The sequence below is a fragment of the Malus domestica genome, chromosome 06 (genome assembly GCF_042453785.1).
Source record: "Malus domestica chromosome 06, GDT2T_hap1".
NCBI lineage: Eukaryota > Viridiplantae > Streptophyta > Magnoliopsida > Rosales > Rosaceae > Malus > Malus domestica.
Window position 1 is genome coordinate 28,945,832 of NC_091666.1, and position 117,270 is coordinate 29,063,101.

A 117,270-nucleotide genomic window follows, 5' to 3' on the forward strand; every position below is an offset into this window, starting at 1 on the left:
ACATATTTTGAGCTTTAAGATCTTCATTTGAAATATTTAATAAAGGACTTCATGGTTTTTTCAAACTTTAAGAAATTGCTTCAAGAGCCACTCAGTACTACGATTTGGTGATATTTCTCTTTACTTAAAAGTGATAGGTCTTAGGTTCGAATCTCGTGGATAACGAATTCGACACCAAATTAGGCTGCCCATTGTGTGGTTTAGTCGAACTCCTCATTCCCCTGGTGTAAAAATATCGGTGTACTCTGTAAAAAAAAATAAAAAATTGCTTCAAGAGATAACTTCTTAAGTGGTTAGTGTTGGAAGTATCACTTAAAGCCAATCATGAGATGATACATTACGAAATTTTCAAATATTAAACTAATTCAATTTAGTCTAAGGTAAAGATTATTGTTTAAAGTTGTGTTATTAAATGTTATACGCTTAAACATTAAGTCCAAAAAATATGTAATTAAAAGAATGTAATCTAAAGAAGTTAGATTCATGAGAAACATGCTTCGAGATTTATTTCGCACAACTTCATTAGAGATTAAGAACAATGGATTGAAGAGAAGGTTTGTTAATTTTTACGGAGAAGATGAAGAATTGTATTGGGTTATCCAAATAAATAATATTTTATTGATAAAGTGTATAATTTTTTTTTTATATACATTGGAAGTATTTGAGGTGGAAACATTTGCTTAGACCATAACATTTGGATTAAAATATAAAATCTTTAACTGAGAAAATTTAGGTTTTAACCCAGAAACAGTTTTTCTGCTCCAACTCTTATGTGTTAAATTTTAGCTCGAGATTATTAAAAAATCAATTTAGGATAATTTTTTCTTAAATAACTTTTTATTAAAAAAAAATTATGCAGATTATCCTAATTTAATTTTATAAAATTTTTAATAAAAAATATTTAGATTCCGATAAATATTGAAAAACCACTAAACGACACCATGATACTCGTGGAACACTATGAAAGAATATGAAACACATGAATTTTTTTTATAATAATTTTAGTGGTTGGATTTAAATTTGGACAGTTAGATTTTTTTTTTTTACCGTTGGATTTGGGTATATTAAATCTTAGCAGTTAGATTCAATGAATTTATAAATATAAAATTAAAAAGAATACACATATATGATGGATCAGCTGTCACATCCTAGCCCAGGCCCCCACCACATCCTGGGCTTGACTCTACCGTAGCACGGTATTATCCGCTTTGGGCCTGACCACGCCCTCACAATTTTGTTTCTAAATTGTCACATCCCGGGCTCGACTTCACCATAGCACAATATTGTCCACTTTGGACCCTGACCACACCCTCACGGTTTTGTTTCTAAATTGTCATATCCTGGCCCAGGCCCTTACCACATCCCGGGCTCAACTCCACCGTAGCACAATATTGTCCGCTTTGGGCCCTGACCACGCCCTCACGGTATTGTCATATCCCGGCCCGGGCCCTTACCACATCTCGGGCTCGACTCCACTGTAGCACGATATTGTTCGCTTTGGGCCCTGACCACGCTTTCACGATTTTGTTTTTGGGAACTCACACGAGAACTTCTCAGTGGGTCACCCATCCTAGGATTGCTCTCGTGCAAACCCGCTTAACTTCGGAATTCCTACGGAACCCGAAGCCAATGAGCTCCCAAAAGACTTCATGCTAATTGGGGATAGAAATATACATATAAGGTTTAAAGGATCCACTCCCCTGGACGATGTGGGATGTTACAATCTACCCCCCTTAGGGGCTCGACGTCCTCGTCGGCACATATCCGGCCATGGATTGGCTCTGATACCAAATTGTCATATCTCGGCCCAGGCCCCCACCACATTCTGGGCTCGACTCCACCGTAGCACGATATTGTCTGCTTTAGGCCTCGACCACACCCTCAAGGTTTTATTTCTGGAAACTCACACGAGAACTTCTCAGTGGGTCACCCATCCTGGGATTGCTCTTGCGCGAACTCGCTTAACTTTGAAGTTCCTATGGAACCCAAAACCAGTGAGCTCCCAAAAGGCCTCGTGCTAATTGGAGATGAGAATATACATATAAGGCTTAGAAGATCCACTCCCCTAAACGATGTGGATGTTACATCAGCCCACTAACTCACAAGAGAATCAAAAATGAGTTTTGGGTTAAGACTTATATTTGGCATAAGAGTTGGAGTAAGTTGAGGTAGGTTTAGAATCTAAAATTTGAGTTTTACTCCAAAGATTGGATCAAGTCTTAAAATGGGTGAAAAAAAAATATTAGTTGAATATTTTCATATAAGACTTTCCAAAGTGGCAGATAGACCAATAGGTGCAAAAATTTGACATCATTCGCCCATAATAACGCGTAGAGATCTTCTCCGGTTCATTTATATGCGTATCCTGGGGATAAACTAATTAGAGTCGTCCAAAAAACATTTTACGGCCACAAATTTTCTCTATTTTTCATGCAAAACAAAGACTCATTCTTTCACTCTTTCACATCCTCTGTTATTCTCCCCTTCTCGCCTGTGGTGGCTTCCAACGAGAGGATTGCCTCCACTAGGGATGGGCAGTTATAGGTATTATCCGCGGTTATAACGGGTATCCATCGGTTACGGGTATTACCCGCGGTTATAACGGATATTCATTTACCCATTTAATTTAATATGTGTAAAATTAAAAAATAAATAAATAAAAACCCTCAGAGAACTCACAAAATTGAATTCCACCGAAATTGAATTGGAGGGGCCAATAGGGTTCATTCCACCGATTATAAATTTAGTAACTTCGTACTTGTAATTAATGTGTGCCTATTTTGTGAGATTAAACATTAACATTAGTAAGATTGCTGCATAAATCAAAGACGTGTGTAAAATACACACAATTATCCAGTTGATTTGGTCACCATGTATGTAAGTGCTATCAATATAACATCTGCGACTTGCCATCTAGATAGTTGATATGATGATATATCACTTTGTGAATATGATATGGTAAAGAGTTTTGATGGAGCAGATGGGTATTTGTAGGGGGACATACTACCTTTAGCCTAAAAAACTATAGTTTTTGATCAATTGGGATATAAACTATAAGGTTTGACCTGGCATGAATAATGAGGGTGAGAGGATGATGGTCTTATGGCTGCTTTTTCCATTTTGGTTTTGTGTTAATGTAACCGATTTTTGTCTGTAAAGTTATAAACTGATTCATGACATTGCCATACAAGTAGCAAACTGTTATATCAGTGGTGTTTTATATCAGTTGGTTTTGCATAATGCCATTTTGTTAGTAAAGGAACAGTTGATTGAGTGGTGTTTTATATCAGTTGGTTTTGCATAATGCCTTTTGTTCATGCTAATTGATGTCGGTGTTCCTAAATGGAATACTAATTCAATTTATACATTTCTTTTTTAGGTCGTTTTTTGTGACAACGAGTCGATGATACTTTGTGATTGAACGTGTTCGAAAATGTTTAGTTTCAGAATATTTTGGAGCTTTGAATCATTCAAGATAATGACTACTTTTTGTTTTTAGAAGCTTTACTTTGTAATCATATGAATTATAATTAAAGACTTACTTGGGTGTAGCAGAAAAATATCGTTCGTAAACTATTATTTCATTTATTGGAATTATATAAGGACTTAAATGATTAAAATAGGGAAATGCATGCTAAAATATACCTATAACGATGTTTAATTGTTAGAAAACAAAAATTATGACAAAATTTTATTTTGTAATTTTCAAGTTGTTAAAAAAAACATGTAGACGGGTGAAAAAATGGGTAAATGGGTAAAAAAAGATAAACGGGTTCAAAAACAAGTAAACGGGTAAATGGTTATGAATATGGTTAAATGGGTAAATGATTATGGTTAAATGGGTACACAGTTATGGGTATGGATAACCGTTTATAAACGGTTATGGTTATGGATATAACCATTTATGCAATTACCCAACGGGTAAACGGTTATGCGGGTATGAATATAAACAGTTATGGATAAATAACCACGGTTACCCGCCTGCCATAACCGTTGCCCATTCCTAGCCTCCACCAACCAAGTACGCAGCGGCAAGTATTCGACGACCAAGTTGAGCTCATCCTCAACCTCTTCCTCACCAAAAAACACTATGATGTAGTAGACTTTCTCTTACAATTTCACATCTTCACCACTCACCAGTCACCCACCGCCATGACTGCTGTTATCCCACCCTCATCCCCTCACCCTTCCTCTCCCAACCCCTGCACCCTTTAGCTTCATGGCCGCACGACTAAATTTAATAGCCAGGATTAATGGATATCTCAGCTCTTGAGGTAAAGATCCGGAGATGATCTTAGTTCTAATAGCAATAGCGACACTACTTTGATGTGAATATATTTCTACTGCTCCTTAGGGACCTTTTTCAAGATATTTGCCTTTAAAAATACTTTAAGCAACAAATCTCACCTCCTCATTTGAGATTTCGAGAGAATTGGATAAAAAAATTTCATGAAACCTCTATGGAATTATAAATCTATTAAAATTCCTCAAAATCCCAACTAATTACACCAAAACTTGGTTTAGTAAATATTATTTTCTTCCTATCCCTAAACTCTAATTTCTTTGGTGGATCCCTTGGAATGACAAGTTGTTCATCTTCTCCCTTTAAGAATTAAGCTCCTCGCGACAGCTATACTTCGCCAGCAAAAGGAAGCTGTTAATTTTAATATTTGTTATGCAGGCTAAAATAGGAAACAACAACAACATCCAAAGCAGTTTTCGACCAAAAAAAATCAAAAGCAGTCAAATTGCATAATTTTCAGAAGGATCTACCTAAAAAAAAAACAACAAAATCTGCTATAAGAATCCTTTTCTGGCCAGAGAATTTGAAGACCTTTTAGCATCTCTGCCGATATAGCTCAATCAATCACTTTATACATATACTAAAACCCAAACTCGGGTGGCACTGTTTTTCACTGTTCATGAACAGTGAAATGGCGAAAATGCCCTCATATTTTTTGGCTGGTAGCACTTTGTTTCAACTTATCTACAGTGAAAGGACGGTTATGCCCTTCAACTCCACCTGTCGACCATCGCTGCGTCTTCTGGCATCTTCCCTTGCTTTTCTCTCTTTTTGCTTCTGTTGCTTTTCATTCTTTCTCTTCCAATTTTCGTTTGATTGTTTGGGTTTTTGTTTCCTTTGCTCTCTCTCCCTGTTACCTCTGTTGGTTTTTGTCACTGGTGTTCTTTGTTCTCTCATGTTCTATCTTGCTTTTCTATCAACTTAAAGCTTTCCGGTGAGTTATTCAAAACTTGCAAGTGGGAGGGTTTTTTTTTGTTTTTTTTTTCTTTCCAAATCGATGAGTTTTATTATCTTCAATTTTAGATGTTAAAAATTGATTCTTTATTTTGGTTAGATATTTTATTAACCTTTGTTATGTGTTCTGATCAAGGATTGAATTAGGTTTGGGAGTTTTAATTTGATGATTTTTTTTTTATTCAAATGTTTAGTTGCAAAAATTTTAAATTAGTTTGTGTTCTGGGTTTCAGATTTGGCGAAATATTTTATTGGCTTGTGTTATGTGTTTTGATGAAGGTTTGAACACAAAAAAACAACCACACAGGCCTTGGCCTTTTGCATTGAGTATTTTGCTTTTTTTTTTTTTTGGTGTTGTGGTTGTTTGTTTTTTATTTCAGGAAACATTGCTGATCGAATTTTAGGGTTTTGTATAGAAGCTTGCTAGCCCTTTCTGATTAAGGTATATAATTTATGTTTTTCCTCTTAAATCTTTTCTTGAACAAAAGTTTAAATTTTTTTGGGTCTTATTTCGTTTGCAGATCTATTTTATAATAATAATAATAATAATAATAATTAATTTTTGGGGTTTTGTTTCTGTGTTTGGATTTTTAGTGTGGGTATATGATTTGGTTTTTTATTTTATTTTGAGGAAGCAATGGTCATCGTTTTTTGCCGCGTTTATGTGTAGGGTTCCAGTTTCCAGGTGCTTGAGGTTCCTCTCTCTCTCTCTCTCTCTCTCACTTTTTTTATTCAATTCATGATCGAATTTCATTTGTATGAATGTTGGATCTATAATCTATTGCTTTCGACAAATTGTGCACTTTGTTTACTTTGACTAATTTTTGTGGTTTGATTTGGTGAATTTTTGGGAAAATCCAAGGTCAATCCCGTTCTGTTTGCAACATACTAGTGATGATTTAAAACATTTTACGGTGGACAATCAATTGGAAACAGCTTCAAATGGGAAGTTTTCGCAAGGGACGCATGTAAGTGGGGTTTGCCCGATGCCGATGGAGAATGCTTTTTGGAATTCCATTAAGGGAAATTTTGGGTTTTATTGAAGAAATTTTAAACCCATAAAGCTTGGGTTTCCTGGTGAGTTCTTTGACATTTTTTGTTAGGGTTTAGTTCTTGGGTTCTCTTTTCGTTGTTCAAATTTTTGTGATTTTAATTTTAAAAATCTGGGTTAATGAAATTTTTCTGAGTTAATTCATGATATTGTATGAAGTATGCCTTATTCTATTCTCTTTTTATTGAGGTATGAATTTACATGGAAATGTTTATATGCAGGTGGACTATGCCGTTTGAGAAACTATGGTATTCATATGTTCTGTAATTATATTTATTTTATTTTGGATTTGTTCAAGTTCCAGTTTGCACGATTATAAGATGTATATCTAATTCCAAGTATCTAATTGGTTTTTTACCAATATACAGTACTCAAACGCTCTCAACGAATACCCGCTTTCTCCCTCTCTCTCATGATAATTGATATGGAGTACCAAACCCAGAGAAGGTGAGAATCTAGACTTCCCAAACTTGGCCTCCCATCTCGGCTGTGGAGTATCAACCGGTACACTTGAGCTTCCCAAACTATGTTGAAATATTTGAGAAATGCTGAGTAAACAAAAGAGAAAAGGAATTTTAGAGAGAGTGATATAATAGTTGCTCTATAATTGTATGAATGAATTAACTATTCAACAAAGAGAGAGAGTTAACAATTTATACAACACCTAATCACCTTGCTTAGCCCTCATGGCACATACTTAACAGACTAACAAACACTAACAATCTCTAAACTGGTCTGCTGAGCTGGACCATTAACCTCTGTTTATATCTCAGCCACTCATTTTTCGGCACTTATTACTATTTGCAAAATCTAGAGTTGCAGAAACCCCATTCTTAATGAATATTATTTTTTGTTGATAATTAATTGATGATTAATCTATTCCATTATTATTATTTTACCGCCAAATACTTTGAATATTCATTAGCAAAAGATATAGGGTTAACTATTTAATGAATACAATTTTGATGGTTGATTGCATTTCGTCAGTTATAAATATGGTGAATCCATTATTCAATGCTAGCTGAATAATCACAATGATTTGGCCACTTATCTTGAATTCTGTTCAAATTGATGAAGTTGCATGTTTCTTAAATGGAAACTTGTGTTCTTTGAATTTGGCTTTTACAATTGAAGTCAAATTGACTCTGGCTTGAGCGACATTTGTAAATCCCGTGTTCTGAAAATTACTTTACACACCATGACCTGCATTTCTAACTGTTTACTAGTCTATACTTTAGAGATAGTGTACATCATTTTACTTTTTGTTGTGCATGTGACTGTGATCTTGAATATTTGATATTCTTTGAGATTTTCAGCATTCAGGTTTCGAAAATTCTGAACTCTATTCTTTTGTTTTTCTTCCTGTTTTATCAAGAATTGAGCCATGGTCCTTTAAACAACATTTGGGGCAAGCTGTTTTTATCCCTGTTGGATGCCCTTTTCAAGTCAGGAATCTTTAGGTAGTTTTCTTTGTTGCTAAATTAATATTTTTGAAGTACCAACTCCGGGATATTTAATGAAAATGTGAACGGTTTAGATTGACTAGACAAGTAATTTATTTAAAGCATCTAATTGTACTTGCATATGTATTAGTTTTATTTCTTGGTCGTTCAACGACGTCACATAGCAAAAGTTAAGTCATCTAATACTACAATGTACATACAATACAGAAAGAAGCTATCTTAATATTGGATAACTTAACATTCTCTGTTTTTTATTTTTTTAGTTTTCATTAACCCTGTATCTTAAAAAATAGTTATTTTTGAGTTTTGTAGGCTACTTTTATCAATTGTCAAATGTGACTCAAAAACTAATCCAAAAGCTTTAAAAAAAATTTACTGTTTGATAATTTCCTTTCCGAAATTCTAATTATGTTTATACTTTTGTCAATCATTACATGTTTTGTAAGAACTCCAAATTCACATTGTATTTCAATAAATTTTAAACGCTTTGTCTACGCTCTTAAATTTTTTTACTACAATGTGTTAAATATTTTTAATTACTAAATCAAATTATTGCTATTCCATTTACTAGAAAAAAAAATTCCAGCATTATTCTTATCATTCACAGATGTGTGCTTCTCAAGCTTTGTTCTATATAAATTTTAATGCACTTAACACTTCAGGATCATTGGCATTGATCAAATAAGGTGACCAAATTCTTATTATTGATCATTCAATACCTTCTTTCTTTGCTAAGTTTTTTTTCACCCCTCTTAAAACTTATTAACTTTGATATGCTTCAAGTTATTCCTTGGTATAGAACCTGCCTCAACTGCTTTCGAAATAATCAGATTCTCTTTTGCATGATTATGTGAATGATTGAATTTTTGAAAGAAATTGATTTAATTTTTTTTTTCATATTTAGGCGGGCAAGAGATAATGAATTGACAAAGCAGAAAGCTTTGGAGAAAGCTAGAAAGCTTAAGGTAAAAATCGTGAATGCATTTTGCGTTATTCTTCTTTTCATAAGTTCGAAATGCAAATGATACTTGAAATGCAGTGCTTATTTTATGGTTCACAATTTTCCTAAAAGGTATTAAGAAACTTCTTTTGTCAAATTTTCCTTCCTTTTTGGTTGATGGTGGGAATAATACAGGTAAAAAAACTGCATGTTACAAAGGAAAACCCACACCAGCGCACACTTGGAAATAGCTAGAGGTATTGGCAAACCTCACTTTGTATATACATGCTTTACAATTCGTGGAAATCCACATGACTCCTGAAAATGATAGTAGCAAATATGAGATAAAGGGACTTATTTTATTAACATGCTTCTTGCGATTTTGGAGTTATGCCAGGATGAGTAGTTTACCCTTGGGTGTGGGTTGATGATTGTACACACATTACATTTATGTTACGATAATTATAAATAACATCTTATTTCGTGGATGAATTTATTTCTACTCTTCATTTAGACATTGAAGCTGATGCAACTCTAAAATTAACATCTTGATAGACTAGAAGTAGATATCTGTTTTTTTATTATCCACACTTCTGTCTAACTTCTTCTTGAGTGATAGTTTAGTTAATTTCTTTTTACTTTCTTGCAGGTTTCATGGGAATTTTCAGCTATTTGCAATAATGAGAATACAAAGTAATAGGTTTGTCATCTTTTGATTTATATTAATTTTTTATTGTTTTGTACATTAATAATTATGCGACTGATTATATTTTATTGTGCTAATGTGTAGTGCATGTAACTTTAGCCAACATTATAGAATCCATTTTCTGTTGAAAATTTTGAATGTTCTGTGATGGAAAAGGTTATGATAAATTGCAAGGTAGAAATTCTGTTATGAGTTCTTCAGCTGATTTGGGGCATCTTTCTTTACGATGTTTAATTTCATCTAGAAACAAATAGTGTTTAGAATCACCAAGTGGTACAAAAAAGTATTTTAAATTGTTTTTTAACCAATCTATTGCCAACTTTTCCAACAGGTTTCTTATTTTATTTTCCATTATTATTGTGTGCGTAAGAATTAATCTATTTTGTTTGATCCTTATGTTACAATACTATATGTGGTTGCAAATTTGAAAAATGTAGGGAGACAGATCAATTATGAACAAATTAGCATGGTTCATCCTAATGCTATATAAGTTAGGTGGCTGATTTGTTTCCTCATTTCTTCATTGGTGATTTGTGTTTTCAGTGACTTTCCATTCGTGGGTAATAAGTTTTTGTCAAGAGTTAATGTGTTCAGTTCTTTTTCTTTTTTAATTTCTGTTATGTGTGGTTCTGTGTCATGTGGTTGGAGTGTCATGTGATTAGAGATTCCAAAAGAGAAACATTACTTCTTTTATTTGGTCAGAGGAGGGAGAGGAAGAAGTTCTGTTCAATTTTGGTTTTTCCGATGGCTTAGGAAGAAATTATGTCACTATTGATATTGCAGGTGGACAGCTTGCAGAAATTACAAGGTATGCTACAATCTGTACTTCTTCGGTAGATTTGATTCAAATTGATAGATTTCGGTGAGAAATAAACTTTTATCTTTTCTTTCAGTTTAGGACTCTTAGGACTTCAAATTTGTAAAAGATGTGAATATTAGAACAATGGCAATAGAACCACCAATCCATATGATTGTAAACAGATTTCAACATATATCTAAATACTATTGCATATCGTATGTATTTAGAATTTTTCACATGTTTTATACAGTTTTAAAACCCGCAGCATCGCGCGGGCACTGTTGCTAGTTAATGTACTAAAGAACTTATGACACTTCAAATTCCTATTGAGTCTGCATACTAAAATTCAAGTGTTCAACTCTTTTTACAAAATCGGACGCACGGAAAGTTGATACAACGATACCTACGGTAAAAACCATTTATTAATGATTAAACTTTCTGTTGTGTTTGGCTCATATACTTATGAGTTGGCAACAATTTTGATAGTGTAACTTTCTGAGTGCTACAGGGAAATGGCAGTAGCCACTTTGTGTTTGGCTTTCGGTTGTGGCATGGATGTCTTGTTTCAAGAGAAGACATGGTGACTACCACAAACAAAGTTGGAAGCAAGACTTGACTTTGTGGTTGCTTGCACACAATTGTGCATGTTTTATTTTATATGCATTAAATGACAAATGGAGAAAAGTTATACTTTATAGACTAGGTATAGACTTTGATGCATGCTAGGTAGGCTAGGTGATAATTATGTCATGTGAACTTAAGACTTTTTGGTCTTGTTTGTTGGCATAGTTGCTAGTGTATGCCTATAACTAGATGCAATATTTGTGCATTTAGAAATGCATTGAGAGAGCATCCGAAGGAGAACACAAAGGAGAGAAAATATAGAGTGAGAGTGAGAAACTCTTGGGGAGAGTGAGGCTCTTAGTAAAATTCTGTGAGGGTACAAGGGATTGGGGTTTGGGTTATGTTGATTTAACTCAAGTGTATCTTATACTAGTTATTCTCATAGTGAAGAGCAATATCTCTTGGAGGACGTAAACAGATTTTTGCCGAACCTCGTAAATTTCTCGGTGTATTTATTTCTTGTATTTTATTCTGTTCAACTGAGTGTGATTTGGTGAGGTTGTAATCTGAATCTCGTTTCCGCACTGACAAACGGGCCAAGGCACAACACCTTCAACCGCTGAACTTGCACTAGTTGATGACAGAAACATACGCGACTGCTGATCATCCGTGTCTTCCATGGAAGGTCGTATAGAACCTACAAGGTGATGGAGCAATATTAGAAAATATGAAAATCACACAAGAATTCTAATATATAATAATAATCATAAAGGAATTCACAACATCAGTTATGTATGAGATTAATATCAATAACTAGAGAGAAAGTTAGAAAAACTGACAAACTTGGAGATTGAGGCTTGCATAAATGAATGTCCTAAAGACTTCGCCCATACTCCTGTGCTTGTAAACAATCTATAATCCAAAGTCGAAGTACTTCAATCTTCGAACTCTGGCGAACCCAATACATTTTATACTCTCAAGACATGACTCGAAATTAACAACAAGGAATGAAAGAAACATAGTGGGGAAAGTCTATTTCTCATGAATAAGAGTTGACTCACTAATTCTCTATATGCACGTCTTAGTGTCTTTGGGTTTATGTAGAACCCATTTCACTGTTTGATGGAAGATGTAACCTATCAGAAATATGCAATATTTCAAACAAAAACCGTTGGTTCTTCACTACTTGGCATCATGTTTGCGTTGTGGAACAATGCAACTATTCATACAAATTATAATATGTAATTTCCAACACAAGTCCCCTCTTTCTGCCTGACATTCATAGAAAATGTAATCTGCCAAAACATAAACACGTAGAAGCAATTCGCAAATGATACAACATAAAAAAATTTCATTCACCTAAACAAAGAACATGGAATTGTAATTTACTGAGGTTAAAGCTGATATGATTCACCATAATTTATTGTCAAAGAAACAAATACGTAAAATTTAAGCCTCTCTCACTATCTCACTAAAAATTATAGAAGATCAGTCAACTACAGCCAGCTGCTGGTACTCTTCATCGGATATGGAGGCTTCCATGACCTTGTCCGGGCCAATTTCCCCATCATTTTCCAAGAAAATTTTGAGCAAATTTTTGGAAAAATCACACACTATCGTCACCCCTGGTTGTGTATAAGGGATTAGTGGCCTTCCTTCATCCTGAAAGTATTTATCTGCCAAGTTCCAGTACACTAATTGTGGCACAACATCTCCATATCCTTTCTCTGAAAACTTCCTTTGTATTGCCTTATAATCGGTCTTCGAGCAGCAGTCACCATAGGGATAATCCTCCTTTTAAAAGACTTGGTGACTGAACACAAACACCTTCTTGATCATCTGCTCTGGCTCCAAATTCTCATTCACACCCACCTCGAGAATCAAATCAAACACCTTCTTGATATCAGTCGAGCTGTTGCGGTCCATCCTTTTAACAAAATCGCACTTGCACGCACTGTTGCTGTCCATCCTTTTAACAAACTCGCACTTGTACCTAAAATCATTGCCTTGTATCCGATGCAGCTCAGGTGACTTACTGAAACTGATCACTTTTCCTTTCCATGGCTCTTCACTCAATTCAGCTATCAAAATTCCCAGCGCAGACAACACATCCTCCTGGAGCCCCCTTATCCATGTCTTGCCAGGGTCGCATACAGCCAAGCAGTTTTTGAATTTCCCTTGCTTTAAGTAGATGTCCTCCACCATCGCCTTCCACTGAAGCTCAGCTGCTTGCTTTAAATTCGAATGATTCACATAGCGTAGGACCTCATGTGGAAGTAAAGCATTGGCCACAATCTTGGACTTGTCGGCTTTCACCTCCTCCAAATACTTTTCAACATTAAGGGGCATCCTTCCAAATCCCATATGGGTGCTAATAGAGCTGTAGTACTTCTCCAAGGGATTCAAAAACTCCTCCTAAGCCGGTCGGTGACTCTTCTTGTGTAATCGGCCTCCTTAGCACCTTGGTATTCTGGATATGATTCCTGCGGGAAAACCTTCCTCGCAATGTTTTCACACAGAAAAGTGGCGCCGATTGGGACCCAGGTATAGTGGCGGTTGAAAACGCAACTGTCTGCAGCATCACTTATCTTCTCACAGTTCTCATCATCATCATCATCATCATCATCATCATTATCATCAAAATAACCACCATGATATTCACGCTTAAGATTTTGCTGCTTCAATTTTTCAAGATCAGACTTCAAGGATTCTGCATAAACATCAGTGACCTGGTCGTATAACAACTTATAATCTGGGTCACGCTTGTACCTCTCAATAGCTTTCTTGGCCATGGTGAGGGTCTTCTTCTCACTCCCCCTTCTCCCGTCTTGGTCTTCTAGGAGACGGTACAGAATCTCCGGAAGTTCAAACAATTTTCCTATCGACTTGGCAAATATTGCGTAGCACAATAGGTCTTGGGGTGGTTGTGGTGGAGCCAGTACGCTGCCGTGTAAAACCCTTCCCAGTAATGTCTGCCGTGCACTAGGTGAGCAATGAGCTTGAGGGTGGTCAAGGGATCATGGGACCAGGCCAGCGGCAGCAGTTGCTTCAGATATGCACACGAAGCGTCCACCTCGGCCTCTCTCTCTAAGTTTTTCTTGTTTTCGGATTTGTACTCGTATGGTTCGACAACGTTGTAAAAGAGATCATGGCAGCTGAAGGTGCGACGGGTGAATCCTTGTTCGGAATCTGATCACTGGTAGTACTCAAGCCCACCCCCCTCATTCGTATCGAATTTGGGGGTCTCATGTTGATTCTTGTCATCGCTGTGGCTCTCTCGTTCTTGAAATTCGCAACCGTTAACGGTCGTTGGAGCTGCGGAGGAGGAGCAAGAGTTGTATAACTCGTAGCTGCCATTGCCAATGCCATGGATCTTGCTCTTGTGAGATGCAGGATGTGGTTGACTGACAGGATTTTCTCCATTTTCCTGATAACAACGAATGGGCATCTTTTTCGTTTTTAATATAGAACTAAATACTTGGACGTCAAGCAATTGCCTGCTCCGTTTAAATTCCTCATTATCTTTTATTTTTAGGAAAACTAATGAAAATAACTTCAAATCTTTATATTTTAATAAAAAATCATACACTAGATTTTATTTAATGATAAGGACAAAAAATAAAAATAAAAATAAATAAAGAACTTAAAAAAACTCAGGTCATCGTCAATAAAAATAAAAAACCAACTGGAAAGGTTTCTGCATCTTTCCTTTTAGTCTCACACTTGGGAAGTGAAGAGATGAAAGAAAGAGTTTACCTGTATTCCACACCCCCCCCCCCGCGACGGCTCTCTGTGACATCCCTTGCCTTTCCCCACTTCCCCCCTCTCTGTAACTCCCTCCCTTCCCTTCCCCGCCCCCCACCCCCGTAATTCCAACCCTCCTCCGTAAACCCCATCACAATCCCCTCTCCCACACTTCATCGTCAGCTCCATCCACAAAAGCACCATCTTCTCTGTCTCCTCGCCTCCTTCCATGACAAAGCCTAGCAAACCTATACGCTAATTGTAATTTCCTAACCTTCAAATCAAACCCCCAGTTTCCTCTATGCCTCATTTTGTGGAAAGCCATAGCTTGATGGAACAAGGTTGCATAAGGGAAGGTTTGCCAATAATAGCAGGGAACAATATCAAATCAAATCAAGTCCATTAACTGCCTTTTTCAATACAAAGTGAATTGTTTGAGAAAATTGCAAAATCTGATTAATCCATGGTATTGCAGGTTCTAGATGGTTGCTAAATCTGACTGTATTTTCATAAATAGTGTAGTAAGTTTCATAAACAGTGTCGTAAGTTTTCATAAATAGTGTCGTAAGTTTTCATAAACAGTGTCGTAAGTTTCATAAATAGTGTCGTAAGTTTCATAAACAATGTAGAAAGTTTCATAAATAGTTTGTGTGCGTGTCAGAATTTTTTTTTTTTTTAAATATTAAAATTATGTCTTTTTCATTAAAATTTAAGCTCTTTTGTCCTTTTGATTAAAATTTAAGGGTTTTTCATTAAATTTTAAGTCTTTTTAATTAAATAAAGTTATATCATGGTTTTTTTATTAAAATAAACTTTGCCCAATCTCTTTTCATAAAAATTCCCTTTATTTTTTGAATAATATAAAAAAGATAAGTATTTCCGTAATGTTGAAAATAAAGTAGAGAGTAAGAGAAACCAAGATAGAATAAAGAGAAACGAAAGAGGGTTTTGAGGAGAAATTAGTGTATATTTCCTTATCATTAGAAAATGCTTCATGGTTTAATCGTAACAGTTTAAAATAAGAGGGAAGAGAGTTTAGGAGAGACTCCATCACTGGAGAAGAGATTAATAACAATGGCAACACAATTTCACCAAAAGAACTCCATGGTTTAGCAGACTTTATCCTACAATTTCACCAAAAAACTCCATGTTGTAGCAGACTTTCTCCTACAATTTCACTTCACATCTTCACCACTCAACCGTCATCCACCGCCATGACTGCCGTCACCCCACCCCCATCCCTTCCTCCTTCCTCTCCGTCGGCTGCACCCCTTTCCCCTCTAGCTTCGTGGTCACACGATAAATAACGATAGCGACACAACGTTGATGCGAATATATTTCCGCTGCTCCTTGGGGGGCTTTTTTTTCAAGATATTTGCTCTTAGATGCAAATTTTATTGCCCTTACTACTAGCGTTTCTTGCATTACTTTTTACATTCTACACATCTCTTATTGATTTACATCATTTGATTCTCTTTAATTCATTTGGTCCGACAACTAATATGTAAAAAAGTGAGTATGCGGATATCACCGCCATATTCGTTAAAGAAAAATGCTAGTAAACATTTGCACTAACATTTACACTTCAACCTTTTGACTCCTTCACATGACATGTATCATTTTTTTTGGCAATCATATGTTCTGTTTTTCATCATCAATATCATGCAGGAACCTACTCCCCATCGACGGCTCGTGCAATTTAGCTAAAAGGAAAGCCAATGATTCATAAATACCAACACTATGGACCAACCCTCTATCTTTCGCCGTACTACTCCCTATGTGAGCAGGTATCTGGACCTATAAAGTGGAAAGTCATTTATGTATCAAAATTAGGTGCAATGCGCAGTGAAGGGGCTGTCTTCCCCATTGCTATGCAGAGGAGTAAAATATGTAGGTGTGTGTTTACTTTTTTGGTAATGCCATCATGACATGTCAATACGTTTTCTGAATGGTTAATATGGCCTCGTTTGAAAGCAGAGCCGGAGTTCGAAATCAGTCTCATGAAGAATTTTTATTGGCATGAAAAATTTAGGGGTTTGCTACCCACAAATCTAATTTGTACTTCTCATACACCTACAAATTTTCGAACCCAAGGCCTGTGGATCTTTCAAACTGCACTTACCAATACACTGCAAGCTATTTATTGATTTTTCTCTCCCCCTTGGTCGCTCCAGACACGCTGGAACAATTGTACTCTCCATTTGCAGAACATGGTTTTTCGTTGCTCTCATATTTTTCGAGAAGGGAATGTTGTTGCTGACAAATTAGCCAATTTAGGGTTTCTATCATCTTCACTTGTTTGGCATTCCACTCCTCCGATTGAGATCCTCCCTCCTCTGCACTCAGATTTCTTGGGCATGCCAACTTATAGGTTTGTCTCCTCTTCTTGATGTGTCTTCTCCTTTCTTTTCCTAACCTTTTTGGATTCCCTTTTGTTTTGCAGTTTGTCTTGCAGGTTATTACCTTTTAAGGTTTATAGAGGGGTTTGGGCTTATGTCCGCCTAGTCTTTTCCTTGTATTTTCTTTTCCAAGAGGGGTACGGTCTATGTCCCCCCTCTTTTTCCGGCATTTCCTTTCTCAAAAGGGGTAAGGTGCATGTCCCCCCCTTTTTCTTTTGTATTTCTTTTCTCTTGTTCTATGAGGGGTTAGGTTTATGTCCCCCTCTGTCTAGGTGTAACTTCTTTTTTCCTATCAATAAAATTCCCTCGTACCGCCGAGGTTCTCCAAAAAAAAAAAAAAAAAAAAAAACACTGCAAGCTATTTATTGAAAACATTAGCAAACAATATATATATCAAATTTCAGGATGAGCCTAGGCCTTTTCTAGCTTCCGTGTGGCTCCGTCACTATTTGAAAGTGTTTTAAAATGATTGAAAGTCCTTTTTTTTTTTGGTAAAATTGATTTTGGATTCCAAAACACTTTTAAGCGTTTTCTGAAATGTATTTTTTGCAGGAAGCACTTAAAGTGCTTTTTTAGGATTCACTTGAATTTTTATTAAGGATTTGTTTGAAAAACATTTTCACAAAAAACGTTTTCAATCATTTTATAATCACTTTCAAACGAGCTCTATATATATTCTTTTCTACAAGTACAGTAGTACTCTCTAGAGGTTATAACTTAGGACCCTTCAAAAAGATCTAGTGATTCTCATTTTATGTAACTCAAAACAACAAATATCAGAAACTTTTTGGTTGTTTAGAACATGTAGCGAGAATTTTTTAACAAACAACTAGAGAACGAAAACGAAGTTAGCAAGTTAGTCTTGAGTAGAAACGCCTTCGACTTTGAGTCGTACCCATGTTTGTGTAAAAACTGTGTCAACATGTTTAACTCAAGTAGTAAAGTTGTGACATTTGAAAATGCCTTCAATCCTATACCTAAGTGAAATAATTACATTTGATATTTTACATTGGTGATTCTTTGAAATTCAAATTTCAATCATAATTTTAAGATAAATTATTAAATTCCTTTTAAAAAATTTGAGGAGTATTCAATCAGAATTTTAAGTAATTTTTTAAAGGTTTTTTTTATCCAAAATGGTTCCTAAGATTTGAAATTAATATAAGTGGTTCCTGAGTTTGTCTACTATCAATCTTTTGGTCATTTTAAGAAAAATTCTGTTAAATAAGGACTACAAAGATAAAAATACCCTCAAATTAATATAAAAAAAAAGGGCCAAAATGATTGACAAAAAATTAGGGTATTTGTGTCATTTTATTCTTATTTAATGGAGATTTTTCACAGAAGGGCCAAAATGCTTTGTACAAACTCAAGGACAGTTATATCGATTTCAAATCTCATAGACTAAAGTAAAGAGTTATGCCAATTTTAAGAACCATTTTGACTAAAAAGCCATATCTGAAATGAACGTGTATTAAATTAGGATTTTAAGATAGCTTATTAAAATCTTTATAAATTCGGGTGTATTTAATTAGAATTTAAAAAAAAAATTTATACATCCATATGTATTCAACCTAAAAATTTACTTTAAAGAATTTTAAAAAGTTGACGAATTTGAGGGACTCAAAGAGATTTCATTGTGTATTAGGTATTCATAATTTTTACCTCTTTCTATGAGATTCCATTGTGAATCCTTTAAAATTTCTTAAAATCTTAATCAAATAACCCTAATATTAGTATCACATTGGAAACACACGCAATCAATTATTTTCATATACAGGTATGTCCAAAACTTGGTGCAAAATTTACTATTTTTGTTCCTCAAATTCAACAGGGGCCATGTTACATAAGAGTTTCAAATACTTTTATATTTGTAGTATTAAAAAATCACCTCAATTTACTGTATACTCACAGACTCTCAAATAATTCAAACTTTGCTGACTTTTCCTCCATTTTCCCGGGAAACAAACAGACCAAAATAGAAAAACACGCGCCACCCATGCGCGTGGGAAAAATCCAAAAGGATACCCATCGAAATCTACCGCTAGATACAGCTTTTTCCCGGGACCAAACTAACTAAAACCGCCTAGTCCGAAATTACCAAAAAACCCCTTTCATTGTCTCTCTCTTTCTCTCTCCTCTCTCTGCACAATTGCACATTAACTCTGCAACAAGCAACAGAAATTTTCTGACCAAATTTATGTCTGTCCTCTCCTCACTGTCCACGTCGGCACCTTCCTCACAAGCAAAATGGCACTCCCTAACCTTACCGCCCCTCGCATTCACCGCATTTACAACTCTGCCACTGACCTCCCCTCTACCGCCTTCCCCTACCTATTGCTGCTCCTCCACGGAGCTCAACCACCGAGACCCCCCTCTGTTTTTAGGGTTTTATTCTATTCCGACTTTTGCGCTTGCCCATTTGAAAAATTTCCCAAATTTCGAAGCGGGTGAAGATTAATTTCTAATTCGGAGGTTTGGGTTCGCTCAAACTTTGTCCTTTTTTGTTTGCCTTCGAATATTTTTATTGTATTTTTTGTTTAGATTTTGAATTTTTAGATTCTCTCTTTGACTTTTTTCTCTCTCTACGTCTCTCTCTCTCTCTCTCTAGACTGTGTAGTGGTGAGCTGGAATGGATGATGGTGTTGTGGACTAATGGGAATGGGATTGCAGGTTTTGGTGGGACGGCCAACGGAGTAGTCAGCAGTGAGTTTTTGATGCTTTTTCTTGGGAATGGCTTTCTGGGGTTTTGGTTTTGGTATCCAGAGGTAGGAAGAAAGTGGCTTTTCTGAATTTCATGGTGTTATTCTGTAGCAAAAAGGTGCTGCATTGTTCTGTATTTCGGTAAAAATGCTCAAGTTTTGAACTTTATTCTCTAATATGGCAATGCTGATTGATATATATGTGTGTGTGTGTATGTTCTGTTTCCAGTTTTGTGGTTTATTGTTCTCTGCGAAATCAAGGCTACCGCGATTCTTTACCGGTTTTGTTTATTCGAGTTTTTTCTGGTGTCTTTTTTAAAGTGTGTATTGTTGGCTTGCCTCTCTCAGGTTGGGAATGCAGCTTCTTTTGGGTGCTGAAATTTGAGTTTGGCGGGTGAATTTTGGAATTTCTTTTGAGTTATTGTGTTTGATTGGGAAAAAGATGGATGGGAGGCGACATTCTGTTGATATTCCTATCTCGAAAACTCTTGTGCAACTGAGGAGGGTGAGGTCTTTAAGGGATCCTGATACTAATTCTATGAGCAAGTACTCTGCTTTGGTTGAGAATGTGAACTGGGAAACGAATTCGAATAATGACATTTCTGTGCAGTTCATGAATAGTTTCCAAGGTGGCTCTGACAAACATCGTTCTTTTAGATCAAAGAATCCGGGTCTGTATGGACTAGGAGGGGATTGCATAGATGATTTTGAATTAGATTGTGCTTTAGGAAAATCTAGGTTTATCTTGCATGAGAATTCAGAGTGGATTGGAAGTACAGGGAGTCGTCTGGTTAGGAGCAAACAAGCTGAAGAATTTGATTTTTCAGGATCAGATAAGGAAGATGTGTATGGAAATAAATCCCTCAGTGATAGACACTGCGGCAGTCAAATGGATAAAGGATTGGCCTTGACATGCGTCAACCCTTTGGAGGATGGGGATTATGAAGCAGCTGGTAGATCATTGCATTTAGAAAGAACAGATCAGATTGCATCAAAGAGACAATCACAACGCAAAAATAATGTAAATTCGTTCAGGGAAGTTGGTAATTTTCGTAAAGTTTGCAGTCCATGCCGCTCAGCAAGTGATTCTCTTTCAAGCCATAGTGCATCTTTATTTGTAAATGAAGAGGCCGATGCCATTGATCACAACCGTCCTAGTTGTGAGGTCAACTGCTGCTGGTCAAGAACCCCTCGATTCAGAGGAGCTAACCTCCCTTTCAACGTAGATGAGTTTCCTTTGTTATACAAGAATGCAGATGAGAGTGCGCTTTATGAACAGAAGAGCTTGAAACACATTGGCAATGAAAGGAGTCCGTATCCTAGGAGTCTGAGTCAGAAATTCAGGCCAAAATCTTTTAATGAATTGGTGGGACAAAATGTAGTAGCGAGGTCTCTTTTGGGAGCTATCTCTAGAGGAAGAATAGCCTCGTTCTATCTATTTCATGGCCCTCGTGGTACAGGAAAGACATCTGCCGCAAGGATTTTTGCTGCTGCGCTAAATTGCCTTTCGCATGAGGAGCATAGGCCATGTGGTCTCTGCTGTGAATGTGTTTTGTACTTTTCTGGAAGGAGTGGGGACATCAAGGAAGTTGATTCTGTGAGAATCAATCGAAGAGACAGGGTTAGATCTCTTATTAAGAATGCAGCTATTCCTCCACTTTCATCACGGTTTAAGGTTTTGATTATTGATGAGTGCCACCTGATGCATGGGGAAACATGGGCAACGGTTTTGAATAGCATAGATAACCTTTCTCAACATGTTGTCTTCGTGATGATCACTCCAGACGTCAATGAGCTTCCCCGAAGTGCAGTTTCACGGTCTCAAAGATTTCACTTTCCAAAGGTTAAGGACGCTGATATTGCAAGCAGATTAGGGAGAATCTGTGTTAAAGAGGGTCTTGAATTTGATCAGGGTGCTGTTGACTTTGTTGCTTCCAAATCGAATGGTTCACTTAGGGATGCAGAGATGGTGCTTGATCAACTAAGTTTACTTGGCAAAAAGGTCACAATGGCCCTGGCATACGAGCTTGTGAGTGCTTGGCAGTCTATTTTTATTCATTTATTTACTTTATATATATCGCATTCTATTTATCCAGTATTTACAGGAAAATTTCCCTGTTATTGTAATGCAGATTGGAGTCATCTCGGATGATGAATTACTGGGTTTGCTAGATATGGCATTGTCATCCGACACTTCTAATACGGTAATAAAAGCCAGGGAGTTGATGAGATCTCGGGTTGATCCTATGCAACTGATATCACAGTTGGCAAATCTTGTTATGGACATTCTTGCTGGTAAATGTCAGGACAATGTTTCTGAAGTCCGAAAAAAGTTCTGTAGCAGGCACACCTGTAAGTTGTTTAAGATTGCGCTTGTAATATTGTCACTTACTCCCCGAAAGCTCCCTACACAATTTATACAGGAAATGCAAGTTCTTTGAGCATGCTTTCTTAGACCCTAAGTTTTGTTTGATTTTGGTCATGACTCATGAGTAATGGTCAAGGAAATTAATTATTAATGGTTTTCAAGCAGTCCAACAATTGTTTTGCTGCATTATTAATGTTTGTTGATTAATCGTCGTGCCTTCTGCTGTTAATTACTCTCTGTCATCTCATGATTATATGCTTATACTAAGGTGCTGTTCCCTCAATTTTCTTCCTCGCAGCTGAAGCGGACTTGCAGAAACTGACTTTTGCATTGAGAATATTCTCCGAAACTGAGAAGCAATTAAGGGTGTCCAAAAATCAAACAACATGGCTTACTGCAGCTCTGCTGCAGCTAAGCTCTGTGGAGTCTTCCTCCTCGGATGGAAATGGTACAAAATTGTGTTTCAGAAGTACGCAAGACATTAGCTTGACTGACAAATATCTTCCCTTTAATTCCGTTCGTGAAAGGCTTTTCTTTTTCCATAAACCCTAGTTAGTATGGCTGAACTTTCATATATTTTGCTATTATTCTGATGGTACATCATCCACAGCGGACAGCTTCAAGAATCTTGCCACTTGTTCATGCAAGTTAAATACACCAGACAAGTTGCGCATGCAGAAGGATAGTGATGGAAAGTTGGAAGCCGTATGGAAGAGAGCTACAGATTTATGCCTATCCAATTCACTCAAGAATTTTCTGAAGAAACAAGGAAAATTGTCTTCCTTGCTTCTTGGTCAAGGTACATTCGTCTGGTAATATCTAGTAAATTATCCTTGATCTTCAAATTCTGGTACAAACCACATGAAACATATAAAAAAACCAGAGGAAGATGGAAATCAAGATCATCTCAAATCATCAACTTTATCTTCGTAGTTTGGCTTGTTATATGACATTTATGTACGTGCAATTGTTCTCACCTCTAATGCTTAATTGTAGGTTTAGCAATAGCTGAGTTGGAATTCTGCCATCCTGATTATGTATCAAAGGCTGAGAAGTCGTGGAAGATCATTGCAAATTCACTTCAATCTATATGTGGTTGCAATGTGGAGATCAGGATCAATCTTGTACCTTGTGCTTCTGATTCCAAGTATGCGAAAGTGAAGAAGTCATCTTTGAGGTTGTTCAGCTGTTCCCGCAGAATGCAGCAGAAGTCACAATCATCTACCAAACGTGGAACTGATTCAGACTATTCTGAGTACACATCTGAAAAGCCCATGTTAAGTGACCAACGGACTTTACCTTGCTCCTCTGAGTGTTCTTATAAAAGGCCAAATAACTACAGTGACAGAATGGTGGTGGTAAGTACTTTGAGAAATAGCGAAGGAAATATACTCAGCACAAGGACTGCCTCATCCCACAGATCATTTGAAGATGATATGTCAAAGATACCTGGGTTAGTGGTTGATTCTTCGAAGGAAGAGGGAAGCAACCATGAATTCCAGGTTTTATCTTTTGAAGAACCTGAACATCAACCAAATTGTTTTCCTAGAACTCTGAGGCTTCAAAAGAAGTTCCGTTCGTCAAATGCTTCTCAGACGACCTGTTGCACCAAACAACATAACAAGACTGCATCATCTAGCCTAAGCAAGACATCTTTTGGTACATGTCTCGTGGGAAATGATTCATATGTTTTCTGCAGCGGTGCTTGTAATAACACTGACAGCTGTATAAACGAGAATGTGTAAGTGTTGCTGTAGTCTCCTTTCCATATGTTGGTGCCCTTAAACTTTGGGTTTGAGATTCTTCTTGTCTAAACTGCAGACTGAAGAAGAATTCAGCCATGCTCTGTTGGAGAACCCCATGCTTCACTCGGGAAAGGTATTAGTAAAAAACTACAGGACTGTACTAATCGTATGTTGAAAATTTTAAATTGATTTTTCGTTGAAGTTTTAGGACCAAAAGCAAGGGACAAGATGTTCTTTCACTGCATACTTAACGAGATAAGGTCTGCCTAATTCAAGCGTGTTAAATCTGCAGGCCTTACAGTTGAGACATAAGCGACAACATTTGAACCGAGGGTGTTGGATTCTTCCCTGCGCAACTGCTAAGTAGTTCTACAAAGGAGGAGCACATGAGAAAATAACCATAATTTATCATGACAGTTGCAGAGGAGCTCGAAAGACTTCATATATCACATATTTCTTTTTGTAGGATTATATTTTGCAATCTGCAGCGGTTGTCATTGATGTTATAGATATTTTCTGGACCCGGATTCAGGGTTTTACATAGAGTATCTAGCAAGAACTGTTTCTTCTCCGATCTAGTAAGTGTTTCTTGTTTGGTTTCGTACATGCCTTGCTTACGAAAACAGTACTGTACAACCGGTGTGTACCCTACTAACTCTCGGTCTAGTGGTATTTCTGCTTCCAATGCAATGGAACATTCATTACAACGCCTTCTCGCTATATACATTGTTAAATCAAGGTATCGACCCCCTTTTCTATTGAAATGAGAAAATACAAGCATCGACGGAATGGTAAGGTGCATTTATTTAAGGGTTCTTTAGATATAGATCCTTGCAACTCTTATTCCCTAGATAAAAACCCACTTAATTCTAAACATCCAAATAAAACCTAAATTTGAAAAAGATTACCAAGTAAAAAAGTAATTGACCTATTACTACAAAATATTTACAACTTGTGCCACAATATTCAAATCAAATTAATAAATGTTATTTCTCACCTTAATTATAATGAACAAATAATTATTGCACATACTATTACCCCTAACATATATATATAGAGAGAGAGAGAGAGACACACACACACATACATCAGAAGTATATAGTACTACTATAAGTTCAATATATATATAATTTACCAATATGTACTACTATACGTCTTACCTATATATGTAAATTTATGATTAGCAAATAATATATATTTTGTAGGTAAATTAATAATGAATCAAATAACATTCTTTTATTTTGTAGGTAACTTATTGTTCATATATTATTACATGTTGATGCACAAAATCAGTGAGAACTTTGGTACAACAGAAAGTGTTAAGTTTGTGACCTTCGCTAGATTGCTCCAGTCACTAGTGTGGATAAATATGTAAATGGATAGGGACAGGGAAGCAAACACAAGATGTACGTGGTTCACCCAGATTGGCTACGTCCACGGAGTAGAGGAGTTCTCATTAATTGTGAAGGGTTTACACAAGTACATAGGTTCAAGCTCTCCTTTAGTGAGTACTAGTGAATGATTTAGTACAAATGACATTAGGAAATATTGTGAGAGAATGATCTCTACTTATAGAAGAGAGTTTCTAGTTTCATTTTGACATTGACACGTGTCGTATTGTGATTGGCTTCTGATGTTGACACGTGTCGCGTTATGATTGGCTTTTGATATCGACACGTGTCGCGCTGTGATTGGCCTTATGGTTGTAGGGAAACTCTTCTGGGTTCTTGACGGTATAACGTTGACCGGTGCTCAATGGTTTTGAGATTGGTCAAGTATGGTACAAACACTGCTCCCCTAAGTTCCCGAGTGAGGGAAACTCCTCGGTTGGGGACTTGCAAGATCCAAGCCATTGAGTAATCACGAAACTTCTAAGTACCAAAGTGTGGTATCATTTTCACTTGCCTTATCTGTCTCATACGTAGATGTGGCATCTTCTCTGGAAGTACTTTTCCTCCATCCAGGGGTGGTATCTTTAACTGATGAAGATGCACAAGGTAATGTATCAATTTCACTTGAAGCTTACTTGTAGTTTCGGGCTTGGTCAAGTGCGATACAAAGTGGTACAACTAACCTTCGTACCACCAACCAAATGATGAAAGCAACTCACCATTCATTCCACCTACCAGAAGACAAGTGGTACAACTTGTACATGTGAACTTCTAGCATTCGCAAATAATAAAAAACCCTTAAGCTTGACAACTCAACTAAGGGAGCACTTATGCCCAACAAGAATTATAGTCACCAATAAAGTCTTATTGCAAGCCAACAAAAACTTCAGTGCATGGCATACGAAGATTAAGTTATTCAGCCCTCTTGCATCTGCTTCAAACATTTCCCCTTTGTAACAATGCAAACACTACAACTTGTAGAAAGTTTTACGTACTCTTGATCAAGACAGTGTGAAGCAAAACCAATTTATGGTGCCAACAAGAGCTTCATCAATGGAGGGCAACCACAATTCTCAAAAGCTTCACACACTCTTGATCAAGACAGTGTGAAGCAAAACCAATTTATGGTGCCAACAAGAGCTTCATCAAAGGAGTTCAACCACAATTCTCAAAAGCTTCACACACTCTTGATCAAGACAGTGTGAAGCAAAACCACAACACGCCTTGATTCTAGGATCGGGGTGTGTCAGCCAGGAACTTTCTCACTCCTAAAAATAACAGACTACTTTCCAAATGGTCTGATGAGTTGGCTGTTAAGGATTTTCTGGCTCTCAGTGTTCAGTGTGCAGGTTCTATGTCTAATATGGCCTAACGCCTATTTGCTCGAACCCGCCAAGTTGAATCATTGGCGGCTGAAGTGATAAGTCTCAAACAGGAGATCAGAGGGCTCAAGCATGAGAATAAACAATTGCACAGGCTCGCATATGACCATGCTACAAACATGAAGAGGAAGCTCGACCAGCTGCAGGAATCTGATGGTCAGATTTTACTTGATCATCAGAGGTTTGTGGGTTTGTTCCAAAGGCATTGCCTTCGTCTTCTGGGGTTGTACCGCGTAATGAAGCTCCAAATGATCAACCTTCAGTGCCTCCTCCTTCTGGGGTTCTGCCTAGTACTGAGGCTCCGAATAATCATCCTCTGGTGCCTCCTCTTTTTGGGGCTCTGCCGACTGCTGAGACTTCTCCTGAGCAACCTTTGTGAAAGCTCCCTCTTGTTTGTTTATTTTGATTCATGTATATGTTCATATTTGTAACTTATCGGAGATATCAATAAACAAGCTTTTCTTCATTTCAACGTATTGTATTAAATACACCAAGGCCTTCTTCACTACGTTGTTTGAATTTTTCCTTTTGTTGAAACTTGTATGTTGAAGCTTTGTGAGTGGAGCATGTAGGTTGAGGTAGTGCTCCCTTAATTTCCCGAGTGAGGAAAACTTCTCGTTTGGAGACTTGAAAAATCCAAGTCACTGAGTGGTCGTCAGACTTCCGAGTATCAAGATGCAGTAGCATATGGTAGGAGTCCCTCAAGTCTCCGGTCGAGGGAGTTGATAAATGAGGCATTTCCTTTCTAAGTGGTAGCCCAAAACTCATTCATATATATTTGTTATGAAAGTTGTTAGGCCCAAAGAAGATGAGGCCTAGGCAATTTTTATTTATTTTTTCGAATTTTCAAAGTTTTGAATTTTCGAATTTCTGAATTTTTGAATTTTCGAATTTCTGAAAAAAAAAAAAAAAATATATATATATATATATATATATATATATTTTTAAAGCTTTGTAGGTGAAGCTTTGAGGTTGAAGCTTTATTGGGCATCATGAATTGATTTTGCTTCACACTATCTTGATCAAGATAGTGTGAAGCTTTTGTAGGTGAAGCTTTTGTGTTGAAGCTTTGTAGGTGAAGCTTTTGTGGGTCAAGCTTTTGTGGGTCAAGTTTTTGTGGGTAAAGCTTTTGTGGGTCAAGCTTTTGTGGGTCAAGCTTTTGTGGGTCAAGCTTTTATAGGTGAAGCTTTTGTGGGTGAAGCTTTTGTGTTGAAGCTTTTGTTTGGAGTTGAAGCTTTGTAGGTGAAGCTTTGGAGTTGAAGCTTTTGTTGGGTACCATGAATTGATTTTGCTTCACACTATCTTGATCAAGATAGTGTGAAGCTTTTGAGAATTTGTAGTGGTCCTCCATTGATGAAGCTTTGTTGAATTTCCCATTTTTTTTTTTTTTGGGAAACTAGAAATTTGAAAATGTGGGAGAGACAACATATACAAATTTTGCTTCCACACTGTTGAGCAAGAGATTGTGATGCAAGGCACACCTTGTAGTAGTCGAAGGTTTGGATGAACCATATAAATTGAATTTGCTTCGAAGGTCTGAGAATTGTAGTTGCCCTCCATTGGTGAAGTTTTTGTTGGCACCATAAATTGGTTGTGCTTCACACTGTCTTGATCAAGAGTGTGTGAAGCTTTTGAGAATTGTGGTTGAACTTCTTTGATGAAGCTTTTGCTGGCACCATAAATTGGTTTTGCTTCACACTGTCTTGATCAAGAGTGTGTGAAGCTTTTGAGAATTGTGGTTGCCCTTCATTGATGAAGCTCTTGTTGGCACCAGAAATTGGTTTTGCTTCACACTATCTTGATCAAGAGTGTGTGAAGCTTTTGAGAATTATGGTTGAACTTCTTTGATGAAGCTCTTGTTGGCACCATAAATTGGTTTTGCTTCACACTGTCTTGATCAAGAACATGTAAAGCTTTTGAGAATTATGGTTGTCCTCCATTGATGAAGCTCTTGCTGGCACCATAAATTGGTTTTGCTTCACATTGTCTTGATCAAGAATGTGTGAAGCTTTTGAGAATTGTGGTTGAACTCCTTTGATGAAGCTCTTGTTGGCACCATAAATTGGTTTTGCTTCACACTGTCTTGATCAAAAATGTGTGAAGCTTTTGAGAATTGTGATTGCCCTTCATTGATGAAGCTCTTGTTGGCACCATAAATTGGTTTTGCTTCACACTGTCTTGATCAAGAGTGTGTAAAGATTTCTACAAGTTGTAGTGTTTGCATTGTTACAAAGGGGAAATGTTTGAAGCAGATGCAAGAGGGCTGAATAACTTAATCTTCGTATGCCATGCACTGAAGTTTTTGTTGGCTTGCAATAAGACTTTATTGGTGACTATAACTCTTGTTGGGCATAAGTGCTCCCTTAGTTGAGTTGTCAAGCTTAAGAGTTTTTTATTATTTGTGAATGCTAGAAGTTCACATGTACAAGTTGTACCACTCGTCTTCTGGTAGGTGGAATGAATGGTGAGTTGTTTTCATCACTTGGTTGGTGGTACAAAGGTGAGTTGTACCACTTTGTATCGCACTTGACCAAGCCTGAAACTACAAGTAAGCTTCAAGTGAAATTGATACATTACCTTGTGCATCTTCATCAGTTAAAGATACCACCCCTGGATGGAGGAAAAGTACTTCCAGAGAAGATGCCACATCTACGTATGAGACAGATAAGGCAAGTGAAAATGATACCACACTTTGGTACTTAGAAGTTTCATGATTACTCAATGGCTTGGATCTTGCAAGTCCCCAACCGAGGAGCTTCCCTCACTCGGGAACTTAGGGAAGTAGTGTTTGTACCATACTTGACCAATCTCGAAACTATTGAGCACCGGTCAACGTTATACCGTCAAGAACCCAGAAAAGTTTCCCTACAACCATAAGGCCAATCACAGCGCGACACGTGTCGATATCAAAAGCCAATCATAACGCGACACGTGTCAACATCAGAAGCCAATCACAACACGACATGTGTCAATGTCAGAATGAAACTAGAAACTCTCTTCTATAAATAGAGATCATTCTCTCACAATATTTCCTAATGTCATTTGTACTAAATCATTCACTAGTACTCACTAAAGGAGAGCTTGAACCTATGTACTTGTGTAAACCCTTCACAATTAATGAGAACTCCTCTACTCCGTGGACGTAGCCAATCTGGGTGAACCACGTACATCTTGTGTTTGCTTCCCTGTCCCTATCCATTTACATACTTATCCACACTAGTGATCGGAGCAATCTAGCGAATGTCACAAACTTAACATTTTCTGTTGTACCAAAGTCCTCACTGATTTTGTGCATCAACATTTGGCGCCGTCTGTGGGAATCGACACAAAAAACTATGTCGGTTTTCTTTTATTTTTTCACCTCCGCCGTGAATCTGCAAAACACACAAAGACACAGACAGCTATGCTCCGTTTCTCCAACAATTTTCAAGAAATGGCACATCTTTTTACTTCTTCTCTCACTCTCCACCTCCACTGTTATTTCCTATAGGCCTTCAGGCACCAACCATCACTCCCACCCGACGCTCTCGTCCTCGTTGCCTTCAAATCCAAAGCGGATTTACACGGCGCCCTTCCATTCTCTTCCAACGCCACTGCCGTACAGTTTTTTCTGTGAATACGACTATTTACCGGACAGACGTTCAGTGGACCGGTCCCGCCTCTAAACCAGACCACGCTCCAAACGTTCAATGTCTCCGCAAACAACCTTACTGGCGCAATCCCCGTCACTCTGACTCTGCTGCGGTTCGGTGCTTCATCCTTCTCGTGGAACCTAAGCCTCTGCGGCGAGACTGTGAATAAGGAATGCAACCGGATAAGATCCTTTTTTCGGCACAACTCATGTTCATGAAGCTTCGCCGCCCACGAGGGCGCTCGGGCAGAGCAGTGTAGAAAATATCCACGGCTTTGAGTTGACTCAGCCGATTCATAAAATCCCAAGAAGAACCGCCCTCATTATAGGGTTTTCCATTGACGTCTTCGTCTTGATATGCTCGTTCCTGCGCGCTCCCCTGTTTCACAATCACGGTGAAAAAACAATTCGAATCCGTGATCGGACTTTTCAGCCCGAACTTCGACCCGACTTGGAATAACAGCCTCCTTCTCCAAAATTGCTCAGCGTCGCAAAACAGCTGCATCATTCCCGTCGATTTCGTTCAGAAGCAGTTTCAATTTAGAAAGCTGCAGGTCCAGCGCCGTTAACATCATCTGCATGTCTCAGATACAGGTCCTTCGGGTCGATTTCGGTTCAGTCGGATGGGGAGTCGCCGCTCTCGCTGGATTTCGAAACGGTAGAGTTGGGATGAAAACTTAAGGGATTCTGTGATTGCGATTCGAATGCCACGGGTACTCGAGTAAAGCTCGTCGAGATGACGGACGAGTACCAATGCAGATGCATTGATGGTTTCGACAACGACGACTTCAATCATGGGTTGGGCTGCCGGAGAAATGGAGAGACAGAAAGAAGTACGCTAGGAAAAGAAAAAGGAAAAGCAAGTCTGCAGAGAGGTGGAGAGACATAGCGGGGTGCAAAAGGAAAAGAGAAAAAAAGAAAAAGAAAAAGAAGGAGTGATGGGCATGACCAGGCTGTCCAAGAAAAACAAGTGGAGTTAGCCTTCTAGTTTCGCCAAGAGACAGAGACAGAGACGCAGTGGAAAGCAAAAGGAAAAGAGAAAGAAATTGAGTGGGAAAAGCAAAAGCAAACCAAAAAAACAAAAGCAAGGAATAAACATCCCACCAGAATGATGTAATTTATTTTTATCTTTTGGAGACATCTGTATAAACCCCATCAAAGGGTAAAAAAAAAAAGAAAAGGGCAAGCCCAAAATAATGGGCTACAATGTCATGTGGAGGGCGAATACGCATATGCCCAAAAGAGCCAGACCAAAAGTACGCCCAGTACTCCACAATTATTCGGCAACCTGTCGCTATTACCACCAACCAGGTGATCAAAAGTACGTCCAGTACTCCAAAATTATTCAGCAACCTGCCGCTATTACCACCAACCAGGTGATGAAATATACAACTTGTACTCTAATATCATTTGGCAACTAGCCATTCATGCCACCAACCCGGTGATGAAATGTATAACCCATACTCTCCTTCATGCCACCAACCAGGTGATCAAAAGTACGCCCAGTACTCCAAATTATACTTGAGCATTACTCATGTCATTCATACATAAACATTCATGAGCATCACTCATGACAATCATACATAAACATTTATGACCATCATTCATGTCAACATTCATGAGCATCACTCATAACAACATCCATGAGCATCACTCATGTCAATCAACAGAAACATTCATGAGCATCACTCATGTCAAACAGCTTCAAAAACTTCATTTACGGAGCTCTAGCTTCAAAAGCTTCATTTACAGAGCTATAGCTTCAAAAGCTTCATTTACAAAAACTCCAGCTTCAAAAGCTTCATTTACAGAGCTCTAACTTCAAAGCTTCACCTACAAAGCTTCAGTGCAGGGTATATAAATACCACCTCCGAACAACCGCCACTTCGGCCCATACATGGATTCAATTTGAAGTCTCCAGCCAACAGACTCTATTGACCGAAGACTTGGGGGACTACATTATGTACCATATATTGGGCCTCAACTAGGCCTCATGAAAAATACTTAGGGGACTTAGCCCATTACTTATGTATTGATAAACGAGCCCTTATTCTATAAAAGGGACTCCCTCAGTTTCATTAGAGAGCACCCATTATTCATATACTGAGGAGCGAGCCCTTATTTTATAAAAGGGACTCCCTCACCATCATTAGAGAGCAACGCCGCCAGCTGAGCAACCGCCTCGCCGCGAGCATCACTCCTAACCCATCACTTATGTATTGAGGAGTGAGCTCTTATTCTATAAAAGGGACTCCCTCACCACCATTAGAGAGCATCGCCGCCTACTGAGCAACTGTCTCGCCACGAGCATCAACTCTAGCCCATCATTTATGTATTGAGGAACGAGCCCTTATTCTATAAAAGGGACTCCCTCACCATCATTAGAGAGCATCAACTTTAGCCCATCATTCATGTATTGAGGAGCGAGCCCTTATTCTATAAAAGGGATTCCCTCACCTTCGACGCCATAAGCCGAGCCAACCAAGGCAACATAAGCCACGAGCCGAGCAGCCTCGCAGCATGTGCTACTTCTAATTGAGCATCATTTCAGATTGAGCACCGCCTCATATCAAGCATCAGTTCAAGACAACATCTAGTTACTTCGGCCCACACATGGACTGAATTGCAAGTCTCCAGCCAAAAGACTCTCTTGACTGAAGACTTCTGGGACTACTGTTTATACCATATTTAGGGCCTCCGTATTTAGATCTCGTACAAATACACAGGGGACTTAAATGTAATTATGTAATAAAGGAATGGGCAAATATGTAATAAGTGAGAAGCCTTTATTCTATAAAAGGACTCATCGCCCTCACAACAGGGCGAGGCCATTTCTTAAGCCTTTTCACCCTTCTCACATCCCCTCTCATATTCAGAGGTTCTCTCCCTCACCTCTCAGATAAATACAAATATCAGTGTGGACGTAGCCCAAACCTTGGGGTGAACCACGATACATCTTGTGTTACATACATTTCATGCAGATTCACGGTCGGATTTACGTTGTTCCAAGACCTCCGGTTTTGTGCATCAACACTTGTATTTGACACATTTTATTATTATAAGATATGTACAAATAATAGGTAAATTAACTTCGAATCAAATAACCTTGCTTTTATTTTGTAAGTAAATTAATTTTGAATCAAATAGCATTCTTTTGTTATGTAGGTATTTTATTTTGTATTTATCAATATCATATATATATATATATATATGTATATATTTGACACATTTTATTATGTAGGTAAATTATTTTGGTTGTATTTTGCATATATTAGGTTTGTTATTATGTAGGTAAATTATTTTTCATGTATTTTACATATCTTGGGTAAATTATTTTTTTAAAGCAATCTAACATTTTAAAATTTTAATAGTAGGTGCACTATTTGAATCAAATGATTTTATTTTTTGTAGGTCAATTATTTTACATGAATTTTACATATATATATGTATATATGTGTATCTGAAATAATTTACCTACATTAATATGTAAAATATAATTTTATTAACTTAATTAAGCATGTATAATAACATATATTAGACATGTTTTATGTTATTATATATTAGGCAATGAATTTATAACGTTAGTGGTTTTTTTTTTTTTTGTAAAGTCATTAATTCTTCCTTACAATCTGCATGACATTAATTATGTACATCAAACATCCAAATATGGTTTATCAATAAATTTAAAAAAAATTCAAATAGGGGTGTTTTAGGCATTCGGAATTTATAAATGTGTAAAGTCAAACATAATTAATGAATTTGTTGATGTGAAATCTAGTCAATGTGTTTTATTCAAGTAAAAAACCTATGTTGGGTTTTATGTAGAGAAAATTAAGTTTTAAGGGCTAAAGTTATATTTTCAGTTTATTTAAATCTTTGGAGAAAAAAACTTTTGGGGTTTTAGGTGCTCAAAAGTTGAAGTTCTATAAGATGTAACGGTTGTTTGTTCTTGACTATTGATGCACGTAGGTCTCATAATGCATCAATAGTCGAGATTCGCTTACGTGATTGCTTGAGCAATTGGATGTGCAAAATTTCAAAAAGTAAAATGAAATGAAGATGGTTCCACACATATATTTTGTTTATCACTAGATTCTTCTTTGATTTAATTATTAAAAATCGCTTTTGGTTCCATATCAACTTCAAACAATCCCTTGGATCCAATCGCTAAGCCAATGGGCCAAAGTACAACGATTGAACAATTATTGGACCCAAATGGCCCATAAACCCACTCCGATTTTCAGTTATCAAAGTTTCGGCCTCTCCGAAACGGCGGAAGGCAGTGAAATCGGGAAGACGAGAGCAGCTCTGGTTTGAGCAAAGCTCACAGTCAGAGTGAATGGAGAACGTAAACGAGAGTACAAGCGTTCGAGTTCTATGCCCTAAGCTCGTCCTTGACAAGAACGAACCGGGCCTCCAATGGCTGATTGGATCCCCATTTTTCCCGCCACACACCGTCGTTTCCGCCGTCAGATGCATCCACACCGATTCCTCCTCTCCCGACTACCGCAGAGAATCAGGTACCGGAATTCTGTTTGTTTCGCGAGGAAATCGAAGAAATTGAATAAATTTAGTGCTTTCGGGCATTTGCAGTTCGAATTTTGATTAGTTTTCGTAATCTGAGCAGAAGAGCTTCGGACATTACTGTTGAAAGGATTTGAGGTGATCGGAGCATTGGTCGTTGCAAATTCCGGTGATGGAATGAGCGCCGCCGGCGAGGCAATTGCTGCGGCACGAAGGCTGCGGAAGCTGCTCCGCAGAGAAAATGGAAAAAAATTGGATAGTCGACAAGTAATTGGTGGTGTTGCGGATTGTAGGGGCGGTGACATTCAGTTTTTCGTGTCGAAATCCGAGAGCTTGACCAGCTTTGAAGCTGTGAATGTGTTGTATGATGGTCATCCTGAAAAGTATGTTTGGGAGAGGGGCTGTCTGCTCCGGTGTGAGCTTCCGTTTAAGCTGCCAATCTATTATCCAGCTAACAAGCCAAAGGGTAAGTTTTTCGGGTGGTGTTTTTTCGTAGAGTTGTGTAGTTTCATTTGGAAATTTGATTGAGCATTGGTGGTGGTTCAGGCTTGGTTGTTTGTTATATTTGGTACTGTGATTTGGTTTGCTTGTGGATGAATGAGCTACTGACGGGAGCTTTTACTCGCTAAAATGAATGCATAACGATTTCTGAAGCATTATATTATACGAGTCTAGATAGATTGCAGTGTTTCGGGGTGGTGGAACGCTGGTGTGTGGTAGAAGGGTAGATTCATAGACTAACTATACTATAGTTGACCGCTTTAAAAACAAAGGCTTTGTGTAGTGTCTATTGACGAGAATGTAGCTGGATTTGTTCATAGTCACTTTTTTTTTCCCAAAGGCCTTCTCATTCATTTCTGATTTCATACTTGCAATTGGATAAAATTTAGCCGCGGTTTAACTCTGCCTTTTGGATGAAGAGATCCATGTGCTTTATTGCAAATTGATTTGAATGGTGTTCATTTCTCGTGTACTATTGTATTAGATTCAGAAAAGATGTTTCGGCATGCAACTGAAGCAGTTATTGCAAAATTCAAAGATCCAAAGGCTGCGTACTTGGTAGAAGCATTAAGCAAAACATCTGCCGAAGTACCCCAACCTGTCATCCTCCGCGGTGTAGATTTGGATTTTGACACAGATCTCTCAAATGTCAAACTTGCGGGAGAAAGCGCTCAAGATTCTGAGGCTGGTCTTTTGTCATGTTCCCACTTCTGTTTAGAAAGTAAAAAAAGTGCACGGGTATATTCTGTTGAGGTAGGACAAAGTGAAAGTGATTGATTGCTTATTTGAGATCTTGTAATTTTTCCCTTGGTAGTTTGTTTAAATCTTCTTTTAGCAATAACAGTAAATATTAGAATTCAGTTTTTGAATATCTTTCCTGCTTAGCATGCAGATAGAATCCAAGTAAGCATTCTGCTGAATAGTTCGGATAAGTCAGAAAAATCTACGGCACCCGTTGCAGAATATTTTCCAGGTATTGCTTGCACTCTTAATCATATGAGGTACATATATACATTTTCAAATATGAAGCTTTCTAGTGGAGATTATATTTGTACTCAGTTTAATGGAATTTAAATTGTGTGGTTTCAGCTTTGGAAGAAGCCAAAGTTTTGGTGGTCGATTTTAAGCTAGAAGTGCTCTGCTATTCAGCCAAGGGTCTCCCACTGAAGCATGCAGTTTCAAAGTTATTGATCCCGGGGTTGATTGATCAGTTTAATTTAGTGGGAAATACAGTCCTACCCAACCTCTTAGCACAACATCCTCAGGTAAGGCAAACCATATCTTGTATAATATCATATGGATCTCTCGTTCTTACTATCCATCTAAATACTAAGGGCTGGTTTGGTATTGCTGTGCTTTGAAAAAAAGCTGCTGTGAGAATAAGCGGCTGTGAAATAAATCAGCAGAGTGTTTGGTAAACTTTTTTGTAAAAGTGCTTTTGGAAAAAAAAAACAGTCTAATAGTGGGTCTTTTCATTAAAGAAGCACTGTAGCTCCGTGTGCTTTGAAAAAAAGCCAGTTTTCCAAAGCTGCAAATAGCAGCTTCAGCTTTTTCCTTTGATTTCAGCTTATTCCCACAGCAGCTTCCAAAATAAGCCATTTTTTTTCAGTTTACCAAACACCTAAAACCCTCACAGCTTTTTTTCATGGGTGCTTTTTTTTTAAGCACCTCACTCCCAAACTAGGTCTAATTCAACCAGAAAATTCAGAAACACAAGATTAATTCTAGTACAAGCGAGTAATTTCCGTTCCACGCTCTCTTTCCATGTGCATGCTTTCTGCTACTGTAATTCATAAAGACATCATCTGGCAGAAGGCCAATTGTTGATTGTGAACCCTTAAAATTCACACTTTGGGTTTACCAAGTTCTTTTTACTAAGAAACTAGTTTCTTTTCTTCTTTATGTATGAAAAGGTCCAGTCTTATTGGCATTATCCTCATTCCACTGTTCAATTTTCTTACTTTATTTGAAATTTACACTGTGCTTGTGCTCCCATATCATATAATTATGGACTAGCACATATGTGCACATGCTCGAAAACCTTAAGCTTTGTCTGGACATTCCGTAGCATCTGATGCCCGCTCACAGAAATATTGAATAAAAAGCTAGTACAGTGATTAATGATTATCAGAACAGCCAGATCAAACTTCAAGTAACTATTTTGTTTGTTGCGTTTGCAGCTACATCCATATCACTTTAGCCCTCCTGGTGTTCTGCATCCGATCACTGTTGTCTATGAACTCAACTATGGGGAAACAGAAATGAAGCAAGGTACGCAGTGGCAAAGATCAAATTTTCTTCCAAACAATCTACTTTTGAAAGAGTACTAGTCTTAAAACAAAAAGGTTAAGATGCTGTTAAGTGGCTCGGGCTCCTCACAGAAAACTTAGAGATTGTTTTTTTTATCATCAAAATAAACACTCACATCTCTTTTATGATTAAAAAGTTGCTTTTGCTTCAGTGTTTGTGAATGTGGTAAAGGTAGTATTATTTCTTAGATGGATAGATTTTTAGAGAGGAAGCTTATACAAGTTTCTTTTGTAATTTGCTCTTGGAATTAGTTTTCTTAATCTTGCCATTGCTTTCTGCAGTTGAAGTTAGAAAATCTTTACACTTAAGACTGGGTTTACCTTTTGATCGTCCTCTTCTAAGAATTGCCAACGCTCTCGATATCTCTACATCGAGGGATGTTGTAAGGAGTGATGCAAAGTGGAAAGGTAAACCATTTTCCATTGAATAGGCAACGTCATCCCGTCTCCATAAAGAAACGTTTTCTTTTTCCTTGGTTTTTTTGTTGGTAATAACTATTTTGATACAATTCTATGGTAATTTCAGGTTCTAGTTTGCTCAAAGATGTACACGTTGGGATTCCAAGCAGTGGCGGTTGGTGTCTGCTCTTGTTTCTTTGTTTATTCCCTTTCCCTGCCTTCTATTAGCGGGATTTTGCTTGGTAATCTTATGTCTTTATGCAGTTTCTGGGGGCAGTGTGTCTTTGGTGCAAGGCTCTTATGAATACTACCATTATCTACAAGATGCCTTTAATGATTCGGTAATGAGCGATCTCTATACCTAGTATTCGTAATATCTTGTCGAGAATATACATTAAGCTGCGGTTAGGTTGAATTTTCGTTATGATTGAATTAAAGCCGTCTAATAGTTCATTTCCCGGAGTGCCCGTCTTGGCCTTCTATGAGTTTGAAATTCAGTTATGTCAACTGTTGTTTCATTTCCTTGCTAGGGTTGGGGTTGTGCTTATCGCTCTCTACAAACGATCATTTCATGGTTCAGACTCCAACACTACACATCCGTACAAGTTCCTTCTCATAGGTAAAAGATGTGCCAAGCACAGGATTTGCTTTGCCTTGGTTAATTGTTTCGCTTTCTTTTCCAACACCTCATATCGGCATCATATAATTTCATCTGACAAGCCAAAGTGATATTAGGGAAATACAGCAGGCACTTGTAGAGATTGGTGATAAAGATCCTTCTTTCATCGGGTCACACGAATGGATTGGCGCCATCGAGTTGAGCTTTGTCCTGTACAAGCTATTGGGTGTAAGTACCATCAATGTGGTTTACTGAGAATTTCTCAAATAAAACGCACCGGAGTTTAACGAGATTAGTTTCTTGTATTGAACAGGTTAGTTGCAAAGTCATGAATGTCCGATCTGGTGCTGAGCTTCCCGAAAAATGTCGAGAGCTGGCCTTACACTTCGAGACTCAAGGAACACCTATTATGATTGGTTAGTTCTACTTCTTCCCCGTCCCGTAAACTTGACGCTTCTCTGGATGAAAGATGGTATGATATTTTGCAGAAACAATTGATGAAACACGAAATGATAGCCTCTTATTATTCGATGTATAAATGCAGGTGGTGGAGTTCTGGCATATACGCTATTGGGAGTTGATTACAACGAAGCAAGCGGAGATTGCGCGTTCCTAATACTCGATCCTCACTACACAGGCAGTGACGAACACAAGAAAATTGTAAATGGCGGATGGTGCGGGTGGAAAAAGGCTGTTGATAGCAAGGGAAAGAGTTTCTTTTTGCATGATAAGTTCTATAATCTTCTGCTTCCACAGAGGCGTAATATGGTTTGATCTATACAAAAATCATCATCGAATCTATACACCCTGTTATGAAATGTAGCATCACATCAAGCAGCAACAGGTATTTAATCTATACAAAACGATCATGTTTAAGCACTAATTTTGAAATTATGCTAATCATGTCTAAAATCTTCCTTGTTATGCAATAAAAATACAATAGAAGTCAACAGCGATTTGACATCTAAATTCTAACCTATCAACAAGTGCAGATAATACAACGTTCCGCAGCAGCAAATCTCTTTCATCCTCTTCAATTCACACCGGTGGTGGTGGCGGCCGCAGCAGAAGCAGCCTGATCGTGGTGAGGAACTTCATCATACGCGCCAGTCTCCTCATTGTATGAGTACCAAACCCCAGATGCAGCAGAGCAAAATAGTCCTGTGGATGGATCGTAATAGTACCCCAAACTGCTGCTGTAATAGTACCCCGAATTCTCATCAAACACATAATCATTCTGCCCTTCAGACGAACCGGCTCCTGCTCCGTTAGAATCCGAGGGTCTAGCAGCAGCATTAGCATCTTCTTCATCATCATCCTCACCAAACATATCATATCCATCTCCAGCAGATTCACCACCATTGTTGTCATTCCCAACTGGCGCGGCCGGGATGCCTTCGAGTCTTGCCCTAGCTAAAGTCTCGTACCCTTGAGCCTCCCTTTCGAAAATCTCCTTCTTCTCATGATTCACATCGTACTCCCCGTGCTTGTCCATCAGCGTCACAGCGTCCTCAGTCAGCTGGTCGAAAACCCTCTTCGTCTCCGGTGACATCTTCACCTTCTTGTCCCCCTTCAACCTCCTCAGAGCCTGCAACACCGTTTCGCCTTCCTCGAGCACGTCGGCAATGCGCCTCTTAATCTTCCCAATATCTTCATCTTCCGGTGGCAAATCCGCCGCATCATCTTCGGTTTTCGGCTTGGGAACATGTAATTTCGTAACCCCAGCTTCAACACTATCAAGCCAAGCATCCTTCACGCGATTCCCCTCGGCATACTCCACGAAATTCCCCTCGGCATCGAAATACCCCTCTTTCCTCTCCTTCTCTAAGTTGAAAGGGTCCATCTGAATCCCGTCGTCCACGAAGTTGTCGTAATCCAATTCCTCGCCGTACGCGACTTCCGCGGCGGAGACATCGTCGCCGATCCCGTCGTCCCCGAACCGCCGCCGCTTCTCGCGCTCTTTGGCGGCGAAACGGGGGTCCGGAAACTCACCCCCGATCTCGTCGTCGTCCTCGTCGGCTCTGCGTATCTTCACGGGTTCGTCTTCCCGTTTCGCCTTCTTCCCCTTGGGAAACTTAACCTTCCTTTCCGCCGTGGGTCTGTCGGAATCGGAATCGGAGTCGGATAGCTCAGGGATGGGGCGCTTGCGATTGGATCGCGACGGAAGATCTGGTTCCATTGAAGAGATTGGAAGCAAATCGAATCAAGACGGAGGTTTTTGGGATGGTGTAATTACTGACCGATATTTGTGTGTGTTCTAGAACGTTGAGACGGTGGTAGAGTAGGGGTTTTGTGGAGATTTTCTTATTTTTTTATTTTTTTATTTGAGAACATCGATATTTTTCTATTAAAAAAATAAGAGTTCGGTTAAATCATATAATAAGCACATACGTAACATATTATTAATAAAAAAAAGATAGAGGGATGTGACACATAATTACCGTTCATGTTTCGTGACACAAAAAAATCTATCGTTTTTGTGAGGAGGATTTCTTTTTACATGGTTTTTGGAATAAAATTTTAATTTTTCTCTTCTAATTTATTTGATTTTTTAAAATAAAATAATTTTTACTAATCATATAGGCAAATAAGGTTCGTAAGAAACAACAATATTTGGCTACTCAAATATGAATAGGAACTCTTACTTAAAATTTCTCAAAATTGTTTGTTGTCAATTTATAAAACTTCGTTTTTATAATCAAAACCATTCATTTTATAAATCACTCTATAAAGATCGTCTTTGTAAAAAATCAATTAAAACTAAGGTCATTTAGTCATCAAACTGTTTAAAAACAAATGAACGGTATTGGTAAAAGTATTACGAATCGTCTATGTATTTACTACAATAAATTGACTAAACGACCTTATTTTTAATTTATTTTTTCAGAGATGATCTTTACAGTGTGATTCATAGTATGAATGATTATGATCATAAGCACAAAGCTCTTAGATTAAAACACTAAGGGTGCGTTTGTTGCGCCGGACTGTCTCGGACTGGACTAGCTGCCGGGACTAAGCTGGACTGGCTTAGACTGGACTAAGCTGGACTAACTTAGTGAAGCGTTTGGTGCAGTCTCGGACTAAGAAGCAGGATAAGAAAAACAGTACTGTTCACCAAATTTGTGTTTGCTTAGACTAGGACTACAAATTTTTGCCATTGTGTAATAGAGTAATGCTACAAATCTCATGATATGGGTTAATTGGAGCATATTTTTGCCATGTATATTATGAATCTTAAAAAAAATTGACAATTGTTTTGTTTCTATTACCTGCTAATAGAATTGGGTTTAATTTGCAAATGTAGCTTGATTTAAACTCTATCACCCAACAGAAGAAATATTTTGCCTTAACTGAATTGCTAGCTCTCAGTGGGTTTGAGTGGAATGAAGAGAAAATGATGTTGGCTTGTGAGAAAAGTGCGTATGACGAGGCTACGAAGGTTTGCGTATATCTGATTGTATTTTTTGTTTTATCTGATTGTGTTTTGTTTTTAGAATCTCAGTTCCTTGATTAATTACACTGAGTTCAAAATCTCAGAGTTAATATCATCATCTTCTTAATTACGAATCAGGATAATGCACTAACAACATACATAGAAAAAGAAAAACCTCAATGGGAGGTAATTCCAAGTTCTTTACTGACACCATCACCATACACTCAGAAACCACTTGAAGCTAGATATTAGAAGGATTACAGTGCACATAAACAAAAACTGAGACTTGTATGAAAGACATAGCTTTTTAAATACCAGCTCTTTCATACTGTAAAGAAAAAAGAGTTATGACAAACTTATAGATGATCTGTTGATCTGCCAGCTTGTGTGGCAACATAAAAGAGTATATATATATATGTATATCTTTTCGGAAAGGTTCACCCATCATCCCTCTGAAAAAAGGAAAAACTTAACATTATTTTTTTGTTTTCCATAGCTAGCACACGTCAAAACATCCTGCCCTGTCCATTATTAATTGTTCTGCCTCTTGTCCTTTCTTCAAAGATCGATTTTTCACTTCTTCCTCTTTACGCTGCCCTCTTCATCCTGTAATAGACCAAGAATTAATATATTGTATTACACGTCTTGTGTTTTGTGTTTTTTTTTTGTAGGGTAAAAAGGATGCAAGTGGATTGTACGATAAGCCTTTTCCGCACTACCACAGTTTGGGAGAGATTTATGCAAAAGATCGTGCTATGGGTGCAAATGCTGGTAACGCTGATGACGATGAAGAAGAAGTTAGACTTGAAGATGCCAATGTCAATCAACATGAAGGTGAGGATGAAAGTGGAAATGACTTTGATACTTCTTTCTCAGTACCAAATACCCAACAACAAAGGAATGCAGAAAGTAACACATCAAACATTAGTCGCAAAAGGACAAGAGTAGCGGATGAAATGGCCAAGCAATTCTCTATTATGGCTAAAGCTATAGCCGATGTGGGACCTAAGATTGATGGTCTAGTTCATGCACTGTCAACCGATATAAATCTGACCGAAATGCAACAAAAACTTGATAGTGAGTTGACCAAAATGGAGTTTTTGTCTCCCATGGATTTATTTAAAGTCACTAACTTCTTGGCCAAAGAACATGACCTTTTGAGGGTGTTTTTCAACATGTCTGATGAAAGGAAGAGTGCATATGTGACTACTTTGTTGCAGACTTGGATGCATAACGACATCTAAGTGATGGTCCAAATAATGTGAATGCTAGTTTTTTGCTATGACGTGCTTACTGCCATAATGACATATCAGGGAAAATTGTGAATGTTTTGTAAATCTAATGACTTATTAGATGACACCATAATGGTGAAGAACTACTTTTTGTTGGTATTATGATGTTTAGGCAGGTTAAGAATATTTTGTTGACAATCTGATGTGTAGGCAGGTTATGAATATTTGATAATATGATGCATACGCAGGGTATGACAAGTTTGCTTAGGTTGGTTATGGTGGTTAGATAGATGTACTTTAATGTAAAATATTAACTTTAATGAAGTTATTTCCTACTCTTTGTTTGTTACTAATATTTTTTTCTTCATTTATTTACTATTATACAAAATCCACCTCTTGAAGATCACTTTAGTTCAAGGGGAATCAAGTTTTTTGATTTGAAATGGTAAAACAAAATTTCTTCTACTCCTTGACATTATGTAGCAAAATATATTCTTGAAGAGTTAAGACTGAAAATGCTCCTAACAATTTCTTTCCATGTCCTTCTTGCTCATTAAGCATAATTCTATGCTCATTCACATTATGCACAACCAGTGGCGGAGCCAGGAATCTTACCACAAGGGGTCGTAGTGTAAAAGTCCAGAAAAAAAATTTAGGATGGAAATGTTAAAGTTAATGCTTTACTTAAACTGATTATGTGTAAAAGGGCTGACTGTTGCCTTTATTAGTCGACCCATTCTATTTATCAGTCGACCCAATTACTTCAGTCGGCTTATGTATTGAACTAGGGCTGACTGTTGCCTTTATCAGTCGACCCATTCTATTTATCAGTCGACCCATTCTATTTATCAGTCGACCCAATTACTTCAGTCGGCTTATGTATTGAACTAATTCTGTGTAAAAGGGCTGACTGTTGCCTTTATCAGTCGACCCATTCTATTTATCAGTCGACCCATTCTATTTATCGACCCATTCTATTTATCAGTCGACCCATTTTATTTATCAGTCGACCTAGAGTAAATTCAATCGATCTAAAGTAACTCCTAAATACATGCAGAATCAGTTTGTTACTCAATGCATAATCAGTTTGTTACTTCATGCAGAATCAGTTTGTTACTCAATGCAGAATCAATTTGTTACTTCATGCAGAATCAGTTTGTTACTCAATGCAAAATCAGTTTGTTACTATTATATACTATATAAAAAAATATTAAAAAAAAGTATATAAAATATTTGATTTGGGACAAGGGCATTTTAGTAATCATACTGGTTTATATTCCGATTCTGCTGAATTAGTAAACAGCTTTATGGAATTGTATTCCGATTCCAGACAGTTTTAGTAAACAATTTCAACAAGAATCTGATTCTGATTCCACCTCATTTCAATTCCTCCTCAATCAAATTCCTCCTCAATCCGATTCCTCTCAATTTGATTACGGATTAGTAAACGCGCCATAATAGTGGCCAATACATGCAACTTCAACAAATACAAGTACATAAGATCTCCATAATTTAGAAAATCCTAGTTAACATTAGTTAACATTAGCCAAAATAGATCTCTATAATTTACAAAATGGCTAGTTAACATAAGCCAAAATACTAGTGCAAAGCTAAGTTATAAGTCATAACATAAGATTGTATGATTAATAAAATACATCCATGTTAACGTTAATAAAATACATCCATGTTAACATTAGCCAAAATCCTCATCCGCTTGCGTTGTCGCTTAAAAGCCTTTGGACGAACACTTTCTTGAGTTCCGGTTTGATTGCCCTGAACACTCCCACATTTTTTGGTTTATCCAAAATAAGAGACAATGCATCAATTTGATCCATAGGAGAGAGACCCATTGCTTCAAGTTCATTAGCTATGTCAGTATGATCTGCAGTACCTTGAACTAAAGCTTCAGTTACCATTTGCATCCTCTTCCCACTTTCAACATAAAAATCTTTCAGTCCACTGATAATTGCCTCGGTTCCATCACTTGAACTTCCCACAGCTCTTTTCCTCTTTCTTTGGCTATTTTCAGATGGGGTGCTTTGTTGGCTTTGTTGGTTCATTGAAGAAACAAAATTTTCACCTCCAATATCACTTTCACCAACATGATCATGACTTTGTTCCTCCACCATTTGAGCAGGGGTTTCGGCTACATTACCCGTAGCCCGATCTTTTCCAAATATATATGCAAATCTATCAAACAGTGGAAAAGGTTTGCTTCTCCATCCATCGGCTTCTTTATTTCTCTAAGATTATATCAACATAGCAAAACTAAAATTTAGCATGCGTAACAAATATAGGAGCAAGAATATAACTAATGCATAAATAAAATAGGATATGAACCTGCACATAAGTTTGCCATGCGTCATCACTGTCAACTTCAACGCACTTTTTGACATCATTCCATACAAATCCACTTGTGTTTATCATGTCAACGACCATACTATATGTTTTTTTCCATTTCTTCAACTTGGACTCAATATGTGGATTTGCCTTTATATTTGAATGAGGACATAAAACATTGACAGCTTTTGCTATTTCAACCAAAGTACCTTGTTTGAAAGCACCGGTGTCACACCGTTGCTTCCGAGCAACAAAATCCTCAAGAACTCCTAGTAATACTTCTTCCTCAAATGCTTCCCATTTACGCCTTCTTCCTTTTGGCTCTTGAGTAGCATTCAAAATATTATCGTTATCCATACCTAAACAAAAAATATTTTAATGAAGGAAAATACCATACAAATAATCAATTTGCATAATATCCAATCAACTTGCATAATATCCAATCAACTTGCATAATATCCAATTAATTTGCATACCATCCAATCATTGTGCTAATATCTAACAAATGCATGATAAAAAGGAATACTAAAATAAAATGTTATCATTAAAACATATAGCTAGTTCGGTTGCTGGTTCCTAATTGCTCTCCACTCATTATACATTTCCTGAGCCATATCATTCCTCATTGCAGTCCACTGGTCCGATGTTTGAACACTACCAACATATTCACCTTCTTCTGTATTTTGTTCATCTTCTATTATTGGCAAATTCTCCATTTGATCTACTGACATCTCTTGCCTAATAAGATTGTGTAGTAGGCAACAAGCGGTAATTATTCGACCTTGTGTCCTTATCGGATAGAAAGATGGACTCCTTAGTATCGACCACCTTCCTTTTAGCAAGCCAAAACAGCGTTCAATTACATTCATTGCCTTAGAATGCTTCATGTTAAAATATTCTTCCTTATTAGAAGGTGTTCGTCCCTCCCATTCAGATAAATGATAAGGTATTCCTCTATAGGGTGCAAGGAATCCTTCACCATTTGTATAACCACCATCTACAAGGTAATAACAACCTAATGAAAAAAAAAAACAGACCTTATTAGTGTTTTGTAGTTGACAAACAGAACTAAACCTAACTTACAAAGTTGAGACTAAGTAATAGTCTTACCCGCTGGTACCTTAAAACCATTAGGCCTACTAATCGCATCATGTAGCACTCTAGAGTCTGATGCGGAACCCTCCCACCCCGGAAACACATATATGAACTGCATATCTCCTGAACACACACCTAACACATTAGTTGCGACTCGACCCTTTCTTGTTCGGTATCTTGGTTTGTCAATTTCAGGTACATGCACATCAATGTGTGTTCCATCCAATGCTCCCAAGCAATTCTTAAAAACCAAAAATAATAAACTTTTTGTTAATTTATACAAAGGGAATGAAGAGTTAAAGCTTAGGGAAAATGAAAAAAATTTCTCATCATACCTTAAAACATCGCCACCTAGCATCTGTAGAATCAATAGGCACAGGCTGGGGGACTTTTAGTAGGGTACATTGTAATCGCAAAATTCCTTGCAATACGCTATTGAAATACCTACTTATAGTCTCTCCCGACCTATAAAATCTACCGCCAACACTACGATTCTTAGTATGATGTGCTAATATTTGTAAAGTCATACACACCTGTTCCTCTACAGACACCAAACCATCAGTTTTTACCCTCCCATCTTGACGAAGTAAGTCGCATAATATGCCAAAAGTCATTCTATCCATTCTCAATTCGTTAACACATTCAGTATCAGTATTCCCTATTATACCATTCAGATAACACAAACTAATCTCTCGTCTAATAAGTGAACGGTTAGTCAATGTGGGTCGTTCAACATGTCTCTGTTTGCCACGTAGCATCATCACCACAAGAATCGTACAAATACAAATTGTCTCCAAATAAGACATCTCTAACAATAAGATCAATAAAAGCTTCCTTCGATCCATATCTATCCAAACAAAAAAAAAACAATAAACAAATTAACTAAATCATTAACCCGAGGCAACAAATATACAGGTGGCGTTGAAAAAAAAAAGTTTTCATTAACCCGAGGCAACAAATATACAGGTGGCGTTGAAAAAAAAAAACTTTTCATTAACCCGAGGCAACAAATATACAGGTGGCGTTGAAAAAAAAAAGTTTTCATTAACCCGAGGCATCATATTCAAAATGTTCTACTCTTATACATCTATAAACATGTGTCTAAGAACACTAGTATGAGGATTGCTATCATTGCTAGGCATTGCATGTGAAAAGGGAAATTAAAGGACACCTGTAATGCAGTAGCCTTAGCCTTAGCCTTCCGTTTATGCTCCTCTTCTCTGCAACCAACAACCACAACAAATTGCAATTCAGCATCAACCCCACACAATACAAAACATTCACATTGTATACACACTGCATACATACACACTGCAAACACAGTACATACATACACACACTACATACACTGCATACACTACACACACACTACATACACTACACACACACACTGCATACATACACACTGCAAACACAGTACATACATACACACACTCACATACACTACACACACACACTACATACACTACACACACACCCTGCAAGTACACACACAATGCATACATACATACACACACTGCATACACCCTGCATACACCCTGCATACATACACACTGCATACACAGTACACAAACACACACACTGTATACACCTTGCACACACAGTACACAAACACACACACACTACATACACTACACACACACACTGCATACACTACACACACACCCTGCAAGTACACACACAGTGCATACATACATACACACCCTGCATACATACACACTGCATACACAGTACACAAACACACACACTGCATACACCTTGCACACACAGTACACACACACTGCACACACACACAATGCATACACACTCATTCACACACACACTGCACACACACACTGCTTACACACTGCACACACACACACTGCATACACACTCACACTCACACTCACACTCACTCACACTCACTACATACACTACACACACACACTGCAAACACAGTACACTACACACACTACATACACTGCATACACTACACACATACACACTTATTCACACACACACTGCACACACACACACTGCTTACACACTGCACACACACACACTGCACACACACTCACACTCACACTCACTCACACTCACTACATACACTACACACACACACTGCATACATACACACTGCAAACACAGTACACTACACACACTACATACACTTCATACACTACACCCTGCATACATACACTACACACACACTGCATACATACACACTGCAAACACAGTACACTACACACACACACTACATACACTACACACACACACTGCATACACTACACACACACCCTGCAAGTACACACACACTGCATACACCCTGCATACATACACACTGCAAACACAGTACATACATACACACACTACATACACTGCATACACTACACACACACTACATACACTACACATACACACTGCATACATACACACTGCAAACACAGTACATACATACACACAGTACATACACTACACACACACACACACACACACTACATACACTACACACACACACTGCATACACTACACACACACCCTGCAATACACACACAGTGCATACATACATACACACACTGCATACACCCTGCATACACCCTGCATACATACACACTGCATACACAGTACACAAACACACACTGTATACACCTTGCACACACAGTACACAAATGACACCGTAATCTTATATTATTACATACGAATCGAATAAATTCAAGATACAAGATCTTTGGACCAATTTTATGAATCAATATTCTGTTAAACGTCCTTGATTCGGTATCAATTTCCTAAGACACATAAAGCAGAATAATAGAGCAACAGAGTAAAACCAGAACTCAAACTAATCAATCGTGCCTCAAGAAGATCTCCCTATTTAGATCATATCACCAGATTCACCACATCCATTTCTACCAAATATCACGATGCAGACTATCCGTTCCAAACCATTAACGTAATCCGAATGAAACACTCAAAACCAAGAGCGATGCACACATCTAAACATAAAGTTGATAAAAATCTCAACATTAAAGAACCATTTCAACTATATTGGCATAGAAGAAAAACCAAACATCTGTGTGTGTGTATACATATGCAACTCAACCACTACATTCCTCATTGAAACTTTTGATTCGTTTATAAAATTAAACAAACAACAATTACCAAAATCAAATTAATCCGAATTCCAACTAATAAACAACCTAATCAAATCATACATCGATCAAGCAAACCAATCAAATCTCCACAATTTCCATCAATAATTTTCAATCAATGGATTTGATTAGATCCAATAAATACCTAAACAGATCCAACGATGATATTGTTGATGGGGATGAAGATCAGCTTGACGAAGAACCCGACGAAACCCATCACGACGAACCCGATCGCTGTCCGGAGCGCGACCTTGGAGAATTCTACACGACAATCAACCATCAAATCTCATCAATTACACATGCATATCAAAGAATATAACTTGTGAGAAAACACAGATCCGACCCGAATGCTGAATTACCTTTGCGATCGGGCTTGTGGCAGCGCTTGACGAGGCGAATGCTGTCCTTGGAGAACTCTCGGAGCAGATCTGTTACGTGAAGACGAGGGAGCGGACGACAAGAGGAACAGATGAGGAGCAGGATGCAGATGAGGGCGACCAGGATGCAGCTGACGGCGAGCATGACGCAGAGATGAGGAGGACGACGTGAGGGAGGAGGTCTTACGAATCCGGACGTTTTTGGGGTGGTTCGCTAAGAACTGCTAGCGAAGGGTTTAATCCGTGCGAGTCGGATCTAATCTCATTAAACGTAATCCTTGCCCCTACCAAACATCAGACTACAATACCAATTAGTGTAGTCTAGTCCAGTCCCCCCTAAGAAGGTCAAACAAACACGCCCTAAGAGTTTTGAGTAGGAGTTCTTACTCATTTTTTAATAACCAAGCATTGTTCCGTAAAAAATTTGAGTGAAGGATAACCGTTAATGTTTTCGTTGACAGAAACTTGACGGAAATGGTCGGTGACGGAAAGAGAAACACATGAAGGGATGGGGGCTTCCGGTTACAGTTCTGAAATAAATTTCATCGTTTAATTCAATTTGTTAAAACTTGGTTAGAATTTTTACTCAAAAAGAATGGTTATTAGCACTTCAAATAAAGTACTTTTTATTTTTTCAACAAACAAGGTACGTTTTTGGGTGGAACAAAATTTTAAAATGTGGTTCAAATCCGCTTTTCGCAAAAATCAAACTTAAGATCAGGAATACCACTAGATCGTAGTACGGTAAAATTGAAAATTTTGGGTAAAAATAGGGGTGATGAGTGTCCTAATTACACTATTTGGTGTAAATAAATTCCTAAATTCTTTAAAGCCCACACATCATGCAAATTTGGGATTTTGACTTCTAAAGCCCAAATTACACGTCAACCCATACTCCTTCTGAGATTGCCCCAAACCGCAAAACGCACCGTCTAATCCCTCATTTCCCAGGAGATAGTGCTGTTGCTAGTAGCAAAAGCTAGCAGCAGCTTATCCAAAAGGCGCCAAACCATGGCTCTCATCCGCCACCAACTCTCTCGTCCTCCGTCACTTCCCTCCTCCCGCAGCCACCCTCCACCAAACCACCACTTCCCAAAACCCTGCCTCTTCGTATTCTCCAAAAACCTCAGACTCTTCTCTCTCTACTCAGCTCCGCCCACTCCCTCCTCTCTCTCCTCCGCCCCCATTTTCCTCCCCTTTCTTCAAAACCAAGAGGAAGAAGACGAAGACGAAACTGAAGAAGAAACAGAAGAGCCACCAGCACTCGAAGAAGATGAAGAAGAGGAGGAGGACCCAGATGACCCAATTCTCAGATTCTTCAAGTCCCGCACTTCAACCCAAGACCCTGAGCGCGAAGGCAAGTTCTCTCTCCAAAAGAACCGCCGCTCCGCTTGGCGTTTGGCTGACGGTACCCACCTCGCAGACGAATCGGAACCCGAAACCGGCGTCAAAAAACTGCTCGGAGAACAGAAACAAGTTGGTCCAATCAAATTTGGTTCAAATGCATCGCCTGAGGGAATTGTCCAAGAGATTCTGCAAAAGGCAAGGACTTTGCCGCAGAATTTGACGTTGGGAGAGGCTTTGGGGGGTTTCGAAGGAAGGGTTGGGGAGAAAGAGTGTGTGAAAATATTGGAGGTGATGGGTGAGGAGGGGTTATTGGTGGGTTGCTTGTATTTCTTTGAGTGGATGGGTTTGCAGGAGCCGTCTCTTGTTACGCCTCGGGCGTGTTCGGTTTTGTTTCCGATGCTGGGGAGAGCTGGAATGGGGGATAAGTTGATGATTTTGTTTAGGAATTTACCGGCCAAGAAGGAGTTCTGGGATGTTCATGTGTATAATGCTGCAATTTCGGGCTTAATGTGCTCCAAGAGGTATGAAATGCTTTGATAATTGTGTTTTATTTTGCCGTTTGGAAGTTTAGATTTCGCTTTTCGGTCAATTTGTAGTGATATTATTAATTGTAGTCTGGCTATGAGAAGAACGGACTATTGATATATCATCGAAAATGTACTGATCTCACAATGTACCAACATATTGTAGAAGCATTTTTGACAATATCGATGCACATAGAACTTTTGTTGGTAGTTGTCTGAGTAGGGTGTTATATGATGAGTTACTGGAAGTTTGAATTGTTGGGATTTTATGCATGTTTCAGTGGACCCGAGGCAATGCCTTCGTGCTATTTGCATTATGTTCTTAATCCAAGTTGTTTGATTATTAGTTGAAAGAACAAAAATTTTGGGAAAGTTGTTGTTGATGCTTGCAAAAGATAAAGTAACTTGCTAGAATTCATTTGATAATATTTACTGACTTTTTTTCAGGTACGATGACGCTTGGAAGGTGTATGAGACTATGGAAGCAAATAATACCCTTCCGGATCATGTGACATGTTCAATCATGATTACTGTCATGAGAAAAGTTGGACGTAGTGCAAAAGATTCATGGCAGTTCTTCGAGAGAATGAACAGGAAAGGTGTCAGATGGAGTCAAGAAGTTTTGGGTGCTCTTATAAAATCATTCTGTGATGAGGGGTTGAAGAGAGAAGCCCTTATCATTCAAGTAGAAATGGAGAAGAAAGGGGTCTCATCAAACGCCATTGTGTATAACACTTTAATGGATGCCTTCTGTAATTCAAACCAAGTTGAAGAAGCTGAAGGTCTCTTTGCCGAGATGAAATCAAAAGGGATTAAACCAACAGCTGCCACCTTCAATGTTCTAATGAGTGCATACAGCAGAAAAATGGAGCCGGAGATTGTTGAGAAGCTGCTGGTCGAAATGCAGGATATGGGACTAAAGCCAAATGTCAAATCCTATACTTGTCTTATCAGTGCATATGGGAGGCAGAAGAAGATGAGTGATATGGCTGCGGATGCTTTTTTGAGGATGAAGAAGGTTGGTATTCGTCCAACATCACATTCTTATACAGCTCTTATTCACGCGTTTTCAGTCAGCGGCTGGCATGAGAAGGCTTACATTGCATTCGAAAACATGCAAAAAGAAGGACTAAAGCCCTCCATAGAAACCTATACTGCTTTACTGGATGCATTTAGGCGTGCTGGTGACGCGCAGATGTTGATGAAAATTTGGAAACTGATGATCAAAGAGAAGATTGTGGGGACTAAGGTGACATACAACACTCTTCTCGATGGATTTGCCAAACAAGGGCACTATGTGGAAGCAAGAGATGTGATTTCCGAATTTGGTAATGTAGGCTTGCAGCCAACTGTGATGACATATAATATGCTGATGAATGCGTATGCACGGGGAGGGCAACACTCAAAGTTACCACAGCTGTTGAAAGAGATGGCAGCTCTCAAGTTAAAACCTGATTCTGTAACTTACTCGACCATGATTTATGCCTATGTTCGTGTTCGTGATTTCAGACGAGCATTTTTCTACCACAAGCAAATGGTAAAAAATGGACAAGTGCCAGATGCCAGGTCTTATGAGAAGCTTAGGTCAATTTTGGATGTGAAGGCTGCACGGAAGAACAAAAAGGACAAGAATGCTATACTTGGTATAATTAATAGCAAAATGGGTTTGTTGAAAGTTAAAAAGAAGGGAAAGAAAGATGAGTTCTGGAAGAACAAGAACAAGCGTTATGTCAGAACTGATAACTCAGAGTGATATCAATCTTCAGCTTATCACTTTCTGCATTTCTTTCAAAACTTTCAGAAAGGTTATGAGATAGTAGTTGTTTCGTGTCTGGACTGCCTCAGTTGGAAATTTGAAAAAAGCACCTCCACACCGAAGTTGTTAGGGTGAAATTCTCTACAAGATCTGCGTGATCCTTCACGAAACAAGAAGATTGGCTGCAGCTGATGCAGGCCAGTCTCCGTTGATACAACTAGGTAAGCATATCTGTTCATATGTCGATGTAAGGGGAAAAAGTTCTTTTGCTTCCCCAGTCCCCTGTACTAGTCTACAATCTATTTGTACTGAGAAAATGTTGTTATTTGAGCATACATCTCATTCAGCTCTCATGGATTTCTTGTTCTTGTATTATCCTGTAGTTATGAGCCTCTTTGCTTTTGCATGTTTTAGAACTTCGGCTGCAAGGCTCAGGAGTGAGCTGACTGAAAACCGTTGAGGAATAGTCGGCTTACAGATTTGTTGTTCTTCCTGGTGCACAAGTTCCGGATGGTTTCCCTTCCCAGGTCCACTTCTTTGCTCGGGTTGGCTGTTGAAGCCGGCGGCCTTTTCAGTCTTCAAGAGGATAATATCCAAACTCTATCCACAGAGTCAAAAAAAAATATCCAAACTCTATCCACAGAGTCGGCATTTGTTCCAAAATCCAGTTGCAATATCTTTTTGTATGCCTTGATGCTGAAGAATCATCACCTAATATGGGTCACCATTGGGTGGGGCCCGGCCAGAGTGCAAACCCAACGAACTGGGCTGACCGGCCCTAAGAGCAACTTTACTCTTAGGGCGATAATTGCTCGGGCTATTGGACAATTGGCGATTATTGTCTTAGTGAACAGTAATCATCCGAGGGTAGCTCTACTCTGCAAATGAATTGCTCGGGCAATTGACTTCAAAAAATTATTTTTTTCATTAATAATAAAATATTATGTTTAATTTCGAATTTTCTTAATTTTCTTTTTTGTTTTTCCATTTGTCTGTGTTTTTTAAATCATTTTTTAATGTTTTTGAAATGAATGATACAGACCCTTGGATTACAATTTTTTGCAATCCAAAATCCCAGGTTGTGCCACGTGGGATGAACCTTTTTTATGATTTTTTATTTTTTCTGAATTTAAAAAAGCAGATCAATATGGACCGTCGGATCTAAGAAATCCAACGACCCACATTGGAACAGAAACTGAGTGCGCCTGAGTGCAGGTGCCACTAACACTTTTTGGTCAGCTCACTTTCCCCACTTGTGCGTGAAGACCACGCACCTGACGTAAAAAAAATTATAACATGGCTGACAATAGGCTGACTTTACCTGACGTCAGATTGCTTCAAGCAAGGCTTCATGCCAATCTCGCTCGACTGCTTGATCTGTGGGAGATGGGCCCACTTAATAGATGAGGCAATTGGATTAGGCTGGAGTAGATTTTGGAAGGGTTGTAGGATTCAATCACTCAATAGGTGGGGCAATTTGCAGGGGTGGAGTTGCTCTAAATTAACAGCCCATGACCCACTTTGGCCATGGATTGCGAGCCAAGTGATGACCCTTTATTGGACCATGACAAGCTGCACCAAAAGAACTCATGAGTTAGCCAATCAAACTACATAAGTAGATGCAGCATCACTTTGCAAAAAAGGTAGATGCAAAGTTGGTTGCTAATGCACAATGTAGATGCATAATTGTGCATAACCAATTTACAAATAGAGAGTAGAACCATAATTAATTTACAAAGTGCAGCATCAGTACAAAGTGTAGCATCAGTTCAAAGTACAGCATCAGTTCAAAGTGAAACATCAGTTCAAAGTGCAGCATCGAAGCTAGATGGTTAATGTTTTTGCTCACAACATTTAAATGCATATTCATTTTCTTTTTCAGATGTTTAAGAATCAATTAACAAACAGAATGTAGAATCAGAATTAATTTACAAAGTGCAGCATTTGTACAACGTAGATGCATAATTATGCAAAACCAATTTACAAACAGAAAGTAAAACCAAAATTAATTAACAAAGTGCAACATTAGTTCAAAGTGTAGCATCAGTTCAAAGTGTAGCATCGAAGATAGATGGTTAATGTTTTTACTCACAAAATTTAGACACATATTCATTTTCTTATTCAGATGTTTGACAATCAGTATACATATAAACTAAAAAAGCCTGAAACATCTAAAACACTGAAATTGGTTTTTCACGAACTGGAACATTGAATTTTTTGGTAAAATCAAGTGCAAAAAACACTTGATAATGCATGCGTTTTTTTATAGTTTTCTTTTGCAAAATCAAGTGCAAAAACACTTGATAATGCATTCGTTTGTTACAGAGTTTGAATTATAATCATTCAAAAAGACGATTTTGACTAGTAGGAAAACCTTTGAAACACTGATCTGTCTGGAAATCCGGCTAAACTTTGTGAATCACTGAAATCCAACTTAAAAGTTTATGAAACTATGGAGATTTTAGGGTTTTTTGTCTGGGAATGTATCTTTTGTGTGAGAGGAAATTTGAAATGATAGGTTTAGGGAAGAGGAACGCGGGTATTGAATGGAAAAGGGAAAGAAACTGGTTGGTTTTAATGATTTTTGTCATGTAGTGGCTAACGTGGCCATTTATTAATGGTTATAGTTGATTCGTTTCTTTTTGGGTTGGGCTTGGTTTTTTGTTATTGGGTTTTTTGTCCTTTTTGTAATGTTTTAAAAGGTGTGAAGTTATGTGAAATATGATATATATTTGTGTCTCTACAAGTAAAGCTCCCTTTTTTTTTCCATTTTTCTGTGTTTTTTTAATAATTTATTAATGTTATTCAAATGAATGATATAGACCGTTGGATTATAATTTTTTGCAATCCAACATCATAGGTTGTGCCAAGTGGGATGAACCTTTTTCAATTTTTTTTTTCAGATTAAAAAAAAAGCAGATCAATATGGACCGTTAGATATAAGAAATCCAACAACCCACGTTGGAACAAAAATTGAGTGCACCTGAGTGTAGGTCCTACTGACACTTTTTGGTCAGCTCACTCTCCCCACTTGCACGTGAAGACCACGCACTTGACATAAAAAAAAAAATATAACATGGCTGACAATAGGCTAACTTTACCTGACGTTAGATCACTTCAAGCAAGGCTTCATGCCAAATCTCACTCGATTGCTTGATCCATGAGAGATGGGCCCACTCAATAGATTGGGCAATTAGCTTGGCTTGGAGCAGATTTTGGAAGGGTTGTAGGATTCAATCACTCAATTGGTGGGACAATCTGTAGGGATGGAGTTGCTCTAAATTAACAGCCCATGACCCATTTTGGCCATGGATTGTGAGCCAAGTGATGACCCTCTATTGGACCATGACAAGCTACACCAAAAGAACTCATGAGTCATCCAATCAAACTACAGAAAGCAGAAATGTCCTCCAACAAACTAGTGACAACTTTCACTAGATACAAGGAATTGTTTTAAATGATCAGGCTTACCTTCGACAAAGTGGCAACTACCAATACGGTGCAAAGTGCTCAACTAAAGCTACGTGTGCGAAGTGTGTGCTAGCAAAGTGATAGCCACCAGCACAGTGCGAAGTGCTCTATTGAAGCAGCTTGTGTGAAGTGCCGCCAAAATTTGCTTACTAAAACGTGTTAGATTGCCTAATTTGTGTAAAGTTTCTCAAGTTTCCACTCTTTTCCTCGTCCTCCACATTTATGTTTGTTCATGCTCTGGATTTAACAAATCAAAAAGAGAATCAAAAGACGAAAATAGTATACAAATCATCTCCAAAAATAACTATTCTATCAATGTCGAGTTAAAGACCTAACCATTCCAAAAGTTCACAGTAATTGACTCCTAAATGGTTAAAGACTTTGTACGAGTAAATGGTTTAACTATTTACTTAAACACAAAACAAAATTTAATGCGTCAGATTAAGACAATTTTTTCATAAAACAAATTCCTTGGGAACAAAGATAAACCTCATTAGGACAAAATGACAAAAAACAGGGCAGAAGCGTAAATTCCGCGCGATATCCCAAACCGAAACCCTAAACCGGGTTAGACCGGAGTCGAGTGGAAGCAAAAGATAGGGCCAAAACAGTTCATGCTGGCTTTAGCGGGAAGGCCACGTGGACCGCCCTATTGCATATACACCCAAAACCCTCCCCCCCCCAACAGTGATGACGTGTCCTCGAAACCGTAGCCTCCCTATAAAACCCTCCGCTTCCCTACACTTTCAATCTCATCCATTTCCTCTCTCTCTCTGCTCACTTTCTCTCTCTACAAATCTCTAACCGATTGAGTCTCCGACACTCACTCACAGATTCGGATCCACCTCCGCCGCTTTCTGATAAACCCGGACCAACCCCGACCCGCCGATCCATCAGATTGTCGTCGTTTCGTTTCCGGTCTAGCACTTCTCTCCCGCCGTTTCGGGCTTTTCGGCTCTTCCAGTGGGACTCCGGAGCTCTGAGATTTGGATATCCGATTGCTTCTCCTGTTCTTGGCTCGAGATCCGGGCCAAGCACAGAAGAAATAGATTTGCCGCCCTTCCGACTTCGTATACGTACAGGTTATTTTCGAATTTTTTGTTTGCGGGAAGAAACTGATTCGCCGCTCTTCCGACTTCGTATGCATACAGCATCACTGAGTGGATTGTTTTATTGCTGTGTACGTCGGTGGTGTTTGGATGCTGAGAAAATACGGGAAAAGGAAAGGAAGATGATGCATTTGGTGTTTGGTTTTCACATTGTTTGGGGCTCGGAAAAGTGAAATCTGTGCTTTACCGTGTCTGATGCTGCATTTTTCTTGTGTATTTCTTCAATTTGCTTCCCTTTTTTTGTAGGCAAACAGTGTTTAGCTATAATTTTTATGTGTAGTTAATGCTTGCTTAATCCGTTTTCAATATTTGATTTGTTAAATATTTGCTTAGGTAAATTCGTTTTTGATATTTGATTAGTTTAATATTGCTTAGGTAAATGAAAATCCTTTCCTGTAGGTGAATTTGTTTTCACTTGGGTTTTCGGTTTTAGTTAATGGAAGAACAGTGGAAGCTAGAATGATCAATTTGAAAGTAATTCCGAAGATCGAATAATCTGCATTTTTACTAAATATTAATATTCATGTAGGACTTTTGGCTGGGTAAATGGCCTCGAGTGAGGGATTTCTGACGAATGAGCAGAGGGAGATGTTAAAAATTGCCAGCCAGAATGTGGAGGTTTTGTCGTCATCACCGAAATCCCCTACATCTTTTCTGTCTGAACACCATGTAAAAGCCCCTGCTGGTGGGAAGGCACCAACAGCTGGGATAGCTGCGAGGCATGTACGCCGGTCACACTCAGGGAAGTTCGTGCGAGTAAAGAAGGGTAAGTCCCCATCCGGCACTTTGTGATTTGGTTTGATTTTGTTTTAGCTTACCACTACGTAATGATGTTTATGGTTTTATTAATATCTCTAGTTGTCCACTCGCCCTTGTGCTTTGCTATCTCTGCGACTCTTGTTATATTATTGTTGGCCTTATAAGAATTTGTTTGCATATATCAATTGAATTTTTAACCTTTAAGTAAATTATTGCTACTCTAGTTTTACACGAACCAGGACTTTACCTTCTATAACGGTGTACATCTCATGCATATTATCGTCGAGATTGCTGTAGTAGCTGAAGTCATGAACCATGATGGTGCAGTGAAACTTAGTTACACCATGCAAAAATATGCATCTCATGCATGATTTTGAATTGTTGTTCTTCTATTAAGCTACTAAGTGTGTAGCTTAACTTAGCTGTTGATAGGGTGTGATTGAAGTGAGTAAAATTCGTGACTGATTAATTCAAACCAAGGTAGTACTTAGATTTGGACAGTTTTAAAGTTCTTTTTCTTTATAGCTCTGTGAGTTTTAACTTTTGATTTGATGTTGTTCGGTTGTGCTGAATCAATGATATTGTAGGTGGTTATTAAAATTAGCTATTTCTGGTATTTTGTTGGTGGGACTGATTTCTCGTCTTTGTCTTATGGCAACAGAGGGAGGCGGTGGTAAGGGCACGTGGGGAAAACTGCTTGACACTGATGGCGAAGCCACTCTTGATCGCAATGACCCTAACTATGACAGTGGCGAGGTAATAAATTTTCAAGTTTAGTGTATATATATTTCCTACATTTATTACTCTCTGTGCTCTGATAAGGTAGATTGAAAATTCTGATTTCTAATCTAAGTACTCTGGTTTCATCAGGAACCATATCAACTTGTTGAGTCAACAGTCACAGATCCCTTGGATGAATACAAGAAAGCTGTCGTTTCCATCATCGAGGAATACTTCAGCACTGGTGATGTGGCAGTGGCAGCATCTGACCTCAAAGAACTAGGCTCAAGTCAATATCATTCTTACTTCATTAAGCGACTTGTTTCCATTGCCTTGGATAGGCATGATAAGGAGAAAGAAATGGCTTCGGTTTTGCTTTCATCTTTGTATGCTGATGTCATTAGTCCTCCCCAGATTAAAGATGGATTTTTCATCCTTCTTGAATCTGCTGATGACCTTGCAGTGGACATACCGGATGCAGTAGACATCCTCGCTTTGTTTCTTGCTCGTGCAGTGGTTGATGACATCCTTCCCCCGGCCTTCTGCACCAGGGCAAAGAAGGCACTCCCAGAATCTTCAAAGGGCGTTCAAGTAATCCAGACTGCTGAGAAGAGTTATCTTTCAGCTCCACACCATGCAGAACTTGTGGAAAGGAGGTGGGGTGGTAGCACCCACATTACTGTTGAAGAGGTGAAGAAAAAAATTGCTGGTCTACTGAGGGAATACGCGGAAAGTGGAGACACTTCTGAGGCTTGTAGGTGCATAAGGGAGTTAGGTGTTCCATTCTTCCATCATGAGGTTGTGAAGAGGGCTTTGGTTCTTGCCATGGAGGTTCAAACAGCTGAACCGCTAGTAATTAAGCTGTTAAAGGAAGCAGCTGAAGAAGGCCTGATTAGTTCTAGTCAAATGGTAAAGGGCTTTTCTCGATTGGTAGAGAGCCTTGACGACCTTGCTCTTGACATTCCGTCAGCAGTCAGCTCGTTCCAGTCCCTGGTACTCGAGGCGACAAATGGAGGTTGGCTTGATGCTTCCTTTTTGAAATCATCGAATGAAGATGGTGATGCACAAGTTGAAGATGAAAAAGTGAGGCGGTACAAGAAAGAGATTGTGCCCATAATCCATGAATATTTTCTCTCAGATGATATCCCAGAACTGATCCGGAGCCTTGAAGATCTTGGGGTACCTCAATATAATCCACTATTCTTGAAGAAGCTGATCACCCTTGCAATGGATCGCAAGAACCGTGAAAAGGAAATGGCATCTGTTTTGCTTTCTGCCCTTCACATTGAGATCTTTTCAACCGAGGACATAGTTAATGGCTTTGTCTTGCTTCTGGAATCTGCAGAGGATACAGAATTGGACATTTTGGATGCTTCAAACGAGCTTGCTCTTTTCCTGGCAAGGGCTGTAATTGATGATGTTTTAGCTCCTCTGAATTTGGAAGAAATTGGCAACAAGTTGCCACCAAATAGCAGTGGAAGTGAGACTGTTCGATCGGCTCAATCCCTGACTTCTGCTCGTCATGCTGGCGAGAGGCTTCTGAGATGTTGGGGAGGCGGGACTGGCTGGGCTGTGGAGGATGCAAAGGACAAGATAGCAAAGCTGCTAGAGGAGTTTGAGAGTGGGGGTGTTCTGAGCGAAGCCTGCCAGTGCATTCGGGATCTAGGGATGCCCTTCTTCAACCATGAGGTGGTGAAGAAGGCACTGGTCATGGCCATGGAAAAGAAGAACGACAGGATGCTAGACCTGCTTCAGGAGTGCTTCAGCGAAGGACTGATCACAATCAACCAGATGACTAAAGGCTTCACCCGAGTCAAGGACGGGCTAGATGATCTGGCTCTTGACATTCCAAACGCGAGGGAGAAGTTCAGCTTCTACGTGGATCAGGCGCAGGAGAAGGGGTGGCTCCTCCCTGCCTTCGGATCACCTGCTGCGGATGGCTCGCACTAACCCAACCCAGGCTCTGCAGCTTCTTGAGAAGGAACACATGTTTTTTGGTTGCTTCTCTCTCATGTAATGTTGTTGGCCATGAGCTCTCTCCTTCTCCCCCTCTCTCCCTCTCTCCCTCTCTCCCTCCCTCTCTCTGTGTACTGTTTAAATTCGTGTTTTTTCTGCAACTCTTTTGAAAGGCGGATGTGGGTATTGGGATGATATTTAGATTTGTTCTCAGATGTTTATTTTGTGTTATTAATGGTTAATTTAGTCGAGGAGATTATAGCGATCCTACTGCCCATGTATAAAGCTGCTGCTTTTTGTTTACATTGACTGCCTTCTGAGTTGTGATCGGAATTCTGCAATGTAACCGCGTATTCTATACACCGGTGCGTCGGACTGCCGGATTTTGACAGTCTCCTTCGGCTGGCCGGCAAATACCAATGCATCTCATTCACCGATTTGTTCTGTGGTCGGAACATCCCACGGATTAGCCACATTCTTCTACTAGGGTTTTTGGAAGAGCGTTTAGTTTTTTTTTAGTCGAAGAAGAGTGTTTAGTTCGACTGATGTCTTAGACCATCTTTTAAAAGAGATGTTAGATTTTAAACATAAAATTTGAATTTAACAGCCTACGTGGTATTTTGACATCTTTTAAAATTTTGTTTTCCATCTAATATGTCAAATTAACTGTTATTTTATTAAACTATTTTTTATCAAATTTTTTATTATATATTTTAAATTACATAAGAGGTCGCACTTGGTGCGATGGCAAGTGCCTTCGTCCATGAGCGGTAGGTCTCGGGTTCGAGACTTGGGAGCAGCCTCTCCATAAATGGGGTAAGGCTAGCCGACATTCACCTCTCCCAGACCCTGCATAAAGCGGAAGCCTTGTGCACTGGGTACGACCTTTTATATTTTAAATTACATATAAATAATTGATAAAAAGAAATTCATATTAACCTGGCCCCTTCTTTAAGGACTTCTCCTGATTTTTTTCTCTTTTCTGAATTCGAATCGAAGGGACTGCTCTTGCGAATCCATTTTTTCATACTTCCATAGCCGACTGGTAAACCCCATCTCGGCCATCTGATGTAGTTCTCTTCCTTAGTTGCCTTTGTTGGGTACCTTTTAATTGATGATTGGAGGAACGATTTGGGTTTCAGTACTAGTTTGGTACTGAAGTGTTTATATAAAAAATGGGTATAAAAAAAATTAAACTCAAAAATGTGTTTGGTAAATACTTAAGAACAACTTATTTTCACAGTTTTAGATGAAAAAAAGCTGAAAATATGAAGCACAAAAAATGAGCTTATTCTCACAACACAACAGGAGCAGTTTTTTTTCAAAGCACAATAATACTAAACCAGCCCTCAGTATTTTAGAATCGGCTGATTCCAAGGATCTGTGGAACGGGAGGAGAAGGGAAGGAGAAACACGAGTGGACTCCGTTTGCAGGTGTGGTGATGGACTCCATGGATTTTCCTTTTCGGGATTGCAACGAGGATTGAGAGCTCTTGTTTTGAACTACGGTGCAAAATGGAGGCTTACATTCTCCATTTGGGTTTTAGATTGAGATCGTGAGGTTGATTTCTGGGTTTGCTGTCAATTCATGTCATCGCCATATAAGAAATGATATTTTGGTTGGAGAATATTATTGTAATCTTTTATTACTGTTATAACTTATGTAGACATTTTGACATCTCATTTGGAGATGTTTTTATGTCTCTATTTTCATTGGGGCATTTGAGTGGCCAAAAAAAAAACACCTCTGCGAAAGATAAAGTAAGTTATGAGAAAAATTTATATGTACTTAGAATTATATATATGACAATGCATGAATGATAGTTTCGGATTGTCAAAGAGAGATTGTTCTCTCTAACCTCTAGTAAGTGGGGACTGTTTCAGTAGACAAAAATTCAGTAAAATACGCTTAATGTTGGTCCTAAATGTTATCCATACCATTTTAAGTTCAGAAAAAAAAATTATAGAAATAATTAAGGAAATTTTAACAAAAAACTTTCGGTATTGTTTACTTTAATGAAAAACCATATTTTTATACTAAAAAGTCAATCATGATACTATTCACTTTACCTTTTATATTGTCCTTATCGTTAAAATTCAAAGTTTTTAAATCATTTTTATTAGTTTTTCTAATAATTAAGTCTTTTTTAAAGGGGTTTAGCATTATCCTTTAATTAAAAAAATCCAAAAACAAGAAAAAAAGGAAGGCTACGCACCGTTTCGGTGGTCTCGACTCCCTTCCTTTTGTTTTTTTATTTCTTTCTTCGTCGGGTAAATGGTCACTTCCTAGTTGTTACTCTCTGTTTGGTTGCCAAGGAAAATCAACCGAAAGAAACGAAAAGCTCAGGAAAATGGTCTAAACAAAAAGTCTTCAATTTCTCCTCCTCCATTACTGAAAGGCCGAGAGCACAAAAATGTCCGAACAAAACGAGCCTCAGCAGCCATACCCAGCCGCAAAGAGCTCAAAGCCGCCGCCACAGCCACCGAAACCCGCCGCTTTCTCCGCCAATCTCAACTCCGACCCTCCCGAAACAGACGGCGCAGCTCCCTCCACGTGTCAGCACCACCACACCTCCCCAGTCTTCTCTCTTCTTCCCCCTTACCCGAAATCCTCCGACGGGCAATCAGCAGTCAACGAAAGCATCGAAGCCGAAGGCAAACGATTGAGCAAGCTGGGAAAAAGCAGGTCGAGGAATTGCAAGGTGGACTGTGCAATGGATGATGGAGCTGATGCTGCCGATGGGTATCTTCCTGGTCAAGGAATTTCGTCGTCTCGTGAAGAAAAAGTCAGCAGCCTCAAAACTGTGAGAACCCATTTCAATGGCGGTTGTGTTAATTCATTGCTTCTTGTAATTTGAAAATTTGATTGAAATTTTGACTGAAATTTTGAAACGGTTGTCGGGTTTTGGTGGTTGTAGGGTTTGGTTCATGTGGCGAGGCGGATGCCCAAAAATGCCCATGCTCATTTTATACTGGGTTTGATGTATCAGAGATTGGGGCAGCCTTCAAAGGTGGGATTTGTATACTTGTATATTGACTCTTTGGTTTGATTACACGGCTAGTATGTTACTATGGATGTTTTCGCGTTCTAATGAGTTCCGGGTTTTAGGCAGTTTTGGCATATGAGAAGGCAGAAGAGATTTTGCTCCGCCCTGATGCAGAGATCGACAGGCGCGAGCTCCTTTCACTAGTTCAAATTCATCATGCGCAGGTAGAGGACTAGTCTTTTGGTAAATTGTGGCTTTAGGTTGGTTTTTTTACGTAGTTATGAACTTTGCTGATCCAGCTGGTATTTGTTTTATCAATTGTCAAGTGCCTTATGCTAGAAACTTTGGGGGATGGTAGTTTCGACAAAGAACTTGAACCTCAAGAGCTTGATGTAATTAATTCCAAACTAAAGGAATCAATGCAATCAGATGTAAGACAAGCAGCTGTGTGGAATACCCTCGGCTTGATACTACTTAAGACTGGTCGTCTGCAGGTACAAGTCTGTTGATTCCATTGTTGGTTATGGTCGCTCTTTCTTTTCCGTACCCTCACGTACTCTGATATGACTGTTATTACTTTCTAGAGTGCAATTGCAGTTTTATCATCTCTGTTAGCTGTTGCCCCCGACAACTATGATTGTCTTGGAAACCTTGGGATTGCTTACCTTCAAAAGTAAGAGCCTATATGTGTAGATACAATAATGCCCTCTTCAATGTTATGACCTCATGTATCCCTTTGTAACTCGAAATCTTTGCAAATGGTCTTTCTTCAGTGGAAATTTGGAACTTTCAGAAAAATGTTTTCAGGAGTTGATACTCAAAGATCAAAATCATCCTGCGGCCTTAATTAATTACGCTGCCCTCCTTTTATGTAGATATGGTTCGGTTGTTGCAGGTATGCTTTTGATGAGTTTGACTCTAGCGATTTTCTTTTTAACAATACGTATTATGTAACTTTTTTGAGATCGTAGTGAATATTGGTGAAATTTTGCAAGAAAGCTGTTATAATACGTCTAGTTGGAGAACCTGCATGAACATAGCTTTTGGTTTAATTCTCAGGTGCTGGGGCAAATGCTGGTGAAGGTGCTTCTGCAGATCACACTTCTGCTGTCAATGTTGCGAAGGAGTGTTTGTTTGCATCGCTAAAAGAGGATCCTAAAGCAGCACACGTGTGGGCTAATCTTGCTAATGCATATTATATGACCGGTGATCATAGAAATTCCAGCAAGTGCTTGGAGAAGGTGCTTGTGGCTTATTGCTATAATCATTTATTGCTTATTTCTTGAGGTTGTTCATTGGTGTTTTTTTTCTTTGTTTTTATTTTCATTTTGTGGAAAATGATGATGCAAGAACTTTTTCTTCGCATGTTTTTCATTCTCTTTAGAAAAACAAAAGAAGAACTTATTATGCATACTCTCATTACTCATGCTTGTGTTGCGTACTGGTCATTTGATATTGTAAAGGACAAAGTTTTCATGCTTCTTTTACCAGTATGGCTCCTACTCCATCCTTAATCACAGACAAGTTTGAGCTGTTTTCTCTTATCATTGCATGCTCCTCAGGCGGCAAAACTGGAGGTCAATTGTTGTATGTCTACTCGATATGCTGTTGCAGTACACCGAATCAAGGATGCAGAAAGGTTTCAAGACCCTAGTGACCAAATTTCCTGGGCAGGAAATGAAATGGCTTCAATTATAAGAGATGGAGATTCTGTCTCGGTTGAACTTCCTATAGCGTGGGCAGGCCTTGCGATGGTGCACAAAGCCCAACATGAGATCGCATCAGCATTTGAAGCTGAACAGAATACCTTAATGGAGGTAGAAGAGCATGCTGATTATAGTTTAAAGCAGGTAATCACAAAAGAGTAATTAAGATGCCATTTATTTCACTTAAATGGCATGACAAAAGGAGCTTCATATGTCATAATGGACGACATGACAAAGCAACTCCTTGTATATGGCACGTACAGTTGTTCCTTCTAATATCATACATCTTTGCACAACCAGTCGGTTCACATGTGCACAATCTGACTATGCAGTAAACAAGAGCCTTTGTTATCATGTATAATGGAGCTTAGAAGGCTTGCCGAAAGTTCGGATCTTTCAGTTTCCTATGTCTTATGTCACTCTTCATTTTTCTGTATGTTATTTGGAGAATCGTATTCATGTTCTTCACAATGCACTTCAACTTAGGCAAGTCATTTTTATGTAGGCAGTAGCAGAGGATCCAGATGATGCTGTGCAATGGCACCAGCTTGGTCTCCATAGCTTATGTACTCGGCAATTCAAAGACTCGCAAAAGTACCTCAAAGCTGCAGTTGCCCGTTTTAAAGAGTGCAGCTATGCATGGTCAAATCTAGGTGTGTCCAATCTTAAGACCCATTTTCGTATGTTTTTAATACTTTTGAGTTATCTCTCTCTGTCTCTTTCTCTCTCTGAAGTTGGTGAAGTGTACACCTATTAACAAATACATGCATCACCAGGTATCTCACTGCAACTATCAGATGAGCCATCGCAATCTGAAGAAGTTTACAAGCGGGCTTTAGCATTGGCAACAACTAAACACGCCCACACTATATTCTCCAACCTTGGAAATCTCTACCGCCAGCAGAAGCACTACGAACGTGCCAAAGCAATGTTTACAAAGTCTCTAGAGCTCCAGCCAGGCTATGCTCCCGCATTTAACAACTTGGGTCTCGTATTTGTTGCCGAGGGTCAGTGGGAGGAAGCCAAATTCTGCTTTGACAAAGCCCTCCGGGCAGACCCGTTGCTGGATGCTGCCAAGTCCAACATGCTTAAAGCGGTGTCTGCATCAAGTTCATGTGCAGGCCTGTCCTCTAGTCTTCTTCAAGATTAATTTGTATTTTGTAAGCAAGTGTAGGTGTGGGTATGGTTTCCTCAGTCATGATTTAGAATTGTAAAACCGTATTAACTTGCGAAGTTACGAGAAAACGAGGAGAAGCCTTCCTCTGTATTTAGAGGGTAGAGCTTATCTTCCGGTCCGACGCTCCGTTGTATCTCAGTTTTGTATCATAAGTCAATTTTTCAGTGCAGAAAATTCTTGTCTAATGCATTGTTAGTTTCTTTCTTTCATTTTGTTGAGATTGTGTTGCCTCTCCGATTAGTGTTTGACACGCACAATATGGGCAACATGATCATGCGGGCAAAGTTCAATACGATAGGCTGACATGAAGTGGTTCAAACTCGTATTTGGCGAGAATCGAACCCAAAACCTCTCACTTACAAGTGAAGAGGAATACCACTAGACCGTAATACTAAGTGACGAAGGTGGGGGTGTTTGACACAAATAACAAAGTGCATACAAGAAATGGGTACTAGCAAGAATATGTAGTTTCTTTTTAATTTGCTTATGATATTATGCATGTATGTTTTGAATTATTAATCATCGTATTTAAACTATCATTTGTCTTGATGCTTAGCTACCATTAGGATATTTAGAAAAATAATTTTAATGAGTCTTTTAAGCTTGAATTACCAAGGGAAAGAAATATGACCCTACGGTTTAACCGGACAAGGGAAGTCCAAAATTTAGTAAGTGGCCCAAGGCTTAATGAGCAAGAAAAAGGTAGAGCTTTGCTCATCAGCCCTTTTTTTTTTTTTTTACGTGTAAAAGTTGAGGTTAACTAAAAGGTATTTAGTTAAATCTCAGCCACTCATTTGTAAAATAAAATGTGCGTGAGGGAATTTTCAAATGAAGGCATGCTTGTTGTTTTTGTTAAGAAAATAAGAAATGTATGAAGGTAGACATCACATGTTTTATGCAGGTTGTGAGCAACATTAAAGCATAGTTTGAACCCAATGCTTGTTCTAAACTTACTTTAAAATCTTTAGTTCACTCCAAGTTTAGAACAAGCATCGTGCTCAGATTATATTTTAACACTCGTCGCAACCTGTATAAAGCATGTTATCTCAATCTTAGGTATTAGAGTGAACTAAAGAGTTTAATTTTACTAGTGATAGTATTTGGTCATTGTCCAATTTCTTGCCACCCTTCAAAATCTTCTTCCCATTTATTCATCTTGCTTCTATCTGTTAACGTAAGAAGATTGAGAAAGCTAGGGTTTCAAGAACGAGAGAGAGAGATCGAAGAAGAGAGGGAATCTTAGAGAGAGAAGAAGTATTGCAGAAATCTGTTATGCTTTCATTACTTACTGTAGAAGCCACTACATTGATGTATATATAGAGAACCAAGTCTCTAACTAACTAACTTAGGTCTACAATCTTATGACAAGTGGCATGATCCTAACCATTCTTTATAATCTTACACTATCATCTCAGTCTTACACGTTTTCCGATAAAATACCTATTTTTTTTAGGGAACTTTAACGAAAAGCACCCGGTACTGTTCACTTTAACGAAAAACCACATTTTTACACTAAAAAGTCAATCCTGGTACTATTCACTTTACCCTTTATTTTGTCATTATCATTAAAACTCAAAGTTTTCAAGCTCTTTTCATTAGTTTTCTTTTTTTTTAATGTGTAAACATAGTTTTGTTCAAGACAAGAAGAAATGGTAGAATGTGTGTACATGAAAGAAATTGTGGATAATGATAAGTTTTATTTTCTAATGACTTACATTTTGGGCATCTAAAATATATATATACTTCTTTTTGTCAACATCTAAAATATATATACGAGGTCATCCATGTGTGACAGTAATAAAAAACGGGATAATTTGATTGCGGTCCCTAATCCTTAACATTTTTTTATTAAAACCTTAATAGTATTCAAAGTTTGATCAAGGTCCCTTGACTTTGTACACCTCATTATATTACTATTAATATTTATATTCTTATAGTTTTGACATTAATTGTTTGATATTTTATGAGATTTATAATCCTATAAATTTAAAATCCCTCATTATAATACTATTAGAAACGGTTATAATAAAAAAATTCAAACATTTTAATTGAATAAATGGATAAAAACTATGTAAAAATAAGAAATAATAAATGACAAAAGAATGTATCCATAGTGTTAAAAAAATTGGTACATTTCACATATAACAAAGTGGTACATTAATAAAGAAGAATGGGTACATTATAAATAAATTAGGGTACAAATAAAAGATTAAAAATTATGAGTACAAATGAATTTTTAAAAATATAGGTGCTAAAAGAAATTAATAAATGGGTACAAAATAAAACTAAAAAGAAAATACTACAAATTTAAAAAAAAATGTTGCAAATTAAAAGTGGGTACAAACTAAAAGTATAAATATATGATACAAAGTTTAGGCATAAAACATAAATATACCATATGTAATTTTTCTATCATTGATTAAATATACAATGTCACGTGATGGTATACACATGGGTACAAACACAAATAAAACTTTAAAAAATATGGGCACAAAAAGAAACTAATATATGGGTACAAATTAAAAATGAAAAGAAAATTGGTACAAATTAAAAAATATTTGCAAATTAAAAATTGGTACAAACTAAAAATAAAAATATATGATAAAAAATTTAGCCATAAATATAAATATACTAATTGTAACATTTTTAACACTAAAGGAATATATTTAAAAATAAAAATATTTTATTATTCAAATAATTAATGATGTTATTAATACCCAAGGACCTTGATCAAAAATTGAAAATGAATAGAATTTTAATCAATGGAGTAACAAAAAGAAGGATGTGAATCTAATTTTCCCAATAAAAAACTAATGAATATGTTTTATATTTGGAAAGTGAGTTGTTCATTGCGTGTTACAAAATTGCAAAATGTATTTGGTATCACAATACAAGTTTGAAAATGATGCCTATGTAACTTTGTGTATCACAAATTAGCTTTGAAGCGTGCATAAGAGAAGGCCTGAAAACACTCAAAAATGAAAAACTTAAGTAGGATTAACGATTAAGGCATCAATAATACATAATAAAGTGGTTGAGTAGCCTTTAATATCTTGATTATTATAAGCGAAAGACACTGGTTATGAACATAATTCGTCTTATGAATTCGGACCACTCAATTTAAATCTTGCGGCTCTCATTAACTTATTTCATTGGTCCACCTTACACAAAATCAAGCCCTTGAATGATCCAGATCTCTCTCTTGAACTGCTCGAGTCTTCAAATCCAGTGGCTACGAACATAGAGATCCATCAATTTCTTACATTTGATGGGAGGGTTGTAGTGCTGTCACGCCCTGCACCGGGCATGGCAAGTGCATATTGATTGGAACAAAATTTGTTGTTTTGTAAAGAAATTTTTGTTTTGAGATGGTCATGTGGAAAAGTACCATACGACAGTTTGATGGTGAAGGTTGCAAACAGTGGAGGTATCCAGACAATTGGTTTTCCACCACTAGTTTCAACTAACGGTTCGATAAAACAGATAAACAAAGTGCATACGTGAAATAAGACGTTAAGGTTGTGGTGTTTAAATCAATCACGCAATGTCATATGAAAATGCCAAAACACATACGTTAAAACACGTTGTGTCATAATAGGTTGAGACACCATAACACCATCACATTTGTATATTCCCATTTTATGTCAGAGATTCTCACATACAACCGAAAATATATCTCATCCCCATTTGCACTAGTCACGTCAAATCACGTGGCGAGTGCTAAGAGGGCAAAAAATCGGCCGGGAGAGCCTAGAATCTCCAATAAATCTTACTGATCTTGTGTAGAAGAATGTGGATTCTAGGAAATGCTATTGCAACCAGTTTATATACCATAAGTTCTCATTTAGGAGTCTCCAAACCTAAAAAGCTTGTATGGCTGCAACGATAGGAACTTCCATGGCTGCGCTCAGCCACAGATGCTTCACCTTCAAGTCCTCCAAAAACATGATCACTTACAAACCAACCATGAAAATTGTTTCCTTTTCCTCCATCAAATATCAACCGAAAAGCTTCACATCCTTCAAGTCTCCTATCAACTCCAAGCATTCTACGTCCATCATCACCGCCGTTGTTTCCACCTTGATTTCCTGTGATTCTGCGTTCGCTGCAGAAGTGGCTGCGGCGACTGGAGAAGGTGACAAGCGCGTCCTCGCACTCCTAATTCCGATTGTTCCTGCTATACTTTGGGTGCTTTACAACATCCTTGGGCCAGCTTTGAACCAAATTGACAGAATGAGAAGCGAAAAGTGAGGTTGTAAAGCTTCAAGTGATAGCCAGTGCTTCTGTTACTTCTGCACTTCTATACAACACTCAACCAAAAATCCAAATTCCGTTGTACAATATTTGTAAAATGGTATGTGATTTATAGGTTCGAATGAGTTGTGTCTCAATATCGAAAGTAGAGTAGCACAACTATATTATGATTAATTTCTATTTGTGAATATATTCATCAAACGGTAATCATGATTAATGGTAATAATTCACCGTCGAGAGATTCACAAACGAAAACATAGTTTGCTTGAGAAGAGCCGGTTTGTACTCATAGATCCGGACTACTACCAAATGCACGCTAGCACTCTTTTATCATCTTAGCTGAAACCCTAATCAGTAATCACCATCCAAAGATTGTAGATGGAAGACAGGCATTGAATGAGATTAACCTGTCGGAAACTGAATGTATAGGCTAGCTCACAGATTGCTTGAGAAGGCTTCTGCAGAATGCCAAGTCAAATCGCTCCTCCGGAGGATCTCCGATGACGTCAAAAACTGCATCTGCACTCTGAAAATCTTCATCAACTGTGTATCTGAAACCAGAGATTTCGAGATGAAGCAAACATGTTAGACAGTTGATTGGCAAACTCTATTTTTGTTCATGTAGTGAAAGTAGGTTACCCGCTCTTGGTTATGACACACTTCATTCCAGCAGCTTTGGCAGCTGCAAGGCCTATAGCACTGTCCTCGATTACCACACAACTGCGGAGAAGGAAAGCACAGTATTATTTGTCATGAACAGAAGGCGCGCTTTAAGCACGAGAGTCGGATATCCTAGAAACATGGGGCAGCTGATGCAAATAGATCTCTTGACTGCACTTAGAGGAGTAAAGTTCAAATGCAATCCCATTACGAACAGAAATCAGTTGGGCCTTCTTGCCCTGTAAATGGTGTAATATACCTTGAAGGATCAACGCCGAGAGTGTTAGCCGCCAATAAATAGATAGCCTGTCAAAAACATGGAAAGATGTTAGTGTCTTGTAAAATCAAATAGGATATTTCATTCAAAACAACATGAAACCAACATCTGGAGGGATCAAAATTTACGGGATCAGGCTTCTTGCGAGGAACCACTTCTCCGGCGAATATCTTGATTTTTTCTGCCCGTTCTGGTCCCAGCAAGATTGAAACTATTGCAGAGACCTTGAAACGAAAATGGGGTTCGTACATCAAAATGGGATGTCAGGCTTGTCAGCTATCTATAAGAAATACATCAATATGTATCTGATATAGTAAGAAGTATACTGTTTCAAAAATTAAGCTAAGTAGCCCTTTGGTTGGCTATTGGAGCAACACTACCTATTGATAAGTCCTTAACTTTAGATCTTTAACCTTAACCATATGCTCTAAATAAAGTGTAAGACTGATAAATTAGTAAGCGTTTGACTATGATTTCTTGCACAGTTCTTGCATAAAAACCAGACGGAGGAGATTACTGTCACAAAAAACTAATTACAAAAGAAATTAAGCCGGGGAACCTGATTAAGCATACCGCCTTCTCATTGGAAGCGCTGCAGACGGCAACTTTAACTCCTTCTGCTAAAGCCTGATCTATCAGCCTGTACAAGTTGATAACAGAAATTCACCAACCCAACATCTGAAATTTGAAAACACATTTAGATAATCTTACACCACCTACTTATACGATATCTTGTTAGTATACTCATAACAACATTCATGAAAATTTAAAAGCCAAATGCTAAGGATTCTTGAGTGATTGATTTTTCTAAATTCCATTTTCTTATCAAATTAATGTCCTTAATGCCTGATGTAAATAAATGCGTGACCATAACAACACGCGTACTTCTTGGACTGGAATGCACCTAGGTGTTATTTTGCTTGAAAGACTAATATTGTTAGTGAAGACTAGCAAGTCTCAGAGCTAACATAATTCATTACTTCCGAGTTTTTAAACCAGAAAATACAAGAGAACTACAACACACAAACTTATGCAAAAGCAGAAGAGGATATGGTAACCAACTTTGCAACCCCTGGCCGAAGCGGCAGTGACTTTTTCTCAATAAGGGCCAAGAACAACTCTGTCTTTCGCTTGTGAAGTGAAACTACGAATGCTTTTCTTTCTTCTTCACTCTTCGGAGCATTTTCCGGCCAACCCGTGTTGTTAAAATAGGTTGTCATTCTACAAAGACCACAACCATTTGAAGACTAATATAATTCAAGTTCTGCAACAAAATTAGATGTTGGCCAAATGCAAAGGCAATAGAATATTGTGAGAGGCAATTACCTTTCTTTTCCACCTGCAATCTTGAGCAATTCGCCGAATAAATCGACATCCCAAGTAACACCCAATTCTTTCTGTGCAATCAAATTATGCAGTGTCACAAAACTAATTAACCCATGAAAGTTATCGACTTCTGCAAATAATTCCCATCAAAGTAAAAGGCTTTACCAAAAGCTAATTAATTTCTCCAAAAGCAACAAAACCCAGATCGAAAATTCCAACTTCTCTTGAAAGTTCATCACTTTATGAGCTTACCAATAAAAAAATTCACAGCAATCCACCAAAAGCAAGAAAACCCAGTGTGAAAAATTACCTCTTTGAAAGTGTTGTTGAAAGAAATCCGGTGGCCGTCCTTCTCCGTGTCGACAAGCACACCATCGCAATCGAAGAGAAGAGCAGAAGGAAGAGTAGAAAAAGAAGAAGCAGAAGCAGAGCTAGATGTTGTTCCAATCTTGCTGCTCATTGTTTTGCCAATGATTATTGCTGTGCCCACCAGTGAAGATTGTAAGGTCCTTTCTTGGGATTTGAGGTTGGCAATGGGGGTTGTGTTTTTGTGAGATGGCAACGGGTTTATAAAAGATAATGTAGCTAAGGTATGACAGGACGCCATTGACGCCATTTGAAATCTCTTCAAAGTTCAAATTGATAAAGCCTCAAACTTTTGCAACCATGAGCAGTTGGTCCGGTGGCACCCAACCCACTTCCACTTGTTTGTAAATAATCTATCTAAAATTTGCCGGCAAGAATCGGAATTAAGATCTCTTACTTCATAAAAAAGAATATCACTAGTCCGTAGTACTAAGTGTTACAACTCGATAGTTTCAGTTAGAGTAGATATACATAAACAATGTATAACCATAAACTCGTGCTCACTCAACATTAGTAAAGGCTTTAGGGTATAACAGTATCGTTACCGATCTATAAGATCCCCTAGTCCTACCACGCACGGTAAAATAGCGAGATTGTCCATTGCCATGGTATACGCTAACCTCACCGCTAGGGTATTGGCTAGTAGATTCTTACATTTCTAGAGGTTTAAAGGATCGAATCTTAAAATCAACCTATAAGTGAACCCTCACTCTCAAGTCATCATACAAATAATACTGCTCAACTCACATGACACAGATTAGTACTTTTTGAAGTCAAGATCAGCTTCGTGTTTCCTCGTTTGCACTTAAGTTTGAACCTCCCTCTCACATATTAGTACTTTTTGGAGTCAAGTCTAGTTTCGTGTTTCTTTGTTTGCACTTAAGTATGAACCTTCCTCTCACATATTAGTACTTTCTGGAGTCAAAACCAACTTCGTGTTTCCTTGTTTGCACTTAAGTTTGAACCTCCTCTCAGTACACCAACAAAAAAGAAAAAATGTATTAATTTGGAAGTGTAAAAACGTGGACGGCAGGATTCGAACCTGTGCGGGCAAGCCCACCTGATTTCCAGTAATGCATTTCCAGTCATGCCCGATAACCAATCCGGCATGTCGCCGATGTTACTTTTACTGTCCAATGCTCTTTTAATTAAAACAGAAAAACAAATGGTGGTATTCATATTTATTTTTATGTATACGCTTTATTAATTTTGGACAAGAATTCTCTTCGGATCATCTTTATAAAAATTCGGAGATCAATCAATCGTGTCTATTTATTGTATATCGTGCAGTCACTTTTCGTTAAGTACTATTTATATTTAATTTTAAATTCTAATTTCTAAACGCTTGATGTACGATAAAAGGACTTGATTGATTGATTCTTCGAATCCTCACAAAAATGATCCGTAAATGATCCTATTCCATTAATTTTTTTTCAATTCATTTGATTAAACGTCAAAAAATGACAAATTGGTGTGCACCGGAACCACGAACCATGCGGAGCAGAGCTGAGGTTCCAGCGAGTGGTAGGGGTGGTGAAGACCGAGGTCGGGTACTCCCAAGGCCACGCGGACGATCCCAATTACAAATTGGTGTGCACCGGAACCACGAACCATGCGGAGGTGGTTCGGGTCCAGTTTGACCCGGAAGTCTGCCCCTACAAGTAGGGGTGGGCACGGTTTGGTTCGGTGCGGTTTTGAGTGAAACCGAAATCGAATTTTTTTGCGGTTCGGTGCGGTGCGGTTTTAAAGCCAAAACCAAAATGAAACCAAACCGTTTGGTTCGGTTCGGTGCGGTTTCAAACGGTTTCGGTTTGGTTTTTAAGAAAAAATTTACAATTTGCAATTTAACATATTAATAAGCATTTCCCAATAGCAATAGGAAAAAAACATTTGTTATGTAAACAATTAGCATGTTGCATGTAGTTGTGATGTTAAAACATGTTTGTGCAACAAAAGGGTGTCCCTTACAATGTTTATCATAAAACAAGTTGAATAAATTTGAATTCATTAAACGTGAGTGAAACTTTGATACTAGAATATGTGATATCATGCTTCAAATGAGTGGACTTCATTAGATCATTGTTTGAATCTTGATAACAAGATCAATCCACCCTTGTACATGTATGTGTGTGTGATGGTATAAAATAACAAAGGTCCTTCAAGTTAATGAACGAAAAAAAGTGATGAATGATGATATTCTTGGTTGAGTCCTATACTAAGTGTATGGATTCTAACAAACAACCAATTAAAACATGAAATATAATATGAACATTTAATTAAATGTTTATTAATATTTACGGTGCGGTTTGGTTTCGGTGCGGTTTTCAAAAGCCAAAACTGAAACCAAACCGTTTTCTATGTTGCGGTTTGGTTTCAAAACCGAAACCGTTTCAAAACCACAAAACCAAACCATTCGGTGCGGTTCGATTTGGTTCGTGTTTCGGTTTCGGTTTTCGGTTCTAAGTGCCCACCCCTACCTACAAGGATCTGCTCTCTGTGTTTTGGGATCGCCATGATCCAACGACGCTCAATCGCCAGGTAATTGGTTTTTGAGTTTTATGGGCCGTTGATTTTGTAGCCTAATCCGGTTTTTAGTTCGCGCCTTCTGCTTTTGACGTATGGAGTTTTACTTTTGTGCTTTTCATTTCTTTTGAATTTTAATCTCTGGCCCTAAAAGCCAAAAGTAAAACAACAACAATTTTGTTTTATGATTTTGCCCGTCTCTGAAGACTTTTTAAAAGTGCTTTCAAAATAATTGAAAACACTTTTATCAAGAGTGTTTTTAAAATCAATACTTAGTAACAATAAGTTTAAGCACTTCTTAGTTCTTACAAATAGTACATAATTGGTGTTTGTTGCAGAAAGTGATTTTGAATCCCAAAAACCTTTTCATCAAAAGTGGTTTTAATAATTTTAAAAGCACTTTTAAATGAGCTCTTAATGATTGCTAAATTTCAACTAAGTTTGAGTTTTTAGGGGAAAAATTAGGCAAGTAAATAATATGAGTTAGCAACTTTTAATTGAAAATAAAACTGAAAGGACATTAAACAAAAGACACAAGAGTAATTAGTATGGAGGTTGTAGCTCAGTTGATAAAGAACATTTTACCGTTATTATCTAGATTTTGCATTTGATTTCAAATCCCTTAACATCACTTATAAAAAGAAAGAGCACTATACTGCGACTTATACACATGTTATTGCTTGTTTAGTGTCCAAATTTTATTTATTATTAATGATTTGTAACCTATATTATTTGTGTACATTCCTCAAAAATTACGTGATGGAGCAATAACTAGTACAAGGGTGATTATGGTAATAACATGGGAACATTGAATCAACGGATGGTTGCTGACTTGCTTGTGAATTGAAACAGAATGGATGAATTAACAATTAAGCAGGCAAGTGCACCTTGAAGTGACATGTGACTGACATGGGCTCAAGTTGTTCTCGAGAAATAATTCTAACCTACTCAAAATTAATTCTTGCCAATTTACAGAATTTTGCGTTTTTTATTAAAAATGTTCATATTATAAATCATTTTATAAAGATAAAAAAATCAATTAAAAATAAATTTATTTAGTTATTTTTTTTTCAAATATGATATTTAGAGTGTGATTAATAATATGAAAATCATAAACACAAAACTCTGTGGTTTGAACACGAAGAGTTTTGAGTCGAAGTTTGTACTCATTCTTGAGCAGCCAAGCATTATCTATTCTCGAGTTGTACTACCTTGACAAATATGGCATACTCCTATATATGTTTCCTTTTTGGGTTAACTAGTTCTTGATTGTCATTTATTTATCAAATTAATTTGTGTTATGCATCAGGGAGGAGATGTTGGAACACAATACCGATCCAGAATCTACTACTACAACGAAAACCAGGCTCGGCTGGCCGAGGAATCGAAGGAAGCTAAGCAGGCGGAGTTGAAGGATAAGAAGGTGGTGACGGAGATCCTCCCGGCAAAGAAATTTTACAGGGCGGAGGAATACCATCAGCAATATCTCGAAAAAGGAGGAGGTAAAGGCAACAAACAATCTGAGGGGCTACTATATAATTTACCCATAAACAAGGTATAACCATAAACTCATGTGCTCACTCAACATTCATAAAGGTTTTAGGGTATCACAGTATCTTTACCGGTCTATAAGATCCACTAGTCCTACCACGCATGGTAAAATAGCGAGATTGTCGATTGCCATGGTCATACAACATACGCTAACCTCACCCCCATGGTATTGGCTAGTAGATTCTTTCCCCTCTAGAGGTTTAAAGGATTGAATCTTATGGTCAACCTGTAAGTGAACTCTCACTCTCAAGTCATCACACAAATAATACTGCTTAAGTCACATAAAAAAGATTAGTACTTTATGGAGTCAAGACCAGCTTCCTGTTTCCTCGTTTGCACTTAAGTTTGAACCTCCTTCTTGGTACACCAACAAAAAAGAAAGAAAAAAAGCATGGTAAAATAGCGAGATTGTCGATTGCCATGGTCATACAACATACGCTAACCTCACCCCCAGGGTATTGGCTAGTAGATTCTTACCCCACTGGAGGTTTAAAGGATCGAATCTTATGGTCAACCTGTAAGTGAACTCTCGCTCTCAAGTCATCACACAAATAATACTGCACAAGTCACATAAAAAATATTAGTACTTTATAGAGTCAAGACCAGCTTCCTGTTTTCTCGTTTGCACTTAAGTTTGAACCTCCTTTGTTGGTAAAGTTTGAACCTCCTTCTTGCTACACCAACAAAAAAGAAAAAAAAAAGTATTAATTTGAAAGTGTAAAAACATGAACGACCGGATTCGAACCTCTGCGGGCAAGCCCACATAATTTATAGTCGCGCCCGATAACCAATCCGGCACGTCCACCGATGTCACTTTTATTGTGCAATGATTTTTTAATTAAAACAATAAAAAAGAAATAATGCTATCCACATTTTTTTTTTGTATATACTTTATTAATTTTTTTAATTCAATATATTTAATGGATGAAAATTAATAACGATATTTAAGAAATAAAAATAAGTGTGTAAATAGTATTACGGTCAGCATACTGTAGAAAAACAACAAATGAATACCGACGTGTGGTTGTAAGCCGTTAGCAACGTCTGTATCTGGCCGGCTATGGCTGCCAGATTCAACTACCACACCTCTTCATAACAGTCCATCCACTCCCACTCCTCCACGAAATTCAATCAGCAAGAATAATGGCCGCCGCTTCCGACAATTCCGCTGTCAACAACCCGGCTCTGGGCCCGGACTCGGATACTACGGACAATCCGGGTCACGAGTTCGCTCAGTTCGGATCCGGGTGCTTCTGGGGAGCGGAGCTGAGGTTCCAGCGAGTGGTAGGGGTGGTGAAGACCGAGGTCGGGTACTCCCAAGGCCATGCGGACGATCCCAATTACAAATTGGTGTGCACCGGAACAACGAACCACGCGGAGGTGGTTCGGGTCCAGTTTGACCCGGAAGTCTGCCCCTACAAGGATCTGCTAACTGTGTTTTGGGATCGCCATGATCCAACGACGCTTAATCGCCAGGTAATTGGTTTTTGAGTTTTATGGGCCGTTGATTTTGTAGCCTGGTCCTGTATTTTGTTCGCGCCTTCTGCTTTTGACGTATGGAGTTTTACCTTTGTGCTTATCATTTATTTTGAATTTTAATCTCTGTCCCTAAAAGCCAAAAGTAAAACAACAACAATTTTGTTTTATGATTTTGCCAGTCTCTTAAGAATTTTTTAAAATGATTTTAAAATGATTAAAAACATTTTTGATAAACGTGTTTTTAGAATCAATACTTAATAAAAATACAAGTGAATTATAAAAAAACAACTGAAGCACTTCTTACAAAAGGCACATAAATAATGCTTGTTGCAGAAATACTTCAAGTGATTTTGGATCCTAAAAACCTTTTCACCAAAAGTGGTTTTAATAATTATAAAAACACTTCTAAATGAGTCCTCAATGACTGCTAAATTTCAGCTAAGTTTGTGTTTTTAGGGGAAAAATTAGGCAAGTAAATTATATGAGTGGGTGAAGTGCCAATTTAGTCCCTGAACTATCACCTCAGTGAAAATTAGGTCCTTGAATTATTTTTTCAGTAAAATAAGTCCCTAAATTCATTAGAAATTGCTAATTTCATCCCTATTATTATATTCAAAGCTATTTTATCTAATTTTTCGTCAAATTAAGTCACTTGACACACTTTAGAATGTAATACCATCATTTTCTTGTTTATAAGTGCTTAACATTTCATATATGTTGCGAATTTAATGTCTAATTTACCCTTAAAAGTTAACTTACACTATTTCTTTATGAAAAATTACCAATTTCTCCTTCAAAGTTAACTACATACACTATTTCTTTATGAAAAACTACCAATCTAGCATTCAATGTGTATCACATGCAAGTAACGTGACTTAAATTGATGGAAAATTGAATATAGTAGCTTCGAATATAACATTAGGGATGTAATAGGCAGATTTTTATAATTCAGGGACTAATTTTTCTGAAAAAATAGTTTAGGGACCTAATTTTCATTAAGGTGATAATTCAGGGACTAAATTGGCAGTTTACCCTATATGAGTTAGCAACTTTTGATCAAAAAAAAAACTGAAAGGACATAAACAAAAGACACAAGAGTATTTAATATGGAAGTCGTAGCTCAATTGGTAAGGAACATTTTACCATTATTATGTAGATTTTGCGTTTGATTTCAGATCCCTTAACATCACTTGTAAAAAGAAAGAGTACTATACTGCGACTTATACACATGTTATCGCTTGTCTGGTATCCAAATTTTATTTTTCATTAAAAATTTGTAACAGATATTATTTGTGTGCATTTCTCAAAAATTATGTGATGGAGCAATAACTAGCACAAGGATGATTATGGTAATAACATGGGAGCATTGAATCAATGGATGGTTGCTGACTTGCTTGTGAATTGAAACAGAATGGATGAATTAACAATTAAGCAGGCAAGTGAACCTTGAAGTGACATGTGATTGAGATGGGCTCAAGTTGTTCTCAAGAAATAATTCAAACCTACTCAAAATTATTTCTTGCCGATTTATAGAATTTTGTATTTTTTATTGAAACTGTTCATATTATAAATCATTCTATAAAGATAAAAAAAATCAATTAAAACTAAAGTTATTTAGTCTTTTTTTTTTCAAATATGATATTTAGAGTGTGATTAATAACATGAAAATCATAAGCACAAAACTCTGTGATTTGAACACGAAGAGTTTTGAGTCGAAGTTCGTATTCATCCTTGAGTAGCCAAGCATTATCTATTCTCGAGTTGTACTACCTTGACAAATATGGCATACTCCTATATATGTTTCCTTTTTGGGTTAACTAGTTCTTGATTGTCATTTATTTATCAAATAAATTTGTGTTATGCATCAGGGAGGAGATGTTGGCACACAATACCGATCCGGAATCTACTACTACAACAAAAACCAGGCTCGGCTGGCCGAGGAATCGAAGGAAGCTAAGCAGGCGGAGTTGAAGGATAAGAAGGTGGTGACGGAGATCCTCCCGGCAAAGAAATTTTACAGGGCGGAGGAATACCATCAGCAATATCTCGAAAAAGGAGGAGGTAAAGGCAACAAACAATCTGCCGAGAAGGGTTGCACTGATCCTATCAGATGCTATGGTTGATAAGTTATGCATGCATTTGATGCCATATGATAAAAAATATTCCTAAATCGTAGTCACCAACGATAACATATGGTGCGATAATATCTACCGTATCTTAAATAAATGAGGCTCGGAGTGGAACTGAAAATGTACGCATGAAACACTGTCGCATCTAATAGTATCATTTGGCACTTATGTACCCATATCGTTTATGCACATTTGGCGTCATGTTTTTATATGTCGAAGCTTCTTTTGTACGAGTTTTCGGGTTTAATTTTCCTACGTGCTTTGATAATATTACTACTAGTGAATTGAGGAAATTTACAGATCTTTAGATAATACATGAATAATTCAAACCTAGAAGACAAATATTATTTGGCCACGAGGCCTTGAGTGATGCAACTTTTTATAACCGAAGCAGCATCAGCGAAAGCTAGAGTCAAACTGTTGGATTTTGTTTAGAGTTCATCCTTAGGGTTTGAGGTAGGTGCTGCTTGAGGGTTTGTCGATGAGTTCTTGACGGGATACGAAGCCTCCATTGCTATTCCGCATATCCCTTCCTTAGCAGAGACGCCGCGCTGCATCCTTATGTAACCCTCCTCTCCCCACTCGGTTCCCCATGAGTTCTTTACTATCCAATACTTGGTTCCGTCAAGTGTTGTTCCGTAGCCAACAACTGCTACTCCGTGATCAAGCTCTGTGCCGCATTTTCCATCAAATACCCCCTGTGAATCATGGTCCAGCAGATTAAGATACGATCCCTCGACCTTTTCATTTTTCTCCAGTAGATATTAGCTAAGGCGAATAGATATTAGAAGCTTTACCTCATGGTAGAATTGGAAATCGGAACCTCCAGCATCAATGGCGACAGAAATAGGTTGGTTTGCAGCTGCTTTGAGCAATGCATCCTCGTCATTAGCAGGCACACTCTCATGGCCATCAATGGACACTGCCGGAGCGTTTTCCTGGAAAAAAAGTATCGGTTATAACCTTATAATCTCACATTCATAAGCGAAGGGGTGTCGAAAAGGGATTGAAGATATATCCCTGAAATGTATGGGAACAAAATTAATTACCTTTGCAACATTACATGTTGAATCTGCTGCTCGGTAAGGGTAATTAGTTTCGGCTGTCAGGCCTCCCCTTTGTTTGATGAACTCCATTGCCAGTTCCATTAGACCTCCATTGCATCCATGGTTTTGTTCCGTGTCACAATCGACCAACTCTTGTTCAGACAACGAAACCAGATTTTTTGTCTTAATTTGATTGATGCCCTCAACAGCTACAACAGTTGAAAATGCCCAGCAACTACCTGTATAATTTCATCGAAACAAAGGAATATAGTTGAAACAATCGATACAGATACCATTTTGTAGAAAGAAAATGAAACAAAACGAGGAAGGATTTAGCAAATTTTGCTTACCACAATGGCCTTGATCCTTAACGGGAGTGACAGCTCCATTCTTTCTCCAATCAACAGATGGTGGGACACTCCCAACATTTCCATACCGAAAGCCTGTGTCAGCACGCTGCCCTTGGAACATTCTATGGTGCTTAACCTTCGAACCAGCGTAAACACTCCTGAACTCATGGTTGGTCATGTCAGCAAACTTGTTAAGCTTCAGCTTGTAAGGCTTATCACCTTTGTTAGTGTTGTGAACATGCTTGACATTCTCCTTAAACACATTGAATCGCTTGTTCTTCTCGTCGAGGCTCCTAGAAACCGTGTGATGGCTCCTCCACCTCTCGTACAAACCCCACAAGCTCTCCTCCGAGGCCAAGTCCTTCTCGTGGTAGTCGAAACTCTCAGAAACCCCCATAACCAAAGCGAGCGAGAGAGCAAGCGCAACCCAAACAAACTTAGTCATTTTCTACCGGCTTAGGGTTCAAGTTTCGACACAGGATGAGAATACGAAGACCTCGACACCGCCTTATATGGAGGATCAAAGAATGGATAACAAAGAGAGTAAGTTATGGGGTATCTTGTGGAGACGAACAACTTTAAATAACCGAGAGAAAATATGGGATGTGATGATTGTGTGGGAAATGGGATTTGGCTTGTTTGTGGAAGCAATGGATTGAATTAGTGAGTGTGGGTTCATATTTTGGCATGGAACTTTTAGAAAAGGAAGCAAGAATGTAGGTAACTTTTTAGCAGTTGGCAATAAAAGCTGGTGTGCTTTTGGATATTAGGGTTTGAATACATTCCCAACACGTTTTACCGTCACCATGTATGGAGATGGAGAGAGAGAGAGAGAGAGGAGCATGGTTACGTAGGTGGAGTGTCTTAGACACGATTTTGGCAAGTGGAAGAAAAGTGCTTCTATGGTAACTGCTTTTTATCTTTAACTGATCATAGTCAACATAGTGACTTAAGTTTTGATCGTCACACAGTTAATTAATGCCTTTTCAATTGGTGATGGCAAGCCTTGCGTTTTGATCAACATAATCCCTTGTTGTAGAGTACTTCTAATAAAGACGAAAAAGTAACAAATGATCATTTGGTTTAGCAGCATTTGATCTCTACTTTATTGGCAAAACAACTTATATAACTATAATTTCCCCTTGGGAAGAACAATTGCAGTAGTGAAACATCTCGTTGTGCATTCCTACTCATAAGAAACATAAGAAAGAAATAACGCTTTGAGAAGTATACACTGATTATTTTGAACAGTAAAAAACAATTTCCTTTCAAAATTTCGACATACGAGAATGAGTTGGAGGTCATGAAAACCCAAAGAATAGCCTCGTACATGTTACTTGATGCCGAAGCAACCAAAAGGATGTAAAACATCGCTTGTAGGACTTGACTAAACACTAGCGTAGTGTACTGGTAACTAGTCACTTCTACGCTTGGAGAAAGTGAGGCTTCTCACATTAAGAAAAAGTGTGGATGCCTCCCTTTTTGGACACAAAAGTTCTTTAGAAACAACCTTAAACAAAGTTAAATGGATTAAGAATTTCTCAAGTTTTAATCACCAAATGATGTGACATGTAACAAGGTTTTAGTAGTTTTTATCATGTTGTGACGCACAATTATATTTTTAACATGTTTACGAGGATAATCTTGAATTGAGAAGGGAAATACGGAATAAGATTAATCAACCGCCTAGTAGATCTAACTTTTGCATTTTTAAGTATGTGATTACATACTTTAAGATAGAACTCACACTTTATTTTTATTTTTTATGTTTAGTAGACAGGAAATTAAGAATTTAAATAGATTTTACCCATATTTTAGTAAACGCAGAAAAATTAAAAAATTCAAATAATTCCAATTTTCATTTCTTGTAAGTAAACACGACATTTGTGTACTCTTCCGAACGAAAATCTCAAACTCGGTTAAGCTCAAGTGGCAAAAGATAAGTAGATCTTCAATTTTAGTTCCTTTTGTAAGGAAATAGGAAAATGAAAATAAAAGTCGATTAAGTGGGAAAAGAAAAATCTCTGTGATGAACAATATTCCAAAAGCTGTTAGCCGCAGAAGCCAAAAGCTGTTGGGCATATGCCTCATGCCATCTATACACTAACACCAGAGAGACAACTGATCTTAAATCTAACTGCCCAAAATCCCGATGACATGACCTCACGACGGGGATGGCCCGAGGACTTTATGCCGTTGAAAATGTGCCGCGGATACTGGTGTAAAAGTGAATATAAGTTCAGGTCTAGAGATATACAGCTCGCATGTTAACCAAATCGGCAGATGAGATGACGATTTATACATCTAGATAAGGAAATATATTAACAATATTCAGATAATGCATTCCTAACCGTGCCTCGACAAATGATAATCGTCATTTCAAAGTTTCACTAAACATTGAAAAACACGACATGTAATTTTCGAAAGCTTTATATAAAGTAAGCCATAAGACAGCACTTAGCTATTCTGTGAATGCCAAGTTAAATTATTCTAGAATTGTGATTGTGTTCAAGAGAGCAATGCTCAGACAAAATCAGAAGCAGAGGAAACAACAGAATACAAACATACAAGAAGATCAATCTGAGTCGCTCATGCTTGAGTCTCCCTTAATTTGGCCTGCTCCCGCAGCATCTCTTCTCTAACTCTCTTAATCTCCATTTCCCTTTCGAGTCTTTCTTGCTGCCATGTTAACGAGACCCCAATCAATATCATTCCAAACTTTGAACGGTAACAATACCAAAACATAACGGCTAATACACGGAGAAGGCCAACTAAAAAGGCACATTTAAAAGGTAAGCACAACAAAAAAGCTTACATTTACGCCCATGTTATGAGCAGCCAACTATTACTACCAAGATTTCAAAAATCTAGGTTTTGGTCCAAGCATCCCTGCTATCCTTTGAACATGTAGTTCAGAACTAAAATACTAGTTTCCTGGTTTCAACAAGTTTGTGCTTCCTACTTAAATTATGGGAACGTAATATGGAACCCGCATCTAATGGAGGGAAACAAAAGAGAAGCAGCACAACTAGTCATGATAATAGGCAACGTATTACGAAAACACAACCAATTGTTCAACATGGAAGAAGGGTCCAGATAAGAAATCTATGATAAGAAACGACTATAACTTATGAAAGGTTTAATTCTACACAGAGTGTTACTGATCACAGAAATATAACTTAATGACTGAGTCAAATTCCAAGTTCAAATTATGTTCCCCAGTTCTCAGTAACCAAGCATTGCATTTAAGCTTCCCTGGGACACAAAACGAATATATCATTGACTACATTGCATTTGTCACGCAAAGAATAACTCCAAATAAGAAAGCCCACGATACGAAATGTCTATAACTTCTGAAAGGTTGAATTCTACACAGGAGTGCCACTTTATCACAAAAATATAGCATAATAACAACAATAATAGCAAATTTCCAAGTTCAATTACGTTCCCCAATCCCCAGCATCCCACATTGCATTTATGCTTCCCTCGGCTACGAAAAGGCTATAACAATGACTACATTGCATTTATCACAGAAAACAGAGCTCCAAATAAGAAACCCCACGATACGAAAGGTTGAATTCTACACAGGAGGTGTCACTTTATCATAATAATATAGCATAGCAACAACAAATACAGCGAAATTCCAAGTTCAATTATGTTCCCCAATTCCCTGTAACCAAACATTGCATTCCCTCTAACCTCACCACAAAGTTTCACGCCAATTTCCTGTAAATCGGATTTTCCGCCATAATTGAACAATTCAATGAGAACCCATCTAAATTCTGAGCTTGCAGTGCTCAAATTCAATCGAATTCTTAAATAAAAAATTGCAAATCACCCAAATTTTAAGTCCAATCTGAAAGAGAAATTGCTTCTGCAGGCAAAGAGAAAGAAGAGATTTTAACCTTTTCATCCTGATGCAGAGCGATCCAGACGTGGACTTTATCCATGGACTGCCAGAACACAAAAGCTCCCAAAGTCATAGCGAAGTAGGTTGCCACTTTCACCATCGTCTTCGCCTTCTTTTCTGCTTCCAAATCTCCGTTTTAGGTTTCAGGTGAGCGATCGATAGATAGACAGACCCACTAACGCCACTCTCCGTTTATCGTAAACGGGTCGAATCCGAACGCCAAAATGCTTTATACAACTTAAGAGTAGATAGAAAGCCCTCCAAGTGTCTTTGCTGGGCCGATTGACAAATGCTATTTGGCCCATTTTTACCAAAACATGAAAAGTACTTCTTGATTTTTGGAGAAGCACTTTTAAATGCTTCTTCATAAATCACTTTTAGTACAAGTACTTGTGAACAAAAGTGCTTCCTACAATGCATGAAGAGCCTGAAGCAGGTGCTTCTCTAGAAGGCACTTTTTACGATCCACAGTCACTTTCAAAGTTTTTGTGAAACGATGTAATGTAGTCTGAAAGCGTTTTTAACCATTCTTAAAAAGCATCCCAAACAAGGTGGCGTTATGGTTAACATGCTAACCCACATTTTCTCCATATTCTATAACAACATAACAATATATGATAGTTTTGATATGCTTCAACAAGAAAATACAAGGAATCAACAATAGCCAAAGCAATGAATAAAATTTAGTCAATATATTTGGATGAGAGATATAGACGAATGCAGGCACGCTACAATTCGAGATGAATCATTATTTACACCAAATCTAATCGAACTTGTGTACATTATGTATACGTGTGTCTTGTGGAAACAAGAACAAAAGGAATCGGCCAGATCCGTCACGTCCAAGTACAGATGATTCCGTTCTTGTCCGCAGAAGCTAGAGGTTTTCCATGCCCGCTCCATGAACAACACAGGACAGATGCAGTGTGCTCCTTCAGAGTGCTCACAATGTCAGCTTTCGATATTGACCAAATATACACACAACCGTCAGCAGATCCAGCAGCAACGTAATTGTCATCTGGACTGATACAGGACCGGCTCCAATTCGACGCTACTCTGTTTCCAGTGGCTCTTAATGTACGGCGGACTTCCAGAGACCGCATATCAAACAAATTATGCACATTGTCTCTCCCACTGGTCAGTATAACATTACCATCTCGGGACAAAGATATAGATGTCACAGCATTTGAATGTGCAGCTACTTCACTGAGTAGCTTTCCTTTCTCAATATCCCACAAACGAAGATTTCCATCAACATGGCCTGAACATATGGTCTGTCCATCCATGCTGAATGACAAAGCATTGCAATTTTTCGGGTACATGATTGTATTGGTGCAGTAACCTTTCTGCAAATCCCAAACTTTTATGGTACGATCATAAGCTGCACTCACAACATGACGACTTGAGAATTTGCTGACATCTACTGCACAAACTTTATCCATGTGGCCAGTGAGAGTGTGGCGAACCCTCCCTGAGCTAACATCCCAGGCATACAATTTGTTTGAGCTGCTTGCTGCAATGATAGATTTATTGTCATGGGTAATCGTCAGGTCCAGAACAGAACCAATGCAACCGTGAAGTGTATGAGTTAGTGACCCATTATTTGTATCCCACATTTTAATGGACCCATCCTGTCCACCAGTAATCAATCTGCCAGAATTGTACTCAAATAATATGGATGCACAACCTCCTTCATGGGCAGGGATCCTATTCTTGCATGCAGAGGGAATGGTTGACTCCACATAGTACTCAGCACCTTCTTCACTTTGGCGGACAACACCATCTACCTGCTGCCTAGCAAGTTTTTCCAAACCGCTGGCCCTAAGCCGCTCGATCATATCTTCATATAGTGCATTTGCCTAAATTAAATAAAGAACACACAGGTTAAAACATATACCCCATATGTACAATCGGTAAGAAATGTACAAAAGAAATATTTCTTTCAATAAATGAAGAAATTCAATACTATTGTATACTGGAGAACAAGGCAGTCCTTGCAACCACTTAAATGAGATTTCAAATCTTATCCGGGTATCCCATATACTTTCTAATGTTTTATGTCCAAGTTAAAGAATAGTTTAAGTGCAAGAAAGAAAACGGAAAATCCCATGTGGCATGTCAAAAGAGATCCAAATTAATATATAGCATTGTTTCCATTTAGGTTTTTCTAACATTTACCAAACACTTGTGAAAGTGGCAAACCTTAAATCCATTAACAACTAGAAAACGCGCTATGTCTCGCATCACACCTTAAACCCATCAACATCTAGAACTACCGACTAAACTAAATGAGAGAACCACAATATTTAAGTTTGATTATAGAACATATAAAGTACCTCGTTAAGGCGTTCTGCATCCTTCATCTTTTCCAACATCCAGCGGTCAATTAACACCTTACTTTCAGTTTCAGCATTCCTAGCTCTAATAGACATTGCTTCTAGCTGTGCTCTTATTTCCTTGTTCTCATTCACAACCAATTCTAAAGCTTTAATCTTCTCTTCCAAGTCAGCCGCTAACTGAGAGCATTCATCCCTACAACATGTACTCATTGAAATCAGTCATCAAGAACCTTGAAATCTCAAAAAGCGTCTGCTTTTCCATTACTAGTAAAAAAAACTTCAACCTTTTTTCAGTTAACTCCTTCTGAAGATCAGCCACTGCCGCTTCTTTCTCTTGAAGTGAAGCTTTTGAAGCTCTGGACTCTGCTACTTCCACCACGAGTTGCTCGGACAACCGCGATTGAGCTTTGTAACACTGCTGCAGTTCCATTTCCAGATTCTCCGCTTTCTCCTTCCATTCTGAGCCCTTAAAAGACAACCAAAAAGTAACTCAATCTCTAAGTTCTAAACAATTCAAACCCAAGGGAAGCTACAACTATAAACCATTCCAATCACACAAGAAACCGATAACTCGCAAACTAAACGCCACAACAAGTTAACGAAGCATCAAATTCTTCCCCAAAATAGTAATTACATCAATTACTTCAATCAACCGAAAATTCTTCTGCTAGCGAACTCGGGGATCAAATATTTCAAATTCAAACAAAATTTCCCAAAAATCAGAACCATAAATCGCAGCTTGTTAGAGACTAAGAGACTACCTGATGAAGAATTGGCTTCGCAAGAGCGATGATAGCTGGAGCATGAGCACCTTCTTCCACCAAATGCCGCCTCCGCAGAGCCTTCAGAGCGTGCTTTATCGCTTCCGTCGCAATCTCCTCCTGCGACCTGCACAAAGAAACAGACTTCAGCAAAACACAAACACCTCTGCAGTGTACGATCGCCTCTGTTTGGCAACCGAGAAAATTTCCCGAAGAGAAAATTCACGAATCCGGAAACGACGCCGTACTTACATTGCGATCGAAATCGAGGATTGTGCCGGAGAAATCGTTAGGGATTCAATAAGGGGAAGAAATCATGGTCTTCTTCGAAGGCGCAGGGGTAATTCCGGAATAGCGTTGAAAGTTGCGGCGGCGGCCGGTTTTAGCAACGCCCAAAAACAGGGAATTCGGATCCCTTTGGAATTGGTCCGTTCGGAATCAGGGCGTTTGGGGAAGTCTGAGACGATGGAATTCGATTCCGACTGAGAGTCTGAAAAAACCGGGGGTTGCTGCCAAGAGATCGAGCCAGCGTAGAGTCGGGAGTACGACGGACGAAAGGAGACTATCAATAAAACGGCGTCGTTCTTGACTAATTAACATTAGTTTTAGGGATGTGATATCCAGACATCGCTTTTTACTTTTCCCACACCTTTTTAATTTTCGGCATTCGGATTGGATGAATTGAAGAAGATCAACAGACAGATGTGTGAGAAATAAAAAGGGGTGTGTGGATAGCACACCCCTAGTTTTAAAGGAGGTGATTTTTACGCATATTTTAGGATTCGTTTGGAAGTGTATTTAAAATAGTTGGAAACACTTTTGGATTCACTTGAAAGTTTCATGACTCATTTGAAAGATTTTTAAAAATGATTGAAGTGTTTTTTGTGGATTGTTTTTTAAATCAATTCTTCGTAAAAACGCAAATAAATCCTAAAAAACATTTTTTTTTCAAGTTTTATTATTATTAAACCATCTTCAATTCTTGGGTTAAAGTTAAAAATTTTAACCCATAGAAATTTGGGTTTTAACCCAAAAACAGATTTTTTTTTTCCTCCAACCCTTCTGGTTAAGTTTTTAGCCCGGAAGTTTTAAAAAATGAATTTAGGATAATTTTTTTTCTTAAGGTAACTTAAAAAAAAAATTATGTTGACTGTGTTAATTTAATTTTATGAACATTTTAACCCAAAAATATTTAGATTTCGATAAATATTGAAAAATCTCTAAACCGACACCATGAAACTCGTGAAACACTATGACAGAATATGAAACACATAAAATAATATATTTTTTAATTACTTTAGCCGTTGAATTTAAATTTAGACAATTGGATCTTCTTTTTTTACCGTTAGATTTCATCATGTTAGATTTTAACCGTTTGATTTAATGAATAAATAAAACGAAAAAAAATACACATATATAGTGGGCCAACTCCACTAACCCATGAGAAATCTTGGGCTAAATTTGTCTCAAAAATGAGTTTTGGGTTAAAACTTATATTTGTCCCAAGATTTAGAGCAAGTTAGGGTAAGTATAGAACCTAAAATTTGAGTTTTACTTCAAGGGTTGGAGTAGGTCTTAGGGGAGGGAAAAGTTTGAAACTATTATAATAATTTAGGAGAGTGAGTTTCGAATCTGAGACACATAGGTAGAAACCTAACACCCTATTCATTATGATATTGGACAATATGTGTAGAAAAAGACATGAAACTCTTCCTGAAAAAAGCACATAACTGGTTTGAAACCTAAAAATATTTCTCTGAAAGCACTTTCAGTCATTTAAAAGTACTTCCAAATGAGTATTTAGTAATGATTGATTCCAAAAGCACTTTGATCAAAACAATTTTTAACTATTTTAAAAGCACTTTCAAACGAGCGCTAAGCGTTTACCTCTCTTTATTCATAACTCTCAAATTATGTAAATCAAATAGAAACAAAAAATTGATTAACAATGAGTATGAGAAGCTAAAAGAAATGTGTGTGTGTGTGTGTGTGTGTGTCATTTTTCTAATTGTAGTAAGGGTGTAAATCAAATAGAAACAAAAAATTGATTAACAATGAGTATGAGAAGCTAAAAGAAATGTGTGTGTGTGTGTGTCATTTTTCTAATTGTAGTAAGGGTGTGAGTTTGATAGTGAAATCCGCTTTTGACTGAAATTTTTGAATCCAAAAAATTCCATATTCCAAGCCAAATGTCCGAAAATTTTAGACGACTTTTGAAATGTTTCTACGAATTCAGAAAACTGTGAATTTCCGATTCGACTTTATCCAAAATTTTCCAAAAATTAGGGAGATGAATTAGAGAGGCAGGACATGTTGAACAGCCTCAAGGTATTGAAACCTATGACATAAACAAGTCCTCCAAGGGAGATTGCATTATCGTTAAGAATCACAATTTATGCCAAATAGTTCCACTTTTAATTGTATCAATATCTTTTACATAAAAATTTCATTACTATTGATTGCACGGGCGATCACAAAATTTGGATGACAATTGAAATGCTTTTACTAATTCTGAAAGTTGTGAACTTCCGATTCTACTTTACACATAATTTTTGAAACATAATCCATTTCAGTGAGCACATTGTACCTGTGTTAGTCCGAGTCGTAGGGTGAGGCAGGACAAGTTGAACAGCCGCAAGGTAACGAAACCTATGACACAAAGTCCTCCTAGGAAGCGAACGTTTTAACAACTCCTAAACTAGCTTAAAACATATTAGTGGAACTTCAAACATAGTTCCTCGGACCATCTCAAACCAATTGAAGTACACTTTGGACAAAAACCTCCCACCGTTTAAACTTTCGTAGGATGTTTTTTTTTTTTTAATAAAAAAAAAGGGACAACTAGTGGCAAGCCACGGTTATCCATTAGTTTCAGGAACCGAAAAGAATCACAAAGACTTTTCAGCCTTCTTCTGGCCACAAGTTTAGCTTCCACACCAAGATAAGGAGATTGGGAAAGATGGCACTGTGTCTGTGTGGAAGGGCAGATTTTCTCCAGCTTTTAGTCTTCGATTCCTCGACGTTTCTTTTAATTTGTGACTAAATATTGGTTTTGGGTAATGGAGTTTTACACTAGCAATTAAAACTCCAAATCTGGTTGTGTTTCTGAAATTAGGTGTTTCAGAGCAACACATCGAAAGGGTGTGAGTTCGAAGGTTCTCCAATTGCGCGGGGAAGAACCTAACCAGAAAATCAAGGTTCTTGGGCTGTTTTATCTTGAGAACAATAAACGTGATAAAGAGAATGACTTGTTTTCGGGACATCCCATGAATCATTTATCGCTCAAGGCTTCTACATTTTTTGGGTAACGTCGTCCTTTAATTTTTCGGTTTATAATAATTTTAAGACTTCACCAATCTGTCATGGATTCTGAAAACAACTTCATTCCTAATCTTAACAAGCCTTTCAAATTTCAGAGTCTCCACTTTAAGCGTTCGAGGCAAAAAATGTTTTTTCAATAATATTAGAAATCAACTTAGTTGATGGATCTGAATGATGGTGGGTGTGGACAGTGTCTTATATTACAAACTCCTTGAACAATATAAACATCGTTATGATCACACATAAACAGTTTGTGTCCGACGGGTCGTACCTTATTTTTACTGATAAAAAAAATGTCTTGAGAGTGGTTTTGAATATCATAAAAAATGGACTCTAAAGTTTCGAACCAGGGACAGAGGCCACTAGAAGATTCATTGTTTAAAGTAGTAAAGTATTTTTAAGTTGTTTATTTTTCAGAAGCAAGTTGTGAGTTGTTTTGGTAATTATTAAAATCTTTCTTTGCAACATACAACGATTCAATTAAATTCCTCTTTCTAATATAAATTAAAATAGTAATAATACTTTTAATAAAATAAATTAAATAGTAATATGCTTCCTCGGAGCACTTAAATAGTTAATAATTGTTCGTTGTGCTTCTAATGAAAGTATTTATGGCAGAAGTACTATTAAGCATAAGTGTTGTCTATACAACTACGCTGAAGAAAAACCGTACAAGAAATTCGAAGTTTGCAATTGAGAATATATCATCACGATAGTATCCCTATCATCACTTATTACTAAATAAGATGTAACATTGATTACACACAAAAATCTCGACATGAGATGAGATAGATCAATGCATTGGACTAGTGAGATCGGAGTAGGAGAGAATCAATAAAAGGCCACCACGAAGTATTTCTTTGTTAATCCAACTTTGCATTTCGCATTTTACCACTAAGGTTTCCAAAACAATGGAACATGTGAACATGGCATGTTACGTCATGAATTATTGTATTCGTTACAAGATTTATACGTAGTATACAAATCTTAATTTTGACAAAAAAAATTCGCAGTTTTTACCTTTTCAACAATGTCCCTTTATTTTTTTATTAATTATGTTTTAATTTAATTTGTAATATTAGGACCCTCAATTAATCTAGAAGTAACGTATGCATTCAAAGATTCAAGGGATCAAAATATTGATATTTTCAAGCTGTGTATTAATCTTTTTTTATTACACATTTTTAAATGTGTGTTCAAGGTAGGTGGACAATAAGTAAAATAATTAGTCAAATGAAGACCTCTCAACTCAAAGTTTCAAATGAAGACCTAATATAAAGGAAGTACACCACAATGGTGAAATTCCAAAATGTTAAAAATGCCCTCACTTTGCAAAAACAAAACACAAAACAATCCCAATATAATATGGTTATAATCGTAATATACAGATATAATAAGATTAAAATCGTAATCTACATATCACGCAACCAACTCCACTCGTCCTTCATTTAGGAGCGAGACTAATATCTCACAAAAATATATAAAAAAAGAAAAAAGAAAAAAAGAAACCACGTTGGGCAAAAGGGAACAGTATCCTCTCCGGATCCTCTTTGTAGAGATCCGGGGGATTAATCAATCACGTCCGTTCATTGTACATTGTGCGGTTAGTTTTCGTCAAGGTTCTAAAAAACGTTAGGCGCTAGTCGGGCGGCCGGCTGGTGCCTAGCGCCTAGGCGGACTAGGCAAATTTAAGTAAATTTATTATATATTGTATAAATAAGTGCTGATTTATACTTTAAAAATACACATAATTGTATTGAGATACATAAATTGCAACATAAAATGAGATATAAATTATAAAGTATTAGAACATATTGAAAACATGGAGAACAAACATATAATGAGTGTTCATCCAAGTATTCAACAAGTTTCTTACATTTTATTGAAAAATTAAAATGCAAAATGAAAGTTATCGATTTTATGTCTAAGTGAGAGTCGCAGCCTACGCGAGTGCCTATACGGATTTAGGCGGGCTAGGCATGTGCCTAGGTGGGTCTAGGTGCATTTTCTTAATTTTCAAATGCTTAGAAACTAATCGGGGTAGTGACCCAGCGCCTAGGCGGAGATTTTTATAACAGTGGTTTTCGTTAGATACTCTTTATATTCAATTTTAAATTTTAAATGACTGACCGCACGATGTACGATGAACGGACGTGATTAATTAATCCTCCGGATCCCCACAAAGAGGATACGGCGAGGATCCTTTTCCGGGTAAAAGGGCAAGAGTATAGGAAACTGTAAGCAGTTGCCGTCAGTTTTAAAACTCCCAACTTTGAATCATATTTGCTATTCCATTGTTAAAAGAGCTAAAAATGTCCATTTTCTTCAATAATTTTTATTAGGAGGAAAATTAACTCCTCTCATAATCACGTCAACATTTTATATTGATTTTTTTTATAGAGACAATAAGACAAAAAATAATATGTGAGAGAAGGGGATGGAATGGGATGAGATTAAGAATCCTACCATTGGATGACATGTGGTTGAGGGTTCCACATCAGGATATGTTAATGCATGTTTTTTTTTTTTCTTTCAAAAGAGGGACACTTGGTGGGAACCACAATTATTCACTCTTTCTGGGTCTAGAGGAGACTAGTTGAGAATTACACCTTATATGTGGTCACGATTAAACAGATTCACAGTTTACAAGTATTGACTTGTCGTGGTTGTTAATGCACGCCTTTAAGGTGGTAATCAATTCAATAACCACTTGTACATGTCATCAAAATGGAAGATAAAATGACGTGCACGTAAACTAAAATATACATAGACTAACTAAATATCTTTTACAGGCCCATACTCTAAAACATGGAAATGTGGAAAATGTTTGATTTCTTATATTCGAAGTCACAAGACGATGTAACAATTAAAACATTCATATCATGAGGATTGAAGCGTACACTAATCAGTTTTCTTTTTAAAAAATTCATATTTTTCTCTTGTTAATTTTGAAGACTTTTTTAACTTTCAATTTCATGTAATTATGTATTATCTCGCTTATATTTCTTGTGATGGGCGAGAGATATAGTTTTCTATACAGTCAATTACTCGTTGAAATTTAAACATAAAAGTAATTGGCAATATGGACTATGAAGATTAGTCTAATTATTTATAAGTAGTAAACATGCCCCAAACCCTGCAACTTAAGTTGTAAGCTCTAATAACGTGTTGACGTATCATGCATGTGAAGAGGCAGACGAAATCAAAGCTTTGATATCACGTAGACAACCAATAAGCCTTAAAAACTTAAATTGTTAAAAAATAGTAAAATACACTAATTTATATCTTACTAACACTCCCATAATAAAAATGAAACTTTAACGAAAAGCTCTCGGTACTGCTCATTTTAACGAAACCACATTTTTACACTAAAAAATTAATCATGGTACTATTTACTTTACTCTTCATTTTATCCTTATCGTTAAAACTCAAATTTTTTAAGTTATTTTCATTAGTTTTCGACACATAAAATTACGAATTTACGAATTTATCATAATATTAAAGATGAGATCAATGTAACCAAAACAAGTGGAAATTTATTGTCAAAAAAATTACTACATATAAATGATGGAACCAAATTGGACATGATAATACTTCCCCAATATTGGTAACTAAACATAATAAATAAATGTTAAACCCCATTTTCTACCAACTTAAATATAATAATTAATTAACGACTAATTAATCACAATCTGAAGCTTCTAATTCCATGAGCAGTAATAGTAGAAGTGCTTCTTCCTTCTCCTAATTCTTCCTCCCTCTTCCTCTTTGGCAGAGACAGGGAAGATAAGGTTTTGGCCGACATCACCTTCTTCACAAGCAGTTTCCACCTGGCATCGTCCGTCTTCTTCTCTTGCTGCATTTTCAACTTGAATTGCCTGTCACATTCCGAAAACGACATCGTGTTAACCAATATCAATGCTAGTTGCTAAATGGTTAGATACACACCATCCATGATATTTTATGTAGGTAGGACCGTAGGAGTGACAAGTTGAATAAAATCAAAACCCTTTTTTTTTTTTTTAATTTGCAAGTTGTAAGAGTTAGGAATTAGGATTGGGATGAAAGACCTCTTCTTTATTAGAAGACGACACATATTCTAACATTTAACTACGGGAAGAACTCGAACTTGTGTGCAACGAGGCGAGCACGCTATTCTGCTTAACCGACGTAGATTTAACTGACTTAATCTACGTCGGCCGATGGAATGCTTTCACCTTCTATATTTTATGCACTAAAATTAAGACAAGTGATTGGATGGAAGGGTCGTGGAACATGTTTACCTTCGTTTGTCCCATCCCATACGTGATGGAATCTATTTTATTTGGTTTTATTAGCCAGCTTCTGTCTCCTTCATCCTTAATAAACAATGATATGCACAAGCTGTCGTTCTAGTACATGACTCACGTGCATACCTAAACTATTAAAGGCCGGCCAACAAACAAGCTCAGATAAGAAGAAATGTTCTCTTATCAAATTGTCTAGCAACATAAGATCCTAGATTCTAAATCTCTACAATTTATCAATTCAATTTATATTTTGTATGAAAGTACTATTCATATTCACCGTATGTCAAGATACCATTACTCGCTATATAACCCTAACAAACCGGGATGCCGGACCAAAATTAAATTGGTGCTAGGATGGGTTGGCACGAATTTGGATTTTCTCCGGATCAAAGCCTAAGGACTAGGAAATCTGGCCCTTGGTTTGTGTGAGTGGGCCAAAGAAATGAGTTAATGAGGACCGTCGTATTCAATTTGAGTGGTAAGGATTGCCTGGTTCTTAGGCTCCGAACAATGAGATCTGAAGAGGATTTCTGTCCGGTTGGCATGATCAATTGGGTTCCACCACCCCTTCCAAAGATGCCTCGTTGGAAGTAGGTTTCAATGATGCATAGGCTAGTCTATTCTTTCACCGTCCTACATTTTATGAGATTCCAAACCAGAAATGGCCAACTAAAGTGAGAGTTTCTAATTGCAAATTAAAGAAAACCAATTACTTTAGCTGATAAAATCTTTTGGCATCCTACCAACAACTACTTTTTCTCTTAATTATTCATTAACCAACTATGAGGATTCCATAAGCTACCATTAGAATGACTAACTAAGATTAGAATTTAATGATGGCTTTTAAATATATGTTTACCTGCAAAGAGGGACTCTGCAAGAATCAGGTTCTTCGCACATTGAAGAGTGAAGCTTAAGAAGCTGCCACATGCGCTTGCAACGTAAGCACCCTCCATTCACCCTCCTCTTACACGTGGCAAAGTGCTGGATCAACATCTGGAGGCCTTGACACGTGGAGAACTTGCTGCATGGGCCCCTCTTGTGACCTGGCTCCATGTCGTAGGGCCCAACACTAGTGCAACCTTCCTTGCATATGTGCTCCAAGCACTCCATTGCCTCACTCAGCTGGAGATACAACCTCTGCTCCTCTCTATGCCTCCTTGTCCTCTTCTTCCTCTGCTTAATCACAATATTAACTTTGATTAATACAATAACAAATTGGGTTTAAACAATTAACACAAATGATAAATTTCTACAATGACAATGTTAATTAAACTGATTATCAATAGTTACGTCAGTTTTATATGCATCAGCAATTGACAATAATTGATCAATTTGAAACCAGTTCTAAAATGAACGAGGACCCTTTACACGAAAATGATTTTGAGTTTCAAAAGTACTTGAAGTGCTTTGTGCATCTAAAAAATGTGTTTTTTCTTGATTCATTTGTCATTTTACTAAGAAATCGTTACAAAAACATTTTCAGCTATTTTAAAAGTCATTCTAAACGAGATATATGAGAAATATTATACTAATTTTTCTTGTCTTTTACGAAACGAAACGAAGAAATATGAAGGTAGCGTACCGATTCAATTTCGTCGATGAATTGCATGATGTGGAGTTCGAGCCAAGGGTCGTGAGCTTGCAAGAATTTCCATCCTTCAGTTGTCTCAACAACCTTGAAGTGATTAGCGACCAACTTCATGCATTTGAGGTAGAGATCCGCTGCATCGCACATCTTCGCCAGTTGCAGCACGTCCACCACGTTTTCGATGGTCAAACGTTGACCAAGCTCCTTCGTGCATCTGTTCTTCAGCTGCGGGACCAAGTACACGTGGGACAGCGCCAGCAGATGGATCCCGTACTTCTCCATGTTCTCTTCTGTGCACCTGCACCAGGGGCACTTTCGTCAGTTCAAACATGCCAGGTGTAATTTAAAGGGAATTAATTATGAAGACAGGCCTCTTGTTTAGATGTCATTTCCATTTTTTTCTATTTGTGCGATCACAGGTAAGTCACGTTAATATTTTATATTTTTATTATTTTTTATCTTGTTATCTTTATAAAAAATTAATATAAAATATTGACGTGACTTAATTGTGACCGCACAAAATAAGAGAGAAACAGTAACGCAGATAATCTGCCTCCATTAATTATCTCGAAGCATTTAATCAAGATCTGCCAGGTGTAATTTAAACGGTAGGCAGCGATGACTGTTAGAAAATCGCGTTGATTTAGCAAAGCGTAAAAGGAAAACGGCGGCGAACCTGGAGGAGTAGAGAAAGCGGACGAAGGCCAATACGGCGTCGTACGGAACGCCGAGAATCGGAATGACCCGCTCCGAGCTCCGGTGCTTACGAGGCCGGTCGATTATGTTCTCCAGCACCGGCGACACTGAGGCCTTCAAAATTATTGAAATCAAAACACAAACATAAATCAGATTTTTCCAAAATAGAAGTAAAATTGCTTGAGGAGTGAGGAGGAAAGGCGGCGCATGTTTGGTGAAATAGCGTACCAGGATGCAAGAGTGCACCGGGATGCGGATGGCGTCGCAGGTGAGGATGTCGACGTCGGGTTCGGGGAGATATTTGGTGCCGGAGAGACCGTACAGGTCGACGGAGGTGCCGGAGGTTGCGGTCGGATTAGCTTCCATTGAGAGAGAGAGAGAGAGACTATGAGTAAAGAAGGAGTCTGCTTTTTGCGAGTCGGCTGCTTTGTTTGTATGAGGGTGGATGAAGAGGTTTGATGGTCGGCCTGACTTTATAGAGAAAGAAAGATGGGAGTGGAATTGGAACATCAAAATTAAATATTAGAAACATCGACAAACGTGACACGCGCTTTCTAATAGCTGCATTTTTCACTGTCACAAGATAAGTTATAAGTTGGGCAAAAAGTGCTTATCACTCACACGCATAACATATCAGCATATTATCTTTCGAATAAAACATATTATCTACATTGAGAAGGTAGAAAAGTGAGGTAAGTCTCACAATAGACTAGTAATAATATGGTTTAAATTTGACTTTTTGTGATAATTGAACATAAAACCTCTTACTTACCAGTAAAGATGACTACCACTAAATTATAGTACTAAATGACAACACATCACCTATTATTGTCATTCAAACCAAGAAGACTTTTGCAATTTAGTACTACGGTCTAGTAGTATTACTCCTCACTTGTAAGTGAAAGGTCTTAGGTTCGATTGTTGCTAAATGCAAAGTTGAAATACATTATTATGGCAAGACCATTGTAAGACTTAGCTCACTTCCCCATCCTCTTTGTTTAGATATTATCGTTTGTTAAAAAAAAAAAATACTATGGAGGCTTCTAAGTAAAAAGATCCCTCTTTTTTTTTTTATAAAAATGAAAATTAGTTGTGAAGCACATGTCACATTAAATTATAACGATTTGAACTGTCTATTTTTCAAGTTGCACATCATAGATCATAATTGTTAAATATTATCCAAATCGAAAATATTTGAGGCATCCAATTGAGTTCAAAGAAATTGACGAACACTTTGTTCTAAGAAAAACATTGAGATTTTGTCGTAATAGTTAAATAAACAAATGTTTTCGGATTGAATTGAATTTTTACAATGATGATCTATGAACCGAGACTTACAAAATGAACGGTTTGAATTGTTGAAGTTCAATGTGAAGTGAGTCTCACAACTAATCTCCATTTTTTAAAAATAAAATGAAAATCTCTTCCCTTAAAGGACCTGTTAAAACTCATTAGGGTTGGTTTGGGATTGTGGTGCTTTAAAAAAAACAGCTTACTAAAAAATTTGGAACATTAAATATGTTTGGTAAAACAAAAAAAAATGTTTTTTTTTTAAAACTGCTGTCAATAAAAGTAAAAAAGCAGAAGCAAAGTCTATCATGCTTCTAAAAAAGTGCTTTTTTTTTCAAAGCATAATAATCAATGCTCATTTAATGAAATTTTCAAATAGGAAGTATACCCCACATGTTTTACAAAATTACAATCCTTATCCCTAAATTATTGTATTTGACAATTATTATATCACATTATATATATATATATATATATATATATTAGTCATTTAACATATTCAAAGTAATTTATATAAAAATTTATCAAACACTCAGACAATGCTTCCTTTTTTTTTATTAAAAACACTTTTACAAAAAAAGGTTTACGAAAACACTTAACAATTTTATTTTACATCTGTTTATTCTCACAACACAGCAAAAACACTTTTTATTTTTAAACACATCAATACCAAACTAGCCCTTAGATATTGTTTGATCCAACGACAATCGATCATGAGATTTGAACACATTGAATATCAAATGCCTCTAAAAAAATAGCAATGGGTATTTCAAACTGAAGTTGTTATGTGTGTGTGAGTCCATTTATCATGATGCTTTGTGATTTATAAATGAGTGTTGTTCATCTCTTTTTTTTTTTTAATCTCTAATTTAAATTCCGTTTCGGTAAAGACCAAACTTTAAGTTTCAATATCATTAGTGTTTAAAATATTGGTATTGGTTGAAATATTGATATGTAAATTTGTGGAGATATCGATAGATATATTTGTATCGATATTGGTTCTCTTCAATGGAAATGATGAAAATTTGCTTTAAAATGTGGAATTGAAAATGAAACTTGAGAGAATTTCATACGGCAATCTGTTGATATTTAACAGATATGTTGAAAATATCAACAAAATCTATCAGCCGAAGTTTAAGAGTTTATTCGACATGGGGTAAAGTCCCTTTTCTATATATTTTTCTAATTTTTCCGTTGTTTCTATGGAAACATCGACCCTATCGAGGAAATTTTAAATATTGAAACTATTATCTACCATTATTTTCAATAATAATTTTTTTCTTTGCATCACGTTATTGGTTTGATTCATCTTCGTTCTTCAATTGTTAGGTTTCTTGTAATGAAGGTATGGTATAACATCGAACAAATTGTTTTGAAAAAGTAAACTATAGTTTGGAGACTACACTATCGATTTGTCTAAAAAACACGACAAATAAAATAAGAAAAAGAAAAAGAAAAAGAAAATAAAAATTTTGTTGGAATAAATGATTTTATCTATATTAAAGGGGTGCGGGAGTCCGACATAAAACCTCTTACTTATAAATAAAGAAAAATATCATTAGACTGTAATACTAAGCGAAAACATTGCTCCTTTTTATGTCATGGCTTTAGTTGACTGAAATGTCCAAGTCAGCCATGCGCGTGGGGAACATCCCATTTTTTGCTAGCAAAATAACTACACTTCCATATTTACCCCTGCCAATTTGGAAGCTTTTCCATTTTTTAATTTCGTAATTATCCAAAGACTATATGGATAAATTGATCTTTTTCGTCTGACGTGGAAGGCATAGACCGACTTGACTGAGGTCGTTTAGAATGGAAAAGGATCCAGTTTGCGATTATCTTAGAGATTCTCACGTTATAACTATTCATCGTATATGTGCGATTAGTTTTTATCATTTTAAATAAGTTTTTATCGTACGATACATGATAAATAATTAAGCTGTGAGAATTTTTAAAATCCTCATAGTTTAAATCCAGATAGAATCCATTTCTGTTTAGAATAAATGGAAAATGATCCTATAAGAATCTCAGAGATCCTGTGATCATAACCGTTCATCATATATCGTATGATTTTTGACCTTAACGATCACGATTACGAAACCTTCAAGAAAAGAATAAATGGCCTTTCGTTTCGCGAAGGGCTTGACTTGGTCTGACGTGTATTCACTCGTTCTAATCCTTTTTGACATCTCAACTGGTTCGATCACAAACCAACGTCCACTTATATTACACGTGTCAACAGCTCACCAACACAAAAATCCACATTTGTTTACTTTATTGGAGATCAACTCAGTCCTGGTCGTCCATCACCGCCGTACTGGGACCCACTTAAACTCAAGCTTTTATATTTATCTAGAGTAATGTTAGCCAAACAACCATTTTAAAGAGGTGGATTGTCTACCCTCCCATTTTTATAGTTTCTGAATTTTTTTTTGTTTGTATGATCACGGTTAAGCCACGTCAACATTTTATATTTCTATTACTTTTTATTTTATTATTTCTATAAAAAAACTAATATAAAATATTGACGTAACTTAACCGTGACCACACATTACAGGAGAACATGGGGAGAGTATGGAAATAGGAGGGGAGACAACCCACCTCCCAATTTTAAACCACATTAGTATCAATAGTGCATCATCTCATATAACAAGTAATGCATACTATTAACATCTAATATGATAGATTTCATAATTAATGTGACATGTTGTTTGGACCTGATTTTACATCATTGGTTCGAGTAATCAAGACCGTTGAATGAGCAAAATTTTATACCGTTGAACGATAAAGTGGTTGAAATGATTTTCAATTATTATTGAGAAATAATATTATGCTTTTTATCATAATAATTAATTATCTCTTAATAATATATTAAATTATCTAGAACACGGTTGGGTAATAAAGTTGTGGTGATTTGATGCAATGCCATGTGGTTTAATACTGCTGCAATTTCTTAGAAAGATAGCATGACTATCATGAATGGAATCAAAGTATGGCTGGATGATTATCAAGTTCAAAGACTAATCAGATAACAAAGAATGCATGCACGGATATAAATGTGATGGAGGATAATGATTACATTTTTGGTAAGTGGCAAGGTGATGGAAGATAATGATTACATTTTTTGTTGCAATGGGTTTGCACTGATGAGACAAACAATAAGGGAGCATTCGATGGCTTCCACGTGGAAGATTAAATGCACCTGTACATGAGAATTATCTCAAGGATAATTTCAAATACATGCATATTAACAACGTACGGGAGAAGGTCAGTGCTTCATGTCTGACATCAAGATAGTATTCCACGAGTCAGATCCTACGATAGTACGACACATCAAGCAAGTTTTCTATAAATACATGGCATTCTGCATCATTCAGAGCCTCTCCAATTCCACACACAAACTGCCATGCGCAAACTCTTGCTCTACGCGAAACCTCTTAACAACCTTGAGATTTTTATTTTCCTTTTTCGCAAACATATCTTCAGTTTGGATAAACAACATTGTGAAGGCAACCGGTGAACATCTTCAGTTTGGATAAACAACATTGTAGCCTTAGAACCATTCGACCGCGAAACATCTTCAGTTTGGATAAACAACACTGCTTTGAGACCGATTGGTTACCTATCCAAGTCTCGGTCAAGAAGGATTTTCGAGTCCTTATTGGCAGAGGTCACCTCATCAGCCTTCTAGGCGAAGTAAGGTGTTACCAGGTTACTACATTCGGCACCCTGAGAGCCGAATTTAATATTGAACTTCGCATAACTAGTAGCCTTGTCTTCAGGCTCTAGAACCCAAAGGCCGAAACGTGTTCCTTTCTTGGCCGCAGTCGTGAGATTCTTAAGTCAACAAAGCACCCAACGCAACATTAACTCGTTTTACTCACCAGCCGAACTCGACCGACGAGTTGGCACGCCTCGTACACAACCGAATGACGTAGTTGGCTTTTTAATTACTCGGTCTACGTGCCAAGTAGACTTCGTAGTTTTTAGGGTCAACACATGTATGCATCATTTGCCATAAAAATGTAATCGCCCTAACATTTTCTTTTCATATGCTATGTGTTGAGGTAGTATGTGGTTACAATCTAAGCATATCACACCTTAAAGTATGAGTAGGGAGTACGGTTTGATTCAGTTCAAATTAGAGCATGAAATGTTATCCGGTCGACAACATAAATAATTTCTCCATTTGTAAATATTAATCAAGTAAATAGAACTACATATGTTTTAAGTTGACTACAATAGTTTAATGTTATCCGGTTAACTTGTCATAAAAATGTAATTTCTTTAGCATTTTCTTTTTTAAATTTATTGTTTACAAACTCAAACTTAAAATCCAAAGCACATATGTTTAGTTTTTGTTAGGGAATGGTAATTTCGAACACACTTTTCTATTGCAAGTTTATCCAAATCAACAAAATAAAAAGGCAATAATAATCCAAATTCCCATAAGAAAGTGACACGAGTAGTTGTTTTATAGCAAATATATTTAGTTGGGTTAGGTTTATCAATATTTAACTCTTTTTTTCTTCTAATGGAGGGTCTCATTCAAAATCGGATTAGTATGAACTATATAGGATTAAAAACAGCTTAATAATTTTAAAACAAGTAGAACCGTCGAATTAAAAAAAAACTAAATTGAACCGTTTTTATTGAAAAATTGAATGGTCTAAATAATTTCGATCGATTCCCTTCTTCGTAATTTAGATTAATTTAGTATTATTATTCTATCTTTGTCTAAAATATAACATCTTTATCGCGGATCTCATTTGTATTGAGATTAGTATAAAGCATAAAATATAATATAATAATTTTAATCTAAATAAAATCAACACGTTATTATAGTCGATGCTCAATTTTCGTGCTAAAAAAATCTCAATCTTAAAAACAACTTATAAGATGCTAATACACAATTATTGCAGCGTTTTACACCAATAATATAACGTTATTCATACTTTTTTTTTCTCTTCATATAATATTTTATTATCAGTACTAAACGTCGGCCTCTATAAAACTTGCTCTTTTAAATTGGTTGATGTGTTTTGACGTGCTCCAAAACGAAAAAACGAAAGGACCTGGATTGTTTGCTTTTTATCTTATTATTTCTATAAAAAAAAAAAAACTAACGAAAAGTTTAAAAAAAATTTCTCTTTTAACGAAAAACCATTTTTAAAGGTATATTGAATAGTATCAGTTAAAGGTAAAAATGTGGTTTTTCGTTAAAAGTTAACAGTACCAAGAGTATTTTGTTAAAACTACCTAAAAAAATTCAATATAAAATATTAACGTGACTTAACCGTAACAACAGAAATAGAAAAAGATGAGAAATGTATGAGATGAAGAGAGCAGACAATCCAGGTCCAAAAAGAAAAACAAATAGAAAAACGAGTGCAGGGTGGTGCGACTCGATGCCAGTAAGGCAGGTACTGGCGTACATACTCTCAATTTTAGGCAAACAAAAAACAATTTATATTTTGTTATATCTTTATATCTTATCCAATATTGAAAATATGTTGTGTGGTTCATGTTTTTTTTTTTTATTCAAAAACCAAAATTTTGGTGGTACATCAGATATTTCATCGAACCTACTAAAAAGGAATATAAAAACTGAAGGGCATGTTTTATTCATTGGATGGAATTGAGCTGTAGGAATATGATTGGATCGGCAATGATTGGTTAGGTTTTTAAGACAAGACTTGTAACATATGTACAATGATATGTTATATAACGCATTCTATTGTGAATCCATAACCTATCATTTCCAATCATGTCAATTTCACATTTTGACACGATAAACAATAGTTTGGATTCAAGTCTATTTTAATTAGTCAAAATTATCCCAATCAGCCTACCAAACAAACCCAATGTGGCATGAATGAGGTTTGGTTTTTGTTTATTTTAGACACAATAAGGATGGAAAACACTAGAAAAATTAGAATTAAATAAAATAAGGTATCAATCTTAATCTTAATCTTAATTTCTGATGGGGTGTGCTATCCACACACCCCTTTTAACTTATCACACACTTCTTGTTAATTTCTGTTCGTTGATGTTCTTTAATTCATTCGATCTGACGGCCGAAAGCTAAAAAGGTGTGAGAGAAGTAAAAAATGATGTGTGGATATCACACCCCTTTCTGATTATATTGTGAGCAGTGGAATACGAGTCACACGATCGGAATTTGTGTGTTTCAACTTTCTTAGAAGTTGGGAGGAAGAAAGCAACCTGCAGAGCTAAATGTGGAGTGGCAGGCAAAGGACTCGTGCACGAACAATATGTGATATGCCAAACTTGAAACAAATTGACACCAACACGTAAACAACACTCTAAAAAGTTGCGTGTGATTCGCACATGACCATTTTAAATTGTGTTTTTGACATTTAAAAATTGACTCATATTTTTAAGGATTATTAGTAAGGCACATCCAACTTTCTGAACGGGATAGCAGACGCACTTGAGCTATATATAATCCAGGTTTGCATTTTGTAGTAAGATTTAAGATCTAGGTTGCATTGGGATAGAATGAAGGTAAAGGCATTTAGATATGAACAATTTGAGGTCACGTTATACTTAATCCTTTATCATATTTTAGAAATTTTTGTTTATAACGATATTCTTTATTAAACGACAGATACATTACTTGTATTTTCAATATTATATTAATAACATGCTAGTATATTTTGTTGGCTATCACCAATTCGTAAGTCAGAGGTGAAGTCAGAATTTTAACCTAAAAGGGACACAAAAGCTTCAATACGAAATGCTCTCTTGACCTTACAAAAATTATTTTGCTGCGTCCTGTGTGGTGAGGAACTAACCACCGTCGTTTGAGTTTGGTATGGTGTCGTCTTCATCATCATCTTCCTTAAACCTAAACCCCACGCCTTTATGAATTTCTTCCTCTTTCTCCTTCCACTGATCCCCAGACCATACTTCTCCTCAAAGCCCAAAAGAAACGGATTGCCTAAACTCCATATGAGCCATCAACCTCCAATCAAACCGATAAAAACATCAAAGTAAAAACGTTGAATTGGGGTCCTGAGTTTACGAAAAAACCTTGAAAATCATAAGTATAGCACTAAACTTTTATGTGTAAAAAAATGTTAGTATAGACCTAGGACCATCCTTGTCCCTTTATGATTCCGCCTCTGCCGTAAGTAACGGTATGAATATCATATATATGACATAACCTTTAATTTATTTTTTAACCTCATGGGTTCGTTGTCATAGTTTTTGCACTCCCTGTCGAGAAATGGGGTTTTCAATCCAATGGCCCTTGGCAAAGGGCCTAATCACGTTTAACTGGTTCATCCTCACCAAAAATGGGCTAGGCTAACTGGCAACTGGATCTGTCCATGGTGGCTCGGCTTCTTTTTGTTTCCCAATTCTTTTGTCTCCTTCATGTTGCGTAATTTTAAGCATTACTTGCAACACCCACCCCACCCCCCACCCACCCCCCCCCCCCCCCCCCCCCAAACACAAAAAAAAGAATACAACGAAAAAAAATCAAATATACGTAACGATATTCATTAATTGAAATAGAAAGGTAAGGAAAGAGGTCAGTTTATTGTGTACAAATAGCAATTATAGCATTACTGTCAATAAAATATCATGATATTTTGAATTCTTTAGTGCGACTTAAGCTTCGTTATCTTGTAGAGAGAAGTTTCACCCTCTTTGAGATTAAGCTAAGAGACTACAATTTCTAACAACGGACTTCAGTTTAGCATGGGTATAAACACAAAAATGATGAATTAACTATAATAGGTGTGTGACACATCCCTTGCTTAATTAGGACAAAAATGCACCGCTTCTCAGTTCCTAATCAAATCTCATTACTATCGGATTCAAGAAGTTCTCCCTTTGGCAAGATGAAGTATGCCTGTCACTTAGTTTCCTTTACCTCCTTACCTTGTCTCATTCTTAAAGGCGTTTCATCAAGCATCTCGCTCTCTAGACATCCATACTCATCTGAGCCCTGCCCTGTATGTAAAGCTAATGCCAATGAAAGTTTTGCGTTTTGGTTCAAACTTGTAATCGTCTCTAGACTCATGTAGTTTTGGGGTAAAGGGGGACCTAGTTTATTGGTCTTAGTCGTATTCCAATTAGGTCTCCTTCCACTAATGTCTGCCACATGGTTGGGTCAAAATGGCTACCTCATTCCATGCACTTCAAAATGCTTAACCTCTTTGGTCCCCTTCACTCCCTTAAACTTCATATCAATAATAGCTACATGTGGAGCCAAAAATAATCATAAGGTGACACGTAGATTTTTGGACAAAAGAGGGCAAAAATACCCTTGAGGTACAACGGGATTCCTACGCGCGAGCAGCATGTAATCATCCTTCAACCAAATCAAAATTGCCCAAAATAGGTAACAAATTCAAAGTTATTTCATCCATCCTCATCCTATATTTTCTACAAGGTAATTATTTCATAACCTTCAAAACATCCCATATAAATTACATAACCCCCAAAATATTTATTCCAAAAATGTGTTGATTAACCAATTAATAGATTAATTGCCTAAATAATCCATTAAATCACACATTGAACCATAAGTTACACCCTAAAAAACATCCAAAGGGGATCGGCTACCCTATCCCTATAAATAGGCTCCCATTTTCACCAAAAGATCATTCCAACACACTTGCAAAGTTCCCAATACTCTCCAAACACTTTTCTCTCTAAATTCTAACTTTGGCATTGGAGATTCTTCGGCTCAAGCCCCTTCTCATTCATCGTGGGCGTGTGAGGCTCTTGGCCTTGACCCTAAGGTGTTAATTGTTTTGTAGGTGCAATTTTGTCCAAGATCAAGGAGGAAGAAATTTGCATCCACAAATTGGTGCTTTCATTGAGAGAAGAGTCACACACTTGTAGAAGACTCCCGCGTCAAAAGGTTTTTCTATTTTCTTGTCCATTTGTAAATTTTTCGTACGTTCTTATTATTAGAATTTTTTTATTTGCAAAGATTCTTTGACAAAATGTGAAAGAGAAATACAATGGCTAGAAATTTAGAAAATTCCACAAGTGAAAAGTCAAATATTCAAGAAATAGGACCACGGCGGTCCACGAGGCTAAATATGACAATAGGTGGAGTGGTATCACTACCACGAGTTTCCACCACGGGAACCACTACCACGGCCACAACCCGAGATGTGCCACCAATGCAATCCCAAGTCGTGCCATCCAAGGCCCATGGCACCAAAGCCACGACCCAAGCCTCGCACTCGCATGCATCACACACGGAGTAGCCCACTCCCGTGGCCCAGCCTACTCCAACCGAGTAGCCCACTCTAGTGGCCCAGCCTACTCCAGCCGAGTAGCCAACTCCCGTGGCCCATCCTACTCCAACCGAGTAGCCCACTCTTGTGGCCCAGCCTACTCTAGTCGAGTAGCTCACTCCCGTGGCCCACCCTGTTCCAGCCGAGTAGCCCACTTCCGTGGCTTAGCCTGCTTCCGCCGAGCGGCCCACTATCGTGGCCCAACCTGCTTCCGTGGCCAATCTACTTCCGTGGCCCAGCCTGCTCTAGCCGAGCAGCCCATTCCTGTGTCCCAGCCTACTCCAGCCGAGCAGTCCACTCCCGTGGCCCAACCTGCTATAGCCGAGCAGCCCACTCTTGTGGCCTAGCTTGCTCCCGTGACATTCCAAGCAACCCAAATTGATCTAAGATTAGTTCAATCGTCCCGGTTTTAAATTTTTGGACTGACGATCGAACCGGGAACATTTTCACCACATTCTTCTTCGGATTTGACATTTTCCAACTCAAATCTCGCGCCCGGAGTCTACCACACTTCCACTGCTCAAGAAGACGCATTCATTCTAAGTTATTCCAACCCAAATGGAGAACAACACTTGTCTCGACAAGTCACAAAGTTGACGAGCGCCCTCGCACAACAGACTACCTTGGTGAACCAGCTCTTGCAGCGCACCGAGATGCAACGTGCCCCAGACGAGGTGTCCCGAAGTAGGACAATGGCAGAAAAAGAACCTTTCCAGTAGCGTCCCCGGTAAGTAGCCACTCAACCAGCTACGAACCGAGCATTCACGCAGTGTACACTCCCGATTGGGCCCCCGAGATAGCGTATACTCCCGTCTTAGAGCACGGAGGAGTGTGCATTCTCGACTAGGCCTACAAACGAACATACATTCATGGTTGGGGTTACACTCCGATAGTCAACATGAGCAACCTTCCAAGCGAAGTGTTTATTTGCGGCTAAGCCCGCAAAGAGCATCATCCACCTCACATCGGAGTAGACAGCATGATGGACGGAAAGAAGCAGTCACTCAATACAGCTCAAGTTCAACCGGCAGCCTGCAAAGAACTCGCTCGCCTGCTAGGAACACGCTACGTGCACCGCATTCGAGGCATATACGAGATAAACACATGGAAGAGCAGCCTAGACCAACAAGTCAAGGTTGAGGGCAGCCGAGAGCTCTACTACCTCAACAAAGGTAAATTCAGGAAGAAGTATATAGACTATTAACCAAGCGATTGCTCGATTTCCAAAGCAACGAGGTCACTGACGATGCACTACGACGGAACATGACCAACATAAGCAGGTCATCCTTCACGGACGAGATTGAGCAGGCAGAGCCTCCACGCGAGTTCAGCATGCCATATTTCACATCTTTCAAAGGGGATGAAGACCCGGAAAGACACTTAAAACACTACCGAAGCGCAATGATCCTCTATCGAAACAACGATGATCTCATGTGCAAGATATTCGCCACCACTCTACAAGGTGAGGCGCAAGATTGGTTTTACACCGTACCGTCACAATCCATTCGGAATTTCGACGAACTTTCTTTGGTTTTCACCAAAGAATATTAATCTTATTGCTCGATTAAAAAGAAGTCTGACTATTTGTTCGACGTCAAGAAGAATTCAAAGGAGTCGCTTTGCGACTATGTGAGGAGGTTCAAAGCAGAGAAGGTAAGGATAGTTGGATGTAACGACTCGATAGCTAGAGCAGCCTTCCAAAAAAGACTTTTAGCAGACCACCAGCTATTCGAAAAATTGATCACGAAAGAATATCTAACTCTGGCAGACTCTTCGCTACGACAGAGAAGCATGCACTTTGGGACGAGGCTCACCAATGCACATTCAAAGACTTGAAGAAGTACCTGACATCACCTCCATACTATATAAACCGGAAGCAGCGGATGACTTATTCGTATGTTAGACGGTATCTAAAGCAACAATAAGCTCTACCATCATGTGAGAAGAGCTGGAGGCCCGACTACCTATATTCTATAGTTCAAAAGCTCTCATCGATGTTATTAAAAATTCAAAAACTAACTTTGATGATAGTTGTTGTAACTCAGAAGCTCAAGTTTTACCTTCAAATGCATGCAGTCATCCTCATGTCACACTATTTCGCCCAATCCAAACACACGATGATAAAGGCGTAAGATCCTGGCAAATGCAAAGTTTTCTGACGAATGCAACAACTAGGCCCAAAAGACACGCCAAGGGCAGACGAACACTAAAATGACACACTTGAAAGCAAGTTTTGTCCTTGTTGCCTCAAAAGATTCTACATAGAGCAACGTGTACCGGTAGTTCAGCACCCCTTCCTACTACGTGTCACACGATCCTACTCGATCCTTGCTCCATAAATCAACTTTAGAGTGGCCCAATACCAGTAGTTGAGCATCTTATGTTGCGTGTAACATGGCCCTAGCTTCACGGCTCCCTACCACGCCTTCACAAAGCAACAGGGTGACCCAAAGACGGCTCCACAACTCCCTATTGTGCCCTCACGCCAAGCCTATGCGACATAACAGAACGGCCCAATGACACTTCGGAGGTAATCGAGCACACCCTAGCCGCGCCTGCTCCACCCGATGGAAACTTCTGGCATTTGCATGTCCATGACACATCCAACTACAAAGGTTCGAGAACATGCGTAGTCCTTGTCACCCAGATGGTTCGATGCTTGAGTAGGCGACCATTCTAGGCTTCAAAGCATCCAACAACGAAGCAGAATACGAGACCCTACTAGCAGGCGTTCGAATGGTAAAAGACTTGGCGGTGAAAAAGCTCACAATTCATTTTGATTCCCAGCTAATCACTAGCCAGACTACTTGAGGTATTTCAAACTTATACCATCACTTAAGTTCCACAAGCAGACAACGCTCACGTGGACGCACGACCTAGCCTCTGCATTCGACCCCCAACTTAAATGCTCTATTCCGATGGAGTATCTAGACGAGCTAAGCATAAAAGCGAAACCAGCAGCTGAGGTGTCACTGATCTCTACTACCTAGCGCCTCCCGATAACCTGAAGGTTCTAAGCTCAATCCACGAAGGCGTTTATGGAAATCACTCTAGAGGTCGATCTTTAGCATAGAAGGCTTTTAACGCAGGCTACTGCTGGCCTACCATGCACCGAGATGCTAAGGAGTTAGTACAAAAGTGCAACCGTTGCCAACATTACAAGCTAATACCATCACTATCTGCCAGTGAGCTATACTCGCAGACGAATCCTTGGCCATTCACGCAATGGACAATCAACTTGGTAGGACCTATGCCACCTACTACTGGGGGCAGATGCATGATGATCGTGGCAATTGACTACTTCACCAAATGGGTAAAGGCAAAGCCCATGACGACCAAAACTCATACAGACATAGAGCGCTCCATATGAAGGAATATCATTTGTTAATTTGGCATCATTCAATCCATCGTCACCGACAACAGCCTGTAATTCGTGGGCAAATATTTAGCAAAGCTCTTCAAAAAATATGGCATCAAGCAGCACATGTCTATGCCGAGATATCCTCAAAGCAATAGGCAGGTCGAAGCATCCAAAAAATTGATCCTCGACTACCTCAAGAAATCCCTCACCAATAAGAAGGAAAAATGGCCAGACGAACTCCCCGGATGTGTATGGGCATGTTGCACCATCAAAAGACGAGCAACCGATGAAACTTCTTTCTCTTTGGCATTTAGTTCGGAAGCAATCATGCATCCCAATGTCATCAAGCCAAGTATCACCGCTCTACTACCAAGCATTGAGCAAAACAGTAAAGAGATGGTTACAAGCTTAGATCTGACAGATGACAAGCATGAGCAGACCATCACCTGCATCGCAACCTACCGACAACTCATTTTCAACTACAACAAAAGGGCCAAGATCCGGCAGTTCCAGTCTGAAGATCTAGTCCTAAGAAAAGCCTTCATCACTGCCCGCAGATAAGGCTCCAAAAAGATGGATCCCATATGGGAAAGTCCGTACAAGATCAGCAGAGTAGGCGGCAAGAGTAATTACACCATCGCTGCCATGAAACGATAAAAAGATCGAAAAGCATTGGAGCACCTACAATCTGAAGAAGTACCATGTGTGACCTCCCGCTACATCAAAGCTCGAAGACTCAAGAAGCTCGATGGGCACCACCTCACAAGTCGATAACTATCCAGTTGTTATGCAGTTCCTACCTTACAGCTAAGTTCTTGTTCGTTTCACTTGTTTTTCAATGAGGAATTCAGAAGTAATCACAACTTGGCTCGGCTGCATGCTTACAACAACTGATCACTTCTGCACTTCAAAAGAAACCTGCGCCCTTCGTAGGGACTCATCGCATGAATTGTGCCCCCCGATGGACCAACCATGCTCTCCAGTTTGAGAGGGTAAACTAATTGCTCTCTAGTACGAGAGGGTAAACCAATTCCCTGACATCCACATGGGTCAGCTTTCTAAGACAAGAGGATAAATTTTACACTCCGAATATCCAGAAGTGGATAAGCCTGGCTGCCCTAGTATAACTAGATGCACGATGACTTGCATTGGGATTCCTAGAAGTAGCCACAATGGTCTTTTTCAAGGCTTAGCTAATTGAAGGATTTTGGGTCTCTTGGCCTAATCCGTGGGGAACCGGGCCCTAGAGACGGATGGGGCATATTATGCAGTACGCCGGACAGACGGCTGCCCTAGAACTTTAAAGTTGCTACCGAGTGCACTAAGGTAGCCTACGGTTTCCGGAAAACTACTTACGGCTTGCCCTTCGAGCAGTAAAACCATGCTAGACTTATGCAACCGCACATTCTTGTGCAAGGTTAAACAAGCTAGCGTGCATATACGAAGCGTTATCCACTGCCAACATGCTCTGTAGTCGATAAGCTTCACCTCTGCCAAGCGCAGAACAACCTACACCAAGTTCTAAAGTGTTATGATATTTGCTACTTAACCTACGGAATTGGAGAAAGCTAAAGTTAACAGCCTAGTGGTTACGCAGGCTTGTCTACTTCTGTAAGTAAGGCATCCGGCTGCCAACCCTATGGCTAACAACTTTGCAAAGTTCTACACCAACACCTATGACTGCATAGGCTACGTGAGCTTGTCTGCTTATAAAAAAGTAGCATATCTGCCACTGGTCAATCAAGTCTAAAGGTTAGGGCATGAACAAAAGAAACGAAGATGAAGAAAAGAGAAGGAAGCATGTTTGTAAACAAATAGCAAAAATCGAAGGAGTTCAAGCAAAACAAGAGCTACAAGAAAAAACAAATAAAATCCTAAAGGCTACCTAGAAGACTACAACAGCTTGGACATCCCACGATTACTCGGTCGCCACACCTTCAGCAGCCGCGACACTCTTAGCAGTAGCATCATCCATCGCTTCACTCCTGGCTACCCCATCCTGGGAATTAACTTCTCCACCTACTTCACCAATGGAAGCCTCAAAAGTAAAAGCAACCAAGTCTTCCGGAGAAATAAAGAAGGTCTCAAAACCTCAAGCCCATCATTCTCACCCTTCGGCTGCTCATTCTTATTAAGCAGACCAACATGGACGTGCTGCATCTCATCCACTTCATTCTTCAAACTTTCGCTGATCCTTAGTACACATTGAAATTCTAACACTTGGGGTTCAAGCCTATCGACTATTCTCTTGAAGTGGATCACTTGATTATAAGCAGTAATCAACTCTTCATCATTTGCATAAGCAGCGAAACGAAGCTAAGAAATTGTAAACTCAAGATCTGAATCTGAGGTATGTAACATCCAATCTCATTCTCTGCAATTTCATACTTAACTTGGATCGTGTCAATCCTAGTCTTCAAGTCAACGATCTCGTGGCAAGCGGTCTCAAGCTGCAGAGAAGTGGGGTTAAAAATATTAAACCCATTCAAAGCAACAAGCTCAGAATCAAACCTCTTGATCTCCTCAGTTGAGGAATAAGCTTCAGCTGCTATAGTCTTCGCCACCTCCTTGGCAGCCTTGCTATATATGCATCATAGCAAGCAGAGCGGTCCTTCTATATTGGGTTGTATGCTTCGCAAAGGAACTCGGGCAAACAACCTTTCTACCGCCATCAACAAACTTGGCACAAACGTCCATGTCTTCAAGCAGATTTAGTTTCAAAAGCACACAGATCTCAGCAGCCTCTCCAGAAGCAGGCTTAGTGGATTCACAGTTGTTCATGCGAGCATTTTTTTCCTTCCTAGCAGGCGAATCAGTCTCAGATGTAAAGGGAGTGGGCCTTGACGCCATTTT

General features: G+C 37.9%; 15 protein-coding genes and 3 long non-coding RNA genes across 37 annotated transcripts; 9 read left to right on the top strand and 9 right to left on the bottom strand.

The window, feature by feature from the left end:
- Nucleotides 1-5,955: 5,955 nt before the first annotated feature.
- LOC103437630 (uncharacterized) lies at nucleotides 5,956-10,313 on the top strand. Of its 3 annotated transcripts, XR_011582365.1 has the most exons (8): nucleotides 5,956-6,334; nucleotides 6,530-6,556; nucleotides 6,677-6,755; nucleotides 7,684-7,768; nucleotides 8,676-8,736; nucleotides 8,907-8,968; nucleotides 9,361-9,411; nucleotides 10,201-10,313. It is a non-coding gene; the product is annotated as an uncharacterized lncRNA (long non-coding RNA). The 3 variants fall into 3 exon arrangements; XR_011582364.1 differs by lacking the exon at nucleotides 10,201-10,313 and having other exon boundaries at nucleotides 9,361-9,496; XR_011582366.1 differs by lacking the exons at nucleotides 7,684-7,768; nucleotides 10,201-10,313 and having other exon boundaries at nucleotides 9,361-9,496.
- Nucleotides 10,314-19,111: 8,798 nt separating this feature from the next.
- On the top strand, nucleotides 19,112-24,458 carry LOC103437631 (protein STICHEL-like 2). 12 transcript variants are annotated; one of them, XM_008376116.4, is made up of 9 exons: nucleotides 19,112-19,398; nucleotides 19,597-19,691; nucleotides 19,974-21,654; nucleotides 21,758-21,977; nucleotides 22,292-22,462; nucleotides 22,604-22,792; nucleotides 22,990-23,734; nucleotides 23,815-23,871; nucleotides 24,031-24,458. In XM_008376116.4, exons 3-9 carry the CDS (start codon nucleotides 20,068-20,070, stop codon nucleotides 24,041-24,043), a joined length of 2,982 nt encoding a protein of 993 aa, XP_008374338.3. In that variant the 5' UTR covers nucleotides 19,112-19,398; nucleotides 19,597-19,691; nucleotides 19,974-20,067; the 3' UTR covers nucleotides 24,044-24,458. The 12 variants fall into 12 exon arrangements, with proteins under 12 accessions (XP_008374338.3, XP_070679823.1, XP_028959757.2 ...); XM_070823722.1 differs by having other exon boundaries at nucleotides 22,292-22,441; XM_029103924.2 differs by having other exon boundaries at nucleotides 19,114-19,398; nucleotides 19,535-19,691.
- A 9,919-nt stretch (nucleotides 24,459-34,377) lies between these two features.
- LOC103437634 (probable Ufm1-specific protease) lies at nucleotides 34,378-40,869 on the top strand. Of its 4 annotated transcripts, none has more exons than XR_011582369.1 (14): nucleotides 34,378-34,662; nucleotides 34,770-35,132; nucleotides 35,652-35,920; nucleotides 36,053-36,140; nucleotides 36,257-36,432; nucleotides 37,348-37,438; nucleotides 37,759-37,884; nucleotides 38,003-38,050; nucleotides 38,140-38,216; nucleotides 38,406-38,494; nucleotides 38,611-38,722; nucleotides 38,808-38,966; nucleotides 39,039-39,338; nucleotides 39,487-40,869. XR_011582369.1 is itself a non-coding variant. In XM_008376123.4 (13 exons), exons 1-13 carry the CDS (start codon nucleotides 34,482-34,484, stop codon nucleotides 39,266-39,268), a joined length of 1,953 nt encoding a protein of 650 aa, XP_008374345.3. In that variant the 5' UTR covers nucleotides 34,390-34,481; the 3' UTR covers nucleotides 39,269-39,377. The 4 variants fall into 4 exon arrangements, 1 of the variants encoding a protein (XP_008374345.3); XR_011582368.1 differs by having other exon boundaries at nucleotides 34,390-34,662; nucleotides 38,808-38,910; XR_011582370.1 differs by lacking the exon at nucleotides 39,487-40,869 and having other exon boundaries at nucleotides 34,390-34,662; nucleotides 39,039-39,377.
- On the bottom strand, nucleotides 39,364-40,673 carry LOC103437669 (uncharacterized). The gene has a single exon (XM_029103925.2). The coding sequence runs from the start codon at nucleotides 40,671-40,673 to the stop codon at nucleotides 39,528-39,530; it is 1,146 nt and encodes a 381-aa protein (XP_028959758.2). The 3' UTR covers nucleotides 39,364-39,527.
- Nucleotides 40,662-43,246, top strand: LOC114824532 (uncharacterized). The gene is made up of 2 exons (XM_029101700.2): nucleotides 40,662-41,933; nucleotides 42,599-43,246. Exons 1-2 carry the CDS (start codon nucleotides 41,889-41,891, stop codon nucleotides 43,169-43,171), a joined length of 618 nt encoding a protein of 205 aa, XP_028957533.2. The 5' UTR covers nucleotides 40,662-41,888; the 3' UTR covers nucleotides 43,172-43,246.
- A 1,165-nt stretch (nucleotides 43,247-44,411) lies between these two features.
- Nucleotides 44,412-45,822, bottom strand: LOC139197213 (uncharacterized). The gene is made up of 2 exons (XM_070824102.1): nucleotides 45,500-45,822; nucleotides 44,412-45,402 (listed from the first exon to the last, which is right to left on the bottom strand). The coding sequence occupies exons 1-2, from the start codon at nucleotides 45,596-45,598 to the stop codon at nucleotides 44,866-44,868; spliced, it is 636 nt and encodes a 211-aa protein (XP_070680203.1). The 5' UTR covers nucleotides 45,599-45,822; the 3' UTR covers nucleotides 44,412-44,865.
- An 80-nt stretch (nucleotides 45,823-45,902) lies between these two features.
- LOC139197212 (protein ALP1-like) lies at nucleotides 45,903-47,821 on the bottom strand. Its single transcript, XM_070824101.1, has 4 exons — nucleotides 47,766-47,821; nucleotides 46,930-47,441; nucleotides 46,610-46,835; nucleotides 45,903-46,514 (listed from the first exon to the last, which is right to left on the bottom strand). The coding sequence occupies exons 2-4, from the start codon at nucleotides 47,437-47,439 to the stop codon at nucleotides 46,057-46,059; spliced, it is 1,194 nt and encodes a 397-aa protein (XP_070680202.1). The 5' UTR covers nucleotides 47,440-47,441; nucleotides 47,766-47,821; the 3' UTR covers nucleotides 45,903-46,056.
- A 3,183-nt stretch (nucleotides 47,822-51,004) lies between these two features.
- On the top strand, nucleotides 51,005-54,684 carry LOC103437635 (pentatricopeptide repeat-containing protein At5g50280, chloroplastic). Of its 3 annotated transcripts, none has more exons than XR_529716.4 (3): nucleotides 51,005-51,967; nucleotides 52,418-53,947; nucleotides 54,110-54,684. XR_529716.4 is itself a non-coding variant. In XM_008376124.4 (2 exons), the coding sequence occupies exons 1-2, from the start codon at nucleotides 51,111-51,113 to the stop codon at nucleotides 53,721-53,723; spliced, it is 2,163 nt and encodes a 720-aa protein (XP_008374346.3). In that variant the 5' UTR covers nucleotides 51,005-51,110; the 3' UTR covers nucleotides 53,724-54,079. The 3 variants fall into 3 exon arrangements, 1 of the variants encoding a protein (XP_008374346.3); XR_529715.4 differs by having other exon boundaries at nucleotides 54,141-54,684; XM_008376124.4 differs by lacking the exon at nucleotides 54,110-54,684 and having other exon boundaries at nucleotides 52,418-54,079.
- A 3,245-nt stretch (nucleotides 54,685-57,929) lies between these two features.
- Nucleotides 57,930-62,006, top strand: LOC103437636 (MA3 DOMAIN-CONTAINING TRANSLATION REGULATORY FACTOR 1). 2 transcript variants are annotated; one of them, XM_008376125.4, is made up of 4 exons: nucleotides 57,930-58,279; nucleotides 58,836-59,072; nucleotides 59,727-59,821; nucleotides 59,936-62,006. In XM_008376125.4, the coding sequence occupies exons 2-4, from the start codon at nucleotides 58,853-58,855 to the stop codon at nucleotides 61,733-61,735; spliced, it is 2,115 nt and encodes a 704-aa protein (XP_008374347.1). In that variant the 5' UTR covers nucleotides 57,930-58,279; nucleotides 58,836-58,852; the 3' UTR covers nucleotides 61,736-62,006. The 2 variants fall into 2 exon arrangements, with proteins under 2 accessions (XP_008374347.1, XP_017188435.1); XM_017332946.3 differs by having other exon boundaries at nucleotides 57,947-58,519.
- A 1,969-nt stretch (nucleotides 62,007-63,975) lies between these two features.
- Nucleotides 63,976-67,796, top strand: LOC103437637 (probable UDP-N-acetylglucosamine--peptide N-acetylglucosaminyltransferase SPINDLY). The gene is made up of 10 exons (XM_008376126.4): nucleotides 63,976-64,545; nucleotides 64,660-64,752; nucleotides 64,851-64,952; nucleotides 65,055-65,222; nucleotides 65,313-65,401; nucleotides 65,502-65,623; nucleotides 65,788-65,969; nucleotides 66,291-66,578; nucleotides 66,940-67,087; nucleotides 67,211-67,796. The coding sequence occupies exons 1-10, from the start codon at nucleotides 64,156-64,158 to the stop codon at nucleotides 67,582-67,584; spliced, it is 1,956 nt and encodes a 651-aa protein (XP_008374348.3). The 5' UTR covers nucleotides 63,976-64,155; the 3' UTR covers nucleotides 67,585-67,796.
- A 4,233-nt stretch (nucleotides 67,797-72,029) lies between these two features.
- LOC103409685 (CBBY-like protein) lies at nucleotides 72,030-75,006 on the bottom strand. The gene is made up of 8 exons (XM_008348493.4): nucleotides 74,439-75,006; nucleotides 74,129-74,199; nucleotides 73,865-74,023; nucleotides 73,376-73,442; nucleotides 72,931-73,026; nucleotides 72,785-72,831; nucleotides 72,505-72,585; nucleotides 72,030-72,416 (listed from the first exon to the last, which is right to left on the bottom strand). The coding sequence occupies exons 1-8, from the start codon at nucleotides 74,742-74,744 to the stop codon at nucleotides 72,296-72,298; spliced, it is 948 nt and encodes a 315-aa protein (XP_008346715.3). The 5' UTR covers nucleotides 74,745-75,006; the 3' UTR covers nucleotides 72,030-72,295.
- Nucleotides 75,007-76,089: 1,083 nt separating this feature from the next.
- LOC139197214 (uncharacterized) lies at nucleotides 76,090-77,800 on the bottom strand. The gene is made up of 2 exons (XR_011582372.1): nucleotides 76,972-77,800; nucleotides 76,090-76,149 (listed from the first exon to the last, which is right to left on the bottom strand). It is a non-coding gene; the product is annotated as an uncharacterized lncRNA (long non-coding RNA).
- LOC103409698 (uncharacterized) lies at nucleotides 76,967-78,512 on the top strand. Its single transcript, XR_011582371.1, has 2 exons — nucleotides 76,967-77,032; nucleotides 78,327-78,512. It is a non-coding gene; the product is annotated as an uncharacterized lncRNA (long non-coding RNA).
- A 1,015-nt stretch (nucleotides 78,513-79,527) lies between these two features.
- Nucleotides 79,528-82,409, top strand: LOC103437644 (peptide methionine sulfoxide reductase-like). Its single transcript, XM_008376131.4, has 2 exons — nucleotides 79,528-80,044; nucleotides 81,916-82,409. Exons 1-2 carry the CDS (start codon nucleotides 79,712-79,714, stop codon nucleotides 82,168-82,170), a joined length of 588 nt encoding a protein of 195 aa, XP_008374353.3. The 5' UTR covers nucleotides 79,528-79,711; the 3' UTR covers nucleotides 82,171-82,409.
- A 1-nt stretch (nucleotide 82,410) lies between these two features.
- Nucleotides 82,411-84,299, bottom strand: LOC103437643 (vignain). The gene is made up of 4 exons (XM_008376130.4): nucleotides 83,573-84,299; nucleotides 83,226-83,461; nucleotides 82,974-83,114; nucleotides 82,411-82,874 (listed from the first exon to the last, which is right to left on the bottom strand). The coding sequence occupies exons 1-4, from the start codon at nucleotides 84,015-84,017 to the stop codon at nucleotides 82,608-82,610; spliced, it is 1,089 nt and encodes a 362-aa protein (XP_008374352.3). The 5' UTR covers nucleotides 84,018-84,299; the 3' UTR covers nucleotides 82,411-82,607.
- A 1,630-nt stretch (nucleotides 84,300-85,929) lies between these two features.
- On the bottom strand, nucleotides 85,930-87,691 carry LOC103437642 (uncharacterized). Its single transcript, XM_029103930.2, has 2 exons — nucleotides 87,478-87,691; nucleotides 85,930-86,251 (listed from the first exon to the last, which is right to left on the bottom strand). The coding sequence occupies exons 1-2, from the start codon at nucleotides 87,580-87,582 to the stop codon at nucleotides 86,162-86,164; spliced, it is 195 nt and encodes a 64-aa protein (XP_028959763.1). The 5' UTR covers nucleotides 87,583-87,691; the 3' UTR covers nucleotides 85,930-86,161.
- A 464-nt stretch (nucleotides 87,692-88,155) lies between these two features.
- Nucleotides 88,156-91,352, bottom strand: LOC103437641 (autophagy-related protein 16). Its single transcript, XM_008376129.4, has 5 exons — nucleotides 90,835-91,352; nucleotides 90,583-90,709; nucleotides 90,106-90,287; nucleotides 89,819-90,014; nucleotides 88,156-89,341 (listed from the first exon to the last, which is right to left on the bottom strand). Coding segments are annotated over exons 1-5 (1,530 nt in total). The 5' UTR covers nucleotides 90,837-91,352; the 3' UTR covers nucleotides 88,156-88,318.
- Nucleotides 91,353-97,419: 6,067 nt separating this feature from the next.
- LOC103437639 (BTB/POZ and TAZ domain-containing protein 1) lies at nucleotides 97,420-101,038 on the bottom strand. Its single transcript, XM_008376128.4, has 5 exons — nucleotides 100,708-101,038; nucleotides 100,460-100,593; nucleotides 99,778-100,081; nucleotides 99,052-99,368; nucleotides 97,420-97,781 (listed from the first exon to the last, which is right to left on the bottom strand). Exons 1-5 carry the CDS (start codon nucleotides 100,987-100,989, stop codon nucleotides 97,589-97,591), a joined length of 1,230 nt encoding a protein of 409 aa, XP_008374350.3. The 5' UTR covers nucleotides 100,990-101,038; the 3' UTR covers nucleotides 97,420-97,588.
- Between the last annotated feature and the right edge of the window lie 16,232 nt (nucleotides 101,039-117,270).

What these genes read in the sequence shown, in the direction of transcription:
- LOC103437631 (XM_008376116.4), top strand. Translation starts at nt 20,068, where the DNA reads ATGGATGGGAGGCGACATTCTGTTGATATTCCTATCTCGAAAACTCTT. An exon ending in GTTCTGTAGCAGGCACACCT is followed by an intron (nt 21,978 to 22,291) that starts GTAAGTTGTTTA and finishes TCTTCCTCGCAG; the next exon opens with CTGAAGCGGACTTGCAGAAA. An exon ending in AGCTGTATAAACGAGAATGT is followed by an intron (nt 23,735 to 23,814) that starts GTAAGTGTTGCT and finishes TCTAAACTGCAG; the next exon opens with ACTGAAGAAGAATTCAGCCA.
- LOC103437634 (XM_008376123.4), top strand. Translation starts at nt 34,482, where the DNA reads ATGGAGAACGTAAACGAGAGTACAAGCGTTCGAGTTCTATGCCCTAAG. An exon ending in GGAAACAGAAATGAAGCAAG is followed by an intron (nt 37,439 to 37,758) that starts GTACGCAGTGGC and finishes TGCTTTCTGCAG; the next exon opens with TTGAAGTTAGAAAATCTTTA. An exon ending in TGGGATTCCAAGCAGTGGCG is followed by an intron (nt 38,051 to 38,139) that starts GTTGGTGTCTGC and finishes GTCTTTATGCAG; the next exon opens with TTTCTGGGGGCAGTGTGTCT.
- LOC103437669 (XM_029103925.2), bottom strand. Translation starts at nt 40,673, where the DNA reads ATGGAACCAGATCTTCCGTCGCGATCCAATCGCAAGCGCCCCATCCCT.
- LOC114824532 (XM_029101700.2), top strand. Translation starts at nt 41,889, where the DNA reads ATGATGTTGGCTTGTGAGAAAAGTGCGTATGACGAGGCTACGAAG. An exon ending in CGTATGACGAGGCTACGAAG is followed by an intron (nt 41,934 to 42,598) that starts GTTTGCGTATAT and finishes TTTTTTTTGTAG; the next exon opens with GGTAAAAAGGATGCAAGTGG.
- LOC139197213 (XM_070824102.1), bottom strand. Translation starts at nt 45,598, where the DNA reads ATGGTCGTTGACATGATAAACACAAGTGGATTTGTATGGAATGATGTC. An exon ending in CATGGCAAACTTATGTGCAG is followed by an intron (nt 45,403 to 45,499) that starts GTTCATATCCTA and finishes ATATAATCTTAG; the next exon opens with AGAAATAAAGAAGCCGATGG.
- LOC139197212 (XM_070824101.1), bottom strand. Translation starts at nt 47,439, where the DNA reads ATGGATCGAAGGAAGCTTTTATTGATCTTATTGTTAGAGATGTCTTAT. An exon ending in CTAGGTGGCGATGTTTTAAG is followed by an intron (nt 46,836 to 46,929) that starts GTATGATGAGAA and finishes TTGGTTTTTAAG; the next exon opens with AATTGCTTGGGAGCATTGGA. An exon ending in TGGTTTTAAGGTACCAGCGG is followed by an intron (nt 46,515 to 46,609) that starts GTAAGACTATTA and finishes TTTTTTCATTAG; the next exon opens with GTTGTTATTACCTTGTAGAT.
- LOC103437635 (XM_008376124.4), top strand. Translation starts at nt 51,111, where the DNA reads ATGGCTCTCATCCGCCACCAACTCTCTCGTCCTCCGTCACTTCCCTCC. An exon ending in GGCTTAATGTGCTCCAAGAG is followed by an intron (nt 51,968 to 52,417) that starts GTATGAAATGCT and finishes ACTTTTTTTCAG; the next exon opens with GTACGATGACGCTTGGAAGG.
- LOC103437636 (XM_008376125.4), top strand. Translation starts at nt 58,853, where the DNA reads ATGGCCTCGAGTGAGGGATTTCTGACGAATGAGCAGAGGGAGATGTTA. An exon ending in GTTCGTGCGAGTAAAGAAGG is followed by an intron (nt 59,073 to 59,726) that starts GTAAGTCCCCAT and finishes TTATGGCAACAG; the next exon opens with AGGGAGGCGGTGGTAAGGGC. An exon ending in CTAACTATGACAGTGGCGAG is followed by an intron (nt 59,822 to 59,935) that starts GTAATAAATTTT and finishes TGGTTTCATCAG; the next exon opens with GAACCATATCAACTTGTTGA.
- LOC103437637 (XM_008376126.4), top strand. Translation starts at nt 64,156, where the DNA reads ATGTCCGAACAAAACGAGCCTCAGCAGCCATACCCAGCCGCAAAGAGC. An exon ending in CCAGCAAGTGCTTGGAGAAG is followed by an intron (nt 65,970 to 66,290) that starts GTGCTTGTGGCT and finishes CATGCTCCTCAG; the next exon opens with GCGGCAAAACTGGAGGTCAA. An exon ending in CTATGCATGGTCAAATCTAG is followed by an intron (nt 67,088 to 67,210) that starts GTGTGTCCAATC and finishes ATGCATCACCAG; the next exon opens with GTATCTCACTGCAACTATCA.
- LOC103409685 (XM_008348493.4), bottom strand. Translation starts at nt 74,744, where the DNA reads ATGGCGTCAATGGCGTCCTGTCATACCTTAGCTACATTATCTTTTATA. An exon ending in CTTCGGCCAGGGGTTGCAAA is followed by an intron (nt 73,443 to 73,864) that starts GTTGGTTACCAT and finishes CAACTTGTACAG; the next exon opens with GCTGATAGATCAGGCTTTAG. An exon ending in GCGCTTCCAATGAGAAGGCG is followed by an intron (nt 73,027 to 73,375) that starts GTATGCTTAATC and finishes TTTCGTTTCAAG; the next exon opens with GTCTCTGCAATAGTTTCAAT.
- LOC103437644 (XM_008376131.4), top strand. Translation starts at nt 79,712, where the DNA reads ATGGCCGCCGCTTCCGACAATTCCGCTGTCAACAACCCGGCTCTGGGC. An exon ending in CAACGACGCTTAATCGCCAG is followed by an intron (nt 80,045 to 81,915) that starts GTAATTGGTTTT and finishes GTTATGCATCAG; the next exon opens with GGAGGAGATGTTGGCACACA.
- LOC103437643 (XM_008376130.4), bottom strand. Translation starts at nt 84,017, where the DNA reads ATGACTAAGTTTGTTTGGGTTGCGCTTGCTCTCTCGCTCGCTTTGGTT. An exon ending in TAAGGATCAAGGCCATTGTG is followed by an intron (nt 83,462 to 83,572) that starts GTAAGCAAAATT and finishes GAAATTATACAG; the next exon opens with GTAGTTGCTGGGCATTTTCA. An exon ending in CAACATGTAATGTTGCAAAG is followed by an intron (nt 83,115 to 83,225) that starts GTAATTAATTTT and finishes CTTTTTTTCCAG; the next exon opens with GAAAACGCTCCGGCAGTGTC.
- LOC103437642 (XM_029103930.2), bottom strand. Translation starts at nt 87,582, where the DNA reads ATGGTGAAAGTGGCAACCTACTTCGCTATGACTTTGGGAGCTTTTGTG. An exon ending in CTCTGCATCAGGATGAAAAG is followed by an intron (nt 86,252 to 87,477) that starts GTTAAAATCTCT and finishes TTAACATGGCAG; the next exon opens with CAAGAAAGACTCGAAAGGGA.
- LOC103437641 (XM_008376129.4), bottom strand. An exon ending in CGAAGCCAATTCTTCATCAG is followed by an intron (nt 90,288 to 90,582) that starts GTAGTCTCTTAG and finishes TTGTCTTTTAAG; the next exon opens with GGCTCAGAATGGAAGGAGAA. An exon ending in AAGGAGTTAACTGAAAAAAG is followed by an intron (nt 90,015 to 90,105) that starts GTTGAAGTTTTT and finishes TACATGTTGTAG; the next exon opens with GGATGAATGCTCTCAGTTAG.
- LOC103437639 (XM_008376128.4), bottom strand. Translation starts at nt 100,989, where the DNA reads ATGTTCCAATTCCACTCCCATCTTTCTTTCTCTATAAAGTCAGGCCGA. An exon ending in CGCTTTCTCTACTCCTCCAG is followed by an intron (nt 100,082 to 100,459) that starts GTTCGCCGCCGT and finishes CCCCTGGTGCAG; the next exon opens with GTGCACAGAAGAGAACATGG. An exon ending in TGCAGAGTCCCTCTTTGCAG is followed by an intron (nt 97,782 to 99,051) that starts GTAAACATATAT and finishes GGAATGTGACAG; the next exon opens with GCAATTCAAGTTGAAAATGC.